Source organism: Podarcis muralis, chromosome 2 (genome assembly GCF_964188315.1).
Source record: "Podarcis muralis chromosome 2, rPodMur119.hap1.1, whole genome shotgun sequence".
NCBI lineage: Eukaryota > Metazoa > Chordata > Lepidosauria > Squamata > Lacertidae > Podarcis > Podarcis muralis.
This window is the reverse complement of record NC_135656.1, coordinates 3,150,802-3,275,229: the sequence shown is the minus strand read 5'-3', so window position 1 is coordinate 3,275,229 and position 124,428 is coordinate 3,150,802. Positions and strand designations below refer to the sequence as shown.

General features: G+C 46.6%; 1 protein-coding gene and 1 non-coding gene across 7 annotated transcripts; one reads left to right on the top strand and one right to left on the bottom strand.

The window, feature by feature from the left end:
• Nucleotides 1-3,027: 3,027 nt before the first annotated feature.
• TNS2 (tensin 2) lies at nucleotides 3,028-122,101 on the bottom strand. 6 transcript variants are annotated; one of them, XM_028721244.2, is made up of 29 exons: nucleotides 121,952-122,101; nucleotides 60,330-60,441; nucleotides 59,970-60,007; nucleotides 41,831-41,869; nucleotides 38,303-38,341; nucleotides 36,104-36,153; nucleotides 34,687-34,858; nucleotides 33,816-33,866; nucleotides 32,091-32,213; nucleotides 31,717-31,781; nucleotides 31,488-31,571; nucleotides 29,816-29,928; nucleotides 28,411-28,471; nucleotides 28,208-28,286; nucleotides 26,635-26,764; nucleotides 25,861-25,926; nucleotides 25,190-25,306; nucleotides 20,839-22,092; nucleotides 19,261-19,411; nucleotides 17,053-17,975; nucleotides 14,764-14,850; nucleotides 13,096-13,227; nucleotides 10,352-10,444; nucleotides 9,535-9,612; nucleotides 8,722-8,799; nucleotides 7,784-7,952; nucleotides 7,503-7,571; nucleotides 6,246-6,275; nucleotides 3,028-5,484 (listed from the first exon to the last, which is right to left on the bottom strand). In XM_028721244.2, exons 1-29 carry the CDS (start codon nucleotides 122,045-122,047, stop codon nucleotides 5,343-5,345), a joined length of 4,641 nt encoding a protein of 1,546 aa, XP_028577077.2. In that variant the 5' UTR covers nucleotides 122,048-122,101; the 3' UTR covers nucleotides 3,028-5,342. The 6 variants fall into 6 exon arrangements, with proteins under 6 accessions (XP_028577077.2, XP_077779878.1, XP_028577078.2 ...); XM_077923752.1 differs by lacking the exon at nucleotides 121,952-122,101 and adding an exon at nucleotides 90,399-90,585; XM_028721245.2 differs by lacking the exon at nucleotides 121,952-122,101 and adding an exon at nucleotides 81,098-81,422.
• Nucleotides 62,802-62,874, top strand: TRNAK-CUU (transfer RNA lysine (anticodon CUU)). The gene has a single exon. It is a non-coding gene; the product is annotated as a tRNA-Lys (tRNA).
• Nucleotides 122,102-124,428: the final 2,327 nt, after the last annotated feature.

Genomic DNA, 124,428 nt, shown 5'->3' with positions numbered 1-124,428 from the left:
CTAAAAGCACAAGGAGAAATTCAGACTGCAACAAAGGACTCCTGCTTGGAGAATCTCCAGGCCTTGCCTGCTGCAGCCTTTGTTTTCCCCTTCCCAAGGTGAGAAGCTAAACAAGACAATGATGGAAAGACAGACACAGGTGCCAAATAACAAAAGTAGAGCAAGCACCCGTTGGGTGTTAATTTTAAGAAGTAAACAGAAGGTGTGTTGCCGTTTATACACAGAGAAGAAAAATACAGATATAAAAAATAACCAGGCTTAGTGCTGCAGCTCCCCCCTCCCCTTATATATATAGATATATATTATCAAGACATCTCTGGCTAACATCCATATATAAATTCTTTAGTAGACAAAAATAGATCTCTGTACTAAACCCAACCCTCCCTCCCCCCCCCCTCAAAGATTTGGGGGCTAACTGAGCCCCATTTTCTCCTCTTCTACTGATGTGCCGTCTTTAATAATATTGGTGGCTTCTTTGCTTTGTTGCGTAAAAAAGCACCACACACACACACACACACACACACACACACACACACACAGAACCAAGCTCAGCTGTTGCTCTTTTTCTACTTGTTTACATCTGGCACCCACCAATGAGCAACAGCAGGGCTTAGTGGATTGCACCTAAGAGGCAGCCTAGAAATCAAAATGGCAGCAATTGTCCAAGCTATTAATGCAGCATCATACAATTCCCAGTTTTTAGAGGGGAGAATCATTCAAAGTTGTCTAGGCATATTAATGGTAGAACAATTCAGGCTGTGGTCTGCTTATTTTTAAACAAGGCCAGTGCAGGGCCTTTGCTAGCTCAGGTTTTATGTATTTCTGGTAGACTCTCCTTGCCCTGTGACCCATAATCCTAGTCCTTCTCATAGAATCATAGAGTTGGAAGGGACCACAAGGATCGTCTAGTCCAGGGGTAGTCAACCTTTTTATACCTACCACCCACTAATGCATCTTTCTTGATGGTAAAATTTCCTTACTGCCCACCAGTGCTTGATGGAAGGAGGATTCAGCTTGTGCCATAGAAACCCCCCACCCACCCAGAATCCTGAAACGCCCACTGGTGGGTGGGAGGGCCCAGGTTGACAACCCCTGCTCTAGACACTGCTTCTTCTCTGAAAAGGAGATACATTGTGTGAGGATATTCCAAAGTGTAAGAACACAGCCCTGAGGAATGCTTGTGATGAGACACCCTCTGTAACCCCTTTTTTAACCTTTATAAAATAGAGAGATTAGGCAGTTTGCCAGAGAAGGTGATGATTTAATATTTTTATGCTATCATAAACTATAGTGACAGACTAATTTAAAGCAAGTAAGTTTCAGTCACCCCAGAAATAGGTTCTTCATGGCCCACTGCAGCATCTTTTGCTCACCTGGTGCTCTCCAGCTGTTTTGAACTGCACCTCCCATCAGTTCCAGCCAGAATGCTGCCTGGGGCAGGTGGGAGTTGGGGTTGGCTGTGATACAGCGAAACAAAGATGACCACCTTTGTAGCTCAGGGGTGGGGAACCTGTGACCCTCCAGGTGACTTCAACTCCCATCAGCCCCAGCCAGCATGGCCAGGGATGATGGGAACTGTAGCCCAACAATATTGGGGTCTCCCTCCCCCAAGTTCCCAGCCCCTGTTTTAGTTCCAGCTCCATTAGGTTCTCATGAAACAATGTGATATAATGCAAAGTAGACAGCTGCTCTTATTTTAGCTAATAAAGACACACATCACAGGAAAGCAATCTGAAAGTTACTTGGTGGTCAAAAGGATGAGTTGTCTCACAGGGCTTTGAGCCTCTGGGAGAGACACTGAAAGCAGCATTTCAGCAGATGCGTGTTCTCCTGTCATGGCATTCCAGTGCTGGAAAAAAGGTACAAGAAGTGGGGTTTTCTTTTCAGCAAAACTGCTACATGTATAGCAGCCCCTTCTCAAATAGTGCACTAATGAAACCAGGATAAGGCACAGACAAGGGAAGAGGCACAAACGCCCTTTGCGAGGAATGGCTGCACATTTCCTTATGGTGGGAAGGAGCCACACATGCCTTTCATTAGGGGGAAGAAACACACCTGGCAGGGTTCCCTGTTACCTTCAATGAAAATGACAGTAAGTGAAAGAAGAGTAAAGGCAAGGTTTGAATATAGGAGTGTTCATAGGCTCACATACACTTACTCCTCAGAAGTTGGCTTGTGCTAACATTGCAAGACTAGGCTGTTGTATAGCATCCCCTCTCGCTGCCTCTATCCACTAGACGCTGCTGCTTCTCTGAGAAGGAAACACACTTTGGAATATCCTCACACAATGTTACAACACAGTTCTGAGGAATGCATGTGATAAGACGCCTCTCTGTAACCCAATCAACAGCTTTTTAAGGTGTTCCCAAGACCTTGGGCTGAACAGAGCCCCCGCTCCTCTTTGCAAATGTGCATATGCAGTTAGTAGGTGCTCCTTAATCTGGCAGAGAATCTTGTGTTCAAAAACATACAGCACTTGCAGACTCAATACTTTCAGGTGGGATTCAGTTGCATACTGGCAAATTAAGGTTGCTTGATTAAAGTGGCTTTTTGTGCTCTTGCACAACAAGCCAAGAACAAAACAACACCCCAGACTTTTCATAGTAAGGTAAGTCATGAGAAAAGACACAGGGAAGGGTAGAATAACAGTTCTTTGTTGCGGTGTCATGTGAACTCGCCACAAAGAAATTAGAAGAAATGCTCAGTAAAACAGCCAACGTTTGCAAACATGCAAACGACGACTTAATAAACAGGTCATCTGAAAGCAACCACATACAACTTCGAAGATATCAACTGATTGGTCCATAAATGGCCACTCCAATTTTCTCTTCATTGCTTCACTGGGAAAAACAGCACTTTGTTTACAACTGTGCCCTGGAGAGAACTGGAAACTGAACTCTAAAGGTGCTTCCTGGCAGGTTCTTACATGGGATTGGTGCTGCCCATACATGCACAGGTTCTGTAGCAGCTGCAATAAAGCGGTAGTCCCCCCCCCCCCCACCCTGCCTTTGATCCTTTTTTCCCCCACTTTTTGCAGAAAATCTGATTTAAAAAACACACCTGTTGGCTGTTTGTAATACCCAAATTACTTATTTGCAATACCAAGCCTCTGGCCGGAAGCACCCACAGAGACAGGTCCAGATGATCCAGCCATAAATCCATGTACTCAGTCTCTCTGCACTCCTGAGCTAGGAGCAGAATTCAGAAAACCTGGTTCTTCACTCTGCTAACCCCCACGTTACTGCTGCCTTTAATTTTAATCAGAGTATGAGAGCAGTTGGTCCCATTCTCTTCACTGTGCTCTGGTCCGTTCAGCACACATTGCTGCCGCCACTCTCGGCTCCTGCCACAAGGTAACCTGGTAATTTGAAGACCAAGCATCTTTACTCAGGCAAAACAGCAGGTTCCATTGCTTCCCACTTGACCCCTCTATCACATACAGTTGCCTAATGCCATAAATGCTGCTCCATTATAGAACTAGGAGAAAGGTAGCTCACCAGAGACGTTATAGACTATGCACCTCCTTTACACAATCAGTGCATTTTCATGCATGACTCTTGCTGCAATGTGAATGCAAAACCGGCATTGGTCAGCGTGTTGATTTGCATTACAAATCTTTCTTCCACTGATGGCCTAAAATGGTGACCCACCCCGTGTTAATATTTTTGAGTATTTACAAATCCTACTGTTTCCCTACTGCAGTCTGGGTTCTATCCTTTTGGATGCTGTTTACATCAGGGGTAAGGACCCCATGAGCCTCCAAATATCTCTGGACTACGGCTCTCATTATCCCTGCCCCTTGGCTAACATGGCTGAGGCTGATAGGAGTTGGGGGTCCAGTAATACTACCCGATAACTTAAACTCTCTATGCAAGAGTTGTGCTGCTCAATTCTATTCAAGATGTAGATTGGAATAAGTTGAAGGGTTGTTGCCTTAGAATCCTATCCAGAAAGCAAGGCCTTCATTCTAAATGGCAAAGAGTAGTGGGAAATTAATTGAAACCCACATCCAAGCTTCAGAGCCAATGGTGAGAAAGACTGCCAGACTGATAAAATATATTGGTACAACAAAGGATGAAAGGAAGGGAGGGGCATTAAAAAAATAAATTAGAATTGTAAAACACCCAAGACCAGCTTTGCAGCCATAGCTTGAGTGTTTAAAACAGGGCGGACAGGCTTCAGGCTTATGAGATCTACTTCCATTTTTTACTAAAACCCGGGCACCCTCTAACCACTTTCACAGTCTTTCAGACACACACAGATAACACTCCAGGTTGGCCCCTGCCCATCTCCTTTGTTTCAGTAATGTAACACTGGGAGGGGTGTTATTTTCTGGTTGTCACAACTTGGGAGTCACAAATCCTTGCTGATCTACTTCAACACATCCAGAAAGCTAACAGTAGAACTGACTGCTGTCCACCTAGCTTAAAACTTCCAAAATGGATCACTTATCTTACCATGTTGAGCACTTTTCCTCACTAATGGAAGACAAGGTTAGTACTTGATAAGTCTAAAGGGTATTTATAGCCAGGCTGGACTGATCTGCATGGTCAGAAGCAGACATGGGGCTGGGACCTCTGGCTGCGGGTTCCGTGCTGCAAAATGGCACACATGCCCATATGCAAGGGATTTGCAGGAGTGGGGGAAACAGCAAGTAGGGGGAGAGCTTAACCTGCCCACTAGTCTCCTCCCCAACCCCAACCCTGGCAAAGATATTCCCAGGTGCTTTTCTCACTTTGCTGAGGCTTTGATCCTGCAAACAGAACCACCCGCCTTCTGTTGCTTTGCAGCGGAGAAGCAAGAACCAGATTTCCCCAGCATGGTGTTTGCAAGCTGGCCCTTAAGCTACCCTTGGCCTGCTCAGAGTAATTCTAACCTCTTCGTCTACTAGGATGGTACAATATGCTGCCTCTGAATGGATGCAGACAGTTCCGCATATTCATTGCTTCCAGACGCCTTCAGTTACTGTTGTGCTGCAGAGCCTTGTCTGAGCTTATGAAAACAATCAGCCAGATATTTAAAGATGTACAGTCCTTTTCTAAGTTGTCATCCATTGGCGCTTTGTCTGCTAGTAAGAAAACACAGTGCAATGCAGACTCCTGGGGTCCAGTGAAGTGAGTGCAGCCTTGACATCCACTCCCCCCTAGAGCCCTTTTTGCTGGCCAGTAGGTGGGAGAGAGGCAGGGGAGTAGAAAACCCCCCAGCAGTGACTCCACCTGGGCCTGCCAACCTGCCCAATAACAGCTTCTCCCCGCATTACACGAGCAGCACAAATCAGTGGTCAAGGTGGGGAGGAGGAGGAAGAAGAAGGTGCCTGCAGAGAGATCTGCAGCAGTGTCCCTTCATCTCCGGTGAGTCCCCAGCATAACCTTTGTGATGAAGTTGACAATGGCCGATGCCGGTTGCTCAGGGTCTAGCTCAGCAAAGAGGTGGCAGACGTTCTCACATGGGCTGCCTTGCTTTTTGGCCACAAAGCCAAAGATCCTGGAAGAGAAAAGCACTGCTGAAAATGTGTGTGCATGTGTGAGAGATGGTCCTGCTACCCATTTTAATTGATTCTCCCTCCTCCCCAACTCCAGGCTGGTTAAGGCACCTGGATGCAGCATCAAAAATGGAAAGTCAGGGCTCAGCTCTCAGGACCAGAATAAAACCAAAGAGTTTTGGAGGAAAAAACATCCACACAATTTTTTTTGTACTCTGTAAGGTAAAGGTAAAGGTACCCCTGCCCGTACAGGCCAGTCTTGACAGACTCTGGGGTTGTGCGCCCATCTCACTCAAGAGGCCGGGGGCCAGCGCTGTCCGGAGACACTTCCCGGTCACGTGGCCAGCGTGACAAAGCTACATCTGGCTAGCCAGCGCAGCACACGGAACACCGTTTACCTTCCCGCTGGTAAGCGGTCCCTATTTATCTACTTGCACCCAGGGGTGCTTTCGAACTGCTAGGTTGGCAGGCGCTGGGACCGAGCAACGGGAGTGCACCCCGCCGCGGGGATTCAAACCGCCGACCTTTCGATCGGCAAGCCCTAGGCGCTGAGGCTTTTACACTGTAAATAATAATAGTAGCAGTAGTAATAGTAATAATAATAGCATAATAATAATAATAATAATAATAGCAGCAGTCTCTGGGACACAGAGAGGGGCTCTATTTCTGCCCAAATTCTCTTGTGCAGGAGGGATGTTAAAACAATGGCTGACAAGACCTTTGAAAAGTTAGCCACATGACCTTTGGCCTCCCCAATGCTTACTTGGATGTGGTGCCATCTGGGTTAGCCCACCTGCAATTAAAGAGAGACAGACAGACAGAATAATATCATATCAGAAAAAGTGTATTTACCATCATCACAATTTATTTAAACTCAGCTTAAAATGGCAGAAGTGTAAGAAACTGCCTGTGAGGTCTTTATTTGTTTCTAGGTATTAGGTTTATGAATTCCCCTTCCTCCAAAAGAAGCCCAGAGTGATGTACAATAAAAGATAAAACAACAAAATACTTAAGTATTAATTACAAATCCCCAAATCTCTATGAAATAACAACATTATTAAAACATAGTATCACTTGCTGACATTAGGCATAAGACAATAAAAGCTTGATCTGTAAAGGTCTGGGTAAACAAAGACGTCTTCAACAGACACCTGAACGCAAATAATGATGAAGGCAAGCCTAACTCCAGGGGGTCATGATTCTAGAATCGGGGGCCCTTGCTATCCAGTCTTGAACCATGAATCCTAGTGGGGACCATAAGCAGAGACAAACCCACTCCACCAATGTTAGGAATCACATCGGCTGGCCTTGGAGAAGGTGCTGCTTCGGATACCTGGACCCCAGGGCTTTAGAAGCCACGATCAACACCATGACAACAGGCCTAGGGAAGGTGGGTATGGTTGGCCCGAAAAGGCCTGGCGGGCCTGATCCGGCTCGTGGGTTGAAGGCTCCCAACCACTGTTTTCAACCAAAGTGATTGCACTTTCCACCCTAGGGGGTCTTTACAACATACAATTCCTCCTCCTGCACATGCGCACAAACTCATTTATCATAACCGTGGTCATTTTATTAGTCACACAAACAAAAACCCACAACCACTTATAATTAGAACCTTGTGAGCCCACCAAAGTAGGAAACACAAATATAGGACTCAGCGACATCAGTAAAGAAAAATAATGTTAAATGTGCTATAACACTGTGACACCAGATGGCGCTGTGGAGTTCCGTCTTTCAGCAATGTGATTTCCCATTATGAGGTTTACAGTGCATTTTCCTGAAACTTTTGTTTTTATCCAGCCATAGTCTCTACACAACAGCCTCTTCTTAGAACTCAAAGCTTGCTAACATTTCCCCCAGAGGCCCAGGAAAGATCACACAGACGAGCCTTTGTAGAAACTCCTCCACAACCTCAAAGCTACAGCTGTAAAGGCTCTAGAGAGAACACTGACAGCAGACTGGCGTTCTCTGAGTAAGGCACAAGCAAAAGCCTGTGGCAAAGCCAGGCTAAGCTGCTGGTTACCTGCGGTCCTGAGGATCTGTGCTGCAGAAAGTGACGCTGCTGACAGGATAATGGCGCCGGAAAAAGAGCCTGCGGGTAGAAGGAAATTTTCCTGAATCAAGAAGGGAGGAGGGGTACAAAACCCACAGTGGGTCTCTCTCATGAGAACAGGAAGAAGAAAATACATGGGAAAAGCAAAACATATCAAGATGGGCAGGGAAGACAACAGCATACTAGGAGGAGAGGAGGGGCTTGGCCCACAGGTACCCTGGTGCCCCTAGAGCAGAGGCAGGGTGACTCACTTTCTCTGGTTGTCTGTGAGCGTGATGCCCTGGGCTGACACCTTGAAGTGCACGACGCAGGCAGAAGCACGAGGAGTGGCGCTCAGGGTGCTGGTGGCTGCCTTGGCCACAGCCTGTGGGCCTGTCAGGGACTCTGTTTCCACAGAGCTCAGGTACAGCACGCTGCAGGCTGTAATTTGGAAGAGGGGAGGTGGGGGAGAGAGAAAGAGATGGATTGTCCAAAACTTTGCACCTTCCATAACCACACAGCTCGGACCCCACCCAGTTCCCCATCTGCTCAGGCTTCCAAACACATAAGAGAATCCCTTCTGTTTCATCCTTGTTTGATTTTCCGCTGCTGAAACCAAAGTCTGAATTAGATGTTAGCGAGAGCCTTGGTTGGGAAGAGGCTGCAGTGGGAAGTGGGAAACAGGGAAAGGGTTAAGCAACCCTTCCCTCAATCACTTCTTCTCCCCTGTGAATTTCATCCTCTCCTTGCTGCTCTGCAGCTTTGCAAACTGACCAAGACTCCACAGCTGTATCTGCTGCTGAATGCCTTCAGACCTCCTTACCTATTTGTGACAAAAATAGCCTAATGTATCTTCCTACTTGAGTGACACTGACATCTAGTGCAATATTCAGCTTCTTGTGCATCTCAGCTTCCATGAAGAACAAAAAAACAAGGTTTTGTTACTTCTATTTTTCAGTTTTAATTTGTATACCACCTTTCTTCATTGGGATAGCACAGCCACTGGAGCATGGGACTCTTAATCTCATGGCTGTGGGTTCGAGCCCCACATTGGGTGATCTAATGCAAGTAAGTCATAATAATGGGGCTTTAGCACTCTGTGTGGTTATGCATCCCTTCACCTGTGAATATCAGAAGTGGAATTCTCTAAACTGCTGCTGGTCGAAAAAAATGAACACACTCCGCCCTCCCTCTCTGCTTTGGTACTGACCTGCTCCCTGTTTCAGCAGATCAGCAGCTGTGCTCATGTTGGTGGGAACAGCCAGCTCTGCGCTCTCCTCCACAAGATCTGAAAAGGGGGAGGCAAAGAGAGAGAGAACACTGTCTAACATGCACACAGTGGTTACAGGATGTGGGGCTTGCATGTGGTGAAACAAAGTTCAAAACTTCATTCAGCTGTAAAGATTAGTGTCCCTCGTCCCAACCTACAGGGTGGCTGTAAAGTTAAATTTCTGCCATGGGCTTCTTAAGAGAAAGGTGGGTTGCAGGTGTGGTAAATATGAAGCTGCCATAAACCTTAGCATTTAATGAAGTACTTCCAAGGGTGGAAAGCACTTTGCAGTTATTATCTTGTAATCCTTGCAACTGCAAGGTACATGGAGGGTGTGGGGCTGAGTGGTAAGAACCACCTGGTAATATTCATGAGAGTCAGGATCTGACCTGAAGACTTCTTGATCCATAGCTCTATCTCTGAGCCATCACATTGCTTATACCAGCTTGGGAAACAGGAGCTGGAAAACTTGGCCGCATGCTGCTAACAGTAGACACACTGAAATCAATGGACCTGCTAGTTTTGTACATTAATTTTGATGGCTCTACTCTGAATAGACACTAGTTGGATAAAATCCAAGCAGCAGAGATGACGACTTGCCTGGAATACACACACCCATGCCCCTTTCTGCTTTAATGTGGGGAAGCTGCCAAACAAGGCGTTATATTTGATTGTTTCAAGATTTATAGCCAAACTATGTCCCCACTGCACCCAGATCTCTTGACTCCCGAAAGCTCCCTGAGCACTTCTTACCTTTGCTTGGGATACGGAGACGGCAAGGCAAGGAGATGGGGGTGATGGAGTGCTGGGACACCAGGGCTGGCAAGCTGCCTGCAAGGAGAAGAGGAACAGCCATGGGGCACAGCACTGCTTCTCCTGCACAGCCTCCTGACAGTATCTCCTCCCCTGCACATAGCAAGCACCCTCTTCCTCCCTCAAGCCTGGAGCACTCCTTAACCTCCCTAGCAAAAGCATAGCATAATTTTTCTAGATGAGGATATCAGGAGCTCCTGGAGGCAGTGGCGTAGCGTGGGGGGTGCAGGGGGGGCTGGCCGCACCGGGCGCAACATCTGGGGTTAGGGCAAATCCACAGGTTAGGGGGCGCAAATCCACGGGTTGGGGGTGCAAATTACTGGGCCTTGCCCCGGGTGCTGACAACCCACGCTACGCCACTGCCTGGAGGTAGCGCCCACTTGCCCCACAAGGTACATAATAACATTACAAAGAGCCCTGCTGGATCAGGCCAAGGGCCCATCTAATCCAGCATAGCCCTGTTCTGACAGTAGCCAGCCAGGTGCTGGTAGGACACCCACAAGCAAGACCCTCTGCCCTCCTGCTCCTTCCAGTCACTGGACTTCAGAAGTCTTACTGCCCTCAACTGTTGTGGCAGAACACAGGCAAACACAGACATCCTGCTGGCAGCCAGTGATAGCTTTACCCTTCAGGACTCCAAGCAGGTGGCTTTAAAACTTATCTGCTTAGGTATGTGTGTAACTTTTTACATTGCAAAATATAAATGAGAATGTGCCAGGTGTATGGCCACCTCTTTTTCTTTATCCCAGTCACTCACCAAAATGGGGCTCGTTGTTGCAGCCTTTGATCTTCACCCCCTTTGGTCCTGTCTCAATCAGGAAGTGACGCACCAGCTGCTCAGCAGGATCGCCTAGGGAAGGATGGAGAAGAATTTGGGTTGCTTTGTATTTTTAAGTGAACTTAACTACTTTGCACCTCCTCAGCAAATATATGAAGCAGAATGTAATTATCCTTTAGGTTTTGCCCTTCTTTGAATTTTGCAATGCAGTTCTCAGTTCAATGAATGTATCAAAATATGTTTCAAAAGTGTGTACCGTATTTTTCCCTCTATAACACGCAGATTTTTTCTCCTAAAAAGGAAGGGGAAATGTCTGTGCGTGTTATGGAGCGAATGTGTGGTCCCTGGAGCCAAAAAATCAAGCAAAAGTCAAATCGCGAGTCACGGAGAAGGGAAACCTGAAAAGAGGAAGTGGCAGCTTTCCTGTATTCTGCCTCAGGGTCTTACTGCCCACCCTTCTCTGTTTCGTTGCTGTGATTGCTGAAACGGAACAAAGAGCAGGGAAAGCCCCTCCCCTCCAGGCAAGCAGAGGGGAAAGTGTCGTCTCTGTGCTCCGGTACTGCTGGGGGAGAGGGAGAGAGAGTGGGGGAGGGAGGGAGAGAGAGAGAGAGAGAGAGAGAGAGAGATGGCTGGCTTGGGGGGGAACTTTTGCCTCCCACCCGTTAAATCCCTCTCCAGCATTCTTAGCCAGCTGCTTCTCTGCACACCCCTCTCATGTCCCTTCTTTGTTTTACTTCGCTCCCCACTTAAAATGTGGTTACAAAGCATAGATCAACATGGATCCTCAGGATCTTTGCATTGGGTCACCCCAAATTCACCATCAGATCACATAGCATGTCCATGGCTACAGCCTGCACCAAAAAAATCACGCACCCACTGTTGCCTGGGGCTGCAATGGTGCAAAAACGTGGTTAAAAAGCATGGATCCACATGGATCCTCAGGATCTTTGCATTGGGTCACCCCAAATTCACCATCAGATCACATAGCATGTCCATGGCTACAGCCTGCACCAAAAAAATCACGCACCCACTGTTGCCTGGGGCTGCAATGGTGCAAACACGTGGTTAAAAAGCATGGATCCACATGGATCCTCAGGATCTTTGCATTGGGTCACCCCAAATTCACCATCAGATCACATGTCTGTGGCCACAGCATGAAGCACAAAAATGATACATCCACTGTTTCATTCAGAATGTTTTTTCCCTTGTTTTCCTCCTCTAAAAACGATGTGCGTGTTATGGTCAGGTGCGTGTTATAGAGCGAAAAATACGGTATTTCTAACATTCAGAATATATTTAGAAATGTGTACAAATATGAACTTACATACAAATTTTTGTATAAAACTCACAGATTAGTCTGAAAGTGGGATGGAATGGACTTTTATGAATAAACACAGGCAAAACTGACACAGTGCAGAAATAGGATGAACTGTCCATCCCTACTCCTAAACGGCCTCAGCCCAGTATACCTGAAGGAGCGTCTTCACCCCCATCGTTTCTGCCCGGACGCTGAGGTCCAGCGCCGAGGGCCTTCTGGCGGTTCCCTCATTGCGAGAAGCAAAGCTACAGGGAACCAGGCAGAGGGCCTTCTCGGTAGTGGCACCCACCCTGTGGAACGCCCTCCCACCAGATGTCAAAGAGAAAAACAACTACCTGACATTCAGAAGACACCTGAAGGCAGCCCTGTTCAGGGAAGTTTTTAATGTGTGACATTCTAATGTATTTTTAATCTTTGTTGGAAACCGCCCAGAGTGGCTGGGGAAACCCAGCCAGATGGGCGGGGTACAAATAATAAATTATTATTATTATTACCCTCTCCCTATGCAAAATGCTCTCAGAGTACTCATCAGTTATGGCTGCTAGGGTCTCTCCTATGTACTTTTTCTTCCAACCTCTCTTAAGCAAAGAGAGAATTTGCCAGGGATGGAAACTTACTTATTTACGTATCTCCCAATTAACCACATCCTCTGGGGGTTCATAAAGTTCAGAAAGCACAGATACAATAAAAACTGAACCTATCGATGAAGGGGAGCAGGAACACATAATACGAGGACAATGATCACATAAAACATTGTGGCTTAAGAGCCAGCAATTCAGAACACTCTTGACGGGATAAAAGGCTAAGGAAGGAATTGGGTAGTTTGAAGAGGAGGGATGGGCAGAGGAGGGAAGGAAATCTGTTAGCCAGCCTTCTCAGTTACCCCTCCGCATTTCCCTTCTCTGCTGGACATGGCCAGGACACGGCTAAGAGGCACGGGAATGTCAGAAGCAGCTGTGTTCATATTGTGCGATACTGAGAGGAGGCTTTACTCCTTGTCTGTCAGTCACAGATGAGAGGACAATGGACAAGAACGGGCAAATTGCCCATCACTCTTTGTATTGGGAGGCTTGAAAGGTTTGCCCAAATGACAAGACCCCGCCCTCTTGGCCTCACAGATGTGGTTTAAAGGAAAGCAGAGCAAGATGTTTGGCACCAGTTGGGCTGTAGGAGTTGCCGGAAGGAGGCTTACAAGACACCAACCAACCATCTTAGGAACTCCATATTTGAGTAGAGGTTTACTCTGTAGCCTTTTCTTCTCCCGAAGGTCTCCTGCGAGGCAGTGTAGGTTTAGGATCAGAGTTTTCCTTCTAACACTGCAGCGACTGCTTGGGAGGCAGGCACTCTCTCGCATGGGGCTGTAGCTACTGCTGCAAGTCAGGAAGTGTTGGTTTGTTGCTTTTACCTTTGGTGGAGTGGTTGATGCTGTTGGGTGGAGGTGTTGCCACTTTCAGAGCCAGGCCGTAGGCCCCCTGGAAGGAATTACTGTCCCGAATGAGGAAGGTCCCAGGCTCCTTGTCCTTCAGAAGGGCAATGGCTGCTCAGGAGCAAAAATGTAAGTGCATCAGATCTTGTGTATGCAGAAGCCTGCAGTTCTGCCATCACACTACATTATTCTTCAGAATGTGGCCCAGTACCAACCGGGGTCCCTGGTACTTCCTTGTGTAAAATGGACACCCACTTCTTTAAAGGCACCTGCTACTCACAGGTTATGATGGCTGCCTCCTCACCAGCAGACAGGAAGCAGCAGTGACCATTTCCCCAAAACACAGGCAAATACAAATAAATGTTAAGTGTTTGCTATTACATACAGAGCCGTAGATAGGTGATCTTGCACCTCTGGCAGAACCATCCAGATAGCGCCCCTTCGCCACAGACAAATTAGCTCTTCTTTCCGCCTCTCCTCCACCCCCCTCCACCCACTCAATTCCTCACGCACTTCACCTTGTAATGAATTCTTGTTTGTAATGAATTCTGACTGAAGGAGGCCAAAACAGAGAGAGGACACCAAGATGGGGGAAGGCTGGCCTACGTGATGGTACATCGGTGTCTCCCCACTTATGGGCGGGTTACGTTCCAGGCCACTGCGTGCATAAGTGAAGTCACATAAAATGGGGAGCACCCCACTTTAACAGGGAGAAGGGCATGGGAGCCAACTCTTTGGGGCCAAGGTTCCTTCACACCGCCCCAAATATTATGAAGATGCCGCCCCCCCCCCCCCCAGTTAATGGGCATTGCCATTCAAATAGTGTGCATGTGCTCCATCTTGATTATACAGGGCGGTGCTTACCTGCCCCCCCCCCATATATTTTATTCAAGTTGGCACCCTTGGGGGGGGGTGCGAAAGGAGAGAGAGAGAGAAAAGTGACTCTGGAGTAGGCAGGCTTTGAAGCTGGCGACTCTCCCCTGGTGCCCGGAGAGGCAAGGGTGCGGGCAGTGAGGTGGGCCGGGCAGCACCAGGGGACGAGGCTGGTGAACCTTCCCAGCCCCAACCCTGAGCAAAGTCCAGGAGAGGCAGAGCCGGTGCCTCACAGCCAAACAGGATGGGGTGCTTGGGGCACACACAGGCTTCCCGCCAGGCTGCCCAGCCAACCCAGAAGCCAGGAGGGCCAAGGGGCGAGGGGGGCAGCCAAGAGCAGGCACCACCCAGCACGCCCTCTTCCCCGCCCTGTCTGGGCTGTGGGCAGGGAGCGCTGGCCGGACAGGGTGCCTGGCGGAGGGTCTTGGCAGCCGATTTTAGGTCCCGTCCCCCCGCCTGTGCCCCTGGCAGGGGCCCACCTCACCACCCCCTAGCTATGGCCCTGATTACATATGCTATTACAGTGCAGAGACATTTTAAATATGATCACCCAGTGGGAACATGAAGTTAACATCAAGAGTCTCAACTCAAGCAGACACATATTTCACAGTGATTAACTGAATTGCAAGAGAGATCTAGAGCAGTTCTTGAATTAAGCGCTGTTTGATGCTTTTTAAAAACCAAGGTTGGGAGAGCCTGCTCTAGAGAATGTGTCAAATACTGATTTTGTTAAATCCTATCCAAACTAGGCAAAAGTGCTTGGGAATTGTGTACCTTGATCCCGGGACAAATGAGGCTTGTACCAAAACTTTGATGTGTCTTGGACAAATTTGACGCTAACCTGGTTCTCTTGCTGTGAATCTGGAAGAAAAGAAAATGGAAGAGAGTGTGGTTCTCTTTACAAAAGGCAGACAAGCAACAGTGTTAATTAATACTAACACAAAACATTTTTTGCAGCCCATTAAGAGTGTTTGACAGGGATGCGGGTGGCATTGTGGGTAAAACCTCAGCGCCTAGGACTTGCCGATCGCATGGTCGGCGGTTCGAATCCCTGCGGCGGGGTGCGCTCCCGTTGCTCGGTCCCAGCACCTGCCAACCTAGCAGTTCGAAAGCACCCCTGGGTGCAAGTAGATAAATAGGGACCGCTTACTAGCGGGAAGGTAAACGGCGTTTCCGTGTGCTGCGCTGGCTCGCCAGATGCAGCTTGTCACGCTGGCCACGTGACCCGGAAGTGTCTGCGGACAGCACTGGCCCCCAGCCTCTTAAGTGAGATGGGCGCACAACCCTAGAGTCTGTCAAGACTGGCCCGTACCGGCAGGGGTACCTTTACCTTTTTAAGAGTGTTTGACATGCTTAACTTACATTATTCTTAAGTCAGGGAAGGGGAACCTTTGGTCCTCCAGATGCTGCCTGACTACATTTCCCATCATTCCTGACCATCGTCTGTAATACTGGCTGAGGTTGATAGGAATTGGAGTCCACCAGCCCGTGGAGGGCCACAGGTTTCCCATACCTGTCCCAAGTGACTCTTAGGACAATATTACAATGGGGAATGGTCATAGGTAGAACACAGGCCCAAGTCCCAAGTTCAATCTCTATTCGAAAGGATCTCTGGGGACCGGTAAGGATTCCAGAGAGCTGTTGAGTGTCAGAGCCGAAAATATGGGGCTAGATGAGCCAATGGCCTGATTCAGCATAAGACAGCTTCATGTCCTCATTATTCCCAAATCAATGGGGTCTGTGGCTTGAAGGAGCTGGATATGTTTAGCCTGGAAAAGAGGAGACTGAGAGGAGATATGAGAGCCATCTTCAAATACTTAAGAGCTGTCACATGGAGGAGGGATGGTGCTTGTTTTCTCCTGCTTTGGAGGGTAGGACTCAAACCAATGGCTTCAAGTTGCAAGGAAGGAGATTCTGACTAAACATTAAGAATAACTTTCTGACAGTAAGAGCTGTTCAGCAGTGGAACAGTCTCCCACGAGAGGGGGTGGACTCTCCTTCCTTGGAGGTTTTTAAGCAGAGGTTGGATGGCCATCTGTCATGGATGCTTCAGCTAAGAATCCTGCATTGCAGGGGGTTGGACTAGATGACCCCTGGGTCCCTTCCAACTCCAAGATTCTATGATTCTGTTCACACAGTAGTTTATAACATTTAAAACCAACATCAACAGAACAGAATACTAAAACCTAACAAATCCCAGCCAACAGCTTTAGATGGAATGAGGAAAATGGACTTAGATTCTCAAGGTTGCTGAAATGCCATATTTTATTCAGTCTGGACCCTGGGTTTCAGGGCTAAGCCTCAGGGAACTTTGGTTCAAAAGGAAGCCTGCTTCTCCTTACAGCTAACACCATTTGAGATCAAGGCCTCTACTGTTGAGTTAGAAAAACCAAGTGTCGGAGCCTTCTTCACAACAGAAACCATTTCAGAATGCTGGTGCGGACTGCCTGGCTAAATGCTCTTCTACACAGAAAATTGGCTTGTCAGGGAGAAGGATTCATAAGCCCTATTTACGTGTTACTCACATGTCAGGCACCAATGTGGAATTTAGCTTGACTCCTGATGTTGAATTAGTCTCTCTCAACAACCATGTGTTGCATGCAGTTGTGGGGAAAGAAAACCCAACGTGAAAGCTGCTACTCTATGTGATTGGGACGCCTGATTCTGATCGCGTGAAGCCCCTACACACAAGCAGAAGCTCACACACTGGGCTTTTTTTACACAATGCATGGCTGTTGAAAGATGATGTCAGGAGTGAGCCTAGAAGCCAACTTCACACTTAATCCCCTGCAGGTGAGTAACACGTGAACATAGCCTTCAACCTGATGCACATGGTATTTTTTCACAGGTGGGAGCATTCAAAGCACACGGTCCCCACCTGCACCCTGAACTGGTACAGTCCAGGGAATGAGGACCACCTCAGTGTCCTACATCCAAATTAGTTACTGAGATACTGAAGGGAGCTGCAGAGCAACTAAGAGCTGGAAGCAGAGGGTGGGCCTTTAGGAAGCCACAGCAAGGGATTAAAAATGAGACAATGGAGCCAAACGCCACACCAAATACCTGTTCTAAGAACGGAGCTGTTAGCTGGGCCAGGTGTGTTGCCATCAGGTACGCCAGGTGCAAATGTGACATGGTGAGCGGAGCCAGGGCTACGGCCAGGCGGTGAGCTCCTCTCCCAGTTCCTGGCTGCTGGTATGTGATGCTTTTCAGGCAGCGGGGGCTGCTGTGGCTCGCAGAGCGGTTCCCGTTCGGAGAGGCTGCTCTCGGCGCCCGTGTAGTAGGCTGTCGCAATGGGGAAGGCCGGGGTTGGAGAGCCCTGCATGTCCGCGAAACCATAGCCAGGGGCTGGCGGCTGGACACTGATTGGGTAGGGCCCGAGAGAGGGGCTGCTGTTGGGGCACCGGAGAAGGGGGCTCCCCTCGGCCTCATTTCTCTCACAGTGCAGCTGCCCATTGTAGGCTGCTGGGATCTGAGGTGAGGCTGGGGCACTGGACACAGTTCTGCAGCCGGGAGGAGGCTGGCTGTAGCAAGGGACCCGTAAGCTGCTCCTCAGGGCCGGTCTCTCCATGACGGGACTTAGCTGAGGCCGTGAGGCTCCCTCAACAGATGATTCGCAGGAGACTGTCGTGGCCTGGAGGCTAGAGCTCTCTGAACCGTTCTGGTGTGGCTGGTCCTCTGCTGGGACGCCATGTTTGGCTGTGGGTGAGGGGGTGATGTGTGGAGGGCTGGAAGAACAGTGGGTGCGGGGGCACAGCTGTGGTGCTTGGAGGCCTGGTCTCAGAGAAGTCCCATTAGCCTGTGGGCGGAAAGTGGGGAGGTGTGTGAAGGCCTGCATTGGGGTGAGCATCTGTGTGGGGCTGCTTGAAGACGCCATCTTCTCTGGGCCTCTTTTCCAGCCAGGAGAAGCCAGCTCTTCGGGGCTCAGCCGCAGCACGTTTTCAGGGAGGTTGGTGGCCTTGTTGCTGTGCTTGAAGGTGCCAGGGCTGTGAGAGAGAAAGCATATCATTAATAAATCTTGACAATAGCATCTAGCACGCCCAGAAAAAGATGTCCATGCTGGCAAGCAGGGGGAAAGCCACAGCCGCTCAAACTGGTAGTTGGGTGGGAGGGACCCAAGTGTATCCAAGGGCCACAGATTACTATTAGGGCTCATCCAGGCTTCCGCTTGTCCTGATCTCTCGGCAGGGGTCTGAGAGGTTCTTCTTTTGTCTGCCACTTTCCCCGGAAAAACCCCATGGTTTCCACTGAGTCAGAACAAACGTCAGTCAGATTTTCTGCAGGTTGATGTTCGTTTTGATTCAGTAGTAAACTGCAGGGGGTCCAGGGAAAGCGGAAGGGTGAAAGGAAAACCTCTCTTACCCATGCCTAGAAATCACAGGGCAAACAGAAGGAAACAAGTGGCAAAGGGGAGTGTGGAGAAGCCCTTATTCGAGTTTGGTACTGCCTTTCTGCCCAGTGAGGATCGTCAAGGTGGCTTTTGGGGGGGGGGGATTACAGCCTTTCACATAATGCACACAAGATTGACTGGCCCACAGTATTGTTTTACTGGCTCAGCTGAGGAACCACCTCAGTGATTGCACAGTTCTTCTGCCCCATTGCCTAGAGGCAGTTCGGAACTTATCAGGAGTTGGCAAGTTGTTGCTGACATGCATGCAATAATAAGAGTTAACCAGAAACATTAATACCCATTGACCAATAGCTACAATAATAAAAACCAATCAACAAAACAGCTGTCAGACTTATTTAGAGTGCATGTGCAAAATGTGGAGTTCTGAGGCTTTAACTCTTCTCCTACTCACCTGTCACCCTGCTATGGTTCACATCCAGGAGAAGAGTCCTGCACCTGCTGCTTTTGTGTTTTTAAGTGTCGTTTGCTAGTCTCACGAATGGCATCTTGCTAAGTTTGGTCTTCAGCTTGAGCACCTTGTTTCTCAGAGCCAGGTTGATAGCCCAGGTGCTCTGCTTGAGCCGCCTGACAACATGCCCTGGCACACACACAGACAGCACTGCCACAGTGGCTGCCAGTTGCAAGGGAATACTAGACTGTCTTTTAGGGAACATTCCTGACCTTTTCACCAAGGAACCCCTGATATGCTTCAAAAAATCTGATATGTTTTCTGGAACACAGTTCAAACAATGGCTCTACAGGTAAAGTTAATCGCTCTACAGGATAATGATTGACAGCTGGCTTTGAAATAGGACAGAAAGATTACTTTAGAAAGAGCCACAGGTAGGAAATGTGTGCCGGCTTCTCTGTGGTGCACCCACCTGTCACTGCTGAATACTGGACTGCTGGTGTGGAAGGAAGTGGGAGAGCCAGAGATGTCTGCACAGTGAGCCCGTACCTCCTGGCGATGCTGCGGAAGGGAGATGGGACCGTCATGCCAGGCCATCATGCCATCCCTGCAGTCTTGCAGCTCTGTGGAAAGGAAAGGAGAGGAAATGCAGATGGTCTGTTGGAATAGCACAAAGCCATTCCGACACATTCACAGGGAACGGGTCCCAGATTCCAGGGCCTTGGGCACAATGATAGCTTTTCATAGGATCTCTCCTGCGTAGGCATTGTGGCAACAAAAGCCCAGCATTTGATAGCTGCCTCTGCTCTTGCACGGAACCCCTTAGATATGCTTAGTAGTACGGAGTGGTGGTTAGAATGCCGGGCTCATGGGCATCCGGGGAAGGGGAGAAAGGAGCCAGTTGCTGAGAACTGGGGAGATTATGGCTCACCTTTCAACTCAAAAATGGAAGCCAGCAGCAAAGGGTCCACAATCTCTCTAACTGTTATTTCACACATACACAGACTTCCCCCAAGTCTGTAAACATTTAAAAAAATTATTCCCCTAATGCCAATGCAGATGAAAGTCTAAAATGATTATACCCAAGTTGTGGAGCTGTGGCTCAAAAACCACACGTTACACCAGCCCTGCAAAGTAACCCAGTGTTATAATGCCCATTGTGCTAAAGGAAGGGGGGAGTTTGTACAATAGTGTACAGTAACTCTGAAATGCAGTCCAGTTGTGCTACCTAGGTTTGGGTTTTTAAAAAATAGAAAAAAGAAAGGGGGATGGCTGTGAAGCTGACTGTAGCAACAGTGCAAATTTAGAAAAAGAACCACCTGGTTGCCTTCTAAGCTGTTCATGTGCACATAGCCTTAAAGGCTGGAGGGGGCCAGGGAAACAACTGAGGGTTTCAGCAGCAAGTAGAAGCACAATGTCTGGATACCAGGTCTACCTGTTTGGCAATAAAGCTGTATATACAAGCAGGTTTCTGAAATGCACAGGGGACATTTTTTCACAGCGCGCTTTTGTACATAGCAGTTTGCGCAATGACATCATCTGTGCTGTCTGTACAAATAGGCAGGTGTATTTTCAGACTAATGCACAAAAGTGTTCTCTATTGCCCTCCCCTCAAATTAGTGATTCCACAGAACACACACACACACACACACACACACACACACACACACACACAGTGTCTTTCAAAAGAGACTGTCTGGTGACTGGTGTGCAGATAAACTGATATACAGAATATATATATATATAAGTATACAGAAGCAGCTGAGTTACTGTCCTGCTACTCTGCATCTTTCATTCACAGACAAGGTAAACATGGTGAGGTGAAGTCCAGCAACATCTGGAGGGCCACAGGTTCCCTGTCCCTGCACTAAGGTCTCTGGATGTTCACCCTTGCCCTTTTCCTAGCCTTCCTCTCTAGCCACGTGATACAGCCCCCATAACTGCTGAACCTGAAATCCTTGGCGGGGGGTGGGAACCCTTGGCTATGAAGGCCCAGGATGCCTCCTGCGCTGGCTTGGAAATGGCGCCCCTCCCTGAGAGTCACACTCACCACGCTGCCTTTCCACAGGTGCTGGCGGGAGGAATTCGTCGCTGCTCTCTGGGGGCTCATAGCCCTGCTTCCTGGTTGGTGGATACAGGGGGCTGGTTGGCGAAATGGAGTGGGGAGATCCAGAGTATCCAGAGACAAGGCAGGCCTTGGCTGGGCCCCGGCCGTAGGCGTAGGATGGCCCTGGAGGGTAAGGGGGGCCATAGCGGGGGTAAGGAAACGCCTCGGCATTCTCCTCCATCACTTTGGACCTCTGGTGGGCTTGGTAAGCGTGACCTATGTGCCCTGCCACCATCTTGGGCTCAAAGTTAAAGGCTTGGTGTTGCCCATGGGGCACATGGTGGTGCCCATAGGTAGCGGGCATTAGAAGTGGCACAGGCTGCCCTTCCCGGTGGAGCGGGTGATGAAGCAGCGGCGGCCTTGCGTTTTCCACCCCCCACAGATCAGGGTCCCGGTCCAGGCGCAGGCTGTAGAAGGCAGCCGTGGGCAACCTTGCCTCTTCCCGAGCCATCTCTTGGCAATCTTGGCAGGGGCATAAGAAAGTGGGTGGGTCCTCCAAGATGAGCAGCTCCTCATGCTCCCGCCGGCTGGGGCTGTGAGGCGACAGTGGCTCATGGCCGAAGGGGTAGGCGTGGGGCTGTATGCCCTCGGACAGGGAGCGGAACACCCGCCGTTTCTCTTCGTACCCCTCGGGATGCGCGTGAGAGGGCCCGCCATTATAGAGGGGCTGCCGCCGCTCCAGAGTGCCATCTGGTCTGTAGTAGGCCACGTTGTGAGGCCTCTCAGGGCTGTGGGGCCGGTACCCAAGGCGGCAGGAACAATGGCGGGCCAGGCCAGAGCGCTGAGCTTGGTAGGAAAAGTGGATTCCTGGCTGACCGATGTCTGAGAGCTCATCTTCCAAAATGGCCGTTTCTCTCTCTTTGGTAGGAGAAGGGGAAACGGCATGGGGGCAGCTCCCTTCACTCGGCTGCCGAGGCTGGACACCAAAGCCCCCCAAGAGCCGGTCCAGCTCCTCCTTCTCGGCAGCTGTGGGCTGTGGCCTGGACGGTGGCGTGCTCTCGTCCGCCTTCTCGGTCAGCAGGGAGGAGTGTCCCGAGTCGCTGCTGATGGACAGGAAGCGCCCACCTTGCTGCGGAGGGGACTCTGGTCCGCTGGGGCTGCCATTGGTGGTGGTGGAGGAGAAGCTACTCAGGTCACCTTTCTTCTTGATCCGGGCATAAAGGCTTCCATCAAGAGGACCCCGGGTGTGCAAGACATCTGCAAAGGACAAGTGAAGCAACTACTCAGGGAAGGCTGTGGGTGATGCAGAGCAGTAGGTGAGATTGGCATTCAAACGGCACATGTGGCCTGGAGTCTCCCCAGTCAATGGCTTGCGCCTGTGTGCCTGGAACACGTTTGTCCAGGTGCCTCATGCTCTATGCTCATGTTTTAGACTGGGAGTGGGTAACTTTTACATCGGGGTGGGGAACCTTTTTGGCTCTGCGGGCCAGATTCTTATCAGGATCTAGCCTTGCAGGCCAAATTTGACAGGTGGGTAGCGCTGCGCACCAAGTAACTGGGCGCTTCAAAGTTCTGCATTCGGAACTTCAAAGCACCACACTCAGCTCAGACATCAGGTGTGTGAGCAAGTTCCCCATGGGGCTCTCCCTTGCACATCAGATCCAGATTTTGGCTCAACAGCCCATCAGCTGATGGGCAGAAGAGACAAAGTCCGCTTTCCCTTGCCAGTGCACCCTCAGGAGCACACTTTAAGGTTTCTGATGGTGCATTGGCAGTAGCATCTTCACCTGCCTCACACCCGATAACATCACCTATGGAATCTATATTTTTGACAGCTCTTGCCTTCTTTTCTCCAGACAGTGGACTGGGGACCAGAAGCCTATTCTACTGCATGAACTGACCACCCTCAAGAACAACCTTGCACCTTTAAAAACTTGGCCCCATCTACGTACCTCAGAAAAGCATGGTTCAAGTAGTGAAATATATATTGTGACTATGAGTTTGTGCTCCAGTTCCTCAAGTAATTAAAAAACTTTTTTTAAAAGGAAGTTTGTTTATTTAATTGGGCAAAGTGTGTATAAATGAAAAAGCCTACATGTGTTTCTTTAAAACAGTGACAAAAAGGCGAGCAAGCACACTTGATGTGCAAAGAGTGGAGCATTGACTGGCTAGTGGCTGTTTGTTGTACAAGTTATGGAACCAGATTCCTTCGATGATGAAGAACCTGCTTTCTTAAAATCCTTTTATTTATTTTTTATTTATAAAAAAATTTAAACACTGCTGTATCATTAAAATATATCACAGCAATTTATAACAATATCAAAACATATATTAAATCTAAAAAATTAAAAACAAGTTAAAAGTAAAAAAATAAAAAATAAACATCAAGCCTATCTTCATCCCTAAAACTGGGATGAAAGCCTTTTGTGGGCTGCATCCGACTGTTATTTCTGGTAATCAGGTTTTCTAGGTTCCTTTATTTTCCTTTCAAAATCCTGGAAAACCAATTTGGCCAGAAGCTACAGTGAGTCAAAAGAAATAAATATGAATATTGCAGAAAGCAAAGCCTCTCTCTGAAAGCACCTTCACCTCTCTTAAAAACTTCTGTCTCTCTTCTGCCATAGCTTTGGTTTAATGAACATGGCTGAACTAGAATCAGGCCTTGTCCAGTATGTGTATGGGGGGGGGGGTCCACTGGAGCCTGTAAAGGGTGCATTTCTTCCTCACATATACACCTTTCTGAGAGGCCATTACTATCCATCCATTGATCCAACTCATCGTTATACTTTATTTTCCAAATTTATGGCACTCTTTCTCCACAAACACACACATTGCAGAAGATGGCCTCCTTTCTCTAAATATCAGCTCCTGCTGGGAAGGAGGAAGGAGTTTTATTCCATCCTGTTGACGTTTTTCTGGCATTTGAGGCAGACGTGCCACAACTATTAAATTCCCATTTGCTTACTCCCTTCGGTATTTTATTTATTTTAGTTCTTAACGAGTTTACTTTAAGTGGATGTTAGGAGGAAACTGTAATCAGGGTTGACTGCGTAAAAACCAGCTGCTGGGATTACAGCTCCCAGGGGCAAAAAAGTCACTTTAGTCCAGATGTGTCTGTGCTGGGGAGGAGCCCCATCATCCTGTCCAGTCTGGGGTTTCAGACTCTGAAACACCAAATTTCTTTTAAAATCAAGGGAGAACTTTGAGCTCCGCTCATCTACTCAAAGTGCAACCAACCAGCGCAGGAAGTTATGATGGGCTGATTGAATTGCAGCACACAGCTCAGACTTGAAAGAAGCCTTAGAGCCAACAGCAGAAAGCTGCCTGAAGCATCCTTGTGAAAACAAAAACTAATCTCAATATTGTCCACTTTTAGGTATAAGCAGAGTGCATGGTGCTTAGATATAAGCATGTGTGTACGTCTGAGTCACATCTTATGTGCATTAATCCTGTGTGATTTCAACTATATGCATTTGGCTGCAGCTCCAGTCCAGGATCCCTTCCAGAGTTTTTCTTCTGGCTGTGACGGATCTGCCTTCATCTCTCCGACCACCTTCCTCCTCCTCTCTTCCACAGGCAGAGTGAGGGGAGGCAGTGGAGACACCAAGAAGGTCTCACCACAAAGCTCTTCCCCGCTCCTCCGTGCCCCTGCCTTGTCAGCCAGCAGCCAACCAGAAGAAGGCAATTTTGCCTATACAGTCATACCTCGGGTTGAATGTGCTTTGGGTTGAGCACGTTCAAGTTGCGCTCCATAGCAAACCGGAAGTAACAGAGCGTGTTACTTCCAGGTTTCGCCACTCGCGCATGCGCAGACACTCAAAATGACATCACACGCATGTGCAGAAGCGGCAAAACACGACCCGCGCAAACACAGACTTGCCGTCGCTTGTTACGTTTGCTTCAGGATGCGAACGGGGCTCCGGAACGGATCCCGTTCGCATTCCAAGGTACCACTGTACATGATTTTTGCATAGACACGCTACCCTTGGAACATAACCCCAGTGCATGATGTGACTCAACTGTACATCCTCAAATACAACAGCAAAATTCGGTGGCACGACAACCAGACTTCTGCATCAAGAAAATCTCAGTTCTGCAAATACCAAATCCTGGGTCCAAGTGAGGAATTGCAGAAAACAGACACACATACACAGTCTTGCCCAAGTAGCGTGGCAATAAGGGTGTAAGTCCTAGGAAGAGACTGCAGGAATGTCTTTGTTGGAAGCCGCCCAGAGTGGCTGGGGAAACCCAGCCAGATGGGCGGGGAACAAATAAATTATTATTTATTTATTAATTATTATTATTATTATTATTATTATTATTATTATTATTATTATTATTATTCCCTGTGTACCTTCCAGGCTGTCCTCATGGTGCAGGTTGAAGTTTTCATAGGAGTCCCAGCGCACTATGGGATTGGAGATGTTGTAATCTACTGCAACAGCAGCGTTGTTCCTGTAGGTCTCGCGGCCTGAGGAAAGAGACAGGAAGCGCCAGAGAACCTCAGCATTAGAAGGATTAAGTGCCTTCAAGATAATGTATGGAATGGATAGCATATTCCAATGGCTGCACACCAGTCAGCAGAGTTATAAAAGGATTGTGGATGTGCATATTTCCTTAATTGTATAACCTAGGATTTTCTGCAACAGGCTCAAGCATGACTAACAACGTTTTTAAAAAGCCTAATCTGTGGGGGTTTTTACAAACAGGATTCCCACGTTTTTGTCACTCTGCCCAAGATGGGCCTATGAGGATAGATCTAGTCAAGCCCCCATGTAAGGAGTGCATTTCTTCATTTTCTACTATGTCAGTTAATGGTTACCTTTCACTGCAATGGGAAAAATAAAACACTATCATTGGGAATGACATTGAAGTAAAGGTAAAAATCTGGCTACCCCCCTCCCTTCCTCCCGCCCCGCCTGATGGAACTGAGAGCTGCAGATGGAGCACAAGAGAAAAGATACAGAACTGTGGCGTAGTTCATGGTACTGCAGCCATATCCCTCCAACTCTGTCATCCACCCACCTTTAATTTTCTCGGGGCTGGAAGAGAAGACAAACTCCACACTTGCTTCAAATGGGAACCGTTCATCTAGGGAAGGAAAACAGAGAGATGAGGTGAATAGCCTGACTGTTGCGCCTGGGCTCTTATAAGGCAGGAGTGATTACCTGCATCACATGCCATGTTCACGCAAACACTGGCTTTAGACTGAAATGCACTTGCAACCCCCTTCAACTATAACCTGAGGTTGTTCTCAAGGTGCGTCCTGTAGTGGAACCTTGCAGAACTAGACTCTAGGAGAGCCACATGTTCAGCAAAATCTTGGCCTCTACAACTTAAGGCTGAATTCAAGTTTCTGAATGCTTCCTTCAAATAAAAAACTCCTTCGTAGAGATAAATAACACACCAGGGAGAAAAGGTTCTGGCCTACCCTCCCCCCCAATGTCCATGTGCAGCACATTTTTCACTTGCAGGGACAGTTTAAAAATGTGACTCCTTCTCTTTTAAGTCCTAAGTGGTACAGCCTGGGATGGACTCTACCATGGAATTTTGCTGAACATGCAAACCGGTCCTTGGTCTGCTGCAGCAAGCATATGAAGAGATTAGGCAAGAAATAGGTTCTTGTCTACAAAAACTCATGCTGCAATAAATTAACCTTACCAGACTTTGAGTAGACCTGGGGAAATTAATGAACAAGACTAAGTTGGGTCCACTGATTTCAACAGGTCAGCTCTGAGTTGAATGCCACCCTTTTGCTTTGATTTCTTGTTGCCCAAGGATTAGGCCTCTTGCTCTCACCTCTCCAGGCTTCATCCAACTCATCTTTACCAAACCACAGTTGGGTGCTGTGGATGGTGCAGGTGTGGAACTGGACCCGGAACACAACATCACGCTCGGTGCCCTGGAGCTGCTTGTGGTAACATTTCACCTAAGAAAAAGGAGGGGAAATGAACATAATAATCACTCGAGGCCTAGCTCTCCCAGCTGGCAAGCGGGCTTCTGCTGCTACCCACCATACACAGCTGCCTGGGCATGCTCAAATGTTCACATACACCAAGCCCACAGATTTTGTACACATTTACTGTGGCACCATTATTTTCATGGTCAAGGAACATTGACGGAAAGTACTTGAGTTGATTCAGAATATAGGAAGATCCTGCTGGATGAGGCCAATGGCCCTTCCAGGTCACACAGTGGCCAACCAGGTGCCTGGGGGAAGCCTGCATCCAGACTGAAGATGCTGGATGATGAGCTCTCCAGAGACCCAGTAGCAATTATATTATGCATTAACTTATTTTGTCTTCAGCCAAACTGGAAGAAAACTGAAACTCTAAGAGTGTGGGAAACAGATGAAGTGATAAATCGGCTAATTACAGTTAAGGCTGTCAGCATTTCCTAGGAGTGTTGGAAATTGCTTGAGAAAGAGATGAAAAGAAGACAAGGTTCCAACCAGAAAAGAATGGCTGATGAAGATGATGTACTATGCCGAAATGGCAAAATTGACCAGGAGAATCAGAGACCAGGACGAGAAGAAGTTCAGGAAAGAATGGGAAAATTTTATAGCTTATAAGAGAACATTGTAAACAACTAAAAACCTTGGCAGGATTAGAGTAATACTTGTAAAAGACAAAATATAATGGAAAAGTTAATAACAGATGGGGGGGGGGGGGAGAGGATAAGTTGAATAAAAAGGGATTGACAATGAAAACCAGAGAAGGGCGGAGGGAAGTCAAGGGATTCAGAGATGTGATTGAAATGTTTAAATTGAAATTTGTTATGTAAAATAATAATAATAAAAAAATTAAGGGCAATTGCTTGAGATCGAGCCATCACTACTCAGGGTACACCCCCACACTTCCTCTCCACTCCCCCTACCTCAGTCATCTCCAGTCAAACAGATTTCATAATTTTTGGAGACATTATTTTAAAATATGTAAACCTGCTGACCAGAGGCAAAAGTGAGGTGAGCCACTTCTGAGTCACCTTCTCTGGGAAAAACAGAGTCAGAGTGGATCATTTGTTTGTTTTAAATAATGATGTCAGAATCTCCACAGGGGTATCCAGTGGGGTGGCCTCCAGTTGTTAGACTCCAACTTCCACCAGCCCCAGTCAACATGGCAAATGGTCAGGGATGATGGGAGTTGTAGTCCAATAATATATGGAAGACACCAATCTCACCACCCCTTATGTAACAGCATGTTCTACATTTACAAGGAAGAGAGCGTACTTGGGATCTCTTTACCAGCTATGGCATAATTGCGTTTCTGAGTCTTAATTCTTCCTTAAGAATATAAAGAAGCGCCTTGCTGGATCAGAGGTCCACCAAGTCCAGCCTTCCCACCTTACATCCTGATCTCCTGCCAGCACTCACCAGGACATCCCCTTTCAAGAGCAAGGCTGGCTCCAGACTGATGCAGAGCTTCTGAGTTCCACCAGAACCATGAAGACTGCTGTAAGACAGGAAGAAACAGGAGGACAGCTGGGATGGAAGCTACAAGGAGATTGGCCCTTATCTATGAAGAATTCGGAGGGTGACCTAGGCATTTGCCCGAGGCAGAACCCACTCATACTCACTAGATCCCAGACGTGTACACCAGCTGCATGGACTGGTAGATCTTCAAGAAGGGTTGATAACCTGGAAGAGGAAAGATGAGAACGTAAGAGACGCCTGATGGGTCAGGCCAACCAACTCAATTCCTAAGGAAAGTTGGGCATGTGTATATAATTTGGTGACTCTACTGATTTTCAGTTCTAGCACCAGTACTAACAATTCCACACCTACACCATGTGGGATCTTCTTATTTACAAGGCCTTACATAGGTCAAATGTGCATCAGGACCAGCTTCCCTGCCTAAGCAAAGAGTTCATTCTACAACCCCATTTCATGCATATGGGGTGCACACTCAGATCAGAATGTATTGGAGAGCATACCATAAATGGCACAATAACATGGGGCTTGTGTTCTAATTCTGAGATTGTGGGTACTCCTTGAATTGTGACCCCCTTGAATGGTTGCCTAGTTTACTGGCAGACGAACTAGCCTTGTATACACACTCACACTTTCTCCTACGTTTGTGTCCTAGCACACGCTTAGGGACATAAGAGCCCTGCTGCCGGTGATAAAAGCATCATGTTTTCAGCCAGTCAGATACCTCTGGGAATTCTTCAAACAGGGCACAAAGGCAACCCAAGGCTTCTGAACATGGGGTTCTCATTTAGGCAGCCTAACTAAGAGCCACTGACAGATGTCCCTTCCATAGATTTGTCTCAGATTAAAAGCCATCTAAACCCATGCCCCCTCCCCCACATCTGGTGGCAGTGAATTCCCTAACTTTATTATAGTGTATTGCTCTCTTTACTGGGCTTTAAGTGCCATTGTTTAGGTAGCCCCCCACCCGCAAAAGGGAGGTTTCAACACAATTAGAAAACCCCAAGTACAAAGAAATCTTTTTGGGGGGAATCCTAAAAGGCGAGGGATAAAACAGCCCACCTGTGAAGTCATGGAGCATGCCCAGCAGGCACAGACTGCTGACAGCTTTTGCGGGGTGAGGTGGGGTAGGGTTGCAGACACAGGGCATGGGAAAAGGAACCGTGTGTCTGTCTGTGTGTGTGTGTGTGTGTGTGTGTGTGTGTGTCACACACTGCAACATTTTGTTGCAGGTCCCACACGTGAAGAATTGTCGATCAACGTAAATGAGCAAATTCAAGATCTAGTGTTATGAGAGAAAGCGAAAAATCTCCCTATTTGTGCTCTCCATGCTATTCTCAATTTTATAAAACCCTACCAGGTCAGTTCCCCTCTCTCCCTCTTGCTTTTTCTTACCCTTTTGGTCACTCTTGTTTGACCTGAAATAGTGCTATGCACAAATGCGTGCAAGAACAGACGGGAGGTGCAAGAACAGACTTTTAAGCCATGCCCATGCCGGTCTTGCATTTGAATGGGGAGATACATTTTCTGGACATCACCTGCAGCACTTACCTCCTCCAGCCCCAAAGGTGGGGATAGCTGGGAGAAGAACATGGTGCAGAAACAGGGTGTTGCTGTTCATCTTGATGGTGCCTGAGAGTAGCCCACTAAAATACTGGATATACCTGTCCACAGGGAAAAGAGAGAAGGGTCAGCCACAAGCTCTTAGGCTTACCAACAGGATTCCAGGAGAAATTCTGGGTCTCAAACCTACCTCCTCCTTTACCCCTTAGCCTCTAAACTCCCTGTTTCATAATAGCAGCCGAGAGCCCCAATAGGCGGGAAGTCCCTATCTGTGTCGTCCCACATCTGACAGCCCACGGGGTGGGAAGTGTCCCAAAGAAGAAAACATCTCCACAATTAGAAAATCGGCATCCTGGGGAGAAAAGCTGGCTAAAATCCAGCTCCCCAATGTCTAGTTACCTCTGCATAGGGAGCTTTTGTATGTGTCTATGGGGGGAAATTCACTTCTACCAGGTGGTAATTCAGATGATTCAGTTGGCTTTGACAGCTCCAAAGCCTCCAGGCTTTATCAGGCTAACAGGAAGTTTACAACTAGCCCCCTGAATCACTGCTCCTCTTCCATCTTCACTCTCCATCTCCACATCTCTGCAACACAGCGTAGCAGCTACTACACCTGTCCAGATGACCAGGTCTGCTTGGTGGGAGCACAACAGCTATGCAGCCCCTGTTAACTGCAGGTGCACTGGGAGTGGGCTGTCCTGAGGGATGGGCACATCTATCACTTTTGGTTTCTCGGTTTCTCATTTTTCCATTCTTAAGTTCAAGTCTCCACATCATGAAATCCATTTTTAAATCCTCATGAAAATGCATAAGCATTTTAATACAAATTTCTCCTAATACACATTTTTGTATGCAATTTTGCCTATCATACACATTTTAGCAAAGCAATTTACCCAAATATAATGCATTTTTATGCTATTTTTACTAGTATATGCATTTTTATGCAGAGTTTACCCTAGTATATGCACTTTTAAAAACAAATTACAGAGGGCTCATCCACACTTCCACTTGTCCCATGCCTTGCAAGCACGGGTCCAAGCCGCTTTCTGCTTCTCCCGTACAATCTAGGCAAACGTCTGAGCACTTATGCCTTTGCCCTGCTACTTTCCCCCAGAAAATCTGCTCTTTGGTGCTAAATCGGAACAAACAACAACTGTGGAAAAGCAGATTGCTGTTTGTTCCGATTCAGCATTAAACCACAGGTTTTCCCAGTGGAAAGCAATGGGGCAATTTAAAGTATGGATGAGCCCTTAGCTGGAGAACTGCACTGCAAAATTCGGAGAAGTGCAACTTTTGAAGGAAGTGCAAACCAGGTAGATTTGTCTTTAAACATGAACTGAACTGAATTTTTCCTTTGTTCCTAGCTATTGCACCTAACACTATCAACACCTTTTCTCTCCCTGAGGATCTTGTGGATTTGTGAGAGTAGGAGGGCACGCTGGATAGCCAGAATGGTCTTTGGGCACAAGGGCTTCATATCTAGTGCAACATGCACACAAACACATCCACCCCATTTCTGTGTTTTCCTAAAGTTTCTCACAGCACACCCCTGCAATGCCTTGCCATGATGTGTTTTCCACCCATCCTGCAGCTTATTTCCACATGCATGACAGCAGAGGAAGAGGGGAAAGTGGGGTGGGGGTGAAGCTGCAGGCCTCACCTCTTCTGGGAGGGTTGCAGAGAAGCAGCCACCTTGTCCTCGCAGAACTTGCGCATGGTCAGTGTGCTGAGGGCCTGGTCTGCACTGAGGAAGGAAGAAAGGAAAGAGGCCAGTGGGTGCATGCATGCTGGCCCCCTGAGGAGTCTCTGTCTTTTGCTGGAGACAGAAGCCAAGTAGAGTTACAGGCTACCACACACAACTACAGCCCCCTCCCCACATTGCTTGGTACCTTGCAGAGATTTTGCTGTAGTACATGTAGGCTGCTACGATCACGCCAGTCTTGCCCTTATTGCCCTGGCACAAAGAGGGAGAAGGAGAGAGAGAGAAGGCATTAAACACTGGAGCTAGGACCATAAAATGCAGCAGCACCATCAGCCTAGGAGTGCAATAAGTTTCCCAAAAAACTATGGGAACTAACTCAGAGGCCGGGGGAGAGACAGAGGAATGACTGTGAGAACCCACAGATCATGACTTGCAGAAGTCAAAAGCCCTTTCCCCAGTCTCTGGTGTCTTTGCAGTCCCCTCTGTCTCCACCATCCCCAGCCACTTCCCCTAAATGCCCATCTATAATGGCCAGGGAAATTAGGGCAGTTTCCTCTGCACCTTGCAGTGAAGCACAACCACATGCTGTGGGTCTGAGTTCAGCCAGGTCTCCATGGCTTTGCAGATGGAGCAGATTTTGTCCAAAGGTGGGGCGTGGAGGTCTGGCCAGCCAAAGTCTTGCACCTGTGCCGGGAAGGAGAGAGAAGCATAGGCATTAAGGAGGCACATGCGTATACGAAGGCAGAACAAATGGAACCAGAGCCAAGAGAGTCAGAGTGTATTTTATTTTTTTACTACAGAACAATGGGAAAGAACATCTACTTTGCATGCAGGTGGTTCCAGGTTCAATCCCCAGCATCTGGGAAAGACTCTGGTCTGTAACCCTGGAGAGCCATTACTGGGCAGTAGTGGACAGTGGAGTGGCATCACACATTTGACCTCCAGGAGGAGAGTTGTTGCGGTGCAAGTGCACTGGCAGAGCCAATCCAGTGGTCTTGCACCACGCTGACCTCACTGCCACCTTGTTCCTCCTCTTCCTCCTCCAATCCCACTAAAAAGCAGCAGCAGTGCCCCACCACAACATCTGCTACCTCAGTCAATGCAGAAAATAGCTGGACCAACACTCTGACTCAGCGCAAGGCAGCTTCTTACGTTCCCTATATTCTGCTACTGGAAACCCAAGTTTAATTATGAAAATGCATGTGCAAATCAAACAAATCTGTAGCTTACCCTTCACACAGCTACAATTCCTAGCACCCTTAGCAAACTAAAGTTCCTAGGATTATTTGGGGGGAGTCATGTGCCTTAAATGTGCGATTTGCGGGAGTGGGACTGGGGGGAAGGGGTCAATTGGATCAAGGGAAATGGAAATCAGTACTGGATGGAACCCCCCGGAGACCCACTCCCCCAGAAATTAACAATAGACAGAGAACTGCGTAAGCACAAACAAGAACAAAAAAATTTGCAGAAGGGGCCTAGAAGAGATTTAAGGGCCTCGGACATTAGAACACCAGATTGATGGACTATATAATGGACAGAAAGGACTGATATGACCCGAAACCAGGAAGAAGGGACGTTGGATGAAAATCAGAGATATGAAGGGAAATTCTATGTTAATTTTGAAATTAGTGTAATATTATTGAAATTTGAGGGATTATGCTGGAAAGGAACTAAATTGGCTTTAGTAGAAATGATTTTAATGAGAAATGCATGAATGTGATGTGATTTTGAAATTTTAAGATTTTTAAGATAAGATAAGGTTAAAGAGAGTAAGGTAAATTGATTAACAGATGATATTAAAAGAGGGAAAGGTTATGTTGATTAATAAATAAGGTAGAGTGTGAAGATTAATTACGTAAACTAAAATTGAGAAATATGGGAAGAATTTGCTGAAATAACGAACTAAACTAGAGTACAAAAAGGGAGGTGTAAGGAGGTTCAAGAATTAAGCAAATGAAAAAAATGTAATTTGAGATTTGTATTTTTTCATTTTTTTCTTTTTCTATTTTTATTGTTTTCCTTTTTGGGTTAGGGTTGGGGTTTTATATATGTATTGATGAAACTTTGAATAAATATCATTTGAAAAATAAAATAAATAAATGTGCGATTTGCATACAGCCAAAAGTGACAGCTGCGAGCTTGACTCACTGTCTGTTTACCTTGTGTTTAGAAAGGGACAGAGTTATTTTGCAAGTTTCCATCGTGAGAATTTTCGAGACCCACCACCACAAAACTCTTTCCCCAGGTCAATATAAGCATTTGAGGCCCAACCCTTCTCTCCCTCACCTTGGGGTTCAGCCTGATGATGTCATGCCGCTTCTCTGACAGGTTGAGGAGCTGTTGACACAAAGAGACATCTCATTGGCCTCTGTTACTCACAGTGGCCCCCTGGCACAATTACCAGCCAGCCAATATTGCACTCATCAAGCCAGTATTTCTCTGCCCCTCACCAGCATGAGCTGTAAAACCCCACCGGATTCTAAGCTGGCTCTGCCTGCTCTAGTTCTGCCACCAACCCTGATGCCCAGGGACTCTGTTTTTAAATTAAAACATTGGCAAGCCTTCCCCATCCTCCCATTCCAACTTTTCTCCCCCTCCCCAGACCAGTTCCATCCATCTTCTGTGCTCCCTGTTCCTTTGCAAAGCCTACAAAACGCAGAAGTGTGTCTGTACAGCCCAGAAGAAGAATACCCACAAGGGTATCTGCATTGGTGGCTTGCAGATTTCCAGTGCCATACTTCAGGTAGGAGACTGAACTGAGGAACAGGGAGAACAGGACGAATTCCAAGGGATGAGCTGTAGCTCAGGAGCAGATCACTTGTTTCTCATGCAGGAGGTCCTAACTCCTACCCCCTGTGTCTCCAGATAGGGCTGAAAAACACCCTTGCCTGAAATCACTGCCAGACAATAACTGAGCTAGATGCACCAATGGTTGGGCACAGTATAAGAAAGATCCCTATGCTCTTGTGCTGAGCATCCTGTGTCTACATGGTATGGTGCTCCCCATCTCTCTAAGAAGCAGGCATCCCTCACACACTCACTCAACCCCAGGTATCCAGAATGGCTCACTTTTTGATTTTACGTGCCCAACCTGCAATGGCCCCCTAATGGATTTTTTTTACCCGTTGCCACCCCTGGCTTCCCTTGGCTTCTTTACCATGTACTTGTCCTCATGCTTGGATTTTAGCATCTGGGCCACCTCCCGAAGGTTGCCACGGTAACGCTGCTCCTCCAAGGCCAGGGGGAAGAAGACAGAGATGATGCGCTCAGTGATGTAGGTGAGGTCAAAGTCATACTTGCGTTCCATCACGTGGTCTAGACTGAAACTCCTGAAGAAAGGAAGGAAGGAAGGAAGGAAGGAAGGAAGGGTTGAGGGAAGCAAGCCATGGTTGTTTTCTAATCCGCACAGGCCCAACTTACCACACTGCAGAAGGGACCAAAGAATAGAATAAATGTTGATGGAAAAGAGTGGATTATATAAAAGGTGTCCCAACATGGTTTCTAATTTGCCAATTGGTTATTTATGATGTTTGTGCACAACAGTATAATGGCACTGTCAGGCATTGTGGTTTCGCTTGGGCCCTATAGTCCATTTTTCAGACTATAGGCACAGGTCAGGGATTTCTAGGTCTGTTCCCAAGTGGGTAGTTCTTTGTCGTGCCATTTTCACTGGGAAAACCAGCTGTTTACCACTGAACTGGAACCAGTGGCAATCCACAGAAAAACCAATCAACGTTTGCTCCAATTTAATGGTAAATGGTGGGTTTTCCCAGGGAAAGTGATGGGATAAAAAAACCACCCACTTGGATGCAGACCTAGAAATCCCAGACCTGTGCCTAGGAAGCAGCGCACAAAAGGAAGTGCTTCCTGCCTCACAGAATTTAGCTGAGTGGGGATTAGATGGGTGAGATACACCGATCTCCATTTTCTGAAGTTCCACTGATGAAGCAGAAGTCCACCATATTTTAACGCCACCCCTAATGTAGCTTGAATTAAGCCGGGATCTATTCAAATACAGGCACTGTGCTGACATGTGGAACAACTGCACCTATAGTTTGCATTGGAAATGAGTTTACATAATTGGGACTTGACTGACTGAACATTATCAATATTATTGTATATCAAACCACCCCTGAGCCAAGGCTCCTGAGACAAACACCACAACCTCATAGAAAATATGATCTCAAGAGATCATAAGGCCACACTTCAAAAACAAAAATAGAAATTACACTGCCTTCTTATTTGGGTGCTGATTTTGGAGGGGTTCCACCAAAAGATGAAGGGGGTGGGGGAGACAGGGTTGCCCAGGACAGGTGTACCTCAAAACTATTGCTGGGCCATTCCTGGGCCCATAAACATTATAGTTTCTCTTTGTCTTTGTTCCAGCTGAATGTGGCCAATCAGAATTGATTGGAGCATTCCAGACACATGCCTTTTGTAATCACAGAATGGTATTTAAATTACCACCTTCTGCAAAGCACAAATCTGCTGCTTGCAGAAGTTACAGGATAACTATAGGTCCCAAAGGCAAGTCAGCATGACAAGAATGCAAAACCTAAATGCAAACCCCTTACCTGGGTAGCGTGTTCCGCTGCTTAGCAGTGTTGAGGGACTTGGTAGAGCCCTGAAAAATAAATGTGGGGAGGGAGGAAGTCGGGGGAAAGCCATCAAAAAAGCACTTCCAAAGCAAAACAGCAAGCAAGAGTGACTCTGACTGAAAAGAGCAATGAATAGCATGCAGGAAACAGAGGAACAGATTTCTTTCTGTTCATATTTCTTTCTATTCTAAAGCAGGAGTGTGGCCAAACCTTTTTTTTTTTTTTTTGCCTGAGAGCTGCATTTCCCCTTGGCCAGCCTACCAGGGTCCATATGCCAGTAGTGAGCACGTGGGCCACATATGGGGGGGGCACACACCTTCATATATTCGCACACTGGCATACAGTCCCCCCCCTAGCTCACAGTGCCCCCTCTCCACTCATCAAAGGACTGATCTGATGACCAGGGAAGGAACAATCTGCATATCCACAGAGATGCTGAGCCCCACCCACCACGGTACTGTGCCCACATTCCCCCCCACTTCTGCTGCTCCTGTCGTCATCCAATGTCAGATCTACAAATTCTGCCATGGAGGGAAGGCGTCTGCACTGCTGCCTCCCTCTGTCGTAGGCTTATGCCCCCCCCATCCGCCCAACCCCCCAAGCAGAAGGAAGTCTACAGGTTTGTGTCTCATCTCACTACTGCAGCTCAGCCTAGCTCAATATAAGGGAGTTTCCAATGTTCCTGTGCTCATTATTCATGTTTTTTTTTTAAAGTGTGCTTAAGCTGGTCACCCTTACCACAACTAGCCAACTGCTATTTGCCCCTAAAGATGAATTGGATGGCTGTTCCTGGATGGGGCTCAACATGGGTGTTTTTCTTTCAAAATGAAAGCAGCCCGCTTAATAATGCCTTTTGCAAAAGCACAAATAATGTAAGATGTAGTTTGTCTCAGAGCTGTGAATGAGGAAACCCTGTTCCGAATCTTGCTTCTTGTGTTAACCCACTAGCTGGCTTCAGCCTCAGTTCCCCACCTGCAATATAAGGGCTAATAATATAAGGTAACAGGGTAACCATTGCCATTACTAAGACTGATGGGCTGAGAATGTCTCCTTGAGTTTTGTAGAAAAAGCAAATAGGTTTAGGGCTCTTTCCTTCTCAGGCTATGCCTCTTAAGAACAAAACATAAGGATCTTAATCTTTTCCCTCACTCAGATTAGCATGCATAGATTAATAAATAGATATCTTTGAAAGTGAGAAGTTTGTTTTCATCCCTTCCATCTTAATTGACTCACCTTGATAGAAAGGTTTTTTAAAAGTGAACTTAACAGGTTCAGTTTTGACATATCTAATAAAAATACGTCAGGAATATTTCAGACTTTATAAATGAGTTATCCAGCCATTTGCAGGAGCTGGAAGATGTACCACAAAAAATATTTATCTTCAACCAAAACTTTGGCTGATTAACATTCTATGGCCTTTTGAATGTGATTGTGAGAGGGCAGGTTATTGGTCTGTTCTTGTTTTATTATGTATTTTGTGTTCTCATTTTGCATTTTTTATGTTGTGAACAGCCCTGTGATCTTTGGATGAAGGGCAATATACAAATTTAAATAATAATAATAATAATAATAATAATAATAATAATAATAATATATGTTTAAAGTGCTAGCATGCCACTTTAATTAGCCATGGCTTCCCCAAAAGAATTCTGAGAAGCAGAGTTTGTTGAGGGTGCTGAGCCTTGCTAGGAGGCCTCTATTCCCCTCACAGCATTACAGTTCTCAGAGTGGTCTAACCATCGATCTGTCTTCGCAGGGAACTCTGGAGCACCTGGAGGAAAGAGACGGAGGCCGCCTGGAGGCAGCTGCAAAGCCAACTATCTTCCCACGTCAGCATTTTTAAAAAGAGAGAGGGAGATTAGAAGAAGTTAGAGAGAGGGAGAAATGAACTCAGGTTATGAAACAAATGTGTCTTTGACTAATGTGCACTGAACCTAATGCGATTTTAACGAACGAGTCATGAAATGAATAAAGACCTTTTAAGTAGAAAAATGAATGTAATTACAAGCAGAAGAAGAAGAAGAAGAAGAAGAAAAATGTCCTTACATGCCCTTCCTGATTACATGTCAGCATGGTGTCTAGAAACACAGTTTTCAGTCGCTAGTGAATCAAACTTTAGACTGGAAAGCCCCGCAGGCAGAGTTAAGAGAGAGTTTAGAGAAAGCAAAGTCTTACCAAATGCTCAATACGCCGGACTGGAGCTGTATTCCTCCTCTTGACAAACGGGGAAGAATGGGGAGAAGGAGAGTGTTTAGGAAAGCAAAACAAAATGACAAAGAAGAGCATTAAATGCAAGACAGCACCATGCAGCTTCTATGCCTGAGACTCTCCCCAGCTGCAGTGGGGGGCCTCAAGCTCATTCCTTGAGGGCTTGATCCTCTAACCGGAGCAGGAGGAGAGGTACGCAGGGGCAACAGTGACACGGCACCTTCCTCCTGGGACAGCCTTTGCCAACCTGGGGCCCTCCATATGTTTTGGACTACAACCCCCATCAACCCTGAGCATTGGCCTTGCTGTTTGAGACTGATGGGAGTTAGAGGTACCACTAAAAAGCGAGTGAAATGGAGCTACTGCTGATAATGGCTTCCTCATGTCAAATTCTCCCCCCAGCTACACTGTAATTAGCCTTACCCCCCTCTGATGTCATAAGATGTGCATTTCCACAGCCCTACCGCCCACGACACCTAGTAGGGAAAGCAATGATGTCACGACACAGGAGTGGGTTTTAAAACATATTATAGAAGGGAAGAGGGAAAACTTGATACGGGAGTACAATTTTCAGTGGCAGACCCTAAGTTTTAAGAAACTTCTCATACCCTCCCTAAATGAACTGCAAATTCACAATTTAAAAAAGAAACAAGTACAGTATGCACATCCTTATGATCCCTGCAATTTACATGACCATTCTTTCCTTGATCATAAGGTAGTGAAGTTGATACAAAACGATAGCTTGATATGGCCCAAGCAGATCACACTGTTTTGATGGGGTGAGGGCATTCAGCAGCTTGCCACACCCTGGCAACAGGTTTCAACAAATGCACTCACCACACAGAGTGTGGCACCACCCTCTGGCAAGCCTGATGAGCTTGCCTTTCCCTTGGGGTGGGAGGTTCTCCAACAATGCATGCTTCCCCCAGCTTGCCCCTCGAGAAATTCTGCTAGGAGCTGGAACTACCATTTTTGGCTTGGTCAACAAGCTCAGCCAAAAATTGTTGACCCTTGCTTGCGAACTCTTTGCTTCGCATGGATTATTGCAGCCAGAAAGGCAGGTTGCAATCTTTTAATGTCAGCACAGTCAAAAGACTGTCTCGCCGTGCCAAACACAAATGACTTACAATTTCATTGTGTTGAGAAAATGGCCATGTGGCCTGATTCCTGCCCTCCCCCCACACCTTAGTCACTGAATGGACAGCTATTAATAAGTTGTCAGCCTGGTTCCTCTTTACATTTCCTGGAGACTACTTGTCTCTCACTTCCTTTACTGTCTGTTCAATTTGGGACAACCTGCGAGGGAAACAGAGCCTGCCCTCAGGACTGGGAAGAGGCGGGGGACATTTGGTTGCATTTTAGAGAGGATACACCTGTTCTTTCAAGCTCATTGTCATTGCAGCAAAAAGCTGGCAAGCCACCTGATATGCCTTTATTTTGTTTTGTTTTGTAAGGAGAGAAAGCAGTTACAAACTTCAAAAAAGGACAAATAGAACAAGGAAAAGCATAAAAAGGACAATAAATAAAAGAGAGAAAAGTAAACAATACAGTGGAGCTACAGATAATTAGTATCACATACAGCTTTATTACTATCTTGACTTCTCTAAAATCTAACATGAAGCCACTTTCAGCCTCCATTGCAAGGCTGAGGGAAAGCTAGAGTCAAGGGACCATCCATCTCCTAAATCACTAAACCAGCCATGAGCCGAGTCTCCTGAGTCTTCCTGACCTGTGAGGTGACTAGAATACCTTTGCTGATCCCAGATTCAAGGCAAGTTAAGGTCACAATCAATTTGGGAGTGGGGTGGGGGTCTGCAAGGCCCTCTGGAGCAAGCAAGTTGGACAGCCTCTTATCTGTATCTTGGCATTTCTGTGAAACATTCCTGTATGGTAGACAGGAGCCAAAAATCATTGTGCTAACAATGGTGCCTTTAGCTGGCCCTTCTTGCACTGGGTGGCGTAGAACGCCTCCCAGTTGCTAACAGGTTAGCTCACAGGGAAGGCTGCAACTCCTGTCTTGGCCCTCACAGAGAAAATAGGCCCATCAGACGTCAGCAGCAAGGGAAGGCATCCTCTCAAGTTGCATTATTAACATTTCTTTCATTCCCGCTTCAGTGGGAGATTTTGCTTGCTGCTACCATTAATCTGGTCTGGTTCCTTGCAGATGTTGTTTCACGTTCTCACAGCAGCACTTACGAGCTCAGGAGCCGGGCTAATGCTGTTCCCACCAGGCTGTGCATCCCGTTTCACTACCTGAGGCGAATCAGGAAGTGCTGCCCTGTCCTATTGTTGCCACTGCTCCTGGCACCACAGTTATCTGTCACTGCTGCCTGCATCATGTGCCCTGCCACATCCGTTGCGGGCAGAGAAGTAGCCCCATCATGGCACCAATTTCAGGCAAGATCATGCCCCAAATAGCCCTGATCTTGGCTGAAACTGGTGCCAATGCCGGCGCCGCTTCTTTGCTGCTGCTGCTGGTGGAGGTGGTGTGGTGCCTGTGGAAATGCTGCCTCAGGAGCTTCCACCACCTGAGGCAGTAGCCTCACCCTGCCTAATGGCTGGGCTGGCCTTGGTTCCCACTGCCAAGACCAAGAAACAGAATGTGTCCAAGAGTACACAACAAATCGAAAGCTCAGCTGGGCTTTCAACCCAGGAAACCACCTCTCCCTTCCATATTCCCATCCATGCATCTATACACTCTGAAGAAAGGACTTTCCTTACTGAGTACTCTCACAAATCTCCACAGCAAAGACCCACCTATAACCTCAACTGCAATTTGGCTCATAAGGAATAGCTCAATGGCAGGTGGTGGCGGTTGATCCACCCACCTGCCAGTATTTAGCCTTCCTGGTTGTGGAACATAACAAGTTGGACAGCCCCATAAACTGTTGGGCTCCAACTCCCATCATCACTGAGGCCAGTGGCCACGCTGGCTGGGGCTGATGGGAGTTGCAGTTCAACAACATGTGGAGGGCACAGGTTCCCCACCCTTGCTTTAAGCAGCGGAGTCACCCACTGTGATTTGCTCACATACAATCTTCTCCCTAGGAAGGAACTCCTGGGGAATTCTATAATTCTATGAAGGAACTGTAGATATGGGGCAGAATCTGACAATGCATTGCACAGGCTGACTGGGGGCTTCTGGTATCACATACACCTCTCCTGACTCATCCTTGGTAGCAGTTTTGTCAACATAAATTAGTTTATCATCATTTTAAAAGTTCCAAACAAATGTTAAATTGGTTGGGACAGACAACTCCATCAATGTTTGGTTTGCTGATGCATATGCCTGCCAAAACCTTTGCAGAGGTGAAACCAGGTGAAAGGCAAAAAAGCACGGTGAATTTAGAAATACAGCTGCATGCTGCCATGCTTTGTGCTAAATCCCCATCCTTAACCAACTAAAACACAGCAGGCAGCAACTGTGTAGGGGACGGGGAAAGGCCACAGGTAAGGCATAAAACATACAGTGGACGGCTAGACATCCACACTTACCAGTTCAGGTAGAGGGAGGGGCTGGCAGGATGACGCTACCTGGAAATGAGAAGAAGCAGAGAATGAAAAGTCCAGCTGCACATCCCTGGCTGCTCAGCTGGGAGGCCTCCCAGATCGCCAGCATCCCCACAAACAGGGCTTTGCAAGGACCAAACCACCCCTTCCTCTCTCCATGCTCAGGAGTGGGGGGAGTGGAGAAAGACTCTTGCTCAGCTCCTCGGACTGCCTCTCTACGAGGCGGCAGGATCTGCCTCTTTTTCCCATCAGGGTGTTTGCTTTGGCCTGGGCTGGGCCCTTCCAATGACGGCGCACACATAGGCAGCAATTCATCACGGCTGGGAGGCAGAGCGGGCGACACAGCGGTGGGGGCTCTGCTATATATAGAGAAATGTAAACAGGCTGCACCCCACATCCAGGAGGGAAGCACAGGGAGGCTATTCAGCCCTGCCGCTCTCCCATCTCACCTGGTGAAGCTGCCTCTGCATCCCTGGGTGACCTATGAGAGAAGAGGGAGGGACCAAGTGCCGTCTCCTTCATCTTCTACAGGTTCTGGAGACAGAGAACCCCCACCTCCCCTGGCAGCCTGATCTAAGGGATGAGGCCACGTCAGCAAGGGGCTCGCCTTGCTCCTTCATGGATGTTACCAGCAACAAATAATTGAGTCGGAATTTATTAATATTTGTTCAACTGCTGGCTTTCACTCAACACGCGCAACCATGAATGTGCATGTATGTGTCCTTGAACAAATAAAAACTGAACATCAGAGTAGAGCTAAACAAGACAGACAAATATACTCCTGAGTGCCCGTGGTACTTTGTTAGAAAAAAGCTGTTTCGGGGGGGGGGGGAATTTGGAACAGAGAAACATCAGTATGCTTAATGCTCTCCTTGCCTGCCACTTTCCCCGCTCCCCCCCCCCCCCAGGCCCCAGAGACTGCTCCAGAGACATGTTTATAAGGGCGTACAAAAATCAAAATGTGAACCTGAAATAGGATAATGCTACATTTTTTTGAAGTTCTAAGTAGGATATTTGTGAGCTAAGCAAACACTTCTACTGAGAGGGTTCATTTGCTTTCCTAATAAGAACGCCAAACATTAAGAGATGTACATAAATGGCCAATTCCTGTAAATAGGAAGATTCTGTTTCTCCTTTCCTTTCATGTAAAATGCCCTTTGAAGCAGAAAACAGGGAAGGTTTTATTTAACATCCTGAGGAGAGAAAGAGGGACCATGTGCCCTATACCATTAAACCTCCCCAAATGAAATTTGTTTTAATATTAGACATACCACTCTAACTAAGAGCAATTTTTAGAGATTGCTTTTTTTCAGCTTGATTTTCCAACATTCTTTGATGGATTTGGCTGCTAGATGGATTCAAACCAGATATTATTCAGAAATATTGCTTCCTTATTGCAGGGGTACCCAACCCCTGTCCGGGAGGCCTGATCAAGAAAATTTTGCTGGTCCCCAAATTCCCCATCATTTGGCAGTGGCAGCAAAACGAAAAAAGAAGGTATGATTGGGGGTTTGGGAGAGAGGTTGCCTTGATGGTAGGGATGGGGAGAAATTCATCTCAGTTTGCATTTAAAGTTGAATTTATCAAAATTGGACTTCCTGAAACAATATAAGAACAGATACACAGCCATCCTTCAAAATTCACACTTAACTGGATTTTGCGATTTAGTGCTCTAATCAACTAATATTTACAAATATACATATATTAAGGGAAAATGTGTATAAAAATTAACAGATTGACAATATCATACAAAAACATTATGTTAGGAGAAATTGCTTGCAAAAATGTGTACAAACTGCAGACAAAAAATGTGTTTAGAGGAAATTTGCACCAAAATGCTGAGGAATTTTCATGAGGATATGTATTTTTAAGATGAGGAAATGAGAAACAGAGGGATCCTGTCACCCCTACCTGATGGGGATGCAATTTGCTCCCCTCCCAAGTAATCAAAGTGATCATTTGATGAGCAAGGAGCAGACACCAACTTCCCTCCTCAGCTGTACAGCAGCAATCAGCTGCGGAGCAGAGGCTGCGTCATGGGGGGGGGGGGCGGAGGAGGATAAGTGTGGCCACGCCTACTTTGGGTCATGCCCACTCCTGGCAGCCCCCCCTCCAGTTGGCCAAGGGGGATTGCAGCCCTCAGTCCAAAGAAGGTTAGGCCACATCCCTGCTTTACACAACAAGCACATTTATTTATTATAGTTATTTTAAATCATTTATTTGCCACCTCTCCAAATCAAAATTCACCCAAGGCATCTTTCATATTAAAATAAGGGTATGTAAACTGCAACTGAAAAAAAGTAGAGCCTTGAAACTCCCAAAGAACAATTCAACCAACAGGTTCTGTAAGCATCATTCGTAAAATCAGCAACGAATAATCTCCAAAACTGAATCAAGTTGCTAATCGAAACAGGCAGATGAAACACCATCTATATAGAATTTTGTACAGATTCTGTCACAGCATTTGAAGTCTTAAAATTCTCAAGCTTTTGCCATGGGATCATATAAGAAAGTTCCTAGATCTCTTCCTTCTGAAGACTTGTTTGAGTAATACGTAGGTTGTGTGTAGCAGGAAAAGTCTTCGTGTCGTGCAAGGGAGAGCCACCACCTCATCTCTCACAGCCTTTTCATTTTAACCTTTCCACCCTCCACAATGCCATGCTTTGCTGTAAGTTCCAAACAGGTTCTGCAAAGTTTTAAGGACCAGGTTCAGAACTGTCAGAAGGGATAGGCTTATGTGTGTTCATTTTGTTAAACTTGCGAATTTTAGTATGAGCACTGAGTTTTGGAGTTGAAACATGTAAATAAAAATGTAAAGGACCCTTGACAGTTAAGTCCAGTCATGAATGACTCTGGGGTTGCGTGCTCATCTCGCTTTACAGGCCAAGGGAGCCGGTGTTTGTCTGCAGACAGTTTTTCCGGGTCATGTGGCCAGCATGACTAAGCCGCTTCTGGTGAAACCAGAGCAGTGCACGGAAATGCCGTTTACCTTCCCACCGGAGTGGTACCTATTTATCTACTTGCACTTTGATGTGCTTTCGAGCTGCTAGGTTGGCAGGAGCAGGGACCGAGCAACTGGAGCTCACCTCGTCGCAGGGATTTGAACTGCTGACCTTCTAATGGGCAAGCCCAAGAGGCTCAGTGATTTAGACCGCAGTGCCACCCACGTCCCTTTCAACATGTACTGTAAATACCCCTTAGCTATTTTTCCTTATGCAGCTGCCCCCTTCATGACAGCATATCATTAATCACTTAGTGATGAAATCATCAAAATGATGTAGAATCAGATCAGACTCTTGAGCTTCCAACCTAATTTCAAAATACCAAAGGCAGGAAGCCCTTGGGATGGGGAGAACGAAGCGGGTGTCAGAAACTCTGTGTGTGTGAGAGAGAGGGGGGGGCACAGGAGATGTCAGGAAAAAGAAAAGTAGGGGGGCAGGCTCACTTTGGGCTATGGTTGTGCCCACTGCTGGATTCAGTCACCCCCACATAAACTTAGCAGCCCCCAACAGATTGCCCCCATAAGCAACGTGGCTTTGACAGAAAAAGAATTCCCCTTCCTTCCTAGACAAACAGGAGCTGGGATCCTTGTGTACATGTGTAACGTCTTTCCATGAGTCACACACAGGAAAGGAACGGCTGCATTTGGGGGGAAGGGGAGGGTGATTTTACCACTACGCACATGAACCCTGTGCTTACATGTTGGAGCCCATCATCCTTCCTTAAGAAGCTCCCTTACAAAAACAGACTCTTCCCTGCTCCCATCTTCGTCACACTCCATACTAAGAAGAGTTTATTTCTGTTCCTGGGCTACATCATGAAAACTAGGTAGGTAAGAGTCAGACGCTCCCGTGTTGCACTGCAATCGAACTTCCAAAGCAACTTCCAAACTAACATCAGGCAAAGATTCCGGTTGTTGGCAGGAAGAGCCAAGTCTCCTTTGCAGGACAAAACTGATCCCTCTGCACAAGAATGTGCTGCGCAAGAGGAAGAGGTATTTCAGGGGGCTGGACTAGAAGACCCTCAGGGTTCCTTCCAACCCTACAATTCTATGATACTAATAATGGAACTGTCAAGTCGGAAGGAACCCCGAGGGTCATCTAGTCCAACCCCCTGCAAAGCGGGAATCTTTCTAGGGCTCAGACCCACAGCCCTGAGATTAAGAGTCTCGTGCTCTATCCACTGAGTTCATGAGATTTTTATTTTTAAATGCAAAACACATTGCCTCAATGGGTCCTATGTTTTTTTCAGACCTGGAAGCTGTGGGGCTCAATCAAACCAAGCAGTTTTGTCTGGGTGTCAAAGCGAGTTGCAGCTCCTGCCTCTGTCCCATCATGTGGTGCAAAGCGGCAGGTCAGAGTGCCTTTGTCAAACCAACGATCAACACAACTGAAATTACACTGTGCGTGAACAAGGGTGCAATTAAGTAAACAGACAAAAGAGGGGCCTGTTGCACATGATGCAGGGTATTCTTTTGTGACCTGTGCCTTTAATTAAAGAAACAAACAAACACCAAGTGGGGTGGAGAATATCTTCTCTTCTGAAGCCTGGGGGAGTTGGGGGGACAGTTTAATTTGCCAGATTGTTATTAGCGCTCCAAAAAACAATCCATAAGCATTTTGAATCTAATCAGGTCCTTGTGACCTGCCAGCTGTTGCCCTCTGAATGACTTGCCTTTTGGGGCAGAAAGAGCATTCCCCACCCTTTCTCCCTATCCTTCATCTAAATTGCCTCTTGAAGCAAAGCTTGGGAGTTTTGAATATAGAGATTTTGTTTTGTGGCTGAGCAGGCATCTCGAATCCTGGGGGTAGGACACACCTACCTGGTGGGATAAAATTATACAGCTGATTGTGCACCCTCTTGGTGGTTCACAGCTGGGTTAACATTAAAAATGGAACCAGAGTTGAATAGCGTAGTCCTATCACTTTCAAATCCCAATTACAGAAATTACAGGGCTGTGAATTATGGGTTGAATCCAATGTAGCTCTAAGTAAAAGTTGTTCAGTTAGAGCAAGGGTTTATGCTTGTGCAATGGAGTTTTCCCATCGCACACACTTAATCTTCTCTGAGTTCCCCTCCACAACCTTCCTGAGCAGATTTGAGGAAGGTACAGGGTGCAGGCAAGCGGAGGAGAGTGAGGAAAAGTTCTGTTGCACATTCTTTGCACTGATGGAATGAATGTGGTTTTTGGATTTTTATGTATTTGCTGCATTCTTGTGGAATTTTATCATTTAGGTGACTGCTACCAACTGTCAAACTTGGCCTACAGGGGGAGAGAGGGAGGAAGGGAAGGATTGGGCCCTCCACCATGATCCAGTTCCCCACCCTTGCTCTCTTACAGTCATCTACTGCTTCAGAGGCTGAAAAAAGGGGTAAGATTATGACTTGGAATAAGAGACCTAGGACTCAATGACTCATAATCCGCCCCTCTTTCCCTTCCCCACAGCTTCTGAAATAATGTTTTACACCATTGTTGATGGGGAGTGAAGTCAAGAGTGGGAAACAGGAGAAAAGCTTAATAGTCAAAACAAAGAGAATCTTGTAGCAGCTTAAAAGACTAAGGGCTCATCCAAACTTCTGCTTGTGTCATGCCTGGAAAGCGCTTTCTAGACACAGGTCCAAGTGGTCTACCCCTTGCCCCCTTCCTTTCCAAGTTAAAACCCACTCTTAGCGATAGATCGGAACAAAAGGCAATCAATTTGTCATTTGCTCCAGCTGAGCTCAAAGAGCGATTTCTCCCAGCAGAACGAGAGGAAGTGTGGATAAGCCCCAACTTAAGGAAAAGCTTTCAGGAACTTGACTCCATCAGGCGCTCCACATCAACTTGGAGCAAGGCTTTCAGTTTGGGTGCCCATTTTGTGGAAGAGCATTCCTCTTCAGATTTGACAGACACATTTCCAGGAACAATTGAACAATTTTTTTTAGGTCTCTGCTTTGGGTAATTATTTGCATCGTTTTTCAAACTGTTCTACTTTGTTTTTATTATAGGATTGGGATTTATGTGAAAAGTGATTCAATACTAATAACAATAACAACAACTTAGATGGGCATCTGTTAGGGGTTCCTTAGTTGCAATTCCCGCATTGCAGGGGGTAGGCTTTGGGCCCTTTCCTCAAATTCTATGATTCTAAGTATCCAACATAATAATAATAATAATAATAATAATAATAATAATAATAATAATATGATAATAATTTATTATTTCTACCCCACCCATCTGGCTGGGTTTCCCCTGCCACTCTGGTCAGCTTCCAACAAAAGATTAAAAATACATTAAATACAGTGCTAGGTGAACATTCTGTCAGAACAAGGATTTCTGTTTGTGCAATAGAATATTCTCTCCCTCTCCTTCCTGTTCTCCCCTTAAATCTGTCCTAGGTGTTTCTGGGGTACATGTGGGGGAAGTGGGGGGAGTCCCATATGGAAATCCTTGCACTAATGCGACACAGGAGCTGAATACCACCAAATGCTACTACTAATAAGAATACATGTAGGCATAGAAGGGGGAGAAATTAACAGCAGAGACACAGGAATGCATCTCCAGTTACCTTTTTTGATTGCTAAAAGCAGCCACAGGGTTAGATCACTATAATGGAGGAGGGCATGAGGGGATCATCGAATGCTTGCTCCCCTGCCATGGCCCAGATCCAAATCACACACACATACTTTGGAACTATGATTAGCCATGGAGGGGAAAACGTTGGGCATGTCATGTCTAATTTGGCCCTCAGAACGAAGTCCACCAAATGTAATTTTTACTCACAGGCAAACCTATAAATAGTCATCACCAAGATGGCCGGAAATAGCTTCCTAGTATCCAAAGCTTTTTTAAAAGTGTGTCTTTGCTTTCAGCCACACATCATTTTTAACAGAGAAATGTGTGGGCCAGCAGGCTAGTAAACGCCTGGTTCACACCCCCAATTGTGCATGATGTGCATATGACATCACATGACGCCGGGCCTCCGCAATGTGGGGGGCAAGTCAGCACCCTTGATCCCAAGCATGCGTGCATGAGATTGAAACCTCAGTATTGCAGTTTCAAAAGGACACAATTAATGCATGCATTGACCCACTGGAAGCAGATTAAAGGGATGTGGTATCCTGAGTAGTCGAAAAGAACTCAGGATAATTCACCATCAATTTACTAATCTCTCTACTCATATTCCAGTTTTCTCCCACTTTCTGCAAATGCACTTGGGTCTTTAGTCTGGGGTTCTCTCTACTACTCATGCCCCATTTCATCTCATCGCCACACCCTGCCCCACATACCCATGCCCTCTCTCAGACACAAACAGCCTCCAATCTTTAATGTTCTCCTGCGGTTCGGTTGTGGGAAACTTTTGGGATGTGGAGCAGATGTGTGTGTGTGTGTGTGTGTTTGTGTGTGTGTGTTGTTCTGGAGGAAGCTTCTTGCCTCCCCCTCCCAAGCCCTCTGGCTTGATCCCTCCAGCAAGCCCTGGCCTGGGAAAACATCTGGACCAGCCCATGGGAGGCAGAGGGGAGGTCGCCAGGATGTGGGAAACTCTAGGAGGAAGTCTAGGCTGTACATCTCAACAGGCCAACTGCACAGCTAGCAGGCCTCACAGCCGGATGAGCTGGGCTGCTTCTTAGCAAAAGGAAGACATTGCATTTTTATGGCACATCTGCAAAGGATAGACAGGCCTCTGAGCTTGGAGGGGTGGGGGCTTTGTACTCCCCTCCTTCCAGATGCCACAGGCAGCAGCGGGGTGTGTGTGTGTGTGTGTGTGTGTGTGTGTGTGTGTGTGTGTGTGAAGCACAGAGCAGGAAAGGAGCTTAGCCAGGTCCATTTATGCACCAGTCTTCAAACCTGGACTGCCTTGGATCTCAGCCTTCCCTATGCCTAAGGACCTATGCATGAAGGAGGTGATACTGGGGAGGTTGCAAGGGATCACATTTTTGATGCTCCCCTACATTAAAGGAATATAAAAGGTTTGATTGAAAGCTCTAGGCTCCCTCTTTGAAGCCATAAACTTGGGGAGGGGAACCTCAGGCCTGGGGCCCAAATGTGGACCTTGAGGCCACTCTAGCTGGCTCTCAGAATGCTTCCCAGGCTACACCCGTCACTGGCCCAAGTGTTTTTGGTTGGCTGGAACATGACCTGGGACTCTGAAAATGCCCTTAGTCTGCCTGGACAGAGAGGGGTGTGTGAGAGCATGCCTACTGGACAAAGGTAAAATTTGCACCCCTGCTCCGCCCACCACTGACACGTGGCCCTTGGGCTGAAAGTTTCCCTGCCCTTGGCATAAAGGGTTTGGAAACAGGTTGCTTGAAGGACGGCTTGCAGCCACGTGAACCTGCCCAGGCCTTGAGGTGGCTTCTGAGGCTCTGCTTTCAATCCCTCCGTCAGGCTGAAAGGCATGAGCCACAGGATCTTTGCCATAAAGGTAAAGGGACCCCTGACCATTAGGTCCAGTCACGGATGACTCTGGGGTTGCAGCACTCATCTTGCTTTATTGGCCGAGGGAGCCGGCGTACAGCTTCCAGGTCATGTGGCCAGCATGAGTAAGCCGCTTCTGGGGAACCAGCGCAGCGCACAGAAACGCCGTTTACCTTCCCGCCAGAGCGGTATCTATTTATCTACTTGCATTTTGACGTGCTTTCGAACTGCTAGGTTGGCAGGAGCTGGGACCGAGCAATGGGAGCTCACCCCATTGCGGGGATTCGAACCGCCAACCTTCTGATTGGCAAGTCCTAGGCTCTGTGGTTTAACCCTCAGCGCCATCCGTGTCCCACCCTTTGCCATAGTGGCCTTGAATTCTTGGAACTCTCCCCTGAAAGAAGTACCTATAGCCCCATCTTTATCAACTTTTTAAAAGGACCTTTAATTAGTTAATTGATGGTTTCAATTGAAAAACTGCAAGCTGAGTTTTAAGTTGTGGCCATTTTCCTGTTGAAGTGTATTTTCTTTTTCTTTAAATCACCTCTAGTAAGCTGTGATGGGAAGGCTTAAGTGAGTATTTTAAATTAAAGTAAGTTAATTAAAACAAAAACCTCCCTGCATGCAGAAAATCAGCGCAGGAAGGAGCAGGCTGAGCTTGATCCCATCTTCCTGATGCACTGCTTTTCTACTGGTAGGGAGTTTTTGTTTTCGCTAGCTAGGGAAGCATTCAAAAAATGTGCCCCACCCACTCTGCTCCCCCTCTCCAGAGGCTGACAGAGACTGAATCCTGGACTAGATGCAGCTTTTGGTCTGATCCGGCAAGGCGGTACCTCTCATGAGCAAAGCCGTTCCAGATGACTTTTGGATGCAAGCCAATCCACTCGCTCTAGGGGAGGGCAAAACATTACATAAGGGAAGACAAAAAGGGCATTGTGGCTTGCAGGAGGGGTGGAAATCCACACCACCTCCAAGTACGTTAATCTGTCAGGCCCTGTGTGCGAGGAAAGCCCACCAAAGGGATTTGAGGGCAGCCTTCTTAGTGTCCCTGATGCCTCCCCTGAATGGCCTCCCGCCAGCCAAAGTCCAAGGATGAAACTCTCCCCACCAGGGGAGCAGCGGAGGGGGAGAGATTCCAGGGAGGAGGCTGCAGAACAAATTGCTCTGGACGAGTCACGCAAGATCTAAGCCATATGCCGCTGGGAAATCTTGGGCAACTTAAAGAGAGGAGAAGGAGAGACTCCAAATAAACAGCAGAGGCAAAAACTTACAAACTTTTCTTTTCAAGAGCTATGCATTTCATGCCCCACTTCTCAGGTTCTGCTTAGAACAACCTCCCGCAACTTGGTGCTGTCCAAATGTTGGGTTATGACTTGCATCAACCTTGACTGTCGGCCATGGAGGCTGGAGCTACAGGCCAGCAACATAGGAGGGGGAAACAGAGGTTGCTTCCGAGCAGCTGAGAATGTCTTCTCCTCCAAAAGAAAGAAAGAAAGAGAGAGAGAGAGAGAGAGAGAGAGAGAGAAAGAAAGAAAGAAAAAAAAGGGGGGAGACCCACACTCTCTAGGGCCACCCCCCCTCCGCCCTCCAAAGCCAAATTTCAGGAGAAAAAGCAGGCTTCAGGAGAAGAGATTCAACAAAAATCAGCCCCTTCCATGTTCTGCCAGTAAGATTCTTCCGTGACTGGAAAGTGCCCTTGCTTTCACAGGAGGCAAAGTCTGGATCCAACCCAATGTACACTGTGGTTGTAAACTGCCCTGCACCTTATGAATACTAATGTTAGGACTCCCTTATTGAATCCAAACCAAAGTTCACCTAGTCCATCAATCTGTCTCCAGCAGTAGACAGACATATCTGGAAGGCCACAGGCCATGAAGGCAAGAGTGGCCTTCTCTCCTTGCTTGTCCCCAGCATCTGGTGCCCAAGATGGTGCAGTGGTTTGAGCATTGAGCTAGGACTCTGGAGACCCAGGTTCACACCTCTTCTCAGCCACAAAGCTCGCTGAGAGACCTTGGCCCTGTGACACACACACTCTCTCTCTCAGCCTAACCCATCTCTCAGGGTTATTGCGAGGATGCGACAAAGAGGGGTCATGGAAGAACCACAAATGTCGTCTTGGGTCACCCCGAGGAACGGCAGGATATAAACACAGGGAGGAATTCAAGGCAGCTTTGTGACAATCGTTCCATCAGGGCAAACGTTTCAGCTTGCCAGACGGAGCAAATCCCCCCCCCCCGTCTGCTGTTCTGGGGGTTCTCTCAACACCCCTTCCCACCAAGCACGGGCTGCACAGGGGGCAAAATCCCCAAGGAAGTCCTGTTGCAGCTTCCACTCCTGGGGCTGGTGAGTTGAATCCCACCCATAATAAACAAAAGAATATAGCAAATGCCTCCCATTTACCTATCGTGGCTCAAACCTGGTCAATGGGCAGTGTATAGCTTAATTAATGAATACAGCATAACAAGTAAATGAATAAATGTAATGCATAAATAAATAACAACATAATAAATAACAATAAATAAGTGTGGTCCCTTCGGCCGCAATGGGGGTTTCTACCCACCTTTTCATCCTTAATCCCTCACCTGAAGCAGTGTCCACTGACCAGCGCTCCTTCCGGGGACTGCTGCCCCCTTGTGGCGAGGGAAGAACACACACCTCTGCTAGCAGAACCGTGCACGCCTCCAGCCCACCTGTTGGAAGATACCAATTCTACACCAGGTCTGCTGCGGCAGCTCTTCTCCCTGCTTGCAATCCAGCGATCAGTGCCGGCTTTTCTTCTCTCTTTCTCTCTCTGCCCAACAGGGAGCCTCCCAAAAGAGGCACCAGCAACACGGAGGAAGCCAGAGGCACCAGCTGTCCCATGGATGAGGGACTAAGCCTGCTCAACCCTCCAGCCTCCTAGCTGTCCTGCTCCCTTCCCCGCATTCTCCCACTCGCTGTCGCGTCTTTCCTGAGAGCAGAGCTGTGTTTGCAGAAACGGCCACTGATCCCGCTATTTAGAAAAGGGGAGCGGGGGGAGGACTAGTCCCAGAACAGCAGCAGCTTGGAGTTAAGTGGCTTCTCCTCCAGCTGCAGCCCTTGGCCCAGGTCCAAGGCAAACTCCGCTCCATAATTACACAACCTGGAAGAGCGGCCCCGTGCGGGCTTAAAGGGCCAGAGGTCTGGATCTCACAGGAGTGGCAGGGTCCGACTCCAGGGCTCATCATGCCTGGATAACGGTGCACAGGAGTGTGGCCAAGGTGGACCTAACCACAAAGGAGGTCACTGGAAGCCCCAGTGAAAAGTAGGTGCACAATGAAGAAGCCTTGCTAAGACTAAGCAGGTCGGGGCCTGAATGGGTGCCCAAGCGGGAACTCTATATGCTGTCAGTAATAAACGTGTTTGGTTTCGTTTCTTTTTAAGACTGCAAGATTTAGGAACATAGGAAGCTGCCACTGCAGCATCTAGCTCAGTATGCCTTCACTGACTGGCAGTGGCCCTCCAGGATACAGATGGCGTCTGCCCCAGCCCTGCCTGGGGACGCTGTGCACTTGAACCCGGGACTTTCTGCAGGCAAAGCAGATGCTCTACCAACTGAGCTGCAGCCCTTCTCCTAAATCAACTTAACCCATTCAGTTTTTGAGGAGCTGTTTATGGCTTTGCCCAGCAGACTGCAGAGCCAGAGGGCAGTGGAGAGGGGTTCTCTCCCTCCCTGTTCCCTATTTGCTACCATAGCCAAAGAGGGGAGGGAGATCTCTTGACATCACTTTTTAAATATCTATAGTAACAAGTCGTAATTAATTCCACTGGGGTGTATGTGTGTTGCAACAGAGAAGGCCCTGCCCTGCCCTGCCCATTTCATCTCCTAAACTAAAGCCAGCTCTGCCACCCCCAAATTAAAACCTTAATCTTTTGCCATTTTTGCATTTGCTCTACTCGATCATTAAAATAATTTTTTCCCCTTTTGTTTTTAGATTTCTCTCTTTCCATAGGTGTAGGTCTGTCCATAGAACTAAAGGCTCCAGCTATGCTCAAAAGCAGCCATGCAACCCCAAAGAGATCTTCTTCAGGTCAGGCCTTCTGACCCTTTCCCCACACTTCCCTCCGGAAGTTGGCCAGGCTCAAGCCAGAACCTGTGCAAAGAGCTCTGTGTTTCCTCAGCAACTCCCCGACTCCTGCAGCCTCCACTGGCATGCTGGAGAGCACATTCATCTACAGAGAAGTCACAAAAGGACAGCACAGAGCCAGGGGAAGCCTCCATCTCCCATTCGTGGCAACTTCCTTTTCATCTCAGATCTCAGGGATGCTCCAGGGCTTGAAATGGGGCTGAAAGCAGCATGTGCTACTGTGTCTAGAGAGGCAAAGGGCCTCTGCAGATGGCCTTAAAAATAGTGCATTCATCTTTGGTTATAATATACAGCTAAAAGACTGGGAGAAATTATGGAAAGAAGGAACAAAATTTACTGCATGTAGTGCTTTGAAAGAAAATGTAATGAAAATGATGTATAGATGGTATATTACACCAGCGAAATTAGCTAAAATGTATAAAATAAGTAATAAATGTTGGAAATGTAAGGAAAAGGAAGGCACTTTTATCATCTGTGGTGGGAATGTAAAAAAGTAAAAGGCTTCTGGGAAATGATTTATAATGAGATGAAAAAGATGTTGAAATATACATTTATAAAAAAACCCAGAACCATTTTTACTTAGTATTGTAGGCACTGACATTAAAAGACAAGATAAAAAACTATTTTTATATGCGACAAACTGCAGCGTGAGTATTATTGGCACAGAAATAGAGGCAGGAAGAACTACCAACCAAAGAGGGATGGCAAATGAAATTGATGGACTACGCAGAATTGGATAAGATGACAGGGAGAATTTGAAACCAGCGGGACCAGAAATTCTTGAAAGATTGGAGTAAATATACAAGTTATCTGAAAGACAATTGTAACCAACCAACTATGCTTGTAGGACTACAAGAAGTTTTGTAAGGAGAACTACCGTATATGAAATACTGCAGAAAAGATTTATGAGAATGGATTTTAAGTTATGGATTATATTAAAAGTAATAGTTAGGATAACAAATGTAAGATTAAGAGATGAGGTCTGAAAATCATTAGACGTGGTTGATGGAAGTCTCAGGCTAAAATACCCAAAATGTTATATAAGATGAGATGAGATGAAATGTTCTCTTTGGAAAATATATGTAAAAACTAATAAAAATGTATATTAAAAAAAGTAAAAATAAGATAATAAGTGAAGGCATTGAGACTAAAAATAAATAAATAAATACAGTGGTACCTCGGGTTACAGACGCTTCAGGTTACAGACGCTTTAGGTTACAGACTCTGCTAACCCATAAATAGTACCTTGGGTTAAGAACTTTGCTTCAGGATGAGAACAGAAATCACGCGGCGGCAGCAGAGGGAGACCCCATTAGCTAAAGTGGTACCTCAGGTTAGGAACAGTTTCAGGTTAAGAACGGATCTCCAGAATGAATTAAGTTCTTAACCCGAGGTACCACTGTAGTGCATTCATGATTCATTTTTACAATCAAGCGGTATATAAATTTTAAGAAACAGATAAATAAATATTGCTGCATTTGCAGTGTCCCATAGCTTCTTGCTGAAACCGGCTGTGACCTATTTTTATATCGCACATATTCTGGGCAGCGGTGGGGTGGAGTTTTTCCCGAATGTCTTGTGCTATAGTGCAAGAGTGCCCCTCCAAATGGCAATAATGTGGTAACACTGGTGAAGCACCGCAGAAAAACTAAAAGGGGAGGTGGGACTGAAGTATGGACAGTCCAACATAAACCTACCACTGAGGCACTATTCTGCATTACAACCAAGGGGTGTGGGGTGCAGTCTGCCCTGGGTGTCATAATGCCGGCTGAACCCCAACCCTTTTGCACAAATAAAGGCTGGTGGGACCCAGAGAATCCTTTTAAGGAGGCTCTGCCCCTAGAGGTTGCTCTGAGGGGCTTCGGAGGGCAGTGATTCCTCCATCCAGCCTTGCGCACCTGTGCACCAAAGCAAGTCAGCTGCTGCTGCTGCTGCTGCCGCCTTCCTTTCCTCTTTTCCTCCCCTGTTCATTCATGCCGTTCCCTCCTACACACCATGGAGCGTGTTTAATCAACGCGCACCGAACTAAATGGGAGCTGCCAGGGCTTTGATCCTCCTCCCCTCGATCTTCTCCATTCTGCCCCCACCCATGCCTCCTCTAAACACACACACAAACAGGTCAGTTCCAACGCCATCATTTTCATGCTTGCATTGGATTCCTTTCCTTCCGTGCCCCCCCACCTTCAGACTGTAACACCCCCAAACCCTCCTCTGTGTGGAACAGGGACTGTCATCTTTGACGGCCAAAATGCACCTCTTTATTTTAAAGCTCTCGCCAACCACCCCACCCCATGCTTCTTGCCACTAGGTTCCATCATCCCTGACCACTGGTCCTGCTAGCTAGGATAATGTGTGTTGTGGTCCAACAACATCTGGGAACCCAAGGTTGAGAAAGGCTGATCTGTAGAGTTGGGTGTCTATGTGCAGGTGAATGTTCCTGTCACGAAGTTGTACTAATTACATTTAATATGTGACAGTTCTGTGGCCCCAATTTGGAGAAAGTTACATTTTGGTCATTTGAAATCCATGGGACAAGTGGATCACATCACAGCTAATGTTGAGTGAAACGACTAGTGCATTCTTAAAGATGTTTCCTTAGTAGGAATTCCATTCAGTTCAATAGGATTTACTTCCGTGTAAGTGTGTGTAGGACTGTAGCCTAATATTCTCAGGATAGGATTCTATGAGCAGAGAAATTACCATGGCATGTGTGCATCCCCAGGGGTAGTTCTGTGTGATAGCTGTGGATGCAATCCTGCCCTTAATTATGCTTGAGTTCTATACCTAGAATCATAGAATCATAGAGTTGGAAGAGACCACAAGGGCCATCGAGTCCAACCCCCTGCCAAGCAGGAAACACCATCAGAGCAATCCTGACATATGGTTGACAACCTGAGTAACTGGAGGCAGGGTTGCAATTGTAGAGAGATCCTACTTTACAGTATCTACTCAGAAGTCATTCCCATCCAAGTTCAGCTGGATGTGCTTCAAAGTAAGTGGGTATAGGATTGCAGTCTTATACTGTAATCCCAACCCCATTTAACTGTGAGTAAACCTCATGGAATGACATGGGACTGCTTTTTGAGTAGCCATGGCTAGGTCTGGCACAGCAGAGCTGATGGAGTGAGCTCTGCTTTCCATCTCCCACTGACAAGCAGAATGGGACAGATGGATCACAGCCTTAGTTGCAAACATAGGCTAACAGAGCCAAGTTTAATTGACAATGTGAATAGATTAATTACATGCTATGCAATCAATAAATATATGTAAAACTCTGCAGTTATGCTATCTGGGTTTATGATATGGAGCAGGGAAAGAGTAGAGGAGGGAAATGAAAGCTAGAAACATAGATGTAAAGGAGCATAAAATGAATTGAAACAATAGAGTCATTAATAGTATTTTTTAAAAACTAGCTCCCAACAGAATACTAAAAACAGAATAAAACTTCAAACATTTAAAAATTCCCCAAACAGGGCTGCCTTCAGATGTCTTTTAAAAGTCAGATAGTTGTTTATTTCCTTGACATCTGATGGGAGGGCGTTCCACAGGGCGGGCGCCACTACCGAGAAATATTTGAATGACTAGTTGGGTCTCGAGCCCTGAATAATTATGTTGATGGTCAAGGTTCTCCACACTACCTGGCACAGGTTCATACTTTTTTGTATTGTATTGTAGAGGCAGCATAGCCGTGTATGAAAAGTATAGAGAAAAGTCATCCTCATAAGCAATAGAAATTAGAAGCAATTATGCTACAGGTACCATTAGGCATGCAATTCTCAAGTAAATGTATAGAGTACTCCCCCCCCCCCCCCCGGGTTTGTCAATTACCGTATTTTTCGCTCTATAAGACGCACCATACCACAAGACGCACCTAATTTTTGGAGGAGGAAAACAAGAAAAAAATATTCTGAATCTCAGAAGCCAGAACAGCAAGAGGGATCGCTGTGCAGTGGAAGCAGCAATCCCTCTTGCTCTTCTGGCTTCTGGGATAGCTGCACAGCCTGCATTCGCTCCATAAGACGCACACACATTTCCCCTTACTTTTTAGGAGGGAAAAAGTGAGCCTTATAGAGCAAAAAATACGGTAGTCCCTGGTGCTTTACTTTATATTCACTTGCTAAGTACTGAAGTACTAAGTACTTTGTGGGTTTCAGCACCAGGTCAATGAAGACAAGGTGCAGCTGCTGTAGAGGGTGAGATGAACTGGCACAAGGTGGTTCTGTCATTAGGCAGATAGGCTTGAAGCCGCTCTATCTCCCTGCAGAGGATGCAATCCTAGGTTAAAAGTGAGTAGTTGCAAAGTAGCTTCCTGACATTTTTGAGTAAGACCCGATTATATAACTCCTGCTATTTCCATAAATGACATTTTTACTAGAGGCTTATGTGAATTGCTGAAACAGGAACACAGCCTAAAAGGTAAACACAAATATATGAATATATTGCCATTTTTAGGGCAATTTCCTGTTTGCTTTGAGCCTTATTTCAAATCTCTGAATAGTTATTCGAAAATTCGGTTTACATTGCTAGACATCATGTGAGAGGAGTTTTTCAAAACTAAAATTAATCATGAGTTATCTTAGGTCTACTATGAGTCAAGCTCGGCTCTCTGGCTTGGCCATCTTGTCAATTGAAAACAAAGTAGCAAAAGGAATTCATTTTGATTATGTGATTTCAAAATTTGCAGAGAACAAAGTTAGAGAAAAAACGGTTTTAAGTGCTTATGCTCACAACGTTAAGTAAATAAACCAGAAAATAACACTTGCAACTGTAAGCATCTTATTTTTCCTTCTTTTAATAATTTCAGTGTGGGGGCAGGTGACAAGAAATTTACCGCACTGGGTACCACCTGACTTTGCTACGCCACTGATTGCAACGTGGCATTGCTGGGGAGCAGGCCCAGAGAAGGGTGTGACATGGGGAGATTCCTGACAGCCCCATACGACTGGAGGGTCACAATTAGCCCACGGGCCACAGACTCCTCACCCTCGCCTTAAACCAACCCTAAGCACATAGAACGGAAACAACCAGAGATTCCTACCTTGTTTTAACTCTGCCCACCCCCCCTTCTGGTTCTGCTTCCTGTGTGTCAATTTCAGGTTGGAAGCTCCTCAGGGCAGGGACTTGCCCTCTTGTGCTCTGTAAAGCGCCATGAATATGGCTGGTGCTATATAAAGAATGGTGATTATGAGGATACCATCCTTCAAACTGGGAACGGCAACCCCAAAATGGTTCAGATCTTTCCACCCAGGTGGCTGACATTTCGCAAGAGCAGGCAAAGGCACCCTGTTTCCATTTTAAAACAGGGCATTTTGACACCAAACAGTCAAAACATAGGACAGAGTGGTGACCTCATAGAGGAGGCATGCACTCGCCAGCACTGAGCTAACAAGACCCACACATAGCAAGGAATGGAATGGAATGTCGGGCTGTGGGAGTTGCTGCTGCTGCTGCTGCTCCTTCACACACTTGAAGGGGCCTTTGGGGTGGGGTGGGGTAGGCTTATAAAACTCCCAAGGAACACGCATCTATGTGCACAGAATGCAAATTGAAGTGATTATTATATGCCACTAAACAGCACCGTGCCCCCTATTTTTTCTAACAAACTCCTCTTTGCTCTTACCTTGGCTTCACATTTCTTGTGGCTTGCCACTTTGCACACTGCAAGAAAAAAACACACTTTCAGAAAAGCTATTCCAGATCCACACCTTGTAACCTTAAAGGTGGACTCTCTCTGATGTGCAATTAACAATAAGGTATATGGTACAACAGTAAAGCACATTGAAGAGCACGGTGTGGTTATTTAATCACCACGTGGCTTCCTTTTAATTCTGCTGTCCTGGATGCTCTTGTTAACTGAATGACAACCCTGGCTTCTGTGTTTCTTAAATAGATGGAGAATTATTCATATTGACTGGGCCTTTTGCTTCTCTGCTATGAAAGATGAGGAAGACTGGGAGGACTATATCTGGGCAGCTCTTACCTTTACAAACAAGACCCTGGGTCTCAATGGATTCCTTGCACACAACACAGGCCTTTTTCTTCTTCTTAAATACTTTCTCTTTGAAGGTGTGAGGCTCGGACACCTTCCCAGGCTGAAATGACAAACACAGGGTCAGGGATTTAGTATGGGGGATCGCTAAAATAAAAATATCTGTTCATTGCACAAACAGATACCATGGACATATGTCTGTGAAGCCACAATGTGAAGAGAACAGCTGTGCTGCTGTTGAAGGTACTAAAATGCAGACATGTTACAATGCAAAAGGCAGTGAGGGCTGGTCCATTTGGGCAAAGGGGGCACTGCCCCACCAACCTCAGTCTCCTCTCAGCAAGTGCCCACCTGCCTTCTTACTTACATCCAGTCCAGGGGGTGGTCACGGCTGCCAGTTTCATCCTCCTCCTCCTCAGTCTCAGTCTTGCCCTTGTAGAACTCAGCAGGGAGGAAGATGGGACCAAGGCTAGACCTAGTTGTCTCTGTCTAGACCTAGTTGTCTCCTAGTTGGCTGGCTCCAACTACTGTTAGTCTGCCAGCCTCCCACCCTACCAGCCGCCACTAGCAACAGGCACAACTCACACTCACTGTCACACTTCTGCACTAATTCCTTACACATTCAGGTAGATGTTGGCATACACCCTTTGCAAAACAAAACAGTGTGCTCTTGCACAACAAGCCCATATCCAATAAATAAATACGTAGGACTTTTTTTTACTGAAAGAAGTGTCAGAAGACCAAAGTGGAAGGTACAAGATAACAATCACTTGATCATATAACCTCCATGCAAATTTTGTTGGTTCATTTTTTAATGCAAAGCTAAATAATTCACACTTCCCAAAACAATGCATGAACACAGCTATTCTTCGAAATTAGCACTTCTACAAATTCTGCTATGTACTATGTACAAAATGCATATGTTAGGAGAAATTGTGCATTAAAACGGATGTATTAGTGGGGGAAAGCCTCTTAAGATGGTACCTGACATCTGCAGTTTTTATACATATTATATTAACAAATAATTCACTTCATTGTAAGCAAAGGGTAGCATCTTCTTTAGTTAATGAAAATATTCTTTTAGAATTGGTTGATCTAAACAACTAAGGTTGTAAAGCTACACCCACTTACAAGGAAGTAAGCACCGCAGAACTCAATGACACTTACTTCCAAGCAAGTTAAACTGTTGCAGCTCTCAACTAACTAGAGATGGATCTGATCCAGCAAGACCATCTTTATACGAATTCAACACATTCAGACATACCCGTAGGGGAGGAGAGCATTTCTCTCTGTGTGTAAGGCCCAGACTCTTAGAATCATAGAATTATAGAATCAAAGAACTGTAGAGTTGGAACTGAAGAACATGAACAAAATCAGTCCACTCCTTTGGGGAGGACACCCCCCCCCAAAAAAAGTCCAACGACTGCAATGAACTTTTGTGACATACGCAGAACTTTGCTGAACATTCCTCCATAAGCTGCAGGCCCAGCCTAATCCTCTACAGATAGAAGGAATGTGCATGCTAAGGGTCCATTAGATGAATCTTCCTGGAATGGCGGGTGCCAGGTCAATGTTCAGTGTTCTGCTGGAACGTGGAAGAAATACCTACACTCATTTGGAATGTATAATCTTGACTACATGGATGGAAGATAGAGGTGATTTCCCTCGCTAACTGAAATTAGGGTGAAGAGCAGATGCACACGTTCACCTTGAAAGTGACCAGGGGCTGGGCGTGGAGGGTGAACAAAGCCCACTGCACCATCCAAACCCTTGTTGCTGCTGCCAGGCGCAGGGCACACAGTTCACTGCCTGCCCACCTGTCCATGCAGGGGGGAGCCCGGCTGGCCAACGCGATCCTTGGCAAGGGAACCAGGGGTACACCAGCAAGGCTGGGCCCTGAGGCCCAGAGACCCCCAGTGGCAGGCAGGGGAGAGGTCCCTGTGGGGGGGCACCTGGTTCATGCCCCCTTAAAACCATGTGCCTGGGGCTACAGCCCCCCTGGTCCTCCCCACACTATGCCCCTGCCCTGATGAACAATTTCCAGCAGAACTGCACATTAAAATGAGTGAGGGCTCGACTGGAAAGGGCCACAGCTAAGTACTAGAGCATTTGCCTTGCACATAGCAGCTCCTGAGTTCAATCCCCAGCATTTTCAGGTGGGGGGACTCCTTGTCTGAAACCCCAGAGAGTCATTGGCAGTCAGTGTTGATGGACCAATTGTCTTGCACAGTTTAAGGCAGCCTATGCTGAAAATGGCAGAAAGGGGTAGAGTCTCCTCCCCTTTCTAAAACATCTTGTTCAACTTACAAAAAGCAATTTCCCCATCACCACAAGCAACAGAGAAATTCACAGTGGGATAATGTTGGGAGTCTATACCAGACATTATCAGTTGCAACACCACATTCTCTGCAGCATATAGTTTACCCCTTACAAGATATATCCTTTTTTAAAAAAAAAATGAGTGCTGGGATAGCTCAGTTGGTAGAGCATGAGACTCTTAATCTCAAGGCTGTGGGTTCAAGCCCCATGTTGGGCAAATGATTCCTGCACTGCAGGGGGTTGGACTAGATGCCCTCTGCCTCCCCCTCCAACTATAATTCTACGATTTAGTTGGCTTCCAGTGGTGCTTTTATTATTGCTTATTTGTTTTAGCTACTACTCCTATGACTTTGCTGGAGGCTGAACTTTTGTTACAATGGATTTCAGGTGTGGGTTTTGTTGGGGTTTTTTGGACTGATTCATTGTAAATTGATATGAGTGCCCCAGGCAGAAAAAAGACATCTGAATGTATGCATAGAAGCAAGCAAACAAATACATTGGGGATGACAAGAATTTCCCCAGGTCAGTTTGGCAGTGCCCCTGTATGCTTTGTTTTTTAAACTTGGCTCACTGTGCCAAGCTATTTCACTCTGTAATCAGCTTTCTGCAAAAGATGTGTTCTGCTCGCCTTGTGGTCTGAATGGCGTAGTTTGCTTTTTCTTGTGGGATGCTGGTGGATGGCGAGTTCTGACTCATGGCCGGGGGATAAACTAGGTGGCCTTTCAGGGGTCTTGCAACCTTACCATTCTTGTGAATAACTGCTTTGAAGAGAAATAGTCATCTGGGTATGCTTAAGAGCAACTTAAACAAAATCACAATATTTTACTCCGGTTTAATTAAACTGGAATAGCCACACTATCACCATTCTTGGCTCTATAAACAAAAGTGAATCTCTTTTCTACACATTAGTAGGAACTGAAAGCTGCTTTGAGGAATCCCTGAGTGATATACCGTACTTCAAGATATGACAGTACTAGGCTGCAATTTGAATACACCATAAGTTGCTTTGCAATTTTATCAGATTCACCTTGTCGGGCTGTGTATACAATGCCCTTCCTTCTCCCTTCTTTAAAGCAACATATTCGTTCCAAGGAAATTCTGTGATATAAATTATCCAAATCCAATTGTGTCTACTTTATTGTTGTTCTTCCATTATTTTGCATAATTCATGTTTCTCTGTTCCATTTTAATTTATTCTGAAACTGAGTAACCATTTTACTTTAATGATGACATGTACAGGTAATTACAGTCGCATGAATGCAAATATTTCCTTGACCATAGCATATAATCATCTGTAATAAGACTATGCGATCCTCTGTGTGCCTACACAAAAATCCATTCCATAGTATTTAATGGGGTTTACTCCAAGGTAACTGCATAAGCTGCAGCCTAATTACAAGGTTTATATCAGTAGAAGAATGCATCCTATTCCAGTAATAAACAATCAATGATTAATTAATTTTCATGAAAAGAATAAGTATTCTGCATCTCTTAATCATGGTCAGCCATGAGGCACAGAAGCTCAAGCGCTGTCAACTGGAAATAGTATTGCGCAACATCTCTAAGCTTTGGAGACCAAATGCTTTGAAGCATATCTTTGCAATGAAGAGAGCTAGAAACTTGAAGGATGAGAAATGGGTGAAAAGATTCCATTCATCTTTCTGAAAAGGGTATGAGTTTCTCAGGAAGCTGAATTCTGTTTCCAGTATCACATTCTGCTGTTTATCTGCAGTTGTTCAGAACTACCGTAAGTACACTCATATTCTTTGAAAGTTAAACTCAGCTTGTTTATTTCTGAAAATTCCAAAAAGTGATCAGAAGGAATGAATACTTTCACCGCAATTCATCAGTAAGAGAGAGTGTTTCTGCTCAAAGATTTGTGATTTATAAATATTAGCAATGAACAATATATATAAGAAGGAAAGAAAAGTATTCGTATTCCCTGACAGCTGCTGCTGCTGCTGCTGTTTAGATATCTTACCACTCCATCATGAAGTCCCAGGGAAGGTTACAACAATTTTAAAATACAATATTCAAATGCATTAAAGCAAATTATATTCAAGAGAACAGTACAGTCTAGACCAGCGGCAGTCAACCTTTTTATACCTACCGCCCACTAATGCATCTTTCTTGATGGTAAAATTTCCTTACTGTCCGCCGGTGCTCAATGGAAGGAGGATTCAGCTTGTGCCACAGAACCCCCTCCGACCCACCCAGAATCCTGAAACGCCCACTGGTGGGCGGGAGGGACCAGGTTGACAACCCCTGGACTAGACAGTGCTATTCTTCTAGAAAAAGAGGTTCTGGAACTCACCATGAACACCTCCCTCATTCTCTTAGAATGGCAATGGTGCCCATCTGAGAGGCCCTGAGTCTAGAGAATACTATGTAAAGAGAGGGGTTTTTTTTTACAAGCACCATCCATGACAGTAGGAATTCCTCAGCTGACAAGTTTTACAAATGACCTTCCCTAGCCTTCTCCCCTTCTCAGCGCCCCCCTCAAAATCCCCATTCCTGGATTCTGAGGGCACTGAAGCTTGGATTACCCAGAAATGCAACAGCTGTCCTGCCGGAAATGGAGCTGCATTCCAGTCATGCAAATTGGGCAGTGTGTGTGTGTGTGTGTGTGTGTGTGTGTGTGTGAGAGAGAGAGAGAGAGAGAGAGAGAGAGAGAGAGAGAGAGAGAGAGAGAGATGGATTACCAGCAGAGCCTCCCTTCCCCTCCCACACATCTCCATATGATGCAGGGAGGAAAGTGTGCATGTTACGTGGTGCATTATAGAATATGGGCAACCCAAGCAGTATACACACGTGTGTGAGAGATGTCACAACAAAGACACCTTCAGATACTGGGATCTGTACTCAGAAATCATAATCATACTTCTTCCTAGGAATCTCGCCAGCTGCTAAGTTTTCTTGCCGGTAAAGCTGCCTGCAGCTACAATATGGGCAGGGCTGTCCTAAGCCAAGCGATTGCACTGTGCCTTTGACACGTCAGAGGAATATAGGGACATGATTGCAAATTGACACCCACCTCCATTCTCAGCCCCAGATCACTTTGCGAACCCCCCCCCCCCCCGCTATAGCATGTTGCTTAAGGCTCCTTTCTCATGTGCTTTGCTGCTGTATGTGGAATTCATTTATGCTGCAATGGGGCCCCCCAGATGGGTGTGTTTTTGGATGGCTGTATTCTTGACACAATAGTAGTGGTGGATTTGGGCTGGACCATCCGCACTTCATTCCACTTTATCTAATTGCTCTGCGATGCTTCCCCAATGTTACTGCGTTACTGCAGTCGGAGAGAGGAGAAGCCTTGCACTGTGGAGCTCTAAAGCAAGACCAAAACAACAACAAACAACAACAATAATCCTGGAACATATGTGGTATAAAAAAGTTACAGGATCTTAGCAAGGAGTTACAGGATATGCACTGATTGGAAACAAAGCCATGTCTGCCCCAAAACTTCTTAAGGCACAAACAGTATTGAAAGCAGGCCCCCACTGCCACCATCTCCAGAGAGCTCTGGGGGCCTGGGCCCCTACAGAGCTTTTACTGTGGGTGCCCGGTCTCCACCCCCCACTGCCACCACCCCCTAACGCCCGCCGCTGCACCCTGCTGCATTACCTCTGGTGCTCCAGAGGCAACTGGACTAGAGCCTGCGCTTCCACCATGGGGCCTCTGTTGTGGCCTGTTGCGGCCGTGGTTTTTGTTTGGTTAAAGAAAGACTACAATCTTGCCATAAAACTGGGCACTGCAGCAACTTCCCTAGAAGGAAAAGTGGCATATTTGGTTCAGGGGAGGAATGGCAAATAAGGAGGGGTATAATAAAGGTTTATAGAAATTGCACATGGTGTGGACAAAGTGGGTGGAAGTTTCTCTCCCTCGCTCATCACACGAGAACCTGAAGTCATCCTACAACACAGAGCAGTGGGAGATTTAGAGGGAAAACCACAAAAAGTCTTCTTCACACAGGGCAGTGTTATGGTAGGGTTGCCACACATCTGGGAATTCCCAGACATGTCCTCTTTTGGGGGGTCCTATATGCCCATCCGGAGGGAATTTTACATCCCTTGGGGAGTTGGACAGCAAAAGCCAAACCCCCTATTTTTTCTATAACAATACTACAGTCTGTCCAAAACATCTGGAAGGCAACCGGCTGGGGAAGGCTGCTGTAGGGACTTGAATCTTAAATGCAGAAACATTTACTCCTAGCAAGAAAAGGATTATTCAGGCTGCAGAATTTGTAAAGTGGGGGTCAAATAGAGCACACCCAGCTCCTAGCGGTGGTGGGAGTTGCACCCTGCTTAAATGAGGCCTGAAAGAGGAGGAGCAGGCAAAGCTGCCCAAATTGCAAGCCCGCCTTGCAAAGAAGGAAGGCTTCCTGGGACATGTAGTTCTTTCAAGGAGAGCTGAAGAGGGCTCTGTTTCAAAGCGTGTGTACATAAGCCCTACTGAATGAGCCAATTCACACTGGGCCACAGCATGGCTGGCGGGGCTATAAATAACCATGAATCGCCTGCTTTGTTGCCGAGGTTCTTAACTGTGAAAACAAGTTATCTGTTTAAAAGGGCAAGACGCAGGAGCTGCTGGCCAGCCCAGGTGAGAGGCCAAGGGGCAGGAGCCCAGCAAGAAGCGGCTGTTTGAAGCCAGAGGGGAAAGGCCTCCTTCCAACCCCCTCACAAAAAAGTAAAGAAACAAACTGAACTCCTAACAGATGAGCAGGAAGGACCTGCCCTGTGTCGAAACTGACTGGCCGAGAGTCACAAGGCCCAAATCAGCAGGCATCATGGTCAGATGCTTCTCCACTCCCGGTCAATGCAGTCAACAAGCATAAACATCTTCACCCGGCCTCTGCCAACCTGGTGCCCTCCATGATGGCAGCTGTAATCAGTGAAGGCTGGGTTCACCTTTTTCCAAACCCACCAATAATCTGTCGCAAGATTTCAGCAAGGCTGTTTTTAAACGTTTGTTCCCAGCCCTTTGACATCTCCAGGTGAGCTCCAAAACCAGAATAAAGCCGGCTGGGAGTAAATCGGTGTGGAGAGCGAGTGAGAAAGAGAGAGAGCATTTTCTGTGTCACCTGAGCGATTCGGTTGTGGGAAGTTCTGCCTCCGGCAACGTACTTTCCCAACAACACAAGTGCACCCCTTCCTGCCGCAGCTCCATCCCTTCCTCATGCAGGCTCACCTGAGAATGGCGGCAAAGGGCTCTTTGCCCCTCTGTTGCTGCCTCTGCCGGTCAGTCCCAGAGGCTCTGCCAAGGTTTTTTCCATGCACACTTCACTTTCTCCACTGTGCCTGCTTGGGACACAGAAGAGAAAATGCTTGCCAGCCTCTGCTCTTGTTGTTAATGTGGGCAGAGCTGTGCTTGAAAAGTCCCCTTTGCTGTTGCCTTCTTGGCTCACAGGGGAGAAAATGGCCAGGCGGGAGTGTCCTTGTGACATTGGAGGCGGTTATGGAGACCTCGGCGGCTGGGCTGGACCCTGGGGGTCTCAGCTCCAATATCTGATGTGTAGCTTCCCAAGAAAGCCCCTTGTCCCTTCAGAGGCATTTCATAGATGGTAAGCAGGGAGTTCCCAAAATAGGAGGCGAGTCACATGGAACCCCATCCAAAGTTAGGTAAATTCATTTTTTCCACATATGTTCTGTCCTGCCCCCAAAGGAGCTCAATGCTGGATGCATAGATCACCTCCACCCCCCCCCCACCCCATTTGCCCTCACAAGCCTGCAAAATGGGTTAGGCTTAGAGGTTGCAAAGGTATTATTCCCAGCCACCTCAACAAACTAATTCCCAGGATTCCTTGGAGGAAGCCATGTGCTGTAGGTACATGGTGTGGCTGTGACTTGAGTAGGGATTTGAACCTGGATCTCCCTGGTCCTTGTCCAGCACTCTATTGAATAATGCCACAATAAGTGCTCCGTGTCCCCTTCCCAGTACAGTTTTTACACTACCCTCTTAGCACAATATGGGCTTGCCTACCCCAGTATGGGCTTACTACATGCCCCTACCCCATGCTTGAGGCATTGCAGTCAGCTACCTAATTGCCAGCATGCGTGCTCATTACAAGGTCCTAAACCATGAAAACAATGAAATGCATCAAATGCACCTTAAGTATGACCCACCTCCTTTTTTATAAACAAAACAAAACTTCTTCTGCACCACACACTATCTCCATGCTAAACTGGAATAATTACCAGTGAACACCATCACAAACATGGTCTAGAATTTATACTTTACCCATAGCAAATTATGCGCTGGGAGCACAGGTGTTCTGGTGAAGCTAGAACTGTGTGTCTCACAACTGAAAGGCCTCCTCTGAATGACCTGCTTATTCAGCATTCAACCCAATTTGCTTGTACAAAACTTATGCAGCAGATAGAATATATCTGGATTTTATAGAGCATTTGTTCTGATTTGTTTACAGGCAGTTATACAACTAAGAACCATTCTGGTTTGCTTGCAGGTGTTTGTATGCCTTCCTGTTAAACTGAAGTGGCTCACCAGGTAGAGTGGTATGCAGCTGCAACACTTGCTTCACAGCAGGTGGGTCGCTGTTGCTTACTGGGAAGAGGAGGGATGAGAGGGCAAGGAGATTGGCGCAGTGCAAACACACCAGCAGGAGAACCAGACTGGTTCCACCAGTGCATTTGCACAGTGCCAAACCTCCCCTCTCCCTTTTACCTTTGCTGGTTTCCACACACACACACACACCCCCAAATCTTCCCTGGGTGTTCTTCCAACCTTCTGGAGCAGATTTGGGAAGGTGCAGGGGCAACGCAGGGTGGAAAAGGGAGAGCGGAAGTTCCCCTGCATGGGCAGAAGTTGTTACGCTGGTGCAACTTCTTTGCTGGATGCCACCCTTTGCAACTGGCATCCATTCATCCATGAACTCACGGAATGAGATTTCTACCATTGGAAGAATTAAGCCCTGGTACATCTTCTGGTTTTCCCTCAGTGTAATGGACTAAACAGCCCTTACAGTGTGCACACAAGTGCAAAAAGTGAACCAAAGGGACTGGGTAAGGAACCTTTGAAAGTGTCATTAAAATGCAGAAACTGTGCATTCTAGAGATGGGGGGATTCAATTCAGTTCATTTTTAAAGGGGAATCTTCCAAATTTGCACTTCCCGACATGCTTGTCTGAACTTTACAATGCACTTGTCCAACCACTTTCACAAAAATGCATATACATGGGGAAAATCCTTGCACAACAAGGGTGTACATCAAACCACATACAAAAAAAAAAAGTTTATATCAAGAAATTTGCACTAAAATGCTGGTTATTTATTTTTCATGCTCATGAAAATTAAATAAATAAATCACAAATTGCTGCAGAAATGTGGAGAACCAAACTTTAGACTGGGAAAATGAGACACAGAAAAACAAAATGGGCCGGTTCTTCCATCCTAATATGCACATATACATATGCATACACACAAACACACACACAAAACACAGCTAGGCATCTTTGCAATGGCAAAATCAGGTACCTAGTATCTCTTACCAACATGCTGAAATCCACACAAAGCTGGGGAAGGAAACCATCTGTTTGGATGGTGGGCTGGTGCTGGCCACAGCCTCTGCCGGCGGGCGAGGAGGTTCACCAAAGCAGGAACTGGCTGGGCAGTGACTCTTACATAATCAGGGCCCACAAGGAGCTGCTGCAGCATCCATTCCCCCTCCTTCCTTGCTCTCAGTGAGTCCAGAACAACATGTTTACTCACTGGCTCAGCCAATGACTGCCCGCTATTGTGTGCCAGTTGAGAGGTGCTTTCCCCAGCTACACAACATCCCAGTCATGTGAAGGGTTGTGTTTACACTGCTATGCACACCAATCCAAATCTGGTGCCAAAGGAACAGAAATCTTACATTCTGGGTAAGTTATGGAAATTAAAAGACAGCCTTAGCAGAACCTTTTCATGGTATGGCGAGTTAAACTCTGGAGACGTATTTGGGAATATGACAACGCATTGACTCTGTAACTCACATGACTCATGTTTTTATTGTTCATATTGTTATACTGTAATACATTCCCTAGAAAAATAATTGAAAATTCAAAATCCTATTGTTATTATTATTAAGAATCCAGAATGGTATGGCAAGGCTCAGGAAGTGAGCTTTGAAAGGGATGGAGGTGGCTATTCAGACTGGCAATAGATGGAAGCAGGCAGGCATTCAGGGAGGTGACTCAACATGTTTCAAATGTAAGTGGTCCAATCTCTGGCATCTCCAGTTAAAAGTGTGTTGGGTAGCAGAAGGGGAGAACCTTCTCCACCTGAGACCCTGGAGAGCGGCTGCCACTCAAAGTGCACAGAAAATGCCCTGAGGAAACCAACGGTCTGATTCCTAAGAACAGAAGGAAAAACCCTGCTGGATGAGGCCAATGGCCCATCTAGCGCAGCATCCTGTTCTCACAGTGGCCAACCAGGTGCCTATGGGAAGACCACAAGCAGGGCCTGAGGGCAAAAGCACACGACTGACTTGTGTTTTGCAGCAACTGCTCCTAGCGCCCTTCTTCCCTCAGGGCAAGAAAGATTAGTGCAAAGGGCACAAATTAAGGAATTGAAAATTTGGGGGAAATGGTGTGTGCAGGATGAGGACTCTGAAACCAACCCAATGCTCAAACAACTCTTAAACTTCTGAATATATCCAGTTTCCTCTGCCCCTCCCGTTAACTTTACAGGCAGTCAGGAAGGATAGAAAGGAGAGCAATATTGAACCTATCAAAGGAATAAAAGGTGGCAGATGCCAGAAATCTAGCTGGTGTTTTCTTTATCCATGGGAGTGGTGGTGGCATTTGGTTTCTTTTACAGGGCCCTCCAGACGGAGTATGTAATTCTACATGTCACAGATGCAATAGCAGTGGATGCATCAGTGATGAATTTATACTGGACCATCCACGCATCATTCCATTTTATTAGGTCTGCAACGGTTCTCCAGTGTTACATATTATTGCCATCAGGAGGGGCACCTTTGCACTACAGTACAACAAAAGTGTTACAAAAATAAACACACACACACACACACAGAGAGAGAGAGAGGAGAGAGAGACAGAATCACAGGTGCGTGGACTGTAGGTCAGCAGGGCCGCGATCTGGACATGTCCTGCGGTGCGTTGGGGGTGGGCAGGGGGGACATGTCCTGAGTGGAAATGAAGCAGTATGCCTGCCCACCAAATTTTAGAGGCGTAAACAGGATCAAAAGCAGGGTTGCATATGACCCCCCAACATCATAAGGAGTACAAATCATCATGAATGCACGAGAGAAAAGATGTCTGGAGGCCCCTAATTTTTCTCTAGCAGACTAGCCACATGAGTGCATCCAGGGATGTAGCATGGGAAGGGCCGGGGGGGGGGGGTATAGCCCCAGGCACAAAATTTTGAGGGGCTGGAAACCAGATCCCCCCCACAAGGAACCCCGCCCTGCCCTATCTGCTAGCAGGGGTCTCTGGGACCCAGAGCCCAGTCTGGTTTTGCTGCCACACCCCCGGCCCCCTCACTGAATGACCACCTGGCCAGTGTTGGGGGGGATGCAACCGCCAAGCGCTGCGCCAGCCAGTTGGGTTCCCCCCTGTGCAGGCAGGCGGCGCAGCGCAGCGCAGCCCTGTGACCCCTCCAGGCCCAGTGCCCACCTTGCAGTGTTGGCAGCAAGGACTGGGCTGGCGTGGTGGATTTTGTTCACTCTCCATGCCCTGCCCCCAGTCCTGCCCAGCGTGCACACATGTATGCATGCACACCCCGGGCACCAGCAAAGGAAGCAACACCACTGTCAGCATCATCATGGTTTGTTTGCAGGGAGGTTACACATCAAATTGAGCAATTGTTATTCCACACTTTCTAGCGCATCTCTTTATCCCACTTTCTTTACTACAAATAGCATGTGAGTGGCCGCCGAGACCCTATAACACCGTTCCTGAAAGACCTACATTGGCTCCCAGTACATTTCCGAGCAATTCCAAGTGTTGGTGCTGCCCTTTAAAGCTCTAAATGGCCTTAGCCCAGTATACCTTGAAGGAGCGCCTCACCCTCATCATTCAGCCCGGACGCTGAAGTCCAGCTCTGAGGGTGGTTCGCTCACTACGAGAAGTGAGGTTACAGGGAACCAGGCAGAGGGCCTTCTCGGTAGTGGCGCCCACCCTGTGGAACGCCCTCCCATCGGATGTCAAGGGAATAAATAACTATCTGACTTTTAGAAGACACCTGAAGGCAGATTCCCTGTTTAGGGAAGTTTTTAATGTTTGATTCTATTTTTAATATTCTGTTGGGAGCCACCCAGAGTGGCTGGGGAAACCTGGCCAGATGGGCAGGATATAAGTAACTACTACTACTACTACTTCTACTATTAATAATAATTTTTTGTTGTTGTTACGAAGGAAAGCCAAATCTGTTTTAATTGCATAATTTGAACTTGCTGTTATGAGACTTGAATCCCGCACACAAAATAGTGACAGTCTGGAAGCTGTCTGAGGCCCCAGCTGCAGAAGCCTCTGAGAAACTCACTTCCTGCTCCTCCAGACAACCATTTTATTGAGCATTCATCCCGATTAGCTTGCACAAAAATTCATGTACAGGCAGAGGCAGACCTAGGCAACCTTGACCCTTTGCAAGTAGATGAACTGGCACCTGGGAAGCCGGGAGAGGCCATGGACCAGACACTAAAAAAGTTTGCCTGGCCGACTGAGGGGGCCCCTGCAGGACTGCTGCGACGGCCCTTGCCAGCAACCAGATTCCTCCACCAAGTTGCCCACTGGAGCCTTGGCTTCTAGCCAGAGTGGAGAGGTATGATTTTTGTGCACCTCTAAGACTGCATCTTTTAAGGGAAGCGGGTGGCACTGTGGGTTAAACCACACAGCCTAGAACTTGCCGATCAGACGGTCGGCGGTTCGAATCCCCGCGATGGTGTGAGCTCCCGATGTTGGGTCCCGTTGCTCGGTCCCTGCTCCTGCCAACCTAGCAGTTTGAAAGCATGTCAAAGTGCAAGTAGATAAATAGGTTCTGCTCCGGCGGGAAGGTAAACGGTGTTTCCGTGCGCTGCTCTGGTTCGCCAGAAGCGGCTTAGTCATGCTGGCCACATGATCTGGAAGCTGTACGCAGGCTCCCTCGGCCAATAAAGCGAGATGAGTACCGCAACCCCAGAGTCGGCCAAGACTGGACCTAATGGTCAGGGGTCCCTTTACCTTTAAGACTGCATCTCAACTTAATTGACTATTTTGATTTGTTTGTGGGGCAGTTATATGGAGATAGGATTTGCTTGGCAACCACTAAAATAAAATATAACGCCCATCATCACAATATCTCATGGCAGTTCATATGGTAAAAATGCAGGTTAAAAGCACAAATAAATAGTTAAAACAACAAAATAATAGCTCCCCATCCCACAAACACGTTTAAAAGACTATAGAATATCAATCATCCCAAGGCCTGGTTGAAGAGGAACGTGTACGCCTGGCACCTAAAGATATATAATGAAGGGGAGAGCATTCCACAAACTGGGGGGGGGGGGCACTGCACAAAAGCCCCGTTCTCGTGTTGCTGCCATCCAGACGTCACATGGAGGAGGCACCCAAAGAAGAGCCTCAGATAATGAATGCCAAGTCCAGGTTGGTTTATATGGGTAGAGGCAGTCCTTGAGGAACTGCGGTCCTGAGCCATTTAGGGCTTCATAGGTCAACACCAGCCCTTTAATTGCAGCTGGAAACTAATAGGCAGCCAGGTGTAATGTGCTCAAACCGTCCTTTCCCCAGTGAGCAATCTGGCCACAAAGGGAGATGGGCTCTTCTCAAAGCAGCCTTCCAAAAAACCGAGTTGCTGACCAGAGCCACCGATCCTCCAGAGCAGGGGTGGGGGGACCTTTCTCACCCTGAGGGCAACATCCATGCCAGCGATGGAAGGCGCCAGAGGCAAAAGTCAGTAGAGCAACAGCTATGCAGTTTAACTTTGTTGATTTGTTACACACACACACACACACACACACACACACACTCTCTCTCTCTCTCTCTCTCTCTCTCTCTCTCTCTCTCTCTCTCTCTTACAATTCTTCATCCAGGCAAACTAGAGGCATTTATCAGAGCTCAATTACCCAGCCAGGCAAAATAAACTCAGGGAGGATGCAGAGCAGGGCTGGTGAGGTGCATGGCATGGGAGGAGGGGGGGGGGGAATCCTGGGGGCCGGAAAAAGAGAGCTGCATTGGCCACAATCCCGCACAAGCCTGAGGTCCCCAGCCCCTGCTGCAGAGTGTACCAAGACTATGTACGCATGTCCTATCTATGACAATCAGCTAATTCATGGGGACCTACAGCACATTATCTCTGACCTCCTCCTGCATTGCGGCAGAGCTTTGCAAGGGATGGGAGGTTCCCACCCAGCAGAACAGAGTGTTCCATAACTCAGGAAACCAGATGGGAATTGGTCAAGGCTTAAGAATAGCAGGCTGGGCTCCAGAGGTCAGGAACAGGACTTTTTTTATGTATTTTAAGGATCTGTCAAGATATCAGTGCTTTTAAAACCGCTTCCCCAGCACAGCTGACAGTTTGAGAACAAAACTAAATTTTGCTTGCTTCATTGTGCCCTGCAGATCAGTTTGCTGGAAATACCCCCCCCCCAAAAAAAAATCTCATCACAAAAAAGGAAAACCAAGAGAGTCCATTTCCCTTTCCTGCTTCATGATTATTGTCATTTCCTGGTTCCCACCCACCCACCTCTTTCCCCTGGTGTAGGTTTCCCAGCACTGCTTGGAATGAGCTAGTGAGCATGTGGGAATGTCTTAAGAACCTGGAAATGTCTTCTTTTCTTTGGCTTCAAAACCCTGTGCATCAAATTGCTGGTTAAGCAAAACCCCATGTTTTGCACATGAAGCCTAAATCAAAGCCTTGGAAGCCTGTCTGAAAGACTGTCACTTTAATTACATTCCCAGGAAATTCTACATAATTGTTCAGAAACAGCTACCACAATGGCAGAGTGATCGGTGAGAGGATTTTACAATTTCAATACGTAATAAGTAGTAGGGCTAGCCACCTTTCCAGCTCAATGTTTTGCAGGGAGGAATACAAGCACTTACTGGAACATTAGGTTTGCACATCTAAAGTGGATTAAAGCGCTCTGTGGCCCTGGGGCAACTAATCCACTTGTTTAAAAAGAACCTGGCTTTTGGGAAAGCAACAACAATTGCAAGGGAAACACATTTGAAAAGAATGGGATGAACAAACGACTAACAGGAAGATGTGCAAATCAGGATGAAAGGAAGATGAATGCTCATTGTCATATAACTGTCCCACAAACAAATCAAAATTAATGCTCAATATAGACTAGATATACAGTAATCCAATCTCTGTGTAAGCCTTTTGCAAGCAAACCAGGGCAAGCAAACAATAAATAGGTAACCTGGAGGCCTCCTTTGTGGTTTGGAAGGTGACTGGAAAATGCACTGAAAAGTGTGGGATGAATAATTAATGGGAATATGTGTAAACACCCTGAAAGCCAATCAGGATGAATGCTCAATAAATACTGGACTAAGGGTCCATCCATAGCTAGGTTTAATGTGGATTGTGAACCACCTGTGTCTCCTTTATCTCCATGTGACATTTTCCTCCAACTACTTTTTCCTCCCCAAATCTGGAGTGTCCCTATGCAATTGATGTAGCTTTCTTAGTCAGATTTTTCAAAGCATAGGGAATCTCTGGACTTAGGGAGCAGAAAATGAAGGACAGCAATATCTGGATGAGAACAGAATAATAATAATAATAATAATAATAATAATAATAATAATAATAATAATTTATACCCCGCCCATCTGACTGGGATTCCCCAGCCACTCTGGACGGCTTCCAACAAAATATTAAAATAACATAATACATCAAACATTAAAAGCTTCCCTAAACAGGGCTGCCTTCAGATGTCTTCTAAAAGTCTGGTAGTTGTTGTTCTCTTTGACATCTGGTGGGAGGGCGTTCCACAGGGTGGGTGCCACTACCGAGAAGGCCCTCTGCCTGGTTCCCTGTAACTTGGCTTCTCGCAGTGAGGGAACCGCCAGAACCTCAGCGTCTGGGTAGAACGATGGGGGTGAAGACGCTCCTTCAGGTATACTGGACTGAGGCCATTTAGGGCTTTAAAGGTCAGCACCAACACTTTGAATTGTGCTCAGAAACGTACTGGGAGCCAATGTAGGTCTTTCAAGACCGGTGTTATGTGGTCTACATGAATGAGGGAAAATTAATACAAGGCATTCCCAAACCACATTAAACCCAGGTATGGACAGGCCCATAGTCTAATCACCATATAAGCTTTGTGCAAGCAAATCAGAATGAATGCTGAATTCATCAGGCTGTTTGGAGGTGTGCATAGGACTCCAGCCAGGTAGCCTTATCCTATGTATGGTGTTTTTTTAAAGTGTCACTGAGTTCCGATAAGCATGTTTAGGATTACAACATTAATCGATTAATCACAGATTAAAATCCTGACACACGCACACACCCTCTCAATTAACTGGTAAACCTGACAAGAAGCAAAAATCCCAGGACCAGCAGCTCTCGCCACACAGCTGTGCCAGCGCCAGCCTTCCTGTCCCAGATCAGTTGAAAAAGAAATGTAAAGAAGGATTTCCCTTCTGGTCTGCATCCAAACCCAGCCAATGAAAGTTATGAAATGTCAGCATTTTCAGCCCAAGAGAAACTGCTTCTTGCAGGTTCTCCAAGGGAATACTTCCCACTTCACATATTATGGCTTATAAGCATACACTTAAAAGATGAAAATCATAAACCTAACATACAATGAGTGGGATTCACCTAATGCAGCCCATCAGTGATAGATCTGCACAGGGACTCCAGCTCACAAATGGGCCTTCCCTTCTCTCCTCTCCCCTTGCACTCCCCAAGGGAGGAGGAGGACTATTCAATCTAGCAACTGCAATGTTTGCGCTGATGGAACACTTGTGTGGTGTTGAGTTCTAACCAATGGGCCATTGCGCCTCCTCTCACCATAGAGCCAAGACTGGCTGCACTCTGTCAAATGCAGCCTGGTTTGTTGCCATCCTAAAATATGAAATGGCTTTCCAAAGGCATCTTCATTGAGGTCTTGCAATATGCAGCAATGTATATTAATCAGCCAACAGTTCAATTCATCCATGAAGGTTAAATATATTTAATCATTTGACAGCCTTAGCATCAAACATTAGGAAGAACTTCCTGACAGTAAGAGCTGTTCGACAGTGGAATTTGCTGCCAAGGAGTGTGGTGGAGTCTCCTTCTTTGGAGGTCTTTAAGCAGAGGCTTGACAACCATATGTCAGGAGTGCTCTGATGGTGTTTCCTGCTTGGCAGGGGGTTGGACTCGATGGCCCTTGTGGTCTATTCCAACTCTATGATTCTATGATTCAACATGCGGGGAACATCGTTGCTTCATTTGTTTACTTGTAGATCCTCACAAAGTTACAATTCCCAGCACCCTGAACAAACTACAGTTCCCAGGATTCTTTGCAGGAAGCCTCATGCTTTAGATGTATGGCCTAAGTCTGCTCAGCCCATACGAGTTTTCCCTCAGTGCTCCTTTCCCCAGAATAACCCTTGAATCTTGTGGCTGCAACTGTCAGAGCCAATAGCCTGGAGAAACCCAGGAAGCAGGTAGGTAAGGAGCCAAGCACATATGAATTGAAAGGCACAGAGGAGCAAACCTCTGCCTCTGCCTAGGTCATTGCTCAGTCTTAGGGGTCATGCTAGAATCTGCAGCTGCCTGGAACCACGACTCCAATTATCCCCTTGTTCCATCTGACCTCAACCAAACTGGCAGTTGCAATGTGACACTCTGGCCATCAGCAGTGATAGCTGCCCAGGAGCTTTCTCCTTCTGCAAGCTCCTACAGCGACACCAAGAAGCTGGGAGTCCCTGCCACTAGCTCCTCTGATCCAAGAACCCCAGCTGGCACCTAACTACAATATTGAACTAGTGCAAAGAGGAAGGGACTCTTGACAGGGAGAGGGTTGGGCTCCTCCTTCCATCCTGCACCTGCCACAACTGACTCAGACAAAGCCTCGCACACTGGAGCCGCCCCAGCACAGCTGCATCATTCACAGTAGCTACACTTGTGAAAACTGCACTCAGGTCTTGCATAGCCTCTCCACAAAGGGCCACAAAGCTGACCAATGGTCAACCAAAAGCATCTGCTGGGTGTGTGTGTGAGAGATTGGATGGCTGAGCCCTTAGGGCCATTTCAGAAGGAGCTAAAGCAGCCTAGATTTGCAGTCTCATTTCCTGTTTACTCAGCATTCCCAGATCTTCTGGAACGCTGGCTAGAAGATTTCCCTGCCAGGGGAGAAAGGCCATGCCTAATGAACTCTTGGTGGAAAAACATTTTAAAATAAGCCTGTGAACAAAATGTCTGCTGCTGCTGCTTCCTCAGGCCCTCACAAGATGGATCAATGGTCTGACTCAGTACACTGGTACCTCGGGTTAAGAACTTACCGTAATTCGTTCTGCAGGTCCGTTCTTAACCTGAAACTGTTCTTAACCTGAGGTACCACTTTAGCTAATGGGGCCTCCCGCTGCTGTCACGCCACTGCGGCACAATTTCTGTTCTCATCCTGAAGCAAAGTTCTTAACCCGAGGTACTATTTCTGGATTAGCGGAGTCTGTAACCTGAAGTGTCTGTAACCTGAGGTACCACTGTATAAGGCAACTTCCGATGTCCCTGTGTACTTTAGGCAACAAATGGAGTGTGTAAGGGCAGGTGGTAGCTGTGTCCCCAAATTCAACACAGGACCCACATCCTAGGGATGGTTTACACACACCATCACTTGCTTTCTCTACACTTCAGGGCTTGCAAGTGAATGTGCAAACTGGCAGCGTGAACTAATTCTGTGTTTGCAAAAGTGAGAGGTGTCTGTGTCCCACCTGCGGAGATTTGATCTCTGATGGTGCCTTCAGTGTGGGCAAGCCATCATCGCTTGGCATCATGGAAATCCCGTGACTGAACCAGAGCTGTTTTTGTATCACCGCCATACCAGAGTACGAGAATACGTACTTCAAAATCAGACATGGGGTCATAGGAAGCTGCCTCCTCCCAGAGCACTTTAGAAAGAGAGTGAAAGAGGAAACAGGGCTGCTACATGCTGAAGATGCATGTTCAGAAATGGCTCAAACAGGCTGCTGTGGCGTTTGGCCATGCAGCTTTCACCCATCTGGCATCTGGGATTTTAAGATCTGTGTCAATAAGAAGCAAATGTCAAAATTGGTTCCTAAGCTTCTGAGCACCATCCATCAGACAAACCTCTCAGCCCCCAGTAATTTAGTTTCATTAGGTCCCTTGCAGTACCAAGGAGAACAAAAAATTAAACTAAAGTCAACTGCCCTTATTTTTAAGAAGGGGAAAAGATTTCCTCATACTCCAGAAGAGTAGTCACGTTAAGTCAGCTGAAGAAGAAGAAAAAACAAGGAAAACAGATTCTTTTCATAGTTTTCTAAAGAGAGAGACAGAAATTCTTTTGCAGCAAACCGCATGGGGGCAAGCAGACGTTGGGGTAGGGAGTGTTTGTAGGAAACCAGTGTCGGGCCCCAACTCAGATCAGGAGCACCTTCTGGAGCGGGGAACAGAGGAAGGTGGTTTTTACTGTCGGACCAGAGGTCATCCAGCACTGTCTACACTGTTTCAGACTGGGAACACTCCTAGTCTCACCTGGATATGCTGGGGATTGAGCCTTGGGCCTCTGCATGCAGGACAGGTGCCCACCACAAAGCTGAAGCCTTGCCCCTCGGGACCCTGAAGCTGTTTTTTCTTCAAGAAGCATGCTTTTTTAAAAGTTTATTAAAATGTGTTGTTTGGCCCTAACTGGCCCTAACTTTCGCAGGCTGCAGCCTATTTCATCAGATGCACAACAGGGGCTTCTAGACTGTCGCTATTTGGGAGGTAGAATTCAATGGCATGCCAGCAAATTCAGGTTGTGCAATTAAAACCAATTTGGCATGCTTGTGCAACAACCCTGCCCCCCACCCTGACCTTTTGCAATAAGGAAAGCAATAGGGAAACACGCTGAAAAATGTGTGGTAATAATTGCTTGATGCGACATCATATAACCTCTCCGGAAACAAAAACATAATGAATGCTCAATAAATAATCCAAGGCAGCGTATGCACCATACATTTAAAGCACCCTGAAAGCACATGACTTCCCCAAAAGAATCCTGAAAACACGTTTCCTCAAAGACTCACAGAGCTACAATACTCAGCACCTTTAACAAACTACAGTTCCCAAGATTCATTGGGAGAAGCCATGAGCTTTAAACGTATGGTGTATCCACAGCCTAAGTCCCCGCAAACTTGTGCAAACAGATCGGGATGAATACTCAATAAATGGGCCATCTGGAAGTGACCTCAGAGACTTTGGACAGCTTGCAAGAAAACCCGCCTCGCCTTTTCCCCTTGCAGTGCCTACCCTCCGTCTCTGTTGTACACCTACCCGGCGGCCACTTGGTACTCGGGTGCTGTCTCTTCTTCCCAGCACTCTCAGAAGAGTGTCCATGGTGTTTCGGGGCTTCATGGTTACAGATGATGGTGACGGCACATTAATCCCACAATTGCCTTGGAAACACTGTCAGGTCAGCATTGCTGAGAACAAATCCACATGAGAGGGACGGGGTCTGCCCCGACTCACGGCATCCGTGGCTGCGGTGGATCTGCTTTATCCAGCTTCCCAAAGCAGCTCAGCCCTTGGGAGTGTGTGAAAGAGGAGGATGTGGAGCTGGAAACAATGAGGCAGGAGCCAAGGCTGGGCTGCGAGATCAGGCGGGCAGGCAGGGAGCTGCTGTTTCCTGCCACACAATAGCTCCTTCCCTTTGCGCGGAGGTAATGGAAAAGGATGGACCGGGAAGGAGGGACAGCTGGGCCTGGCAGAGAAACAGAGGAGCCCAGGTCACCCCTTGAAGCCAGGGATGGGAAAGAGTCTGGCAGAGGCACTCAGAAGGGGCAGAGGCTACCAAGCACACCATACATAAAGCACAAAGAATTGTGGGAGCTGTAGTTGTCTCCTCACAGAGCTACAACTCCCAGCACCCGTAACAAACTATAGTTCCCATGAATTTTTGGGTGGGGGAGGGAGAAAGGTGTTTTAAATGTATGATGCAGATGCAACCAGAGGCCAGCAAGCCACAGTGAGGAACTATCCAACAGGTTCTGATTTGAAGGCATCGGTTTGCTCCTTGGGAGGGCTGGAGTGCCCCTAGCCCAGCACTTACACTATACCCCTTATAATGCTGAAGGGAGATTCAGCTGACAGTCCAGAAGGTGCCAGGCCTGTGCACTCCAGCTGTCCCAAAGACCAAGCCCTGTTGCCTCAGCACTGACTCTTGTCTCCACAAAGCCCCTTTTTCTTCTGATCTGTCAATAGAGGGACAATTCCGTGCTCCTCAGAGGCCCAGATAATGCTGCTTGATAAACCTTAGCTGAGACGCTTGTAAGCCACTAAAGCATTCAGCCATAAGTAATGGATAGCTAAATAGCAAGAATATAAGAGGAGCCCTGCTGGATCAGCATCTTGTTCTCACCGCGGCCAACCAGATACTCTGATGGGAAGCCCTTATGCAAGATATGAGGGCAAGAGAATTCTCCACCACTTCTGATGGTGGAGGTAGAACAAAGCCATTGTGACTAGAGGCCATTGATAGAATGATCCAGCATGAAATTGCCTTCTTCTCTTTTCAAACCATCCAAGTCGGTGGCCATCACAGCAAATTCCATAGTTTAGCTATGGACCATGTGGAAATGTCCCATATAGCGAAGCGATGGCCACATAATACGGAGGGGTTTTTGCTTTAGAAACTACTACAATACCTCACTGGGAAAGCAAAGAATTCTGTTCTCTCCTTCTGTTTTTCCTCTCTGGGCAGAACACTGTTGACCAGACACTGCCCGGAGAAGAGAGAGTCTGCCTTCCCCATGTTTCCAAGGCTCTTTGCTGGCCTCTTTCAACCGTGGGTGTGTGTTAAAGTGAGTCAGACCAGAGCTGCCTTGAGGAAGCTGAACTTCTGCCATGGAACTGGGTCAAACGGATGCAGCCAGTATGGCACAGATGATGTGGTCACAATGCAGGGGAGAGGCAGGTGGGGGACGGGACACCCATGACATTCACAACTTTTTGCTAGAAGTGCAGTGCCACGGACCTCCATAACCAAATGGCACCGTCTTGGCACACCAGAAGCTTGCGTCCATGTGGCTCCAGTGCTACCCATTCCTCCTTTCAAGTTTCCTAATGAAACACACAAACACCAGTTTGAAATGGAGCTATAAATTCTGGGTGTTATTCGTAGCCAACCCTGGATAACAACCAGCAAAAAGAAAAAGGAAAAAAGTAATAGTGGAATTATATTTTGTCCCAAATTCTAGCATGACACAGCCTATAGAAAAAACACATCCAAGTTTAACGATGCCCAAGGTCCAGAGCCAAGTCTGTGGCAAAGCAAGGATTGCATTCCAAATTCACGCAAAGGCCAGAACAAGCCACCCCTGAATTAGCAGCTGTCCCACCAGGCTCATTTGGGGCATCACCTGCTGTGGTAGAGAAAGAGCAGGTGAAGCTTTGAGCCCAATGCTATGCCAGGGGTCCCACCAATGGGGCATGGGTTGGAAGGGACTGTCACAGTATCTCTCTATGTCACACACACATGCTTTGCAGACTGCCTTTTGTGTCACATTTCTAGGTCAGGGCTTTAAAGTTCCATGTCTGAAAAGGTTTGTGGTTTTGGTTGTGTGTGTGGATGTGTATCCTGGCACTTTCTCCAGGAAGACCTATGTCTTACTGCTGAATTGGAGACAATCGCCATTGGGTTTTCTATGGAATGACATTTGCTCTGATTCAGTGGTAAAACATGAGTTTTTTTTTGGGGGGGGGGCAGATAAAAACATCATTTGGACCCGGAGCTTAAAGGTGCAGCCCTGTGCCTGGAAAGCACAGCACAAGATGAGCTCCCTCTTATTTGATTCCAGCAAAGCTTTTAACTCCATTGCTGTTTTATGTTACTGTCTCTTACTTTCCCTCTCCTGAGTTTGTTTAATGCTTTTTAAAAAGTCTGGTAAATTGTTATTATTTCATTATTTAAACTGGTGGGGTTTATTGCTCTTTTTTCTCTTTTGATCATATTTGCTGCACACGGTGAACTGTTTGAGCATCTCTGCTGCTGGAGTGGAAAGTGGGATAGAAATTTCCCTTAAAATAAATGTGCTCATTGTCCTTCAGCAGGGTCTCTCCTCCTTGGACAACTCACGTGCTGCATGGGCTGAAAGAGTTCTTGTCTTACATTGAAAGGCTTTGCATTGTACAAATGCTGCCTTTTCCTCCTCTGGTGACTTGACAGCTATAGCAATGTTGAGGCACTTTAAAAAGTTTTTTTAAAATACTCACAATAAATACTTTTCAAATGAGTTGCTTTTCTACCACTTGACCTCTAGTGGGACCACAGCAGCCTTTGATCTTTGCTTCTGCTACTCTGACAGGTCTTTCTGACTGCCCTTCCAGATGGTGTCCATGAGAGTCAGTGCGGCGTCATGGTCAGAGTGCTGGACTGGGACTTGGGAGACCCTGGTTCAAATCCCTCCTTGGCCAGGAATCCCACTGGGGGCCCTTGGAAGAGTCACTGCCTCTCAGCCTAATTTCCTCACAGGGTTGTGAGGATGAGATGGGGAGATTTTTGTATGCCACTTTGAGCACCTTAGAGGGAAATTGGGATATAAATGTAATAATATTAATATTTTTTAGTTGGGTTTCAGTTCTGTTGGGAGCGGCTGTTTGGAATCACAAAAATGTTAATCTGCTTATGACATTCATCTCTTTCGATTTTCTTTCCCTTATATTTTTAAATGTAAGACGCCTGGAGTCCTCCTTAGGTAACAAAAGACTAGTAAGTCCAAATCAATGGGGTATTGTTTAGGAGTGGGTTGTTTGGGAGGAGGCTGTTGCTGTTTGTGATATTGATTTTTTGTATCTTTATTTTAGATATTATTGTGTTTTATGTGGAAATTGTTTAATTTGGTTGTGTAGTTTTAATGTTTTATTTATTGTTTATAATGACTTTTGTTATGTTTGTACAGTATTTTTCGTCCCATAGGACGCTCCGTCCCATAGGACGCACCTAGTTTTTTTTGGGGGGGGGGAATAAAGGAATTTTTCCCCCTTTATTTCCCCCCCAAAAGCAGGTCGGGGAAACCGAACCAGGTCGAGGAACAGCGGGATGGCGGTGCTGCGCCTCCCTGCTGTCCCTCCAGCTTGTGGGGCTGGCCGATGTCTGCCCGGCGCGAGGGGCGCTCTGCTTCAGGGTGCCCTGCGCGCCAGGCGGCAGGCTGCTATCTGCAGCGTGGGAAGCCCTGCGGGGAACTCCTGCAGGGCTCTCCACGCTGCGGATGTCTGTCCGGTGCGCGGGGCGCTCTGCTTCTGCTATACGCAGCCTAGGGAGCCCTGCGGGGAACTCCTGCAGGGCTCCCCACGCTGCGGAGGAGTTCCCGAAGCAACACAAACCCTTATAGATTGCAGCTGATGGGCAGCACCTGATAAACACGTTTCTGATTAGAAACGCGTGCAGGGAGGGGGGTGATCCTGGGCAGGCTTTCCATCAGTCAAATCGTGATAAATTTTTATTTACCCCTTCCCCACCACTAACCAATACTAAATTATACAAAAAATAAGCAAAATATATGCAGATCTGCACAAGCCATTCAGGCTGCAGCACCCAGCTTTTCTTGCTGCAGAACTTACCTTGAGGCAGATTTCATATACATACATTTATATAGCAACACAAATTGTACACACTGTCATGGGCAGATAGCACGTCTTGTTGGATCAGCACTATTTTTAATAGAACATCAATCTCTACTAATGAGAGCCCGGTACAAATGACATTACAGTTAGAAATGAAAAACAGGGTGGCCTCTGAGCATAGTCTGAGTCTAAAGATTTGTTTTCAGCACCAAAACTGAACTGAGCAGCTCACTATCCCGTTGCAGAAAAGTCTGCTACAAGTTAGTTGTCTTCATTTCAGCAGCATAAATTAGGTGGGGGAAATGTCAATTCGTTGCTACCACTGTGAAGCAACTGGGAGTCAAAACCTCTTACTACAAATTACCCAGAGATCTATCAGTGGATCTCTATCAGATCCCAACTGGCCTTCTGCCTGCCCTGATATACACAACCACCGCTTACAACTTTTACCCAACCGTTAACGCCAGGATCCGCTTGAGTCTACTCACCATCTCCCTGCTGCCCTCAAATGAAAGTGTTATTAGCCACCCACTATAAAAGGGTTGTAAAGCATTCCTCCCATTTTTAAGGAGCGTTTTAGGGATTACTCAGAGCTAATAAAAAGCACATCTAATTATTTGACAGCTGGGGAGGGCAAATTGACCAGGTGAGCAGGCCAAAAGCAGTGAGCAAGAGTCTCAGTTGCTACTCTTAGCTTGGCCTTGCCAGGTCAGAGAGATGGAGATGAGTCAGCCACGTCCTGTGAGCGGCAGCTGTGGGGGCAAGGTTGTTACAAGCCAAAGCGCCACTGAGGCGAGAAAGCAAGCAGTGGCCCACTTGGCCTGGCTGGCTGCCTCTTCTGCCACACACTGGCTTATCGGTGGATTTGGTTATGCTGAAAATGCACACACATTTAAGTTCGGCGTGATTAAGTGACAGAAGCCAGCAGCTGGCACTGTCTGTGTGTGTCTCTCTCTGTGAGAGAGATCAGTAACAAAATACCCACCATTGCAATGTGTATATAGTACATTTCACCTTTTGGGGGGTGAAATGTACTATATACTCATACCCTCCAACATGTTGCGTCTTAAAACCGGAATGTGCGTCTTCTCATCTGTGCTCCAAAGACATGCTTTTTGGGGGGTCATGCCCTCACAGCACCCAAAAACACATGTTTGGGGTGCCACACAAGATCACAGCCCCCCAAAAGCGCTTATCACGATTGCACGATATCACAGTGCCCAAAATGGCTGCCATGCTCTCGCAGGGGGAAATGAGATGTCCTAGTTTTTCAAGGATGTTTGCAGTGTATGTATACTCAGACACATAAGAACGTAGTCAAAACAAAAAAAATTCCTTCCAGTAGCACCTTAAAGACCAACTAAGTTAGTTCTTGGTATGAGCTTTCGTGTGCATGCACACTTCTTCTGTGTATCTGAAGAAGTGTGCATGCACACGAAAGCTCATACCAAGAACTAACTTAGTTGGTCTTTAAGGTGCTACTGGAAGGAATTTTTTTTGTTTTGACTATGGCAGACCAACACGGCTACCTATCTGTAACATAAGAACGTAGGAAGGGAAGAGTGCTCCTGGATTAGGCGAAAGGCCCATCTAGTCCAGTATCCTGTTCTCACAGAGGCCAACCAGATGTCTACAGGAAACCCACAAGCCACAGTCCTCTCCCCTCATGCAGTTCCCAACAACTGGTATTCAGAGGCATACAGGCTCTGACAGTGGAAGCACTGCTAGCATGGCTAGTAGCCAGTGATAGCCTTTTCTTCCATGGATTTGTCTAATCCTCTTTTAAAGCCATTCAAGTACAGCACTTCTTTCGGGGAGCAAGTTCCATAGTACAAGGTGCGTGAAAAAGTGCTTAATTTTGTCTGCCCTGAATCTTCCAACCTTTCAGCTTCATTGGATGTCCCCAAGTTCTAGAAACACAAGGGGGGAAAAACCTTTTATATCCACATCTGCCCGCCATGCATAATTGTATACTCCTCCATTGAACAGCACCCCTTGGGAGGGTCCCGTGCCATGAGATCCAGGCTTCCCACTGTCAGGGATGGATGGCAGGGTTTGCTCTCATGGTGATACTGTCGCGCAAGCACATCAAAGAGAGCATGGCAGCCAATCATTTATATGTCAGAAAGTGATGGTGTGTACTTGGGGCAATGCATTGCAAGTCCATCCACTCCCTCCAGCCTGGAGTGGCCTAGCTTCTGCAGACAGGATATTGTGATAACAGAGGAACCAATTCATTCATAACAAAGCAGGGGACAAAACTACAACTATGTGAGGATCAAGCCTAGTAGAGGCTAATTCACAACAAATGCTTAAGCACACAATTTCTCCCCCAAAAGTTTGGGACTATAGTTTCCCCCTTTCACAACTACAATTCCCAGCACCCTACAGTCCCCAGAATTCTTTGGGGGATGTGCTTCAAACGCATGATGTGGATCCGTCACCCGTATGAGTTTTGTTTCTTGGTCATGTTGGAGTGCCAGAGAATCTTGGGAACCACCTTTTAAAAAATTCTTGGTAGAGAGATACAAAAACAGCAACACGGTGCCACTCTTACGCAAACAGGGCTGCTAAATAGTCATATCATTTAAAAAATAATATCGTTTTAACCAAAAGTGAAACTAGACCAGCTTGGGTTTCAGCATATCTGCTGAGGCAAGAAGGAAATGATAGGGCTTCATAGGGGGACTGAAGAGTGAAAGCTGTTCCCTTCCAATCATAGAAGCCAAGATTGGTGGCTGCGGCTCAGGACTTTGTAAACTGTCTTTCCTAATGAAGCAGGAGGCAACAACTCAATAAATGTGCACCGTTATTTGATCAGTAGGATTAATTTGTTGTGATGCAAGACACACATTCTTGTTGGCGTCTTAAGCAATGCCGTCTCCTGGATGGTTCAGATCAGTATTGAGCAAAGACTGAAGTTTCAAGCAACCCCTCTCAATTCTGGCCATATACAGTGGTACCTCGGGTTAAGAACTTAATTCATTCCGGAGGTCCGTTCTTAACCTGAAACCATTATTAACCTGAGGTACCACTTTAGTGAATGGGGCCTCCCACTGCCGCTGCACAATTTCTGTTCTCATCCGGGGGCAAAGTTCTTAACCCGAGGTACTACTTCTGGGTTAGTGGAGTCTGTAACCGGAGGTGTTTGTAACTCGAGGTGTTTGTAACCTGAGGTACCACTGTACAGGATCAAGAATACATGGCTGATATAGGGAGCTGCTCTATTTTCCTCCCTGCCAAGAATCCAGGAATTGTAGTTTGTGACTGGTACAGTTCCCATGATCCTTTGTGGGGGGGCATGTGCTTTAAATGTATAGCATGTGCATAACTGGCGCCCTACCCAAGGCCATGTTCAGTTGGCAGCCCTCTTAAAGTGTCAAAATTGCACTGGATGTTGGATCCTCCCTTGGTGGCAGCTAATCTGGTACAATATTTTGGAAACTGCAAAATCCCCTATCATGGGGAGACACACAAACATAGCCCAGCTTAGTCATTTGTTCATTTGCCAAATACTCATGGTCACAAATTATTTCACACTTTGTGCCCCTTTATCATCTTACAGTTTTTTAAAGGGGGTGGGGAACCTTTATCAGCACAACCTTTATCAGCCACACTTCCACATGGGCAACCTTGGCTTAGGGAAGTACATGCCTGTGGTGGGAGGGGCCAGAGGAGAAAGTGGGCCAAGCAATGGATGTGACTACAGTGGTACCTCAGGTTACAAACACTTCAGGTTACAGACGCTTCAGGTAACAGACTCCGCTAATCCAGAAATAGCACCTCGGGTTAAGAACTTTGCTTCAGGATGAGAACAGAAATCGTGCTCCGGCGGGAGGCCCCATTAGCTAAGTGGTGTTTCAGGTTAAGAACGGACCTCCAGAACGAATTAAGTATTAACCAGAAGTACCACTGTACTTTCTGTTAAGTTGTGGGTGAACATATCAGACGACACAGCGATTCTTCAGCGACAGAACTGAACTGAAGGGTTCAGTAAGCCTGCTTATATAGAGCTCCAGTACAACGTTACTGTAACAACTTTCTAAAACTATCCAATCACTGAACGTCACTTTCGATCCCTTATTTGCATAACTATCTACAGTACCCCCCTGCTGGCCCAGGGTGAGAACTTCAGTACATAACACCTTCCAGCCACATAAAAGTCAGAGGTTTCTGAGTACACACCCCTCTCCATCCAGGCAAGCAGAGTTTGTGGACGCTTCCCAGTCAAAAAGCACTCCCTAAGGGTGCAGAATAGGCTTGGGGAGGGGAGCTGCCTGGGAGAGGAGCCCAGGGAAAGAGCCTGTGGCCCAGAGGGCTAGACAGAAAAGCTCAGAGGGCTGCCTTCCCTGCCAAGGCTGAGCTCCACCACCTCCCATTTTATTCATAGGTGCATCCCAGGTTGTTAGCCATGGACAGCTAGTAAGTGAAACTTCCATGTTCTGAACATCAGACATTGGGGGCAAAAACAACATGGGGGTGGGGGTGGGGGAGAGACTGTTGCCTTCCTGGCCTGCTCACGGGCTTCCTGGCTGGCCACTGTTAGAAACAGGATTCTGGATTAAGCAGATTCGTGGTTTGATCCAGCTGGGCTGCTTTTACATACCCACATTTAAAGCACTGGCTTCTGCATGGACTTCTTTGTAAAGTGAAATGAGCTGCTAGCCCCCTGCAGACCCATATATGGTAGCTAAAGCATCTTTTGTTTTTAAACTATTACAAACCATCCTTCAAAAGCCACATCTCCAAGCTGTCTAATGAAGTCGGAAGCAACCCCTTCCAAAAGGCCAGCATCCCATCAAAGCTCCCGTCTGCACATCTTCCCCTTTTCTGTGGCTGCCTTTCAAGCCTATTTGGTCCATCCAGGCCCCCACTCTCGTAGCAATCCCGTGTCTCCGCCACAGCCTTAAAAAACTGGGAGAAAATTGTCTTTCCAGCCATTGGAGCCCATTTGCAAGAAGCTGCTCCCCCTAACCCGGTGTCACAAGCATTAAGGGAAAAGTTCCCAGCTTACCTTCATGGATTCTGATGGTGTCTGATTTGGGGCTGGCATCTCAATGCGCTGCAAAACTGGTGGCAGCCCCTGAGCTGGCCTCCATCTAAAACCCCTCTGCCCGATTCTTACTGAGAGAGAAGGGAGCTGCAAACTTCCTTGCAGTAAAGAAACCTGAGTGTCTCTTGAGCCTGAGCAGAAACACACCCTCCCTTTTCTCCCTTCCCTCCCTTCCTTCCTTTCTCCCTCCCTCCCTCTCTGAGATTTTTCCCAGCCCCTTTTCCCTACCCTCCTAATGCAGGGAATGATGACCACCCCCAAACTGCGTTTCCTGCTGAAAGTATGAAATCTCGTAGAAAGGGAGGGGAGAGAGGAAGAAAGAGTGGGAAACCAGCTCTGCGAGTCAACAGCTGCTGCAGAAAGCAGGGAGAGTTGATAGCCCTGGGTCAGTCAGTGTAGCAGCGGCCCATATAACGCACAGATGAACCATGCCGATTCCGTTAACCAAGCAGAAGGGTCTGGGGGTGGAGGGGGGCTGACCATGTCTGGAAATCACTCTTCTCTAACTGCTTTATCCCGGATGGGTGGGTCTGACTGGGCTTGTTCAGTGTAGAAGGAAAAGGCGCTTCATACATTCTGCAAAGCACTCTGCATTTTTATTACTTTGCTTGCTCATTTCAAGGCGGAACCCTGATCATTATTTTTTAAGTGGCTTTGGTAGGATCTAAGCTCCCGGTCAATTTAACCCAGGTGGGGGCCAGGTTGGGGAGATTGCCTCCATGGTTATAATTTAGGACAGACCTGCTAGCTTCTGAAGCAGAGTGGACCCAAAACACTTTCAGATTGGTGGCAGAATAAACTCTGGTATATTAGAGGCAATTCATGGGCTGCTGGACATCCTAGATTTTGGCTAAAATCTGCTGTGACCTGGGAGTCAACTCTGTTGACCATAGCAGGACTTACTTAGGAACAGACTTGTTCTCCAGCAAACAAGGACTTTCCAAACTCACTGCTGGACCAGATGACCTTTGTAGTCCCTCCCAACTCTACAGTCCTATGATTCTATAATTTTATGATTCTATACACCAGTGTTTTCTATGCAATGCTTCCTCCATATGCCCCCAACACTCAAGTACAGGGGCTGTACACTCCATTCAGCATCCGCAGAATCTCCCTCTGTCCCACACCCATTCACTTTTAAAAAATAAAAGTAAGATTGTGGCCCTTACAGCTGCAAAAAGGGGGGGACTTCAAAAGTATATAAGCAACACCCACTGAAATTTCAGAAGCTAGGGAGCTGGGGAAGAGAGATAAATTTCTGTTGGTCAGAGGCAAAGCTTCAGTGATCCCCGATGAGCAAAAACTGAAGAAGTTGTCCAAAATAGATCTATCAAATAGATGCTAGTCTGTCAAATCTATACAGGTTGAACGATTTGGTTTTCTGGGCAGTTTGGATAACATTAGTGCAAAAGGTTCAGTTTTCAGTACAGAGGGCATACCAACCCCTTGCTACAAGAAAAATTGCCTGCTTTTGAATTGGACCATGTCATGTCTGGCACTTTTACCAGCTGCATGAGCTATAGCAATTAGGAAGTGATAATACTGTTCTTCATGCTTTGAAACAGGAGTGCTGAGCCCTTGGCCGGCTAGATGTTGTTGGACTACAACTCCCATCGGCCTTACCTAGGACACATACTGGCTTGGGTGGATGGGAGATGCAGTTCAGCAATATCTGAGGGCCAGAGGTTCCCCCACTCTGCATTAAAACTTTCACTCTGCCAATGAGGCCAACCTTATTAATTATTGGGAATCAAGGAGCTCTCAAAGGTAAGAGAAGAGCCCATATACTCTCTACCGCCTCCCCTCCCCAAGGCTCTGGTGACCCTATAGGCATGAAGCGGAATGAAAAGGTGATAGGCAGCATGCACACATGTCTGAATGGTGACAGGTTCAGGCTTCAGATGGGGAACATAAGAAGCCGCCTTTTATTGAATCAGACCAGCTTGGTGTATCTAACACAATACGGTCTACACAGAGAGACCATCTTTGCTGTAAGTCCTGCAAGACTCGTTCCCTGACTAGTGGGGACCTCACTGACTAGCTGTTGCTAGAGCTTAAGCGTCCAGAGATCAGCTTTGCTGTGAGTCCTGCAAGACCAGCTAACCAGAATGCTTAGAGGTTGCTGGGTGTAGAGGTTTTTGTTGGGGTTAAGATTTAGTTGTGGAAATGCTTAATTTTTATTGTTATTGGTCCAAGGCTGCCCAATGAGTTCTCAGGGCTAAGCAGCTGTTTGAACCCAGGTCTCCCATATGCAAAGCCAAAGGTCACAAATTCAGCTGTTGAGAACAAATGGTCATGCTTCTCATTTTACATTACCTACAATCACAAATTCCTCTCAAATAACAGTAGCCAAATAAAAACAAGTAGGGCACAAGCAATTGCATATAGAATAGCATCCACTTTCCATGCAGAAGGCCTTAGGTTCAATCCTAGGCCTCTCTAGTTTGGGCTGGGAGAGAAACCCTGGTGGAAATCTGGGAGAGCTTCTGCCGGTCCATGTAGACATTACTGGGCTGGATGGACCAATGGCCAGACACAGTATAATACAGCTTTCTAGGTACCATTTAAAAAAACAAAAAATCCAACAGCATCCAGAGAAGTGTGGAACATCCATGGAGTATTTTAATGGACCCCACCAGGGTTGCCATAGTCTATGTTTGGGGACTTTGGTGCTGACATAAGGAAAATTTCTCCTGCTGCACAATGAGTAATTGCACACTGAACAGCTTCCCTCGTGCTGAAGTGGAGCCTCCCAGGGCAACTTAAAAGCAGCCTCCCTGTGGTATTCTGTAGCCTGCCAGCCAGCCTTGAGCAATGCTCTTGGTGTGTTTTTTTAAAGTTGCAGAAGTCCTGGTTGGGCCCATTAAAATTCCACAAAACTGGACCTTACAGCATACAGTAAGGTCTCCCCCAAATAATCACTGGTGCACAGCCTCAGCAGCTTTTAATCAGATCCTGGATTTAGCTAACTTCTAAAACACCCCCCCCCCTCCAAAGAATCCTGGGAACTGAAGTTTATTAAGGATGATGGGAACTGTAGCACTATGAGGGGCGATCTACAACTTCCAGGATTCTTGGTGTGGGTATGTAGGTGCTTTGAATGCACTTTTAATATTTGGTGTGTACACATATTTGGTGTTTAACATGTCTCTCTCTCTCTCCTGTCTGCTCCATTTGTATTTGTGAATGAACAAGTCCTTTCCCACCCATCTCCTATCTACCTGCATTGAATTCTCTGCTGCCTTGACAGATGTGGACCCTTCAGTACTGCACTGCCAGTGCAACATGCCTAGAGCTTACTATGACTCCCAAGTGGCCTTCCAATCCTCAGCCTGGCCTCTTGTCCTCAGGCACAGGAAGTGCTGATAGCACTCGGGAGACCCACACCCTTTCCTCCCCTGGGCTCCGGCCCTTGGCAGAGTCCTCCCCCCCTTTCCTGAATCCTTAGTCCAGAACCAGCTGATCCAGGAAGCTGAAGGCCTGAGCCCTGTCAGGAAGGAGAAGGCTAAGTCACAGCTCTTGTCAACAACTGTTCCCAACTGCAAGGCTCAAGAGAAAGCTGCCTCTGGCCTTGCTCATCTTGTGGATTTTCTATGCTCATATACTGCGTTCTTATAGCACTATATATATTTTTGCTTTTAAAGGGACACCAGGGCTTCATTTGGACCAGGGAATGGTTCCAGGGACTGCTTCCGGTTTCAGCATCATGGCTCAATATGAATGGACGGAAGTGTTTCTGAGGGGGGAGAGGGCTCTTGCGCTCAGCTGCTGCTTGTGGGTTTCCCACTGGGGCACCTGCTTGGCCGCTGTGAGAACCGGACTGGATGCTGGACTAGATGGGCCACTGGCCGGATCCAGCAGAGCTCTTCTTAGGAGTGGGTGCAGAGTGCTTTCTTTTCAACATCAGTCACTAACCACTGGGAGTATCCATTCACATTGGGGCTCCCAGATAGACTGGAGTGCTGAGTTTTTCCTCCCTTCTTCCTTTACCTGTAGTATTGCCACCTGATAGAAAGAACAAGCCCCGCCTGCTCTGGTGCCTCTAACAGCATCCTGATCTGCAGACATTAGACAAGGAGGCTTTTCATAGCACAAAGGTAAACAAAGATGTTATGCTGCTGTTTCTCTTGTTTAGAAACAAAATCCGGCTCATTTTAGCGGTGTGATGTTGGCTTTCTAATCTGCTTTCAAATCACTTGGAGGGGATTAGTTATTATATAAATATAGTGGGGTGGGTGGGTGGGTTTTAAACTACCTTCTGCTGATAAAGAAATAGGAGCAAGGGAGGGTTTGTTTAACATAGTTACAGGACTTCTCTCACACATAGTGTGGGTTATGAACTGGATTAAAAAATTCCCCTATGTTTAACAAGGTCTTCAAAAAGAAATTGAAATTGTGTGTCAAGGAAAGACAATTACTGAAGCCTGCAGAATTTTGTGGCATAAGCACATTTGCAGGCACTTGTTTGCTTTGAATAATTAGTCATGCAGAGGTGCAATGAGCTACACATGGCCCTTGAGCCTTACCTTGACCACTGAAAATGTTAATAATCATCTCCTGCTACTGCTCTGCCTTCAGGTTTCACTACAAATTTATGACAAATTCAATAAGGACCAGAAACTTTTTTCATTTAAAATCAAACTAGATTCCCAAGATGCTGAATTTTGTTCCCAGCGCCAATTTCTGGTGTGGATACTCTACAATTCCATGATGCATGAAAAAGCCCAAATCATGTGTCCATACCAGTGGTGGCGAACCTATGGCACGTGTGCCAGAGAGGGCACTCAGAGTCCTCTCTGTGGGCACGTGCGCCATCGCCCCAGCAGGGAGTGGGGGAGGAGGGGGAGGAGAGGAGGGGTCTCGTGCGCCGTCCAAAGCCTGCGACACCAGGGCCTGGCAGGTGAGCGAGGGGCTGAGCAGGCATGACTTTTGATGTGCCAGGGCCTCCCGCCAGTCTGTTTTTCCTACTCTGGAGTAAGCCGCCTTGAGTTCAGCAGGGCTTAACCCCCATGTCAGTAAGCATATAAAGATGGCAACCTAAAATTGGGCTGCTGGGTTTGAATGTTTGCTGGGCTTCCTGTGGAAGCCAACAGAGAAATTTGTTCCGTGGAGGCTGCGATCAAAGAAACATAAAGAAACATAAAATAATAATAATAATAATAATAATACCCCGTCCATCTGGCTGGGTTTATTTATTTATATTTATTTGTATGTGCACATGCAGACAATCATTACTATCTCATATTAAAAATTGGAAGAGGGTGGCTCTTAGTACAGCCCTCCAGTGTACACTAGTGGCCAAAATTATGGGACCTTCTGGAAAAAAATGTATTTCTGAGATTTGATGGCCCATAACACCACTTTGTTTGGGAGTAATACCAGTGCTTTTTTACTGTGGGGACACAGGGGGACGCATACCCCTAAATATTTTGTGAATTTAACGGGAGAAGAAATTCACTACATTTATTTTTCCCAATTTGAACTGTATTTATTTTACCCCGGTGTTGATTTTCTTGAGTCAAAATGAGAGTACCCCTAAACATTTTTTTAGGAAAAAAAGCACTGAGTTATACCATAAAATTATATATCAATGGAAAGATAATTTAATGAAGAATGTAATGCAATAGCTTTTATGAAGGGTTATTTATTACAACAGCAGTCCTAAAGAAGAAACGTGAAACACACACAAAAAATGAGATATACAGGTTAAATTGCTGTGTTGGCACTTCGCAACAAATAAGTGGGTTTTGGGTTGCAGTTTGGGCACTCGGTTTCTAAATGATTCGCCATCACTGGTTTATACCATGATGGTAATACAGTAAATTCCATGTTTTTGCTACATTCTCCTAGGTGAAGCGTACAGTACTGTACTCTCTTCATTTGCTTATAACAGAAAGAATACTGCCCCTTCTTCACAAACTCCCCTCTCAAATATCAGTGTATATTGAGTCTATTCATCTCAATTAACTTCTAGTGTTGAACGTGGCCAAAGGGGTAGGCAGGGAATCCTCTCACAGCTGCTGTGAGGGATCATGAATGCCTTTGTGGAAATCAGAGCGCGCCACCTTCTGGCCAGGTACCAAACTGCACTGGGAATAAATGACGCTGGAAAAGAACGCTTTTTCCGTGCTAGCTGTCTTCTCTGGAAAGCCTGTCATTTCTCCAACTCAGTTATTATCCAGATGACAATACTACCAGACTGCTGCAGCTTTGCCATCCAGCTTTGTAGCCATTTCTGTAATGATGAACACAATAGCTTTGGAGTAGCAATGCATTATTGGTCCAGGGAGTGGGGGTGATCATTAGTAGTAGATCATTAGTAGTAGGTGGTGTCTGGGGTTGCACCCTTCCTTATAGCTGGAGTCTGCTTCTTTAAAAAATAAGATGTAGTGATGTCATGCTGGTTTTGCACTAAAACATGGGAGCACAAATATATAGACAGCTCCCCCACTTTCTACTCTCCAGTCTTGGGCATTGAGAATAGAAAGTCTTATAACATCATCATCAGTGTAATGTATTGTTACAAAGGCTACACACCACCCCCAGTAGCTATGTGCAGGTTCCCACATCCAGAATGAAGTTGGATTGGCCATAAACTCAGCTTGTAGTGCACAAGCAGCAAATGACAGTACAGTGGCAAACAGGGATAAAAACCACAGCACCACACACAGCCGCCACCAACCACAAGAGGCCTTGTAAGGAACTGTCAAAAACTGTTACAAACATTCACAGATTTAAGCCACTAACCAGTCCCTGCAAAATCATCAGCCTCTCAGTCTTGACCTGCCAGCCTTCCCCAGCTTTGGGACTTCAAAGCACCAAATCCCCTGGCATCATTTGTGACATCATATGATTAACAGGTGAGTGGACTCACCCATCTGTCAAATTTGACCTTTAAGGCAGATCCTGATAAATATTTGTCACTGTGGAACCAAAAAGATTCCCTTTTCCTAGAGCATCACATTCAAAAAGCTGGAGAGAGAATATCGCCTGTCATTAGCTCCCACTGATGAAACATCAGCTATTCATCCTGTAGTGTTGACAAGCTATCTGACCAGCAGTAGGACTTAGCAGTTAATTTGAAATGTTGAGCTGTTTCTGTCTGAGAAGACCTGATACATGCCACTATTTTGCAGGAAGGATTCAAGCACAAACCATAACTTTAGGATTGTGCATTTTAAGTGGCTTAAAGTGTCCTGTCTCTCTAGCGCAACAAATTGACTTTTTAAAAGAATGACTTTTTGAGACTTGGAAAGTGACACAAAAATGCATTGAAAAGTTTGGAATGTATGGATTATTAATGGGAAGATGTATAAATGCCCCATAAGCAAATCAGGATGCACGGTATGCTCATAGTCATATAATTGGCTCATAAACAAATCAGAACAAATGCTCAGTAAAGACTGGGTACTGTCTAACCACAGTGTAAGCTTTGTGAGAGCAAATGAAATGATATCTTCCATTATCTCTTCATCTGCAGCCAGATGCTCCCTTTTATGCTTTGAAAGCTGCTTGGGTGGGTGTGTGTGTGGAGGGGGGCAGAATCAATGCATGAGGCTGAAGTGGAAGAGTGCTTAACCCTTCCACTGTCTGCTCTGCCCCACCCCAAACTGCACTGCCAATGACTTCCCACCCATGGGCATAGCCAGAAGGGGCAGCTGCTCCCCTAAGATCAAGTAAATAAATAAAAATACTAAACTGAGTTAGTTAAGCCTGCCCCCCCCTAACATAAATCCTGGCTATGCCCATGTTCCCACTGTGCAGTGGCGGGGGGGGGGGGCGACTTGGAGAAGGGAAACTGGAGGAGGGCAGAATTAAGTCTTTCCCTGCACCCACCCTCCCTCCTCTGCCTCCCACTCTCCTCTAACTAATAGCTTCTCATTTAAAGGGACCATTGGTTGCCACCCTGCCCATTTGGGCCTAAGGCAAACCTTCTGCTGGCTGTGGTTATGGAGTGGAAGGGGAAATCTGCCTTCAAGTGCCGTCTTAAAGAGAGAGGAGAGCATCGATTCTGTGTGGCTGGCTAGCTATGGGGGCACTTCAGAAGATCAAGAGTCCCAATGTTTTCTGCTTGTTACCCTTCCCAGTTAATCTTTGGTGCTGGCTGAAGAAGATTTTAATCCACATTTGAATTGACTCTTACCCTCAGAGCTCTAAAGTTAATCCTTAAACCACAACCTTTTACTAAATGCTCAGAGTCTGGTGATGGGGATGCTGCTGGCTGCTAAAGGGTTAACACAGCTATTTGGGTGAATGGAGAGTTAACCTCTGGCTGTTCCCTTGTGATAGGAGGAGGAGGAGGAGGAGGAGGAGGAAGGGGGGATATTTTGGCAGCTTCCAACTGTCTCGCATAGACAGGGTCTCCTAGCCCTGTGTGATTCCAGGACCCCCCAAGCAGACAGTGGCTCCTAGGGGCTTGGGGCAGCAGTCACTTACTTCTTTCCCAGGCCTCTTAAGGGGAAAGGGGAAGGGGGGAAGTAAGTGGGGTGGGAGTGGAAACTGCACCGCAGGAACTATGCACAAGTTCCAGGTGCTGGGGGTTGCAGTGGTGGGTTTCCCATGGGCATCTGGTTGCCCCTGTGACAGCAGGATGCTGGACTTAGAAGCATAGAATTGTAGAGTTGGAAGGGACCGTGAGGGTCATGTAGTCCACCCCCTGCAATGCAGGAATCTCTCACCCAATGCCTGACCTGAGATCAAGAGCCTCATACTCTACTGACTGAGCTGTTCCTTTGGTCTGATCTGGTGGGGCTTGCCTTACTGCCCTGTTCCCCCCTGCTCCAGGTGACCTGTTCATTCAGCATTCATCCTGATTTGCTTATGGAAAGTGTACATGGTGGTTGGAGTCTGCCTGGTCTTCACTGGTTCTGCTTTCTTTATAGCAGCACAGTTATATGAAAATCAACATTAGTTCTGCATTCACCCTGATTTGCTTGTGAGGCCTTTACAAATCTTCCCATTAGTCATTTGTTCATCCCGCACTTTGCAAACCAATGGGGAAATGCAATTGTTATAAGAATTTAAGGTCTCATATAAATTAAATGCTCATAAATTTACAAGACAAACACATAGATAAGTATATAAACCACATGTCTGAAATAGTGCAGGAGAGCAATCCTGAATCCATTTTGACTCTCCCAAATGTTTCTCTGCAAGGAGGAAGGAAATGGGAAAGCCTCTCCCTTGACTTGTGCTTACCTGTCTTTAGGGCATCTTTGTGTATGAATAGGGGGAGCCTGTCACCTGGATTCAGGAACTAAGCATTTAGCATCGCAAAAGGAATGGCCAGGCTGTCCAGGTAAAGCAGTCAAGTGACCATTATCAGTATCCTGCCAGACAGGATTTCTGTTGTAGACCACCCCCTGTGATGTATTGCTGCTGTAGCCCGCCTCCTCCTGTGATGTATGTATGATGTTTTGGGGAGTGGTCTTGAGCTACAGGGCGGGCAATTTCAAAAGCCTATATAAGGGCTTGCATACCGTTGTTCTGGGTTCCTCTTCCTTCCTGCATGTGGTGAGTGGGGACCCTGTTGCAACAGTTTAATAAAGATCAGGCTTACTGGCTGCTTTGCTTCTCAATATTCTCTGGTTGGCCTCTGTTATTTTCTCTGACTGATAGGGACTCTATACGGCTCTTGGATACCCCATAAGCGAAAAGGAGCAGGTTTTTTCTACATCACATTGAAAACTGCAAAAAGTTGTTTGTTTTGAAATAAGAAAGTTGATTTGTTGTGCAAGGGCAACAGCAAATGTTAATTTGCTTTAAATGCAGAAACCTAAATTTCCAGTATGCACTTGGCTCCTTCATGTAAAACAGGGGCAGTCTGGAGCCACCCACACACTGTGTAAATGTAAAGGACCCCCTGGCCGTTAGGTCCATGTAGAAGTTACCATTTACTTTGGCTCTAGTGCACTTACACCACTGGTGTTTGAAGCCGTATCAATCCTGTTGTTTCTTGAGAAATACTCCTGTTTGATGTGCTTTCCCTCAAACCAGCTTCCATCTGGTCCGGGGCACCTGAGATGGAGTGCGCTAACCCAGCCCTCACTGCTGCCGCCACCAGGCAGGGGCACAGTGCAGAGGGTGCTGTTCACTATCTGCGCCCTGTCCCTGCCTGGCTCGCAAGCGCCCGCCCCCCATCAATGGCGGAAACTGGGTGAGTGCAGAGGGAGCCCCTGGTGTTGACAGGCAGGGGCGGGGGCAGGGCGGGCATGGAGGGTGCTCTTCACCCTCCATGCCCCGCTCCTGCCCTGCACGCTAACCCCAGCCCGACAGCTGGTGGCCAGGCACTTGCATGCCAGGTGGGCGCAGGGGTGGGAGCACAGAGGTTGAAGAGCACCCTCTGCACTCCCCAAGCCCCTGCCATTGCTGGGGTGCAGAGGTTGCTTTTCACCCTCCGCACCCTGCCCCCACCCAGCATATGGGCACCCGCCTGTAGCTGGCGGGCAGGAGTGGGGTGGGTGCTGTGGTCACCCAGCACCCATCAGCTGATGGGTGGGTGCTTGCGTGCACATGGTTGGTGTGCAAGATTCTGCATCTGGGGCCCTGGCCTCCTGCCCCCCCCCACACCACTGTATCCAGTTGGGAAATGGAAGTTAGGCTGAGGTGTGTACATTTGAGACAGTCATTGCACATGTGCAGCCATCCCCCCCCCCCGCCCCCTTCCTGGACTGTACAGCAATATAAGAGTGAGCTGTGAAACACAGCAGGGAAAGGAGGGGTGAACGTGATGTGTTTCAAGTCACTAATGTGTACATGGCTGGCCTGGAGGGAATGCTTATTCTGGAAGGGAAAATTGCTAGGTAGGAAACGTTGATGAAGAAAGATATATACAAATACAGTGGTACCTTGAGTTACAAACACTTCAGGTTACAAACTCCACTAACCTGGAAGAGTTACCTCGAGTTGAGAACTTTGCTCCAGGATGAGAACGTTTCCCTTTTAAAAAGGGAAACGTTGACAGCTATGCTCTAGTTAAGAACAGTTTCAGGTTAAGAACGGACCTCCGGAACGAATTAAGTTTGTTACTAGAGGTAAAGCAACAAAGTTCTCCCCACTCTCAGTAAAATGCTACCTCCTCCTTCACCATACTGAGCTGGTGCCTATGCTGTGATGACGGGCCAGCAGGGCTTTTTTCACCTCTTTGTAGCTTACTGGCAGCTGTTTAGTGGCAGGGCTCCCGCTCCTGGCTTTGGCTCCCCCCTAAAAAAGAACTTAGGGTTGTCCGTCAAAAACAGTGGGAGTTCCTGAACCTCTTTTCTAGGGAAAAAAGAACTGCATGCCAGGCACATGCTTTAAACAGCAAAAATGGGTCTGCTGGGGCCTCTCCCCCCCCCCCCCATGCTGTCTCATCCTGGCAAGAGGACAATATTTTGGCTACGCCTAAAAAATTCTGTCCAGAAGAGGGAGATTAAACTCTCTGGAGAGGAAGAATTGGAGTGGTTTGGCTGCACTGTCAGTATCATTTATGATTGGTTTGTTGGGTTGATTGACTGGCACAATTAATTTATTAATTAATTGCAGGGATTTTTCTTTTCCATTTTTTAAAGGGCGGCTTTCTTAGGGAACTTTAATCTGTGCTATCCCTTGAAGTAAAAGGGAGGGAAGGTGGGTATGAGAACAGTCAGAGGTTTAGGGATGACAGATCTCCACACCCAAAAAGAGGGTATTTTTAATATATAAAAAAGAAGGGCAAGGAAGTGGCAGGGACACATAGAGGCAATGTAGGTTTGTGGGGGTTCTTTGCAAGTGCTTCCAGATGACCTGTTTATTGAGTATTCATCCTGATTTATTTGTGGACAGCTTGGATGACTTTGCTTCAAAGCAAGTGTTGCCACGCCCTTTCCACTCCAGTTTCCCTGTCGCTTTCTGTTAAAAGCCCAGTTTTGTGGGGAAGTGGTTGAATCCCACCTGAAAACAGAGGTGACCTGAAGCACCCTTTGTCTCCTCCTACCTCACAGATAAGCATGCCTGCCTGCTGTGTGGCCTGGCAGGAGGAGGTGCCTCATGTAAAAAGTTGTCTATGCAGCATGCTAGACCTCACTGAGAACCAACAACAGAACTGGAAGCAGCACTCCAGATGTGCCCATACCATAGATATATATAAAGGCTTTATAATACCATCCATTTTTTTAAACCTACCAATCCCCAACAATGCATTTGCCTCCCGCTGCCACCACATAAGGAGTTGATGACTCCATTGGGCTATTTATCATGAATCATGACCGAAGATCTCCTGCCTGTTTAGATCTTGTCAGCAAACCTTGTTCAACAACCAGCACTTTGTTCCTCCCATTGCTTGAGCAGGGAAACAAATCAGGAAGCCACAGAGAAGGCTTTCAAGAACATTTCACGGACTTTTATGACAAAAACTTTAGAAAAGATGAATTGTGGAGATATATTCTTGAAAGCAATTGAGGCAATTTATTCTAATCAACATGCTATGCTGATAGTGAATAATGTCTCAACAGGAAAATTTATAATAACTAAGGGGACAATACAAGGCTGCCTCCTGTCACCATTATTGTTTATATTGGTGTTGGAGGTTCTGGCTAGAAGAAATAGATCTGATGAAGAGATCAAAGGGATAACAGTGGGGCAGAGAGCTTATAAACTCAAGGCATTTGCCAATGATGTGATGATAGTGGTAGAGGAACCTATGGTCAGTGTCCCAAGGGTTTTAGAACAAATCTCTGAATTCAGAGAGAAAACAGGTTTCAAACTTGACAAAAATTATGGTGAAAAATATGAATTGCCAGATAAAAAATGATCTACAATTATCAATAGGATTAATGATTGAAAAGAAAATTAAATATTTAGGAATGTGTTTAACACTGAGGAATATAAATATTTTTAAAGACAATTATGTGAAAGTTTGGAGAGAGGTTAAGAAGAGCCTATAAATTTAGGGAAGAACTTGTCATTTATGGGGAGGATATCTGTGATAAAAATGAATGTGCTACCAAAAATGTTATTTTTGTTTCAAACACTATCAGTGATCAGCAATACAAGATGCTTTAAAGAATGGTAAAAAGATATCACTAGATTTATCTGACAGGAAAAGAAACCAAGAATAAAGTATAAATTATTGACTGATACGAAAGAAAGAGGTGGATTCTCCTTACCACATTTGAAATTATATTTTGAGGCATCTTCTCTTTGCTGGTTAAAAGAATGGATGTAGCTGGGAAATGGTTCCATATTAAATCTTGAAGGACACGATAACAGATTTGGCTGGCACACCTATTTGTGGTATGACAAGATTAAAGTTCATAAAGCTTTTCTGAACCATGTTATAAGGAAGCCAGAGTATGAAGTATGGGATAAATACAAAAATATATTGGAACACAAAACACCATGGTGGCTCTCTCCACTTGAAGCAATATCGGTGAAAAAAGGACTATGATAAATGATTGGACAACTTATAAATAAATATTAAATGAAGCAGATCAGGATTTAAAACTAAGGAGGTTTGAAGATACAAGGAAATTAGTAACAGATTGGTTGCAATATTACCAATTTAATGAAGTGTTTAAGTTGGTCAAAAAGAAGGGTTTTTAAAATAAAGTCTCCCAGTTCGAAAGAGAATTGTTAGAAAATAAAATCAAGTTAGCTTAAAAAATGTATAAACTTTTATTAGAGTGGCAAACAAAAGATGAACAAGTCAAATCAGTTATTATCCACTGGGCCAAAGATTTTGGTTTTTGACATTGAATTAGCAGTGTGAGAGAGACTATGGACAACAGGGTGAAAATTTACAGCATGTTACACTTTGAAGTGTATGAAAAAGATGTATTGTTGGTATTTAACTCCTGGAAAATTAGCTAAGATGTATAAATCAAAGTGCAAAACATGCTGGAAATGTGAAGAAATGAGGGTACTTTTCATCATATGTGGTGGTCATGTAAGATGATAAAAGAGTTCTGGGAAATTATATATAATGAATTGAAAAAAACATTGACAATAACTTTTCCTAAGAAACCAGAAGCTTTTCTTTTGGGTATTATAGGACCAGAGATCCCGAAGGACCAGATGGAACTATTTATGTAGACAACCACTGCTGCACAGATTCTGTTAGCCCAGAAATGGAAAGATGGTACAACTTCAACCAAGGAGTAGTGGCAGATTAAACTGATGAACTATGCTGAGATGGCAAAAGTTACAGGAAGAATCAGAAACCAGGAAGAGGAGGTCTTTCATAAAGAAAGGGGAAAATTAATAATTTATTTGAAAAACTATTGTAAACAATTACACACATCGGTAGGATTGACAGAAAACTTGTAGCAAAAATTTGAACTATGGAATGATAAAGGATTTATAAGAATAGAGTTATGACAGAGATGCAGAGGGGGAAATCATTATATTATGACATTTAGTCTGGCTTTGGTGAAAAGCCTTCGGTAGTTTGGTACTGTCAGGTTTTTAATGTAAGATGTTAACTTAAAGGCATATGTCAAATAGAAAATGCAATTTATTTATTTTTGAAAAGGATGTCCCAGTTAACCAGAACTTCCCTTTATGTGCAGATCGCTAACAAAGGTTACGGTAATGCAGTGGCGTAGCGTGGGGGGTGCAGGGGGGGCCAGCCGCACCGGGCGCAACATCTGGGGTTAGGGCAAATCCACGGGTTAGGGGGCGCAAATTACTTGCCTTGCCCCGGGTGCTGACAACCCACGCTACACCACTGCGGTAATGGCTTCCAAATGAGCCAGAAAACAGAAGCCAACTTTAAACCATATTTTGACTTGTTTGGAAGCCATTAACCTTAGTTCCGAGTTCAGAGGCAACAGGAAACCATGGTTAGCCATGGCTTCCTGACTTGTTTCTCTGCATGTGCAAAAAGAAGAGCAAAGCGGTTGTGTACAAGAGCATGAAGCTGCTTCAGATTTGATAGCTGAAGTGCGGCCTCAGCTCAGTAGGGATCATTTTCTAGTACAGTGGTACCTCGTGTTGCAAACCGTCCTCCTTACGAATTCCCTGGGTTATGCGCTCCGCTAACCTGCAAGTAGATGCCCCTTGTTGCGAACATTGGCACAGCAGCAGCGGGAGGCACCATTAGCGGAAGCACGCCTCATGTTGCAAGCTCTTTCCGGTTACAAACAGACCTCCGAAATGGATTAAGTTCGTAACCAGAGGTACCACTGCAAATGAGTTTAGGACTGAAGTCTTGTATGCCTCTGAGCATAGTCTTGTTTCTTTTACCCATTTTATACCATTATACCATTTATTTAGATGCACAATAAGTGTTGTATTTGCAAATCTGGAACTTATATTTTGCACCTTTGTCCCCCTGCAACACAACCGCTTTCTGTGTGTGTGTTGTATGTGTTCTCTCTTGGGCTCTGTAGGACCTCCAAAAATATCCAGCTCATAAGCATCCTTGACAACAGAAGAGCACTGGAAGCTTGCCCAGCTCACACTAGTGAGCTGGGGCTCCTTCCTGCAGGTAAGCTTATGCAATCTGCTGCAGCAGCTTTGCCTCTGCTCTGCTGCTTGAGCATCTAATAACTTTCTTCCCAACAGTCATTAGGCTAAAACGCACCCCCCCCCGAAAGAGCTATCTTTAGGAAGACCCAAAATTGTTGACCTTTTTTTATGAAAATGCCAAAAAACAACAACACCCACACATGAGGGATGCATCTAGGCTTGTGTTCAAGAGGGAGTTAACTAGAGCAGGGCTAATTGCATCCAGGAGCCCGAGAGTGAGACTTAATGACTGACTGACTGACTGTGCTGGACTGACTCTTGCTGCTGCCAATTAAATAACCCAGGCCATCTAATCTCCCTCCAAATAAATTAGGATGAATGTGCAATAAATAGGTTGCCAGGAAGCACCCTTAGCTGTGCTATCAGCACTAAATAGCTACCATGCATTGCCAGATTTATGTATGGGCTAAGTAGACCTTGGGCTTCTAAATCTAGGGGGCCTCCCCAGCCTGCCCACCCCACAGTGGGCACTCCCCTCTCACCCCAAATTGCAAACCCAAGACTTCATGCGATGGCAGGGCAACTTGGGCCCAGCAACTATGAGACTCAGGGCCAGCCAGTGCGGTCCAATTCGAAACTCAGGGGCCCAACTTGAATTTTTTTTGTGGGGCCCCAGTTCATAGCCAGTCTGCAAAATCTTAGAGATATAAATCCGTGTGCTAGGTCATTTTCACAAGGTCAGCAAAGCCCTTTAGAAATCAGACCTGTTATTGAGTTCTGGTGCAAGTTTGTACAGTTCATGTCTGATGAGCTTGAGAAACCAGCAAAAGCCACCTTGCCAAATGTCAACTACAAAACAAGGAGACAAAGAGTGAGGGAACGGCAAAGAAATGACAAAAGTGCACCTGATGCCTTAGATGCAGTATCTTCAAGAGATAGGTTTAGAATAAAATCCTTTATTCCTATATTAGATGCACTTGAAGCCAATTTAAAAAGAAGTACTGTGTACAGTGATGTTGCACAATTGTTTGCCATTCTTGCTAATTTGAAGCAAGAAATTAAGCAAGGTGTTGAACTGTTGATGGAAGCAGACCCAGAAGATATTGACCTGAAACTCATTGATGAACTTTTGCACTTTCACCTCTACGTGACACAAAGCCATAGGCTTACAGCAGAGCACTCTCTCTCTCATACAGACCTTTATCAAATTATATACAAGGGAAAAAATGGCCTTTCCTAATGTGGAAGCAATCTTGCAGCTATTTCTTAGCCTTATGGTCACTAATTGCTCAGGAGAGAGGAGTTTTTCAAGAATCAAAAGAATTAAAAATGAAATAAGGGCCACAATGTCTCAAGTGAGGTTGTCTGCACTGAGCATTCTGTACACTGAAAGTGACAAACTTAGACAAACAAATTTTGATGAAGTTTTCAGATTTCCTTAGAGGAGAAATTGTGAATTGCAGACTTTTAAATGCCCATCATCATCCTTGGCTTCATTCAGTTTTGTCGTGAGGGTGGGGGGTTGGGAGGGGCCTCACAAGTGGAGTAGCCAAGGTCTGCTCTCCATCTAAATCCGGCCCTGCTACCATGTTGTTAGGTTCCCTTAGCTTTATTGAATTCAATGGCATTTACTTCTGAGTAGACACGTTATGACTGCTGCTTTAGTGGGGAAAGTACCTTTTTAAGAGGCTGGCAATAAAATTGGCCACAAAGAGGTTATCGTTATCCTAGTGAGTGGAAGTCCAAGAAAGGAAGTTTCCTTGTACCAAGAGAGGATATTTCATCTGTATTGGGAAATGTGTTCTTAACGCAGCAAGAATGTTTGAGTGTAAGTGTTTGGACTACTGGAAAAAATGAAAAATTATTTATAAATTTATTACATGCCTCCTCAGAGATACATGTGTCCCCCGCCCCCATTTTATCACCACAATAATCCTGCACAGTGAAGTGGCTGAGAGTGACTGACCCAGGTCACTCAGTGGTGGGGATGTGAACCCAGGCCTCCCTGGTCTTAAGTCCAGCACCCTGATTAACCACTGGTCCATATTAGCAAATGTCAGTCTTAGGTGAAACAGGTTTTTTCGTTTCTTTTCTGAAATGTAGCTCTGATGGTCCAACACACATTCCTGGCCCTACCGTAATAAAACGTAATAAATAATCTCAGCAAACAATCTTATTAATTGAGGACCAGGAAGGAACCATGGCCAAGGAAATTCTTAGTTGCATTTGTGAGCTGTGGAGAAGAATGTCTATCCTGTGAACAAGTGCACACAGGAGAGTGGCACAGAAAGCTTCGTATAAAAGCCTAAATGTTGCCTTTTGTTTTGCAAATGGTGACTATTGCATGTAATAGCCTGAAAGGGGAATGTTTTGTTTAGAAAGCTTATTGGTCTTGGGACACTGATTGCAATGACCTGAAGTGCTTGACAGGAAGAGAAGAAATTCCTTTGTATATAGCTAACCATGAATCATCACGTATGTTTTTTTAGATTTAATCTTTATTTCTTGTTAGCCCGATTTACCCTCTTTTCCAGGAAGAGCTAAAAACATTGTAAATAATTTATGTAAACCACATAGAAAAGAAGGTGTTAAGGATGCTGATAAAAACTTAACTAGAAAAAACATGTTAATAGCCCAGGACAATTGGTTGAGCCAATGACTTTAAATATTCTCCTGATAATTCAGAATCTCTCTCGAGGATTTGGAATGAGATACACACCAGAGCTTAATGAGTATGATAAGATAGAGACAGATGAAGGATTAGTAACATTACTGCCTTCTGAAGGAAGAGTGAGGCAAACAAATAACAATGCTTTATCAGAAGTAAATAATAATTGCAAGTACCGTATTTTTTGCCCTATAGGACGCACTTTTTCCCCTCCAAAAATGGAGGGGAAATCTGTGTGCGTCCTATGGGGCGAATACAGGCTTTCGCTGAAGCCTGGAGAGCGAGAGGGGTCAGTGCGCACCGACCCCTCTCGCTCTCCAGGCTCCAGGAAGCTATCAGCAAGCCTGGGGAGACCACGGGAGTTCCCGCAGGGCTCCCTAGGCTGCGAATAGCAGCCTGCCGCCCGGCGCGCAGAGCGCCCTGAAGCAGAGCACCCCTCGCGCCGGGCAGACATCGGCCAGCCCCACAAGCTTGGGGGACAGCGGGGAGGCGCAGCGCCGCCATCCCGCTGTTCCCCGACCTGGTTTGGTTTCCCCAACCTGGTTTTGGGGGGGAAATAAAGGAAATTTCCCCACCCCCTTTATTTCCCCCCCAAAAAACTAGGTGGGTCCTATGGAACGGAGCGTCCTATGGGACGAAAAATACGGTATATATGTTTAGTACCACAGAGCCTAGGGCTTGCCAATCGGAAGGTCGGTGGTTCGAATCCCCGCGATGGGGTGAGCTCCTGTTGCTCAGTCCCTGCTCCTGCCAACCTAGCAGTTCGAAAGCACGTCAAAGTACAAGTAGATAAATAGGTACCGCTCTGGCGGGAAGGTAAACGGCGTTTCCATGCGCTGCTCTGGTTCGCCAGAAGCGGCTTAGTCATGCTGGCCACATGACCTGGAAGCTGTATGCCAGCTCCCTCGCCCTATAGAGTGAGATGAGCGCCGCAACCCCAGATTCGGTCACGACTGGACCTAATGGTCAGGGGTCCCTTTACCTTTACCTTTACTCTGTCATAAAACTCTGCCAGCTGAGGGGAGGTCAAAGGGTGAGCAGGATAGTGTTCTCAGTGGGCCTTGGCCCATCCTTATCCTCCTATACCTCCCATCTATGATGTCAATGCATCTGGACTGGATGTAATACTGATGAGCCGTGGACTTTCCATTTGAAAAACACAAAGAGTCTTGTGTCTCCTTGAAGGCTAAGGGCAGCTCTGAACTCAGTCTTTGGCAGGAAGGAATTCAAACACATGCTGGGATATTTAGGGCCACTTCAGACAACCTGTTCATTCAGTATTCATCCTAAAGATTATGTGGTAGTTAGACTATTCCCAGTCTACACTGAGCCTTTGCTTTCATTTGTTTACAAAGACAATGAGGATTCATCCTGCATTCATCCTGATTTGCTTGTGGAGTCTTCCCATTAATCCTTTGTTCATCCTAGACTTTTTGGTGCATTTTGCCATTTCTTTCCTAACCACAAAAAGTCTGTTTGCTTTAAAAATAGGTTTGTTGTGCTAAGTGATAGAGTGCTTTAATCCCTTGAAAATTGTAGAATGAAGACATGATTAATGGGAAGATGTATAAACACCCCACATGCAAATCAGAATGAATGTTCATTCTCATATAACAACCCCTACCCACCAACAAATCAAATAAAGACAGGATAGAATCTAACCTCCACTCCACATAAATAAACTTTGTGCCAGCAAATCAGGATCAATGCTCAATAAAGACAAGATATAATTTAACCTGCAAGCCAAATATGCTTGTGGAAGTAAATCAAGATAAATGCTCAATCAACAGGTCATCTGGAGGAGCCCTGAAATGTACTACGGCATGATATTTCAGACACTTTTGCTCTAGTGTGCTACTGTTAATTGGGACTATCCCATATTCCCATACTGAACTGAAACAGCAGTACAGTTATGTACTTAATCCGTTCCAGAGGTCCGTTCGTAACCGGAAACCACTTGTAACATGAGGCACACTTTTGCTAATGGCACCTCCTGCTGCTGCCATGCCACCGGAGCGCGATTTCCGCTCGCATCCTGGGGCAAAGTTCACAACAAGGGGCATCTACTTCCGGGTTAGCGGAGCGCGTAACCCAAAGCATTCGTAAGGGGGATGGTACATAACATGAGGTACCACTGTATTAAAGATTACCCTTTCTGTCAGGGCAAGGTAACAATTACTGCTTTTTACTCAGCATGCTATGGAAGCAACAGGGACTTGCATCCTGAGAGGTCTTATGACACTGCCTAGACCAGGGGTCAGCAAGGTATATCTTGCCTGGGCCGGATCAGTCCCGCAGAGATCCCTCCATGGGCTGGATCGCGCCCACGATTTTTGGCATCTGCACAGATGTGATTTTTGGCACCGCGGAAGCGAGTCCCCACGCCGTGCTGCACCGGTTTAGCACAGCGCGCGAGCAGGCATCTCAGTTCGGGGGCAGCTTGTGGGCCGGTCAAACGACCTCTGTGGGCCACTTCCAGCCCATAGGCCTTAGGTTGCTGACCCCTGGCCTAGACTTCTCCTCAGATTATTCCACAGTCTTCTCAGGCAGATCATTCTGCAGCTGGGTGAGCAGGCATCATAGCCTGAATGTGAACCTGAAATTATATTTCTACAATTTTTCATGAGAATGTGAAGAATTTACTTATGTCGTGATTCTTCAACGATATCTCTCCTTCCTTGGCTCAACACCATCTTTCCAAACCATTAAAGAGGCCTCACCAACTCTTGTCAAGACACATACAATCTACAAAAAGCCCTTCTATAGCTGCTAAAACTCAGAGGTGCTAAGAAAAAGACTAATATGGCACACAGTTTGAACTTCTGGTTATAAAACCGGAAAAACCGCAGTCGGCTTTAAGGCAGGGAATGGGGCCATGGGCAACTGTGGCCTAACAAGCCAGGTAGAAGCGCTGCAGCCAGGTGTGTGAAGGATGAGATGAGGAGGAAGCATGTGGGCACACAGCATGTTCTCTGGTTGCTATGGGTTTGTCAGCCTGTGAGATCTGGGCAAGGGCCACTGATGCCAAGCAGGGATCTGAAGCTGAGGGCCGGCCCTGCCATTGAGCAGAGTGAGACAGATGCCTCAGGTGGCATATGCTGAGGGGGCGGAACAGACAGAGCGGTGTGTGCCTTGTCTTCTCTGAGCTAGCCCTTGGCCCTCAGGAGCATCAGAGGTGGTGCCCCACTGCCAATGTTGAAGTAAGATTCAACCGCCAGCAGGGTCTGCTTCTGTATGTGGAATGGAGAGAGGAGCCATCTTTTCCTTCGCCTCAGGCAGCCAAATGTTATAGGCTAACCCTGCTAAAGCTCAGTCTCCCCAGACCAAAGGCTAAACCAAACACCATCCAGTAAATTTGTGCCTACCCTTAGCAATGTCTAGATTCTAGAACATGAACTGATCCCATGAGGCAAGGTAAAGTGACCACCTCAGGAGGCAGGATCCGAAGCAGATCTTTGTTTTTCTTTTGTTCCTGCCTGGTGTGGGTCTTCACTCCCTGTTTCTTCCCGAGTGAGAAGGGGACCACCATGCTGTGGTTTGCCTCAGGTGCCAAAATGTCCTGGGCTGGCCGGACAAAGACCAGTCACCATCTCTCCGCTTAAAGTACCTCAAAGGGCTGTTGTGAGGATAAAATGGGGAGGGGAGGTAACTATATGCACCACCCTGAGCTCCTTGGAGGAAAGGTGGGATAGAAATGTAAAGATGAAATAAATAAATAAATAAATAAATAAATAAATAAATAAATAAATAAATAAGGGAAAGCAGGGATAGGAAGGAAACATATTAACTGTTGCAGAGTCAGGCCACCAGGTAGATTTTCCACAAGCAATGAGGTGGAAAGCTAGAAGTGCTTTCATCACCAGGTCCAGGTATACATAGGTCTACGTGCCCTAAGTCCAGCACTCTGTGCTCCACACCACACTGACTCTGGGAACAGGACCCTTACCCTTCGGGAATTCAAGCCTTCAACATGTTCAGTATATGTTCCTGTGGCCTTAAATGTGCATTTGCTTTTCTTCTGCTCTGCTCTCTAACCCTGAAGAGGCCTGTGCCCGGCCCCCAACCTTTCTCTCAGTGTTCAGAGGGGCCCCTGCACAACTTCAGAAGAATCTTAATCCTCCGGAGAAGGTGTTGCGTCTGACACACACTGTACATTTAAGGCATATTTAAGGCGCATGACTTTGCCCTCCCCCTCCTGAATCCTGGGAACTGAAGTTTGTTTATGGTGCCAAGGATAGTAGCTCTGTAAGGGATGAACTACATTTCCCAGGGTACTTTGGGGAGAGCCACATGTTTTAAATGTGTCAGTGCTCCGTACCTCCTCCCTGGGTAAAGGCCAAGATCCATGGCCAGAGGCTTGGGGGGGGGGGCTGGTTCCTTGAACTGAGGAAGGACTGGATGACTCCTAGTTTGGCTGACGGAGACGTCTCACAGCAGGGACAGGCAAACCTTTCGCTTGGTTCACTCACTCCCAGTCAAGGGCTACAGTCCAAGCCGTGCATATTGCAGTTTTTTCCATTGTCTCAGGCAGGGGGTTGCAGCAGCAGTTTGGCGTTTGGGAGGGTTTTTGAGCTGCTCATCACGACTGAATTCCAATAAGAAACAAGGCCTCAGGAATTCCATTTCCAATTTCTCCTTTTCTACTTCAGACAAATGAGACTGGGAAAATGAGTGCAGCAGTCCAGGTCCTGAGAGGCTCCCTTGGAATCAAATTGCGCGCTCTCTCTCTCTCTCTCTCTCTCTCTCTCTCTCTCTCAATCTCTCTCTCTCTCTCTCTCTCTCTCTCACACACACACACACACACACACACACAGCTTCCCTCTCCATTAGCCCCTTAGTTTGGCTATGTTAGACCTAATAGTACAGCTTTAAAATCATACAGCTAAGAACAGCAGGAGGAGCCAAAGCTGGCTTCCCTGACGCCTGACATTTACCTTTCCAGAGTTTCTCATTAACACAAAAGACTGAGTTTCCATGCTGGACCAGACCAAGGGTCCATCTAGCAGGCACCTTACCATATTTTTCGCTCCATAAGGCGCACCTGACCATAAGGCGCACCTAGTTTTTAGAGGGGGAAATAATAATAAAAAATTTATTATTCCCCCCCCACCCCAGCCCCAAAGAGCAAAGCCAGTGGGATCCCGCTTGCTGTCCTGGCTGCTTTAGCTGTGCACAGCTAAAGCAGCACCCTTTAAGGAGCGTGCGGCTCCTGCAGGCTTTTCTACAAGGAGGGAAGAAGGGACTGACGCGCCCAGTCAGTCCCTTCTCCCTCCTTGGGGAAAAGCCCCCAAGAGGGCTTGTGTGCGGCTCTTGGGGGCTTTTCCTGCCTGCCTCCCCTCTGCATTCGCTCCATAAGACACATTTTCTCTTACCTTTTAGGAGGGGAAAAGTGCGTCTTATGGAGCGAAAAATACGGTATTTCCCCTGGTGGGCAGCGCACAGGTGGGCCATGAGAGCAACGGAGCCCTCTCACACTGTTTTTCCTCAGCAACTGGTATTCACTGGCACGCTGCCTCTGCTCTCGGAGGCGTCATAGAGCCATCACAAGTTGTAATCACAGATCACCTTATCCACTATGAAGTTGTCTAATCATCTTATTACAGACTATGTTAACAACTGCCTCAGGTCAACAGGTACAGTTGCTGTGGATCATGTGGCTTTGCTTAACTTGCATAACGTATAAAGGAGGCCAGATTTTATTGTAGAATTCGGTGACCCTAAAAATATTATTTTTCAGAAAATCATGGGGTTGTATCTAATTAAATCACTGCATGTACAGAACAACTTCCATGAGCACAATGGAGCTGCCCCTTCCTCTCCTCAGTGTTGGTTGGTAAGGAAAAATTAAAATATAGAAAGGAGAATTCCATCGATGATCCAGGTTTGGAGCAAGTACTCTTTGGTGAGAGAACCCCAGCAGAGATTTAAAATCACAAAACATGCAGCCAAGTAAAGCATGGAAATGCAGGCTATTAGACCTTTAAAATATGCGCTTGTGAGTTTCTTCCAAAGTTCTCCTCTTCCTTTAGCATAGAAAAAGACTACATGTTTTGTAGGTTAAAAATGGTTTCATGTGCTTTTCCATACAGCATTCAGAAGACACAGGCAAGCAAAATTTAGGTTAGTTCCAAAATGGTGAAAGTTCCTAAATTGTATAAGAACACGAGGGGGAGGAGGAGGGCAAAGCTCCATTGCGCTTGCAGAAGTTGCTCCATTACGCAATGACTTAGCTGGATTCAGCACAAGAGCGTAACCAGCCCGGGAAGTAACTCACAAGATCCAGGACAGGGGCAGGTTCCTTTTTGGCTCCATGGGCCTGATCCTTATCAGGATTGGCATCACAGGTCGAATTTGAGCTGTGGGTGCTGCCCACCTGTCACTCACATGACAACCTTATGACATCTCATGATTGTAGGAGAAAGAAGAAGGAAACCCATCCTGAACTGAGGTCCACTATTAAATATTCCTAAAAATATTACACAAAATGTATCCAGTTCTACCCAAAGGAGGCTTCTTTGGCAACTAGACACCTGGTATAACTAGAAAAACAACCGTTCTTTACGTAAGATAAAGAAAGTTGCTTTTGGATGGGTGCACACAATTCTCCAACTTGCAAATGCCCATCATAGTACATGACAGCTGAAGGATTTCAGGTTTGCATTCTTTATAATCAATTAGCTGGAGTATATGTATACACACAGACACAAGCAATCCTTTTAATTAAATAGGGCTGCCAGTGCAGTTTTTCTGTAAAATAGAGCCTCGGGGTTGACAGGGATGGGAGACTTATGGCCCTTCAGATGTTGCTTGACTACACAGACCTCATCATCCTTGATCATTGGTTATGCTGGCTGAGGCTGATGGGAGTTGGAGTCCAACAACATATGGTTCTCAACCTTTGATGTAAAGGGTTTTGTTTTTTTAAAAAAACAAAAAACTATTCTCCCCTTTTTACTGTTTTTGGTGTGTGTGTGTGCGTGCGCGCGCACACACACACACACACACACAAACACACACACACACACACTCCCTCCCTCCAGGAATACCACCTCTCATTTCCAGCTTTAGCATCTTGCAAGCACCATTTTGTGAACTGTTTTAAGGCCCGGGACACCCCTGCCTGCTCCACTCAAGGTGCTTGGCTCCATTCACTTTCTTGAAAAAGGGTTCTTGATGCAGCTTAGCCTGTTAGCAAGCAGTCTAGACAGAGGCAGAGCGACCTGCTCTGGTACCCAGAGTGGCGCTCGTCCCAGGGAGCATGGTGCGTTTCCCAGGGGGCATGGCAAGCACCCCGGGGGCATGTGCGGTGAGTGACGCGTGCCCCGGAGGTGCCGCCAATCATTTGTCACCCCTCCTTTGGAATGGCACCCGGGTTGGACCGCCCCCGGCCCCGCCTCGGAATGCCCCTGAGTCTAGACGGGGGTGTTCCGCTAGTCTCTAGGAAAAAACTCTTACAAAATAAAGGTAGTTTCTTGCAGAGAAGCAGCAGAGATAGCATACATAGCAAAATAAAGAGTATTTCAGCAAATGTTTTATTGCTTGGGCTCAGGCAGTCAATAAGAAAGAGGTCTCAAGACTTCTGAAAGTCTCTTAATCAAACAGTTTCAAAGTGTCCAAGATGGCACAACACAGTTAATTCACAGTACACCACACCCTTTAAAGTAGCCCAGCCTCCTCCTTTTCTCCCCTTGGCTGCTCCAGACCAGCAGTAAGAGCCCATCAGCTGGGGCTGGTGCATACCCTCCAACATCCCGGTGAGGCTAATTGGGACATGACCTTGATGGAGGCCCCATCCCCTCTCACTCCCCCCCCCCATGACTGCCCGCCCCCCACCATTGTACTTCTGGAAGCTGGCACAGAAGTAGGAAGAGGAGGGGGTGGCACACAAGCACAAGGTGAGAGTGTGAGACCAAAAACGTGTGTCAGAGCATGGGAGCCAAAATGGGACACCCCGGGATACAATCAGAAGCCGGGGCTGCTTCTGTAATTCTGGGATGTCCCACTTAAAACAGGACAGTTGTGCGGTGTGCTGATGGAGTCCAACATCTGCGGAGAGTCAAAGGCTCCCCACCCCTGCTGCATAAGGGTCCTTTGGTTGATAAAACCAAGTCTGAATGAAATTAAGGTGCAGTTCGCAGCAGAGCAATGACTGCACAGGAACATAGGAATTTGCCTAATCTCATAGGTCCTTTGAGCTGAGTGTTGTCTGCACTGACAGCAGCTCTCCAGTGTTTCAGGCAGGGTTGTCTCTCAGTCCCACCTGGAGATGCTGGTGATTGAACCTGGGACTATCTGCCTGTAGAACAGGTGCTCCGCCACTGAGCTATGGCCCTTCTTCTGAAGGGAGGTGCCTAGGCTTTCTGCTCCGTGGAGTGGTCTGCCTGATTCCTATGGGGCCATTAGTAGATCATGGCACAAATAAAAACAGCTACTCATCTAGACTCTTTGAAAACTTCAAATGTCCCATCTTGATAATGAGGTCATATATTTATTCCCCCGGGTCTTTTTAATTAAAGCAGGAGGCAAGTCATAAATGACATCATATACCAGAATTGAGTAACCACGTCTCTGCTATGTAACCAAAAACCGATTAGCATGAAAAGTCAGAATCCCACAAGGCAGGCAGCAAACAGAGCACGCAAGTCTGGGTGTGTGGGTGACAGAAAGGATTAAAGAGAGGAAATGCCAAATGCACACACATATCCCACTGCTTTGCTAACTACCCAGATGGAGTTCTGGGAACTATAAAATGGTAGTAGCCCCTGTCCAGCCGACTCGGGAGAATCATATTACAATGTAAGCAATCCACAAAGTGACGCAGAATTGTCAGGACAAGACAAGATGTTCCATGTGGCATTAGGATGCTTCTCTGTGTCAAAGTCTCCTCCTCTTACTCCAGAATGCAAGAGTCCTTCTTCACACAGCACAGTTAAACCATGGAACTCGCTCACATGGGAGGCCACCAACCATGAGATGGGCTCATGGAGGGTAAAGCCATCAGCAGCTACTAACCACAAGAACCATGCTCTGCCTCCACAGCTGGAAGCAGGACTGGAAACTGTCTGAGGGGAGAGGGCTCTTGTGCTCAGGTCCTGCCTGTGGGTTTCCCACAGGAACCTGGTTGGCCGCTGTGAGAACAGGATGCTAGACTAGATGGCCCATTGGCTGAATTCACCAGGGCACATTTTATATTCTTATGGCAGGGGCTGATGGGAGTTGGAGTCCAACAACACCACGCTGGGAGAAAGCTGCTTTATGCTATTATGCTCTTCAATAGCCACAGTGACTGATCCCTGCACCGATCTTCTCAAAAACCCTCTTTCCCCTGCCAATCAGCCCCTCCAGAGGCTCCTTCTGTTCCTCATTCACATGGATTAGGCGCCTGTGGGTTGGTTTGTTTTTTCGCCACTTGAGCCAATCTTTCTGAGCTGTGCTCATACCCAACTTGCTGCCCTTGCTCTGTCCAAAAAAATCCCCCCCACTAGAAGTTTTAACCTCAAAAAATGCAAAGAACGTCCTCTGAATTGGACTAAGCCAACAAGCACAGAGGAACAGAAAGGAAGGAAGGGAGAGAGAGAGAGGGGCTTCTATAGCAAGCAAGATGGGTGGGGAGGGATGGCAGAGAAAATAACACCCATCCAGTTCAGGAAGGGAGGCAAGAAAATGTAGATGCTGAAAGAGAGGCTCTGGTCTGACAAGCCATTTATTTGCCTGCCCTGACAGCAGAATTGCTCTCTCTCTGTATCTTTTGAGGGCAGATTTTTTGTATTTAACAGTGTGCAAGCAAAGGTGGGTGGGGAGAAAGACTTAATAATAATTTTGAAAAAAATTGAGTACATTTAAACAAGGTAAACGCTAACCATGGGTTGAATTCAATGTGGCACTATTACAAATATTCCATCTGCCCAAGCATGCTGTTGGGGGTGGTGGTGTTTCTCCTTCTGACTCCACCCTCTGGAGCCAATTTCATGAGTGTGGGGAGAGGCTTCTGCTGATGGGGTTAATTAGGTGACTCTCATCCTACTATTCCAGAAACCTTGCTAAATCCATACATCAGAATCTCACCATATTCCCATCAAAGCATGTGGATTTAGGTTTTCTTGTACCTTGTTGCATCAGCCTATTTTTAAAGAAAATTGTCATACTTCTGTCTACCCACTTTGACCTTGAATCATTTTAGTCAGTTTAGCCATGGAAGCTATATGCCAAACTTTAGCCAGTCAATCATCCAGGGTTGGGGACCAAATTTATTCCAGTTATAAGGAATAGCTATACAGGCTGCAGTCAATAAGTAAAGGGCCATCTCTCTACCAACCATTGGTCCTACATCTTTAATATAATCAAGCAAAATTGCTAGTGGGTCCATTGGTAATATATGTCCCGTACTTGTTTCAATTCCTTTAATAACATCAATCCAAAGCTTCCTTATTTGGTCCAAAAAATATGTAAGAAGTCAGCACTGAGTATTTTACATCTCCAGCATAAACTGCTCACTGTTTTATAAACACAGGTAAGACATCTTGGTGTTACATGCCTTAAATATCTCTCTGCATACAGTTTAAAGCACACAACACACCCACCCTAGCAAAATAATCCTGGGGACTGCTGTGTACCCCCCCCCCCGAGCTACAATTCCTAATGCCCTTAGCAAACTGCAGTTCCTGGGATTCTTGGGTGGGTGGGTGGGTGGGTTTTTAATACATGATATGTACGTAGTCCCTCCCCCCCCCCAGCACCTCCTTACTGGCTCCTATCCACCCTGCACTGCTTCCAGCCCCAGAAGCAGGGGCCCAGAAAGGCTGTTGCCTCTGGGTAGTGGATTTGTGAAGTCATGGAAAGATAGTAAGTGGTTTTTTTAAAATCACTTGGGTTTGTTCTACCGCCAGAGACAGAAGGTGCTTGTGAGATTTTTCTGCTTCAGGTGATAAAATAAGTTGATCCACCTTATGTACTATACAAAGAGGGGGGAGGGATTTGCTGCTCTTCCTCAAGCTGGCCTTGGGCTGGACCTGAATAAAAAGGGGTCAGAGAAGCTAGACTTGCAACTGGGCTGCTTGCGCTCAGCAATCTCAGTGGCCTTGTGACCCACCCTTAAGGAAACTCCTGGGATGCCTGCCTGCCTATAAGCCTATTACCAATTACATAGCCTCCCACATTTCACAGCTGAGCAGACACTCTTGCGTGCTTGAAAACCTTAAATTCTCACCTTGAAGATCACTGCTAAGCTCCTGCCCGCCCTCCCCTCTGTTTATTGCCCATCACCGAAGGCTCTTCATTTGCTCTGTAATATAGTGCAATCTCTTCCAGGGGTCTTCTAAAAAATAAGTCCTATTGAGTCTGATGAGCTTTACAGTGTCAGGTAGGGATGGCCAGTGCCTCAATTTTTATTTCTCTCAATTTCTCATTTTTTTAATCCTAGGTTTAGAAATGTAACAAAGATACATGCAATTTTTTTTTAAAAAAAAAGTCTGGATGGAAATTCATACACATTTTCATACATATTTCTCCTAAGGCCAGATTTGGGCCTTGAGGCTGATGTTCACCACCCTGGGTTACAGGAATGCCAGCTCTTAAAATAATTTACTCTATTTCTGCATCATAGTTCAAAATAGCGGAACATTATTTTTTTTAAGACCAAAAATTAAGAATCAAGCCAGAGAAATTTGGTCCCTTTCTCTGCAATTTTCTAAATGAATTGGTTGTGGCATTTGTATTCCACTCAGCTTTTAGTGTATTTTAATCTTACCAGAAGTTGCATACACACGGTGGTGCATCTAAAGCACATTCCCACCAATAAGAATCATGGGAACTGTAGTTTACCCCTCAGAGCTACAATTCCCAGCGCTCTTAATCGGCACTTCCCAGGATTCTTTTTGAGGGAGGGAGGGAAATACGTTTTAAGTGTGTTGTAAATGTATGGTGTGGGATACTGCCTTGGTCTTACCAGTTTTAATGCTGTGGGGCAGCAGAACAGTAGCCACTGGCTGCCAACGGCTGCAAGATGCTCCCGCTCACCACATGCAACAGCAAAAAGCTTTTTGTTTTTTTAAGGGAAACTGCAGTTGCTGCACAGTTACTTCTTAATGGGTCAAGACTGTGCACAGCTCAGGAAAGCTTTGCCCCTGTCATTCCTAAAGGTGTCTGCAATGATCTTGAAAAAGAGTGTCTTTAGACCAGAAACCTCGTTTCACACGCCTGGGACACAGTGGCAGATTCAGCTGTTCTCTCAAAGCAAGAGAGCTGTCCTCTCCTGTCAGATGCAGTGAGTGGACCACTATACTGTAATTCTGGGGTGAGGGGGTGGGTTGTGGGGCAGGGTAGAGAGGGATTCTCATACAACCCACTTGTTCCCATTTACCAGTCCTTCTTTTCTTGGACCTCTTCCTTGTGAAGCACTGCCACAGCATGTTAGAATTGGAAGGGGACCCTGCTCAACTGCAGCATCCCTGGCAGACAGCTGTCCAGGCTTTGCTTGAGCACCTCCAGCTGTGGAGAGCCCACCCTCGCCTCCTGAGGCAAGTCTGCTCCACAAACTCTGCTGCTTTCACCCTGTTCTTGAAAGCAAGCCTGCTTCATCTTCTATGTGACAGCCCTTCAGATATTCAAAGACAGTTATCACGCCTCCCCTTAATCTGCTCTTTTCCACACTAAAACATATCCAGCTCTTTCAACCATACCTCATAGGTTTCCATGCCCCTGTGATCAGCATCAGCCTCTGGAGGCAATGGACTTTCTGAAGTGTGGTGTCCACAACTGAGAACAGTTGTCCAAACAACCCACTCTGAGAAGAGCAGAACACAGAGCTCCCACTTATTCCAGCAAGACTTACACTCTTGAGGATTGCAGCCTCAGGCTCAAGTTGGGCCTCTGGAAGTTAAAACTATGTGGGAGTGGGATGAAAACGGACTCTAGTGCACATGCACATAAAACGGCCGGCACATGGACACTAGCACCGATGTGCACCTTTTCCCTTCCACCCACCCTGCCAGGAACTGCTAAGTGCTTTTTTCTAGCAGAAGCACAATCACAGCCATTGTAAGGGTTCAGTCACTCTGACTAAAGCTCTCTTAGGAACTGTTTACTAACACACCCTGATTCAGGAACAGCAAAAAGAGAATGAATACAAGAAGCAAGGAGGCAGAAGTAGGGAACGGAATAGACTGCATTGCACAGAGACAAAAGTGTCCCAGCTTCTAGTCTCTATGAAACTTTGGAGATGAATCCATTCCATCCATGCTTCTAGCCAGAAAGTCAAACACAAACACATCAAGACACTCATACATTCACGCCCCTTGCCATCGTATGCCACAAAACAGCCAGCGTCTCTGGCTGAATAATTTTAATGAGATGACGCAGCCTGTAATTCCATGCTTGCCTGTGCAGAGAAAGAGAAAGAGAGAGAGTGAGTTAGGTAACACACCTTGGTCAACTGCATTCTTGTGGCGCTTCTTGGGCTCCCCCGGGGTGCAGAGCAGCAATCCGTTCCCCAACAATCGGACCCTCCTTCCCAGCCCATACGATCCTTTCTGCTTCCTCTCTCTCTTTCTTCGGCAAAAGTTGTGGGTATTTCCCCCCCTTCTCTGGATCTTTGGAACTGCCTTGCCTTACAAACTCCTCCTCCCTGTCCCACTCTTTCCACCCCCTTCCTCTCCATCTCTCGCGTGCACACACACACACACACACACACACACACACACACACTCTTAATAATATTTAGCTCAGTGCCAGAGCAAACTCAGCCATGCCACATGAAGCTGTGTGAGTTTGCAAAACTGGGCCTGTAAACAGGTGGCAAAGTGGAGCCCCCTGAGATGTAGGTAGATTAGTATGCCGTGTGTGTGTGTGTGGTGCGTGTGTGTGTGCGCACATACAGAGAAGAAGGTCATAACCTTTTCAGGGAATAACACGGAGAGGGAAACGCAGGGGGAGATGACATATTGTTGGAAATGGGGAGGATGCCTTGTCAGAACACATGCACTCCAAAGAGCGTAACGGGATAATTGGAAACATATTATCCCCTGGAAAATCCCTCCAGAGCAGCTTTGGAGTAACAAAGAGACATGTGTACCATTCAGCCAGATCTGTATCCTGTTTCCTTCCAGCTTTTGGTGCTCTGGGTCAGCAGCTTCAGGGCCGGCATCTCAAGAGGGGGAGGAAAAAGCAGCAGCAGCAGCAGTTGGGTTTCCACTTCCTAAACAGAAATATATGCATGTGCAACCATACCTGGAATGAACTTCCTCTCCCTCTTTTCCAGGCTTTCTCTTACTCTGCTCATGTATCATGGATGTGCCTTTCCCTTGCTAATGATAAGCACAAGTAGGACCTGTAACAAAATGTTGCAGTGTGAGTGCCCTTGTTTAGGGCTCCAGCCAGCCTGCCATAATAATCTTTCCCCCAAGAGGCTCCATTCCATCCTCCCTCCAATAGCCTGCCAGCCTCCCGTGGCCACCAAGTGTGTTCAGTTTACACTGGGCTGTTTGGGAGATTCCCCAGCCTTAGGATGAGTATGATTAGGGTTCTCCAAACCTTGGAACTCTTTCTGCCAGTCTGCCAGTAACTCCTCCTTGGGTGTTTCGGCTGCAGAAGAAGCAGCACTTGAAGAACTGAGCTCGCTCTTAGGATTTACGATTCCAGACAAAAGCAAGTCACTCAAAACATAGCACACAGATGGGGCTAGATGAGTGATGTGGGCATACTTTTGCACAGCTAGAAATTAATTTATTCTTTAACTGAACTTTGGCTTCTGTGAGGAGGAGGGGGCCGGCTGCCTCCCTGCATGATTCACCAGTGCTCTCTAGCCATACCTTCTTGCAATGAGCCTCCTGTGGAGGGATGGAGAATAATTCTCCTCTGTCTCTGCATCAAATGTGACTAGATCAGGAGTCAGCAACCTTTTTCAGCCACGGGCTGGTCCACCGTCCCTCAGACCATGCGGAGGGCTGGACTATATTTTTTTGTGGGAGGGGGGAATGAACGAATTCTTATGCCCCACAAATAACCCAGAGGTGCATTTTAAATAAAAGGACATTCATGTAAAAACACGCTGATTCCTGGACTGTCCACGGGCCGGATTGAGAAAGCGATTGAGCTGCATCTGGCCCCCAAGCCGTAGGTTGCCTACCCCTGGACTAGATCATTCAATTGCTCCAGACAGAGAGAGACACAGCAGACTGACTGCCCTCTGAGGTATGCCCCAGAACAGCAATTTATGCAGAAACTCAGCTCCCAGACACACTAACTTTGAACATAAGAATGAGATGTGCCTCCAGTTTTAATTTGGGGGATGGGGAAATTTGGAAAGCAACCTGTGAGATGCACATCATGGAATCTACAAGTGGATATCACTGGGTGTTAATTAAATTCAGCCAAAGTTAATACTGCATTTAAAAGCATGTTATCCAAAGACATCCTTCCTGTCCTCCCACCATTTTCCTAGCAATAAGGGGGAAGGCAAGTATTAATTACCATTACAAACAAAGGCATCCCCAGGCTTGCAAGTGACAAATTCTTACTGACTAGAAGGAGGAAGCAGCAGCATCCCACAGGGGACAGCACAGCTGTTGAAGGGCTGGGGGTTCTGACAATGGAGCTGACATGCACAGCTATATAGCTATTTGCAAAGAGCTCTGCCAAATGCTGCAGGTGGTTCAGGATGTGTTCAGATAGTCCAAGTTTAGGAGATCAGATGTTCAGCAGAGAGGGAAATGTAGGAAGATAGGAAGCTGCCTTATACCAAGTCATACTATTAGTTAATCTAGACCAGTATTGTCTACACTGAGGGCTTATCCACGCTGACCTTTTGCCCCACACTTTCCAGGTACAGGCTCATGCTTTAAAGCAGTGTTTCCCAACCTTGGGCCTCCAGCTGTTTTTGGACTACAACTCCCATCATCCCTA

Excerpts from the sequence above, each read along its gene's own strand:
- TNS2 (XM_028721244.2), bottom strand. The coding sequence starts at position 122,047 with ATGGGCTGGGAAGGAGGGTCCGATTGTTGGGGAACGGATTGCTGCTCT. Across the intron at positions 31,782-32,090 it reads TGGTTGTGCTTCACTGCAAG|GGCAATAAGGGCAAGACTGG; the intron begins GTGCAGAGGAAA and ends TCTTTGTGCCAG. Across the intron at positions 29,929-31,487 it reads CTGCAACCCTCCCAGAAGAG|GTATATCCAGTATTTTAGTG; the intron begins GTGAGGCCTGCA and ends CCCTGTGGACAG.